The 144,179-nt window shown below is 38.5% G+C and overlaps 3 protein-coding genes across 10 annotated transcripts in view; 2 read left to right on the forward strand and 1 right to left on the reverse strand.

The window, feature by feature from the left end:
• Window positions 1-33,392: 33,392 nt before the first annotated feature.
• On the reverse strand, window positions 33,393-86,555 carry TRAPPC8 (trafficking protein particle complex 8). 5 transcript variants are annotated; one of them, XM_015618718.3, is made up of 31 exons: window positions 86,220-86,555; window positions 80,590-80,784; window positions 77,903-77,986; window positions 75,096-75,185; window positions 73,619-73,793; window positions 73,087-73,240; window positions 71,872-71,953; window positions 70,185-70,432; window positions 68,515-68,630; window positions 67,085-67,235; window positions 65,685-65,785; window positions 64,093-64,198; window positions 62,421-62,552; window positions 60,251-60,475; window positions 59,084-59,192; window positions 58,162-58,356; window positions 57,838-57,968; window positions 56,666-56,740; window positions 55,845-55,971; window positions 54,655-54,812; window positions 53,452-53,894; window positions 50,656-50,803; window positions 49,283-49,379; window positions 48,760-48,828; window positions 48,600-48,640; window positions 46,817-47,002; window positions 46,211-46,312; window positions 39,600-39,647; window positions 38,080-38,225; window positions 36,404-36,493; window positions 33,393-34,437 (listed from the first exon to the last, which is right to left on the reverse strand). In XM_015618718.3, exons 1-31 carry the CDS (start codon window positions 86,374-86,376, stop codon window positions 34,203-34,205), a joined length of 4,416 nt encoding a protein of 1,471 aa, XP_015474204.1. In that variant the 5' UTR covers window positions 86,377-86,555; the 3' UTR covers window positions 33,393-34,202. The 5 variants fall into 5 exon arrangements, with proteins under 5 accessions (XP_015474204.1, XP_018861281.1, XP_015474206.1 ...); XM_019005736.2 differs by lacking the exon at window positions 86,220-86,555 and adding an exon at window positions 85,754-85,773; XM_015618720.3 differs by lacking the exon at window positions 77,903-77,986.
• Window positions 86,556-106,218: 19,663 nt separating this feature from the next.
• Window positions 106,219-118,149, forward strand: RNF138 (ring finger protein 138). Of its 4 annotated transcripts, none has more exons than XM_015619903.3 (7): window positions 106,219-106,589; window positions 107,472-107,637; window positions 109,137-109,252; window positions 112,469-112,534; window positions 113,022-113,127; window positions 113,938-114,011; window positions 115,359-118,149. In XM_015619903.3, the coding sequence occupies exons 1-6, from the start codon at window positions 106,477-106,479 to the stop codon at window positions 113,974-113,976; spliced, it is 606 nt and encodes a 201-aa protein (XP_015475389.1). In that variant the 5' UTR covers window positions 106,219-106,476; the 3' UTR covers window positions 113,977-114,011; window positions 115,359-118,149. The 4 variants fall into 4 exon arrangements, with proteins under 4 accessions (XP_015475389.1, XP_015475388.1, XP_015475386.1 ...); XM_015619902.3 differs by having other exon boundaries at window positions 106,222-106,589; window positions 112,466-112,534; XM_015619900.3 differs by having other exon boundaries at window positions 106,230-106,589; window positions 113,904-114,011; window positions 115,359-115,528.
• A 17,896-nt stretch (window positions 118,150-136,045) lies between these two features.
• MEP1B (meprin A subunit beta) overlaps window positions 136,046-144,179 on the forward strand; it is a 26,394-nt gene continuing 18,260 nt past the window's right edge. The window contains exons 1-7 of the mRNA XM_033519407.1: window positions 136,046-136,100; window positions 136,555-136,641; window positions 136,827-136,877; window positions 136,976-137,019; window positions 138,023-138,095; window positions 139,028-139,145; window positions 143,095-143,273. Coding sequence (XP_033375298.1) covers window positions 136,046-136,100; window positions 136,555-136,641; window positions 136,827-136,877; window positions 136,976-137,019; window positions 138,023-138,095; window positions 139,028-139,145; window positions 143,095-143,273 — 607 coding nt within the window. The remainder of the gene's footprint in view (window positions 136,101-136,554; window positions 136,642-136,826; window positions 136,878-136,975; window positions 137,020-138,022; window positions 138,096-139,027; window positions 139,146-143,094; window positions 143,274-144,179) is intronic.

Consider the following 144,179-nt stretch of genomic DNA (forward strand, 5'->3'; position numbering starts at 1 on the left):
TGGTCTGATGCAGAAAGATGTTTAGAAGACGTTTGCAATGGGGGAACTGCAGATTGGACAGTGAATGAAAAGCAAAGTATTTTCAAGCTGTGGACTTTGCCAGTGTTTTAAAACAGCAGAGTAATTTCTGTTGTACAACTCTGTACATCAGAGAGTGCACTGACTGTGACCACAGTCCATGGAGAAGCTGTCTGTGTTCATGCATGCAGAACTGGAAAAATTGCCTGTAGAAAAAAATATCGTTTTCCTCGAGAAGCAGGTAATCAGCATTCAGCAACAGCCTTGTCTCAGCGTGAACCCTGATAGGAAGCAGAGAAATAAGATAATTGAAAAGGAAAATGTTTCAGCACTCAGGACAACTTCTGCCAGTCTCTCTGAACTAAATCTCAACAACTGACTGGCAGACAGTGTCTGCCAGTGTCTCCCTGTCAATGGAATAGGTTGTCCCTGACCCCCTTCAGAAATTGAGACACATCAAACAAAAGACAACAAGACTCATCCTCATTTCATCTCACAGCTATTAATTTTACGGTGTGACTCCTCCAAATAACAGATGCGTAGCCAGAGCTGTGCCCAGATTCCAAGTGATGGGAGACCAATTTCCACCACCTTGACTCCTCTAATTACACTGACAAGCCTCCTGAAATCTCTGCTGTGGTTCTTCATTTGAAACAAAAATGCAGATGATTCTCAATAGCGTCTGTTGAGCTGAGAGGAATGAGAGGATTAATTAGTTGCAGTTCATAAAACAATGAGATGAAAATCCATGAGTAACTGCAAAGTGTAATTGGCAATAATGATGCAATCACCATCAAGTGCAAGAAGGATGGAACCGGGCCGAGATATTTTACACCTGTAACAATATACATCACTTGCACTGAGACCATGGAGAGGGAGAAGTCTGGATCACCAGCTGGCTTTTCTGCTTTGCTGGCTGGGGCAGCTGCCTGCTTCTCCTCGAGGCTGCCATGCGGGCAGAGCAGCTGCTCAGCACAGGGGTGTCTCCTCTCCATCTCCAGAGGCCAGATGATCTCCATGGGTCTTAGCAGAGGACTTTCACTGGGGCATTTCTCAGCTCACTGCTGGGGGTTACAGCTAGCTCTGGTCTCAGGGTCTGTGAGGTGCCCTGTGGAGGAGGGGTTGTGCAGCAGACAGTGCAGTTCTAACCCTTCCAGCCTCACCCCACACCCTGACCCAGGCTGTCAGTCTCTGGATGATGGGGCAGCCACATGGCAGTGCCTGCTGCCCTTGCAGGCACTCCCAGCTACCATCCCTCCACCCAAGGACAAAGGGTTATTCGTGACTAATACTGGTTTTCCTAGCTACAGGACGTCTTCTGTAATTTTATGTACTGCTGGTGATCGAATGTAGCCACACACATTCATCAGACAGCTGCAAACTTGATTAGTTCTGAGGATAAATAAAATTAATTAATTTAAGGACATTTGTAATGCACAAATTTTTGTCCTAATAAACTCTATGAAGAAAGCTTTAATAGGCCTTTATAAAAAGAAGTGAAAAAAAATCAAAACAAAACCCTTCTGATTTTTCTAAATTATCAGAGAGATACGTAAAATGCAAGAAAAAATATCAGATATGCAAATAGGCATATTCCTTGCAAAATCTAAACTGCAAGAATCAGTTATGTTTAGGAAGACCAACCTGCTGGGCATCATTTCAAACAGTTTATAAGTGTTTTTAAAGACAATTATTACACAAATATTAAAGCAGAATTTTAAACACTGTTTATGGAGTGCACCTACAACTCTAAAGGCAGAAACAAGAATATTAATGCTCTTGAAAAACCTTCACAAGTTTATTCTTGACAAAAGTATGATATTCAACTGAGGGAGACAGTAGAGAATCCATTCCATTTAGAGTAGTATTTGATTCCAGGGCAGAAGAAAAAACATAAGGAAGGTGCTATTCTTTTCAGTTGCCAATTGTGATACCTGCTGGGTATTTTAATACCACAAGGGTTTTTAATTAAGAGAGATGATATATTCAAAGTGAGAATGAAAGAGGCCCTGGCAACAGAGAAACTTGCATTAGACTCTTGTAAGGCACAGAGAGTTCCTCCAAATGACATTATTTTCTCTCTTAGTTTAATAGTCTCACAAATTCTATTTTGTAAGAAGAAATGTCTGGTGATTGCCAAGTAATATATTCTACAAGTTTTAAGATAAATGTTTATGGCTTTTAACTGATTATTTTATTAGGCTAAAATCTGTTTATGAATTTGTGGATGTGTCTAGGAAACCATCACTAATAAAATAGTGTCAGAGAAGAAATTTCCTATTTACAGGTGATAACAATTTAGCAATCCAAAGTTAAACTCATTTGATGTGGAAATGAGAAATGGGGTATTTTAACAGAATGAAACTAGTTAAGAAATTATGAAGAGGCAAATCCACAAGATGGAGTGAACTTAATATTTGTCTTCATTTACATATTGTTCAATTTCTTTGCATCAGCCAAAGGTCTTGCTCCATCTCTGAATATGAATATGCATGGATTTTGTAATCCACAAGTGTCTGTGGCCAGCATTCAAGAGCGAAATTTAAACGTCTGTGGCCTTTTAGAATTACATTAAGAAGAAACGGATGATAGAATCAATTGTTGCATTTCACAGGAGGTTTATTTCACCAGCTTTGCTGACCTTCTCTGGACATGACCTAAGTAGGGAGCTGACTTGTAGTAAATCTTTGGGATTGACATAGCCCTTGTATTCTCACCAATAAAAGACACTTGGCCCACATATTTTCACAGAGTTCTCAGTCTACTTCTTGAACTGCATCAATGCAGATTCTAGAGCAAGGAGGGAATTCATCCTGCATAATTTGAGCTATTCAAAAATTCTGTAATTCAAGCCCCAATAACCAACTACAATTCTATGAATATGCCAGAAAAAAAGCTACTTCTGTCTCAGGTAGGTTGTTTCCAATGATGAGTTCATTTTATCTCAAAAACCATTGCTGAGAACAGCTTATCTGTATGTTTATCTTTTGATTTCATTACATTAACTCACAAAAGCCACGTATCAACTCTGTACGCCAAGGAGAACTGCTCAAAAGTGAATATGACTTTCATACTATGAAATGACTGTGAGACAGGTCTATTACCCTTTTTCCTTACATCAGTGTGTGATTGGTTCAATTATCACAGAATCATTGAATCAGAGAATGATTGGGGCTGGAATGGACCCTGAAGAGCATCTACTTTAAATTTCCCACCACTACATCCACTAGATCAGGCAACCTAGAGCCCCATCCAACCTGCTCTTGAACACCTCCAGGGACAGGACATCCACGACTTCTCTGGGCAACTTTTTGAGTGTCTTACTGCCTTCTGAGTAAATAATTTCTTCCTAACATCTAAACTAAAATCTCCCTCTCTTTTTGTTTATAAACATTTTCCTATCACTATCTGTCCTTGTAAAACATGGTGCAAAATTTATGCACCTTGACAGGTGTCAGTTCTAGCCTGTGATTTCCTTCTGTGGAGGCAATATCTCCTGAGGCAGCAATTCGCTGTGCATCACTACACAATCAGACACAGGGAGGACAACAGGCATGCTGGATTACATCCCAGTGTTCTCATCAGTCTGCCCTAGACTAGCCTCTCATTGAAGCAAATAAGAGACATACTGCTTAATTTTAGGCTCAACCTATAACACACAGGTGCTAAGACTCCAGAAACAGTAATCTGAGACTTTACAGAACACAAGGAAATTTGGCATAAGATTGGGTGTCTGGTTAAGGGACAATGTGATGATGTGACTTAGAAAAATATGTGTAGGACTTGTATAAAGACATTACAGATTTAGTTGTTATGGAAACCATTAGAAAAGGCACTAACCCATTACAGTTTGTAGCAGGTACAAAGGTTTAGAATCAAAAAATCTCTTAGCATTAGTAAGATTATTTAAATAAACTATAATGGACCCTTTGTTATGTCTTTATGCTAAAAATAGAGAGAAAATAAGCTTCAACTTTGTGAGCTATCTTTTAATAATTAGACATAATCCTGGAAATTTCTAACACTCTTTCTTAACAAAGGGGCCGTCAACATCCTGCTGTTGCTCTGCAGTATGAATAAAAAAGCAATGACTTCTTCCCATATCTTACAAGCCAGACAGATTTCCATTTTAATTATTTGTATTTCCACTCACAGATCTCACTGATCAGAAGAATCCCTGTGGTTCTGTTTGTCATATAGGGATATAAGAAAGATGCTATCACGGTACTTATAGCATCCCCTATGCACCCAACACCTGTTTGGACTGGGAAGTTTGACATAATTTACAGAGTCTGCCAAGTATAAATCATTACATAAAATCTAAAAATTCATAAAAATATAGCAATATAGCCATATAACAATTTCCTAAGGTAAGGAGTGAGTCACCCTCGCCCTGCCTTTTAGCCTAGGCAGTACTCAATCATAGCTTGTGAACAGTGTGATTTGGCTGGGAGGAATTTCCAAAACACCTTTAAACTTATCCTTCACATGTAGGCAAATCTTCTGTACAAAAGAACTTCTTCAAAATATCTCATGGAGAAGCAACACAATTGCCTGTAAATTTCTGAGTGGTGTCATCTACCATTATATTTGGTAGGTGTACTATATCTTGTGCTTCTTTTACAGACACAAAGTCAAGTTCTTTTATTTTCACAAGTCAAGAGAGGTAATTCTCCCCCTCTACTCCACTCTCATGAGGCCCTACATCAAGTTCTGCATCCAACATCGCTTGACTTGTGAAAAAAAAACCTGTTTGTGTCTGTAAAAGAAGCACAAGATATAGTACACATACCAAATATAATGGTAGACGACACCACTCAGAAATTTACAGCCAAAATCTCTTGGGGAATTATGACTGAGCTGGAATTTGGGGAAAACTTTGTGGTTTTGTGAAGAAAACTTCAAAAGAAAAAGCACAAGTTACAGAGGATACTTCTACATTACGGGTAAACAGAAAAAGAAAATACCCTTGCAACATTAAGTCATCTTTGTAGTTAGATCTTCAGCTGGTGTATGTCAGCTCACTCATGCAGACTGGAACAAGCCCTGGCTGTTGGCACAAGCTGATTCAGCTGCTTCAAAACAGACATTTATTGGAGTATGTACAGTATGTACTGAATGAGACAGGACAAATTCAGCTTGTTGTCACCTTTGAGTAAATGATGCTTTACAGGACAGAATAGCTGGTAAGAACATCCCTGGTGCAGTGACACTCAGCCAAGTCACCCAGGCACAAAGAGGCAGCAGTACCCTGCTGTCAAGCCTACCAGGAACAAAGTCACTTGTTTCCATGAAAGAAGTGGAAACCATGTGCACGTTAAAGTCTTTTGCAGCTTCCCTTTTAGGATTACAGAAAGTTTCTTTAGTAAGAACGCACTATGCTTGGAAAAGATCCTGATTTCTAGTGGAAAACAGATTTTATCAAATTATGCATTTTGAAAACTAATTGAAGATCATGAAACTCTTGATCATTACATTGTTTACTAAAATAATTATTGCAACAGGAATATCATTGCCTGACTTCTAACTTTTGAATGTCTGACTTTTGGAGTTTCACATGTTTTTAACAGAGAATTACTCATTTTCCCATACAAAAGAATATATGCCATTCTCAAACTATACATATAATTCCTGTAATTGTATATGCAACATCCTCTAAGTATTGTGACATCTTATCCTTAAGAGGAAAAGAACAGATTCATAAGTGCCCATCATTGAAAAGGAACAACAAAAGCCAGAGTGTCTGCAAAAGCTGAAAAGTTTTCTTTGGGAGAGAGAGAATGAATGAATGAATTACCAGGCCTGGCTCCAGCATCATCCTGGGTTTTTTCACAGCACGTTCTTACCAACAAACTTTGGTTGGCTTCACAGCCATCCAGCTCTAGATGTTCGAGACATATATATTAGCACGTTAACTTCTGGACTTCTACAAGTATCTGAACTTTTTTTTTTTTTTTAAAAAAAAGCCTTTTTTTCACACATCTTTCAGCATTTTTTTTTGCTTGTCCAATACAGATTTTTCAATTTGTCCATCAAGCTTATAAAAATTAGAACTAGAAATACACCACATCAACCATGCTTAATATATTCAACAATTCAAATTCTGAAACTACATGTTTTTTCCCATGACCTATCAGATAAAGAATTCTTCACAGACAATCTGTTTCCAAATAAGAAAATCTCTTGTCCTAAGGAGAACTACCAACACCTATAAACAGATTTCCAGATTTCCAGGAATCAGCACATGATGCACAAGCCATTCTCCTCATTTTAAACTCCCATCTTCCCCTTAATACACTCAACAAGGTCATTTGCATTAAATTACCCATTGTAAAGCATTACTCATTATAATTAAGAGAAATTATATGAAGAAAGAGAACACATGCACTACAAAAGGTCTATTTGACAGGTTTTAGCGATTCATTCTGGCTGAAGGGATTTTTAAAGCCTTCTATGTAGTCCTACCATGAACTGGTCATCCATATCCTAGTTTTTCTCAGAACAGACCTCACAGATTGGGTCCAGTGTGTTCTGGCTATTATAAAGAGATACAAAGCATGCTTCCTGCACAAGTGACATCAGCGAGAGTCAGCCCTAGCCTCACACATTTTGATATCCTCAGGAATTACCTTGGCAGGATGGACTGTTTGCATTAGATAACATGAAATCCAGAACTGTAGGATGCAGAACTTGATGTAGGGCCTCATGAGAGTGGAGTAGAGGGAGAGAATTACCTCTCTTGACTTGTTGGCCACACTGCTTCTGATGCAGCCCAGGATGCGATCGGCCTCCTGGGTCACAAGCAAATCATAGACATTTCAAAATAATAACTTCAGCCCAAACTGCATCTCCAGATTTAATCAGAAGCCAGAAATCTGACTGGAAAAAATACCCTCCTAAGTAAAGCAAACAGATTTGTCACCTTAGAGACTGGACAGAGGAATCCAGGCTGGTGATCACAAAAACACACTAAGATTCTGTTAAGCAGGGTGCAAAAGCATCAGCATGTGCAAAGTCAGTCTAGTCTTTCATCACCATTCTTTTAGCACCAGCCCACACCAGAAGAGCACTGCAGGCCTGGAGACAGGACAGGGCATTGCTGTGATAGAGGTGGCAACAGATAAATAGGCTGCCTGGCACTGGCAGTTCTCTTGATAGAAAAACTGTGGTGCTGCCACTCATTTTCCTGCTTAAATTATGAAGACATAAAGCTTTCTCCTGCATGTGCTACTTAGCCAGGAGCAGCTGATAAATGAAAATTAACCCCCAGAACCCTCCCAGCACCCCAGCCATATTAGAAAAGGGGCTGGAACAGAAATTACCAACATTTCCAGCTACAGATCCTCAGATTTGTCTATCTGCTGCCATTAGCTTCCTAGACATTTGCATTCCCAGTTTTCTGTGTCTGTACTCCTAAAGCAGTTGAGAGTACAAGCTTCTTTGCATTCCAGTGACATTTATTTCCTCAACAAAAACATTTCATTTACTTTAAAATGCAAGGAAACAAGTATGTATCTTACTACTGTGATGCTAGGCTGCCCCAAGGATTCAAGACTGGTTTATATCACCAGTATTTCAAAGAGCAAATGGAGATTAAATATAGGTACAAAATATGAATATTGAAATATCAGAAGTTACTCTCCTACCTTGTCACAGCCCAGCATGGAGCTAATAACTTCAAACTTCTATCATATGTCATGCTTTCTAATTATTAAATCTATAAATACTGAATTATCTATGTATCTGTCATGTAGTGTTTAATTTCAGCAAGTTGTAATGGAAACCATGTAGATGCTTGAGATCACTCCATCCTTTGTACCTACATCTCGGCACATATGTCACTATTTTAGCACCTGCCTACAGTTTCAGACTTGACAGCTATATGTATGTCAATTAGCTGCAAATTCCACTAAATTAGTGCAAGCTGCAGATCTTCAATCAGCCTGAAGAACATTAGGTCTCCAAAAGAAGCAGCTTCAGTGCAACAGCCAAACTTCTATGTTTAAAAATTTATTTTACAGAAGAATTATATTGTCAATGCATAAATTTTGAGAATATATTTTAAAGAGAGTTGTTTAATATATTTTCCCTATACTCCACCATTATTGTAATGAACTCTTAAGACTTGGACAGCTGTTTGGTGTATCAATGTATTCACTATATTAAATGAGATATGTGAACCGTCTAAAACATAAATCCTTTTTAATACCTTCACTTTCATCTGTTATATACCTTTATGGAGGCTCTGACGTTATTGCTTAAGATTGGCAGGATTATCAGGAATATCAGAAGAATGAGAAAAGTACAGAAGACGAACAAACAGAAGTTTTGGTCAAGTTCAAGAAAGATACATTTTAAATTAGGTCATGGAGTGGTAAAACGCTGTGGTCCTATGAATCTTTTAGGAAGTGCAGGATGACTGGAGCCTGTAGGCACAGATGAGGTAAACCTGCATGCTGTCAGAGACAATCCATCCCACACACCTGAAGCCAGCACCAGGAAAAGGCAGGGAAGTAGAACTTAGATGTGTTCAGCCTCTTTCATATCTTGTCTCTACTTACAACAGAGAACCTTGTCAGCATGCAGATGCTTTTGGCAAAAAAAAAAATCAATAAAGGATAATTCACTGTAAGAATAAAGAAAGTTTACAATAGAAAGTTAAAAATAAATTTTCTGCTTCTTAAGAAATAAATTGCTAAGAGCTGTTGAATAAGAAGCCTTGAGCCTAAATGAGTTAGAAGAATCATGCCTTCCAGAGATTGTGTAATCTAAATCAAGAGGATTGCTTGCTGTCCTTCCTGTGAATCATATATGATCCATCATTTGTCTCTTCTGTAGAACCTTCTGCTTATCTCAGCAGCCAAATTAATTCTTGTCTGTAAAACAGAAAGAATATTTGCAGGGGATGCTTAACTATTTTTAATTTATTTGTGTGATATGCTTACTGCAGCAGAGCCTTAAAGGATTCCAAGTTCCTGGAGGCAACAAAGAAGGGGAAATGTGCTCTCAGAAAGTAATTAGATAAGGCTATGACAAAGCAAATAAAACTGTACTTTTGTCTTTCCTTTCATTTCTAAAGGAATTGCTATGGGTGAGACTTTTCTGCTGAGAATAGAAAGTTTTTCCTATAAATTGTTTCTGACAGACTAAGTGCATCTATTTTCAAATTCTGTAAGACTTAGTCCAAATGAATGCTTATAAGCAGCAAATTAATTCCACTATTTTTTTTTATGCCTCAAGGGACTATTACAACCTCTACTTTGTTTTCTTCTGCAAAATAACAAGCCAGTGAGTCAATGCATTGCTAAAATAGAGGAAGAAGTGAAATAAATTAGAAAATCACAGGCTAAGCTTTGAGAGTTCATGTCATGGATTTTACTCCTCCCTTCGTTCAAGAAAGCACAATACAGTAAAATGAGTGAAAACAGTAACATACCATTACAATACTATGGTTCAGAAAAAAAAAACCCTTGATTCATGGTGGTGTCTACTCCAAAGCAACTCAATGAGCCACTTTTCAATCATTTCTCCCCCCTTAAAACCTTAGAACAGACCTCTGGCAGCACATTTTTAAACAATGCTTTGTTAGTTTATTCTTGTGTACATAGTTAGAGCTCACTGTATCAGCTCAGTGTAGTGGTGCTGACTTGTACAAGGAGAAGACAATTCCTCTTCAACTCTCTTGCTAAAATATGGCCAAATATTTTTAATGCTAATTGCTACTGCCCCAAATATTTTGGTAGCTGTCTATTGTTTTTTAAGTGAGTCCTATCATAATGTGTATCTTACAAAAAATACACAGAAGTGAGCATGCCTTCTAATGTGGTCAGGAACCAATACAGGCTGTCTGCTTCCAGCATCACACACTACCTTGGCTGTCAGGTAGATGGGATCATTAAATGTATCCCAGGACTTTATCTATCCTTCCCTAGGGCCACCTAAAGTACATGGGCAAGGAAGATCTATGTTCTCTCAGGAGCGGAATTCCAGTCATAGTTTTAGGGCCAAACTTCCTCATGGGGTTCTATACCTATGGAGTGTGTCCAAAGCTGTATTTTCTGTTCTTTCTACTTTCAGAAATCAAGGAGCACCCAGTGCCATTGTGAAAGCCAAGAACAGAGCCTTTCAACTGATCCAGATGGCAGATGACAGTAGGAGAACATAAAAGTAGCACTATCCCATATCTTGATCCCATAGCCTCTACCAGAAAAGTGCAGGTGCTCTCTGTGCAAACTTTGCTGAGAATCACCTCACCATAAGCACCATACCAAAACCTGGAGACAAAAATATGCAAGAGGGAGAAGTCAACAGGCTAAGCACCAGGCAAAGCAAGAATGATTTCCAAATTTGATTGTGACTGTGCTGGTGTCCTGAGCTTGGTAGTTTGACATTGCTCAAGTTCTCATCGGTAAGGGAAATATTTGCCATGATTTCCCATATTGAAGAGTTTCATTGTGCATAGAAATCATGAAACTAGCCAGCTAAACATTCCACAGAATGGTAGTTTGCTGGCCTGTAAAGCTAAGGTGTATTGCAATTGCGTCTTGTAAAATGTTCCAAAGCAATTATGGCAAAGTCTGAAAAGCTACAGATAAGAGCAACTGATACTATTATTCCTGCACTGGGATGAAAGGGTTAAAATGCAATTATGGCAAAGTCTGAAAAGCTACAGATAAGAGCAACTGATACTATTATTCCTGCACTGGGATGAAAGGGTTAAAATGGTATTCATTTCAATGAGTTACTGAGATTTAGCACCTTCTATCCTAAGTTGAGGGTCTTCTGTGAAGAGTAACCTTTATCAAATTTGATTTACACCCTGTTTTCTTCTGTGTTCGTAGATTTTCCCACCTATAATTAGCCACAGCTTTCAATACTTCCTGTACCAGTGCATGTATAATACTTCCAGCTCCAGAGCAGTGTGAGATCTTCCATTAATGTATATGGTAATATTTCTAGTAATTTTAAAAAATATATATTGCAGGGTTTAAAAAGTCACATGCATTGTAAAAAAATTATTTAAGACAAATTAACCTCCATGGTGTGCAGGTCAGGGTTTTTTCTCTGGAAATCATTGCACTCCAAAAATTAACAAAATTGGTTTCTCCAATAAACAATATTAGGAGAGAGGTGTGAATTATTCAGTCTTTTCCTTTTCAGCCAAATGATTCATCAGTGGTTTAAATCAGGTACTTCAGAGGTATCTCAGATTACATACACAAAGAAATACAAGCTGAATACCAGGAGTTTTGCTCAAGGTCATACTCAAAGTCTGAATCAGAACAAAAACTGAACTCAATCCCCCAGACCAAAGCCCTCATGATTTAAATTGAATGTGCTGCAGACAATCCGGAGATGATACTTGGACAAATGTTTGATGAGATATCTTGAAATGTCTAGGGAGAACAAAGCTCTGTTTCTGAAACAGCTTAATCCCAAGGAATTCCAGGAGAAGAGGCAATTTTCTACATCTCTGCTCACATTCATAATATTTATCTGTATTATCTATTATGCTCAGAGCACGTTTTCTCCAGAAGCTGTCAAACCCCTGCATCAGTGAAGAGGTCACATGAGAACAATCATGTCCTCTGTATGTATTAAAATTGGTTTTTGTGGAACTATATAATAATAAAAGCAATATTAGTTACCCAGCCTTGTAAATTCACAAGCACCAATAGCACTACACAGCTCCCATTACATTTTTTAAAGGTCTTGCCATTGTCATTCTAAAACAGCACAGAAAAGAACACTGCAGACAGACCTTTTAACATGGGAAGTGGATTAACCATAATGTTATCTGTGTTTCATTGTTCTTTTTTAGCAAAAAATATTCAGTTGCTAATAAACAGATTAAAGTGGGCTTAACTTGAATGCTAGGGTGTGATAATGTTAATATATTTTAGGAAAGTGAAAGCCACTTAATGTACAGGGCAAGACAGATTAAAGAAAACTGCAGAAACTTGGGAAACCTTTATACTTACAGGCATTTTCTTGGAACCTCAAAGCATAGGCAGCCTCCAAGCAAGAGCTTCCATAGTCATATTTCTGGGCTTAGTCACAATTGTAAAAGTCCCATTCTAAGAACCCAAGTAGTTTTCTGACTTTAGCTGAGAATATAAAACTTGGGCATTATTTAATGTCCCCTTAAACTACAACAAATGGAACTCTCTCAAGTTTCAGGAAGGGGGTTATTAAACTTAGGAGAGCCTGTATTTCAGGTATCCTATATGTCAGCTTTGAACACAGCTACAGGTGCTAGTATAAAGTCAAGGCAAGGGATTTTGCTCAGCTTTTCCTAGAAAAATATATTGTGAATAGAGTTAAAGTAATGAACAAGAGCTTCTGCCAGCTGTCTTCATGTTGATCTGAAATTCACAGTGGCACAACTCAAAAAAATGCCACTGTTACCACTTGCTTTCCTGCTATGGGGACAGCCCCCTGAGACCTCATTGCCATGCATATGAGTGCAGGAGCAAAGTGAGGACACTGACGTGTGAAAAAAAGTCAAGTATGTCAAGTACGTCAAACTATGTCAAGCTGCTAGAGCAGATATGTAAAATCTCCCACATACAGGGCTGGATATATCACATAATTTAATTTAAGGGCAATGACCTCAGGTGTAACTTTTTTCTACCACAGTCAGAAAGAAAAAGGAAAAAAGAAAAGGCCAATCCTTTTATTCGTTTGGGTTTTTTCTCCTATCACAGATGTACTGTCTTAACCAGTATCAGAGATCATCCAAAGATGTTCTTGGCAAATGGAAACTACACAAAAATATGATGATGGAAGCCCAGCAGAATCTTCCAGATATGAATATATCAGGCCCTTGTTTGAGGTAATACATTTCCATTGTTGGTCATTTCTCACTTTTTCTTTACCTCCATCGAGTTTTTGTATTTTAATTTGAAAGGGAAATCTCTTGTTTCTTGCTTGATCACTGTGACCTGCAGCTGGCTCTTCTCCATTGACAGCAGCTCAGAGTGAAGTGGCAGCACAGCTTTGCATGTTTGACTTGAGGGAAACGTGGGCTATGTGAAAAGGTACATGGAGAATTTAAGACATCTCAGCAAACAGCTAAAGCTTACAGTTCACACAGCACTGTATTTTAACTCACTGCTGGGTACCAACACTAAAAGCATTCTTCAGCTTTATTTAGTGACCTTGTAGCTGCATTTTTCTTTCAGTGTAATAAGATAGAGTATCGAAATTCAGCTTGCCATCTTCCCTGCAGCTTCCTATAAGCTGTTCATTCTCACTGTAGCCCATCACTTGGTTCTACATAAAATCTTCTCAGTTTCTGTCATCCAGGACACCTCCAGTGAAACCAAAGAGGCTACGTGTTCATTCACCAGGAGTTCATTCAGGGAGAATTTTAAGCTTCATGCATAAGACTAATAATATTCATGACATTTTAATTTTACCAATATTTGTTCCATTCATTAAGCAAATGCAGAAGAAATCAGGCTTCACATGAAAAGCCTCAGCTCTAGCACTTTCCTGGTGGCCAGTGCTGCAGCATGTGCCCTCAAGAGACAGTAGCAAAGATAGTGACAGGATATTGATCTGCTTTTTCCCAGTTTTCACTTGCCACTCTAAATGAAAATCACTTCAAGGGTGTTGCAGCTTATTTAATTCTTTCTGTTGTGGAAACTCTAATCCTACTACTCTACTCAGCTCTGCTCTGTCATATTTCCAGCACCAGATCTTGTGTAAAAATGGTAACTGTGTCAGCCTTCTGTGTGATATCAAAATTAGAAAATAAAAGCAGATATAAGAATCTTGAAGATCAAGTAAATAAAATTGCATCCTTGTTGATAAACTCAAAAAACATCCATTAAACAGCATTTTGGCCCAAGCAATCACTTCCAGTTGTTCCTATTTGCAGTGTTTTGAAAACCTCATTCTTTTGAGCTCTGTAAATATTTCTTCTTATTCTTTTACAGTATTTTTTTATCTAAAATTTCACTTTCTCAGGACCAGTAAAGCCATTTTAATCTCAAATTCCCAAGCTGCTAAATCTCCAGAAACCTGCCACCTAAGCAGTTACCAAGATCTTCCCCTTCTGCAGACATTTATAATAGTTTTAGAGCTAAGTACAATAATTAATTTTGCACATTAGAGTCAACATCTCTGAGTGGATTACATAAATGAGGTTTAAAAACAAACAAAGAAAAATGAATGTAAAAATTCTGGTCACATAAAAATTCTATATCTGCTTTTAAAAAGGTATAAAAAGTGAAAAGGTTATAAAGAATGTGCTGAATTAAATTTCAAATTGATGCTTTCAGACATTCCAAGAGGGTACCACGCTCACTCTGACAGCAGTGCTGACAGCAAGGGAACTGAAGTACTGGAAAGGGATTTGGGTACCTTGAGAACACCTCATCACTACCCTTAGCTTCTAACATCTCCTCATAAAAGCATTCTTCAGCTTTATTTCCCTTATTTCTATGTAACATGTCACATTACCTTCATTTTCAATAGCAAATCTCTCAGAAATTCTGAAAATAAAAGCAGAATGCAAGAACAGAGATTAATGTGGACCCAAAGGTGCAGAGCTGAGCATGGCAGGGCAACATGACAGGTAGTCCTCAGAACAGCCAAAGTTCCTCTGTTTTGGTTGGTTATCACTTCTGGTCTTATTCACTGGATTCATACTCTAGTTTTGACCAGGAGGAGATGGGAAAGGAGAGTCCCAGGAAATGAGAAAACATTTCCCTCAAACAGTTCTGGTTTCTTTAGTTAACTGAACATTCTTACCAAGTCTTAAAATTTATCCATTGTAATTGCTGGAATATTTATGGTTTTGTTCTACTTGTTTCTATATCTGAAAGAGTAACGAGACTCCATATTTGATATAAATTTCTAAATGTTCTCAAGTATTTCACGTCTCATTTCTAAGGTGGAAAAGGACACTCAAATTTTCTACTTTCCATTTAGTTGTTTGCTACAATGCCTTTGGGAAGCAGCTATTTTCATCATTTTTATTTTAAACAAAAGTCCTCTTTAAGAGCCTTTATTTGGTTTTGAGAATCCTTGCCAAAACAAAACCAGATAATGAGTGACCTGAAATACAATTTACTTCCACACTGTAGATTTAATGTAACCCTACATCAAAGTAAGAGTAGGGTTTGTGGCCTGTAGGAAAAACTGAGAGAAGGCAGTTTTCCCCCTCAACAAGAATTTAGTAATGAAGTTCAGTGTCAGGTGCTGCCATAGGAACTTCCCTGAGGCCAGGAAGTTCAGTGAGAGGAAGTCAGTTCTGAGAAAAGTACTAAATGCCAGAGGTAACAATAAGAAAGAGGTGGATATATGATGCCTTGTTATCCCTGCAGGAACCTATTGCTTCAATTTCCCCTTTTATTGTAAGCAGGATAAATACACCAGGAATTTCTCATTTTCTGTCTGTGCTTCAGGCTCTTCTGAAGTTATTCTGCTACTGTCACAGCACCCTCTGAGAGTCACAGGCAGCATTTTGAGAGACCTGTCGGTCTATTACTAATGGAACATTGTCAACTAAGATTTCTATACAAATATAGCTGCTAGTGGAATTTAATTGCCAAATGAAAAAAGATACCTAACCTGAAAATGTCCTCCAAGCCACCAGTTAATAACACAACCACTGATTTCCTCATGAAAATATCTTCTATCTCTTGCACTTCACAGCTTACAACGCCCAGCTACACCTCACTCTGATATGCACATGACCATGTACATCCCCACAGGAGGTGAAAAAACATTTCTTAGAAAGTAAGGTCTGAAATAGATGAAGGAATCTCTTCTCTGATGTCATGCTGCCAGTCTCTCTCCTGTGAGGAAGAAGTTGCATCACTTCAGATTTACATCCTAGACTGCCAAAGCGATGTGATCAAGTACACCAGACCAGCTAGAAAACAAACAAGGAGAAAGGGGGTGATGACTGAAGGGGAAAACACACTAACACAAAGCAAACATGATCCTGGAGTGATGGGTTCCAAAACAAGCCATGCTTGCCAACTCTAACCAAAAAGACCCTTTCTGTAAGCAAGGGCTTTGACACTGACACCACAAAGGTCAAGCACTCATGTGCTGGCTGCTGCTTTACAGACTGACACTGCCCCTCACTCCCGGCTCCCTGATACAGATTAACTTTTGTCAGACAAGTGGAAGGATTTTAGTCCATTCAGATTAGAATTAGCTCAGAATGGATCCAAATTATTTCTTCTTAAGTGCTGCTTATTTCCATAATCATCCCAGTTGCCAGTGATAAACTGGCAATGGATAATGAATGGGAAATATCTCCTAGGTATTGTTTCAGCTTCTTCCTTGAAAAATGAAAGTGGTGGAGGGCAGCCTTGTAGGTGTTGTTTTTCTAAGTTGGCAGGAGTAAGATATACATATCTATAAACACTTTGGAAGTACCTTACATTAGAAAACGTGACAGAATTTTCCCAGCAGCTAGGAAAAGCTGCATGTTTCTCAGACTGGGGCCCTGAGTCTGGGTCAGAAGAGTTTAAAGTCAATATTTATGTACAACCTTCAGGAAATATTACTGTTCCAAACAAACCTACTGGTCAAGCTTGAAGGAAAGGGGAAAGTTTTCTTAGGAATACGAATCATGAAAAATACATTTCTTCAGTGCACAAACAGAAAGTAGATAGATATCAAAACTTACAGAACTACATGGTGAGACATGATTTTTTGACTCATGCAAAAGGGATTCTAAAATTTTTTTAATACCACAGTTCTGTTCAAAATTTTGCATAGTTGTTAAATATTGCTTCACAACAAATGAAAAAACCTAGAGTATTTTCCAGGAATTTTTTATGGCTCCAAATTCTTACAAGTGTTTAGAATGACTCCTTGGGGGAAAGAAACCAAGCAGAAAAGGGGAATGAACAACCATTAACCAGAAAAAGAGAATACCCAGCAATGTGAAGAGGGAGGTCTTCAAAATGGATTCCTCATATCCTGAAGTATATGAGACCATAATGCTGAAATTGTTTTTATGAAAGAGAACTAAAATTGCCTTCTCCTTAGGTACTGGTCATGATCTTCCAGCTCAACTATAATGCCAACCAAGGAGCTGTATCACTCCTCTTTGGAACCAGAAGACACATTGTAACTTAGAATTGCCTGGTCTGTGGCTTCCCTCAGGCTTGGCAGATGATAATAAGTAGATTTCTTCAATCCTGAGCAGTTCACATGGAAAAGCATGGGAAGGAAAAAGCCTTCACCCGTTCCACTTGATTCAGAAGGCTGGGCAGCATAATGCCTATTCCCCTCCACAGCCCTATCCTTTACTTGAACCAAGAAATGAGAAAATAAAAGACCCACAGGATCAGCATCAAGCATCTGTTTTACCAGGGAATCCTCTTGCTCAGAAGCAATCTTCAAATCTCAGAAGCATCTTCTAGGCTGAATATGTAGGCAAAAAATCTTGGTCCAATTGCCATGGAACACTGACATCGTCAATCCAGAACCTCTACTGCCCATTTGGCCAAGGAAAAACAACACAAAGTGGCTTTTCTTCCTGTGACAGTCAGGATCACAGCCTGTAGCTGTTTATTGAAGCCCAGCTGTATAAAGGTTCTATGTTTGACAGAAGGCTGGATTTTTGAAGAAAAATAGGATATTTCAGTCATGAAATATCTTGGCTATCAGCAAGAATTTTCTATTGGGGTTTGAAAGATGCCAGAAAGCATATGTGTCATGCATGAGTCCTGATTGCTACCAACAAGAACTGTTCCTGACAGCCCTAATACTTATTTACAGCATTCCTGTATTTAAATCTGATAGGCAAAAGGCAAAAAACTCACTCTTCAGCATTAGATAACATAGAAAATGCCAGCATCACTCAGCTTTGAGGAATCCTCTGAAACACAAATTGTTTCAGTTGTTACACATTTCCAAGAGATGGCAAACCTACCATATCATGATGTGTGTTGATGATTCCCCCCCATTCCTCTGCAAACACCAACACTTTTCAGTTTGGGAAGATATATACTAAAGGCTGGCCAAATGTTCTTCAATGTCATAATAGTCCCTGCATGCAGCCCAGAAGTTTTACAGGTCCAGTCACATAATACCCTCTTTTAAGCTTCAATTTTTTCTGGCACAGAAACCCTTGTTTGCATAGCAGTTAGTCAGAACATTATCTTTTAATGGAAAAAAAGATATTTTTTCTGTTTAAAAGAAGTGTTTCTTGTTTAATTCAAAAGGAACCTCCTTGGATCAGCTCTGACAGCAATTCCTCTTATGCAAGCCAGAAGTACCTCTCAACTGGAGAAGCAGCATCTTAAGCAAAAGGACAAAAGCTCTTGGTATGAAATTCATTCTGTCCAGTGCCTGTTCCCCCAGACTCGTACAACCCTTCTTAGGATCTCACATTCACAGCCCCTTGGTGTCTCTGCAGGGGAAGATGTGCTCCAGTGCTGTGTTGCACCTGAGACCTCATGTCTCTGAGCATATCCCTAGATCAACAACTTGGTAGTTGAGGTACAAGAGAGAGAAAAAAAACCCCAAGTTTGCTTTCCACAGCTCAGTCCTTTCAAAAAGTGTTGAATATTGCAGATTCTCAGGTCCCACTTGCTGTTCTTCTGTGTCTGATGAGAGGCAGATCCCACTCCCCTCTGCCCAGTTGCCAGGGTAGATGGGCTGTCTCTATCCATTTATTAATTATTTTTTGTATTTTTAATATTTTTTATTTAATTATTTATTAATAATTAATTAGAGTGGCCCTTCTACTAAACTCAGGAGCATTAAACTCATACAGTGTGGCTCTAGAGAATCATTTGAGTTTTTTAAAGACCATGGGATTTTGCGAGAGTAAATTCCAAATTTCCATTATTTGCCTAATGTTTTGAGAGACTAAGAAGTAATGCCTTCAAACTTTTAGCCCAATGGATAGTAGTCTGCATGGAATCCCCAGTTCTCCTGTAATTCCCTGGATCCCAGAGCCAGCATTTTAACCTGACAATGAGGCAACAGTGTCCAGAGGAGAGGTGATCAACACATCCTGTGTTTCTTTCAAAGAACTGATGTAAGGAGCCAAAGCTCATCAGCCCAAATTGGCTTTCAGCTTGCATGCAGCGAGCCATCAGCCTGCAGCTGATTGCCCCTCTGAGGCTCTGTCCTGCAGGAAGAATTGGAATGCAGGAAAACTTGCCCTCCATGGAGCAGGACCAGGTTAAGGAACATTTACACATGGAACATACACAGGCCTATGGCCTCTGATCCAACACAACCCTGAGTGCCAAGTGGGCTGGCAGATGTTACCGAGAGGTCACACTCTGTTTCTGAAATGAGGTGATCAGGGTAGGTTCCTAAGGACTGAAAGAAACTCACACTGATTTCCTACTTCCTTTCTTCATTTATTTTTAAAGTGTTCTAAAGGAAATCTAAAATTAAGCTATTCTTTCGCAACAGAGAATACAGCTTTACCGTGTGTTTTTATTTCTATAGACATACCCACACACAAATATCATTTACATTTATCTCCCAGGAAGGATATCTTCACCTGATAGCCATCTTTAAGCATCCATTCTCTTCCCTCACTTCTGTGTCTTTCCAAAGAGCCAGAAGGGCTTTGAGCCCTCCTTAACGGCTGAGAGCACTCAAAGTGTTGGCACTGATCAGAAAAAAAGGTAAAAATCTTTCACTTTACAGAAAATAGATAAATAGAAAAGCATGATACGAGACCAACATGCACTCAGGCAATTAAGATCTTTCTGCATGCTCAACTGAAACCCATGTTTTAGTTGCAGTGAACACTTATTTTAGTTGGAAGGTCACCATCAGCCCTATTTCACACACAAAACCTTAAGGTTTGCATTGCCTGCTTTTTGTAGAAACAGTCCTAATTTCCAGTTGTTCAATGTGGATCTCGTCCACAGGATGACAAAACATGTCCAGTTCTAGTTTGCTCTTCCTGACAGATACTTCAGTGGAGCATTTTTAAGTGTCACATGAGGGAGATTGAATGGTCCTCTTATGGCAGTGCTGATGTTCTACAAGGCTCATAAATATGTTACTGTTGGAAAATTTGTCCTAATTCTTACTGATCTATCCAGGATGGCTACCCAAAATAAAATACCCCCTTCCTCTTTGCAACAACCTTGAATAATAGATAAAAGGCTGTTGCATTCTCCTCCCACTTCTTCCTCCTCTGAGCTAAATTCCTTTTTGAATATTTTTCATGCTTTCCTTTCAGGTAGTATTTTCTTTAGGCTCCCAACCCATTGTTTTTCTGCAGTCCAGACCTTATCCTTCAGTCTACAGCCTCAAAGTCGTTGCCATGACCTTCACAACCCATAGGGACATATCTGTGGCTTCTTAACCAGGCACAAATCTGGGAGAATTTCTTCTTGTTTTTTTATTCTGTTTATGAAAACTGGAATCCTCTGCAGTCACTGGTGGCTTTGGAAATGGGTGGTTTTATAGATTTTACATGCTTGCATCAGAAGCTTTTTTTTCCCTGTGTTTAACAGTGGGTTATAAATGTTAGGATCACATTGCCATCTCTCCCAGCAGTTTACTCTGCTGACAGATAAATGCTCCACAGAGCTCAGGGAACAGACACAACAGTTGCCTACAGACCCACCAAACAAAGCCCTTTTTCTCTGAACAGCAAGGGTTTGGATTTTGGGCTTGGTTTGGTTTGTTTTAAATCACTGTATAAATGAGCAATTAACTCACAGCCCCAGCTCAATGGTCCACAACCTCAAACCAGCAGATCATAAATGATGGTTCTCTTTAGAAGCTTCATTTTTTGGCATCTTGCCCACAAAAAGTAATGGTGACATGAAATAGTGGAGTGCAGTTATGAGCAAATTCCTTCCTCTTGTGGGAATTCTTTTCTACACCTTTGAAATTCACTGTGCCCTTTCTCATCCTGCTACAGAGTTTTGGGGATGCAGAGGCTACAGCCACAGATAATAGCAATATATTGTGGAATTCCCCATCTGTAGCTGGGTAACAACTGTTCTCATGCAAAATCCATCAGCCCTTCAAATTTGCTCCCCACCAAATACTTAAGCCATTCAGTTTTCTCCCTCAAGCCCTTTACCTAAGTATTCTTTCTATATAAACTTTGTCCAGCTTCTCAAAAGGACATGTATAATACTTTCACCTAACTGCATCATTTCTGCATTTATCATTTTCCCCACCTGTTTCTCTTAGCTGTCCCTTACTCTACCTTTTTGTACTTAAAAGCTAGGTTTCAAGATTACACATCTTTTTAGCCTTTCTCCTCATATTCAAATAAACATTTAAACATTCTTATTGGCTGTAGTATCTTGACATTATAGAACTTACATCATGTCACAGGAAAAAATTATAAAGAACTCTCCTTCCATGACCTTCTGCCAGGACAGCTGTAACAGAGCCCCCAGATCATCTTCATGGCATCAGGCTTAGTCATTCACTGCCTGAAGAATCCTTTCTGTATGGAGTCTAATTCCCTGTGACTTATAGGAACATTTTTTATGTCTCATACGACATTTCTTTAAGCCCTGAGATCTGGCAGGATGCTTGGAAAGCTGCTTCAAGGTTTTTCTTGTGAGAGTTTCTGGAGTTCTGAGAGGCTTTTGAAACTTCAGTGATTCTAGATATGGTGCCATAAACATGCAGGTGCAGAACATTGCAAGGTGCTAAAAGAACCTGGCATAGACTTACATGAAACCATGTAATATATTTACAGCAAAATTAATGCCACATGGATTATATCTCCTGCCAGGAATTTCCACATGGTGTTCTCAAGCACATGGTGTGACTTCTGGGGCTGTCCTGTGCAGGGCCAGGAATTGCACTTTGCTGATCCTTGTGGGTCCCTTCCATCTCAGAATATTCTGTGATATCTGTTCCCTGAAGAATCACTTCTCGGTTTTTGGGGAATAGAAGGATGGTGAGGCACAAAAGGGAATAGTTTAACTTTGAGTTTTGTCTCCTCAGTTGATGTTTTTAGCCACTTCAGCTAACTTTGTTAAGCGGTTTCTGTTCATACTCTGCCTTGCAGGCTGGTTTCTCTCACTGAATAAATGATTTGCAACTCGCTAATCTAAAGGAAAAACACTGTTTAGAGAGCATCCTTGCAGTATCCTGTGCCTGTCTGAGGCCATGCACACCCTATTAGTGACAGTGAAAGTCTTTGAAACCCCCTGATGGTGGCTACACACTTTTAGTTGACTCCCTATCATCTGGTTTGGAGCTCTGAGAAAACCTGCCCAAGTGTGCAAGTGTTTGGACACAGCTGCTCACAGCTCCTGCTCTCACACAACAGATCTTGCCTCCCTGTATAGGAAAAGGTTAGTACACATTGCTCTAAAAAATGGAGTTATCCTTTCACCATATGACTATTAGTGAAAAATCGAAGATGAACTGCAGAAAAATGTCAAATTCAGTTTTCTATTACCACATGGGAATAAAATCTCACTTCCTGGTGTTTAAATTTCTCTTCATATGAACTTGTCTGAACTGAACTGAACTGAATTTATATTTACCATTCACAAAAAGCCAGTAGGAAACTCACAGCTGAGATGTGCTTAATACCTAAGAAACATTTTTTTGTTTCAGATCAAAGCACAACCAGTTTATGAGGTGCTAAAAAAATGACGAACAAATCCATCTCCTGTACCTTCTTTAGTCACATCTCAACTTCTCAAACAAACATTTGAAGACCCAGAGAAATAATCTTCTAAGCTGTCACAGGCAATAATACATCAAAAATATCTCTATGCAAAAGCACTCCAAGAATAATTAATTATATTGACCCTTCAACTAATCTCAGGAGCATTAAACTCATACAGTGTGGCTCTAGAGAATCATTTAAGTTTTTTAAAGATCATGGGATTTTTCGAGAGTAAATTCCAAATTTCCATTGTTTGCCTAGTGTTTTGAGTGACTAAGAAGTAATGCCTTCAAATTTTTAGCCCAGTGGATAGTAGCCTGCAGTGAATCCACAGTTTTCCTGTAATTCCCTGGATCCCAGAGCAGGCATTTTAACCTGACAATGAGGCAACAGGGAGCAAACAATCCACGAATGGAGAAGATCTGTAGGATGAATGAATGGCTGTTCAAAGCTCCCCGGGTTCCATAGGTACATCACAGGCAGAACGCCTCTCATGACGCATCCGCCAATGTCCCGGGACACCTCCAGAGCAGGAGCGCCACCAGAGCTGTCCCCAGGCAGGGGACAGGGGGCAGGGGACAGGGGACAGGGGACAGGGGACAGGGAGGGTGAGGAGGAGCACTTCGGGCCAGGGACACGGCACAGCTCGGGGCTCCACTCTGCAATCCTGACCTGCGGGAGGTTCTGACAGCCAGAGCCCGGCCCTGTCTGGGCATCCCATCCCTCCCGAGCGCCGGTGGAAGGACGCGCTGCTCCGGCTGTGCAGCTGCCATCCATCCGCGGGTTTGCGAGGCGTTTACCGACGGGCTGAGGAAGGGATGGAGCCTTACGGGAGCCGTCTCTGCTCCCTGCAGCCGCTCGCAAGCACCCGAGCCCTGCGAGCGCCGGTGCGCCGGGCCGGGGAGCCGCGCAGCCCCAGCCCCGGAGCATCCCGGAGCCTCCGGCCGGGAGCCGGGAGCCGCTCCGACCGAGAACCCGGCCCCCAGCCCCGCTAGATGTGACACACCATGTGGCAAACACACAGTACGGAGCTGTAGCTGTTCCTGTCTCCCCGGGAAAAATCTCCACCCCGGACTCCACCGCACCAGGGTAAAAAAAAACACCAAAAACAATCCAAACCAAAATCCAAACCCTTTATCTCCACTATGAAATCTGGCATGTTCTCACACCAGTTAAAAGCCCACCCCTCAAAATTTACTCCTGCATACAGAGAGGTGAAGGGGCAGCCTGTCTAATTAACCAAAGCAGCTCTAGAGCAAACTCGACCCAGACTCAGGCCGTCCCTGTTGCCACACTGGGCTCTGGGGCTCGCATCACACCGAGAACAGCGCAGAGGAACCAGGGCAGCTCCACAGCCTCTGCAGGGACCCAGGTCTCCCCGAGCACCCAGGGCTACTGGAGCCAACCTCTTCCATCCCTGCCAGGTGCCATAGGAGGCCACTGGGTCAAATACAAGAAAGCCATAAAAGTACACACACACCCACACCCACATCTGGCAAGAAACACAGATCTATTTGTCACACTTTCAGCACAAGCTGAACCTAAAATGTCTCTGGAAATAGAAACTGACCCCAAAAGAGCAGCACATGGTGGAGGGTGGCATGTCAACAACACCACCAACCACACAGCATTATTTCTGGGTGTCCTCTTAGTCATGACACACAGGCACTGAGTTGAAATTCTTGCTCCTAAATAGTCGCATTTTATCATTTTCCAAAAAGTTAAAAACTACTCAAATAAAAAGCACCTCTACTTAAAACCATTGTTACACTGATTTCTGTGCACAAAAAAAAAAAAAGAAGAATTATTTTCCTTAAAGTTCACATTTTATTCCTATCAAAATACGATAATGAAACAGAGGGGGATGCAAATCAAAGCCTTCTTGCCATTTTTTATGTTCCCTCTATTGAAACATGCCTTTGTTTTGATTTATTCCAGTACTGAAAATCAAGAAGTCACATAGACTGTTGATGTAACAAGCAAAATTATGGCATAGTATACAATTCCCAATACAAGCACAGCACCCAGAAAACTTAAATCCTGTTTTCAAAGCTACTGCCCACCTGGAAACTGTTCTGACTTTAACAACAAGCCTCCAAAATATCCCCAGTCTCTGATTTCATAGAATAGGAGGCGAGGTAACAATATGTACTGAAACATTGATTTCCCCCCCAAAATGTAACACTTCTAAAGAAAGTGGGTTGCTTAGGAACCTTATTGTAATTTTTGACCTGAAAAATTAGTATTCAGGGAATTTGAATTACACTTATGATTAAAGTGAAGCAGTACTTTGATGGAATGCAAAGAGAGAATAACAGGAATCCTGAAAGACACTACCCCACCTGGCTCTTAAACTGCTCCTTCACATTTTGAAGCTCTGCCCAAAAACTTCCTGCCTCACATTTCTGTCTGGGCAGAATACAAATACTTCTCCTTCTGTAATTTATAGGTTTGTTTTGCCAGATTCATTTTTGTTTTGCAGAAGACAGTTGTCATGAGCAGAAATTTTAGAGAGGTCTGTGATTATCCATCAAAGCCTCCTGACCTCCAGCCTAATATTCTTTAAAGCAGTATAAAGAATAATACAGATTTAATCTCAAAAAAAAAAAAAAAAACTTTAGAAAAGCTCTCTATTATAGGACACAAGTCTCATGTGAAAAATTAAAAATTCTATCAGCATATTCCTTGGGTTTTGCCAGAAATAGCCACCAGAGCATATCTGCCCCTACTGGTGTTTCCTGATATTTCTACAGAAATGTGAGGGAGAAGGAGGCTATGGCTTTTACGCTAATCTCCTTTTCCCATCCAAGATGAGGAATGATAGTTGTATCTTTCCTTCTTCCATTTTTCTAATGAACTGAGAACAGGAAATTTCAAATAGTAAACTTATACAACTTTTCAGATACCATTTTCCACCCTCTTCCTTCTCTTGACCACAGATGCAACAACTGCTCAGAGTTCTCATTTACTCTATCCCCCTTTGTCTTAGCTCCAGTATCAGGACAGAATAAATTTAATTTGGATTAAGTATTTAGTATATTATTTGGATTCTTTTCCCCCCTGACCCTTTGTAGTTGCCTAGTGACTGCCCTACTTGCATATGGGATAGAGTTAATTTTTTCTTAGTAGTCTATTTTAGATTTAAAATGAGAATATGGACTTGGGAATTTTTGTCCTTTCTCCTAAAGAAATATAGCAAACTTCAGTCAATTTCATTTACACAGACACTCTATTAATCAGTGGTTTCCAACATCAAACAACAGTAGTGTGTCAAACAATTGGTTTTGTATTATTAATGTGTAAAGCAGGATTTTGAAATGAAGACACAGAGTTTTTTCTCCTCAGTCAGGAGCCAGTGCTGTCAGTGCTGTCATTTCACATTTCTGTGTCTTTGGAAACACTGCATTGATCAATGCATCCATCATAAGGTACTGCATAAGGAACACCAGACCTGACTGTACAATGATGAGCTGCCACACATGACTGAACACCCCTGACAGGAATAATTACCTGTTTAACAAACTTAACTGTCTACAGCAGCATACAGGATTTTTACCAAGATAGTTGATGCAGGGCATTCATGATGAGCAGGACCAGCTATACTCACAGCAGACAATTCTATTTGATAAACTGCCCTGATTAAGGGTGTGGATAACAGTCCTCATTTCATTTACCACCAAACTGTTGGAATTTAGCAACTTGCTTTTAGTTGCTAAGTTCCTTCTAAACTATTTTTGCAAGCAGGTGTTTCTGGGCTGCTGTCTCATCTGCCTCGAGGATGCCAATGCAGGTGTGTTGGTCTCACAGCTCACTCTGGGACTGGTGATCAGCCAAGGAGCAGGTGCTTGAGCTCTTGTTTCCATACTCTTTCTCCAGAGCTGGTTGGCACTGCAGGGCTGGAACCTTCCTGTCATGTTCTCCTCGCTCTCACTGAGGTACAGAGCACTGACAGCTCAGGCAGAGCACTAACCCACAGAAAGGATGTTAATTTTAAGCCAACACGCTTAAATGCACAAGTTTTCATTGTAAAGATTCCAATCGGGGGGGGGGGGGGGGAAAGGAAAAAAAAGCCACAGTTGCTCTTTCATAACTGCTTCTCGTTTCCACCATACTTACAGCAGCCAAAGTGAGGATGAGGATGGTAGCACAGTGAAGGTTTTCACTACCTTTCTGCCTTTCCACTGTCATCCCAATGCACACATTCTTGTTAGTCTTGTGTAACAGAGGCACACCATTGTGCAAAGACCTCCATTGAAAGGGATTTAAACATCCTATTTTTAATTGGCATTTCTCCATGCTTAGGAAATGAATGTGTTTTCATGGCAACCTTCATCAATGTCAAGTTTCACACACTCAGAAATTATATTGTAAAAGGCTGAAAATACCTACCAAGCCTTCTGAGAAATTCTAGCCCATAGCCAGTTACATAAAAGACTGAACAAAAGTAAACTTTTCTTAGGAGTACGTTCAACACCCACACATATTTGCTGAACTCTGCCTTGCAGAGTGAAAAAAAGTCTTATCTGGTAGAAAAAAAATGTGGTGACAAGCAACGATAATTTATTCCCTATCTCCTTGCAATCTTTTACAGATCCATTATTGAAAAAGTTCTAGATATTACTCTAAAAATATATATACTTCCAAGTGGCATTTCAATAAATTAACAAATTACTCTGCTCTAATTTGCATCAATAACAGAACAAATAAATTTAATAGTGTTTTTAGTACATTTGAGGATACAATTCATCCAGAATGCTTAGCACTCAATGTGACCTACAGTTGAAGAAAGTGAATTTGAAAAGCAGCCAGAAAGAGAACTTGAACCTCTAAGGCAGTGACATCTCCCTTCCGTGATCCGGAGAATAAAAGCTGTGATCCTTGAGGACAGATGCTAAAGTGAAAAACAGTATTAGCTGTGATTGCTGAGTCTTGTCCTCTTAACCTGACTGATGTGTCCAATCAGTTCTGTCACAGCAGGAAAACTTTCTGGGATAGTCTTCCCTCGTAGGCCTCCCACTGCTCCTCCCAAGCAGAGCCAGAAGTGCTATGAAGCGCCACAGCCCTTTCCTCTCTCTGGCACCTCCCTCCAGTTGCCCATAGCATTACAAGCAGGAGGGACTTTAATAGAGGTTTTTTTGGTTATTTTTTGGGGGGGAGTTTTTTGTTGGTCCAATTTTTAAATTTTCTCATGGCTGCAGAACTCTTGGTACAAGCGAATCATGTTTTCAAGTATTTCTCCAACATTGTGAGAGTTACCAGTGTGTATTACAAAAATTTGGTATTTTCAAAGCATCTTCTGGGTTTAAGAGCCTAGGGTTCACTGCCACTAAAACTAAATGCACCTAATACAAACCTGGTGTCAGCAACTATATGAAGTGGAGCCCATGTTCTGAGCACACTTTTGTCCCTCCCTCTGGTATGCCCCCAACAACAGCATCTGCACTGAGAAGTGAGGAAAGCTGGGTCTATCACTGATGCTTTTATCACAAGGGTAGGAAGAAATATTTTGCCTGGAAATTTCAGGAAGTATTTCTGTTCTTGGTAAGAAGGGGCTCTTACTTCCTCTAGAGCCTCTTCAATATACAGAAATACCTCTTCCATCTTAGGACTTCAAAGTACCTGGGGATTAAGGGGCAGCTGTTTAAAGATCATCACTAACTTATTTCCTCCAGTAAGTAAAAATCTATAGTTAGAGTCTTGTTTTCTTGTTTCTTTTTTTTAATGCAGAATTTTCATTGTCCTGGAGGAAACAGGATAGGGAACTATGCCACAATAAACAGGAGGAGACCAAAACAGCTATTCTAACTTACAAAGAGGTTTTCCTCTTTGTATTCCTCTTCCTATCCCAGAGGAATAACACTTAGAAACATCAGCTGAATTGATTTATACACTGCTTTAGTCTATAAGCAACAATTTTTAAACTGTGTTCATTTTTCCACTTCTTCAGCTACCACCACGCAATTAGCAGAACTCGTTAACCAAATGACATTTTACAAATTAATGAACTACTCCTGTAAACTAGAAATGTGTTGTAAATAAATTTTCAGTTAAATAGGATCAGGAAACACTAGGTGTTAAATCTGTATTCATGGTTTTAAAAATAGAAGTGCTGAAAAAATTATCATCTTCTGTTCCAGCCAAGCTTTTACTCTATGAGAGTAATTTTTTTTCCATGAAATTGTTTAAGGGTAATTTTGAAAAGACAGCAAACATTAAGATTTTAAGGGACTGAAGAAAAGGCAATGTGCATATGAAGAAAGACTGAAGTTCTCTCAGTGGATTTCCTTTACTGCAAACATCTTTATATTTTAGTATACTCAGAAACAATCCCTTATCTCTCTGGAGAAAGAGTGTAGTAAGTGAAAAACATCCAGGAGTCTCTCCTGTACTCATTGCAATTCAGTGACCTGACTTCTGATACACCTGGGCTGGCTGACTTTTTTGGTGTAGACAGCTCTGTATCACAGTAGATTCTGAATTAAAAGACAATCTTTAGTACTAAAAGTTCTGCCCCCATTAATCTGACTGTGGCTGTTGTTGCGCCACATGGCTGCATTCTCCAGGCAGTCTCAGAGGCAGGGTGATGGCTTTTCAGTAAGGCAGCTGTACTTATAGTTTACAGCTGAAGAATAATGAAAATATTGATTCTTTGGTTTAGTCAAAGGAGGGAAATTTTACCTTTAGATCAGTAAGAAAGCTTTGATGTATTACCAAGGTTCTTTACACTGTGTGGTTCTTGTGACCTTGGATTTAAATAATGAAAATTAACCTGTTATTTTTTTTTTCATTTTCATAATTCTATTTATACACTCCTTCCCAAGGCATAGGCATTTTCCTGTCACTCTAGCACTTTGACAGAATTTTTCTCATAACTTAATGATATTACCTCTATATCTTAACAAACAAGCTATATATGTACATCTCTGTGTTACACATGGAAAAAAATTTGGTAACAGCTCAAAATACAACCTATGCAGTGGGACCCACACTGGCCATGGGTATCATGTATTATTTCTGCTGGAATTCACTGTGTCAGTGAATCCAAACATGAAATTCTTCTGTATTTATCTTGGAACCTTATGCATTTTTTCTGGGGCAGCACACAATTTGAGTGACTGCCAAAGAACAGTTAACTTTGAACCTCTCCATTCTGCTACTGGACTTGGCCAAATCCTATTACAAAAATGAAATTAAAAGTGCAGCTGAGTTTATGCTTCAAGAAACAGTAGAATTTCCTAATACTAAGAACTTTTTCAAAAATATCATTTAATTCTACTTAACAGCTTGAGTACTTTCCTTGTCCAGAGGGAAGAAATACAACTCCAGAAGGAGCCCAGAACTATTTAGTAAACAAAACTAGTTTTTTTCTGGGGGGGAAAGCTGATGTTTCAAGGCACAGGTCACTAGAGCATTTGTATCTGAACAAAATCTTGTTACTGTCAAAACTGGAAATGAATTGGTGCTCATTTCCTTTGTTAGCTTCAAGTCTTGGATCCTGAGAGTTAGTAATAATTACCAATAACCTATGACATGAGGGATAATAAGGAATACTATTCAGCTTTCTGTGTAAGGACTCAGTGGGAGAGAGATCTCCAAATCTTCTATTGAGAAGTTTCTAAATACAGAACTGACCTCTCCCTACATTATTTTTTCCCTGTTATTTTTACCTGAATCTTTGAATGATATCAAAAGGATGTAATAAGCTGCTGAATCTGTCCTCAGTCAAGTATCAAGTTCCTGATAGAGATAATAACAATTTCATTTTCCCTCCCTATAATGGTCTGTATCTTTAAAGCCATTGTAGTGGGTACATCTTTCAGTTATTGCAACTTATCCATAACCTTCCTAGTGTATGTCTGTGGTGCTTTTCCCAAAAACTACCAACATTTTTGGGAATCACAGTCAGTGTTTCTGATTTTCCTTTTGATTTTTTATATAGTCCCTATTTCACTTATCATTGTAAAAAAACAGGATGAAAAAGTTATTTTAAGTGGAATTTTTGGAAGTCCCTGGGAAATCTAATAATCTTTTATTTAAGAAAAATTTGTTATAAAAATGCAATAGAGAAACTGGTCACACTCTTTTTCCACTTAGAAAGTTAATGTTTTATTATTTTGAAATAAAAAAAGGTAATTTTACTTCTTTTTTCCCCTCATCTTTCATTCTAGATTTTTCACTGAAAGAAAAGAAGAACATGCTTAGTTCTACTTGTTTCACTGGACAGACAGTCTTTCCAGGACAAACAAATTATTTCAACCTGGCAGATTTTAAACTTTACAAAACTGTATTTAAATTAAGGGGACTTCAGTGGATTTTATATTAATTAGTACCAAACCAGGCTGTTATCCTCAAACTTCCAAACCTGGAATTGTAACCAACCCCTGCAGACAGCACAAGTCTTCACACTTGATGATGAGTATAAGGAGATACTTAAGTGTGTCTTAAGCCACTGTATAAATGGACTTTTTATGTAATGTACCAGACACTTTTCTAATAAGACAGTAATAATAAATTAAAATTACACCAACCAGAAGTAAGTAAATGGCCATTATGTTTACAAGTTAAGCAACTAATACTGCTTTTGCTACAAACTTTTAGATATTTTTTGCTAGTTAAGTCATTATTCCATTACTCAGTATTTAGACAGGATTTTAACAATGTAGTTTGAGATAGATACAAAGTGAGTTTCTGTCACAAGTAATTTAAATATTAATTTATGATAGTTTTTCCTGAATTATAGAAAGGTTATCTGTAAAAATAAATATAATAATTTATATAATTTATAATAAATATAGAAATTTACAAGGCAACATATTCAGAAAACTCCATAGCTTTATCAGCATAACCATTGCTTTAGAATAAATTTGAGAATACTGTCCTAGTTTCAGCCAAGACAAGTACACAGTATTAAAAATATAAGAGGAATACTCCTTTTAGAATGATTTCTCCTATTTTTGAGGAAGTAGATGGGGATTGCTGCTTGAGACAAGTAAAAGCACAAGACCTTGCCATGTTATAGTCATCTCCTACAGGATTCTCAGACTCTTGACTGACTCTAAAACTCTATCACTCTAGACTTGCATTGCACAAAATAGTAATCTGTTAATGCAGCATTTCAGCAATTTTTGGCAAAGCAGCCCACAACCACCAGAATTCCCCGAGAAAAGGATGGAGCAACGCATGCCATGACGTATGGAAGGGATGGCAGAATTCACCTCATCTCAGGAACAGGTTTGTTGGTTACTCAGCTCAAATGAAAAGCCCAAGTTTATGTCTATTAGTATATGGAATTATTTCTGTATTTTAAGTAATACAAGATAAAATTGTTTCCAAGTTGCCCAGACTGAAACCGGGCATTTTATTTTTCACTAAAACCTCCAGCTTAGAAAGTTTCTTTTTGTTTTATGTTACAAAGGTAGCAAGAAAGGAAAATTCAGTCGATTCCTAGTACAAAAAAATCCCTTGGATCTCATTGTCTTTAAGAGCTTTTTCTAGCTATCTCAAAGTAAGATGTGATATCATGATCTGCTGTGTGCCACAACATTGCTGTGATAGAAGCACAAGCATGCCTTTGCAGATATACTTACCTACTCAATGGCAAGACAAGATTAATTTTCATTTCAATAGAACTGTTCTCCATCATCACTCAGTCTCTTCACTGTGGACTCCAGAGTTTGCCATGTGAGAAACCACTAAGGAGGCATGCTTAGCTCTACTTCTATGCTAGCTCCTCTCCTAAGCAATCATATAGTAAAATTCTGATTTTTAGAGCTCCCAAAGACACATTTAGAATTTCCAACAACGCACCAGGAGAGATGAGCATGTGTCCAGCTAAGCATTGCTACTGCAATTCCAAGAAAGGAAAAGCTCCACTGTTATATTTGAAATCCAAAAACAGGTTGCCAAGGACCCTCCTCCCCCAAACACCCACAGCTCTTGCTGGGTCTCAGACTGATGAATCAGACTGCTCAGATGCGCAGGTGAGCGTCAGAGCTTACGCATTTGGGTCTGGAGTGCTGAGAAGCTCCAGGAACTGCTTTGCCCTGCATCATGTCATCTCACTGCTCTCTCATTCAAAGATTCTTGAATCCTCACCTTTTTACCTGCCAGCAGCTGCTCAATGGCAATCTCAGTGTGAATTGCCATTTGCACCATCTCCAGCCTCCATCAGACAAGCCCCGTTCCCTCTACAGGGCCTCTCTTCTTTTCATCCAGTTTTTAAACATGATGCTCTTGATAACCCACTTTGGACAGGCTGTCTTAAAATATACACCATGACTTAGAACATTGTGGCCCTACAGTGCACAGCTGAATGGCATCAATTATGACTTTCCCTTCCCTAAATGGGTGTGAGAGAGAAAAACCAATGATGACACAACTTAAGGCTACAATGTCGAGAATCTTTTAGATTATTCTTTCAAGCTGTGCATCAGGAGAAAAGGACTCAAGGCCTGAAGCAACATACTCATTGTTAGAGAATATTTCAGCATTCTGTTATTTAGCAACATGATCCACTGTCCTATTAAGTTTGACTATGAAAGTTTATGTGCTATGAATGGGTTCCAAGACTTTCAGGGAGTCTAAAGTCCTGGAGACAGTCATACAGCAGTACCAAACATGAGTAAAATTGGACCACTTACCTAAAAAGAATAAAATGCATCAGAAGGTAGATGCACTGTCTCATACACCAATGTTGTCCTGTGATAGCAGCAGCACCTGTGGATTGCTACAGCTGTATGCAAATGCAAGCAAAAAGGCCACCAGTCCATACAGTGAATATGGTGTATGCTTTATTCTATTTACAGTACATTTGTTATAAATATAATACATTTCTTGAAAATCTTGAGTAGATTTTTTTAAACAGATCAGTTGTTATAGTTACATAATAAAGTAAGTGACAATTTAAATGACAATCTCATGGTTGTGAAATAGTGCATTCTGTTTTGAGATGAATGAGAAAATACTCAAACTGGTTCAAATTAATTTTTTTAAACACCCTAGCTGGACTTTTTATGTAAACCTTGAAAAGCCACCAGTTTCCTTAAATATGAAACCAAAATCTTGAACTAAAGAACCAAGAATCAGAAATGGATTTGAGAGACCTTATTAAACTTCACAGTAAGGTTGGGATTTACCATGACTAATGGCTTCAGACAGGAAAAAGCCAATGAGGTTTTCTTCCTGAACCATATCCTAATACAGCCACAAATATTAAACACACCATGCTGGAAGTTGTAACAGCAGTCAAGCTGCATTTTTGACAGGGCATTGGACATACATGTTCAGATCTGCAGTTAGAGTATTTTATGTTATGAGTATCTTAATTACCAGAGAAGAAATACATTATAAAAGGATAAATGTATTTTCAGTCCAATGTGCCTTGCATTGAGAAACAAACTGACAAGTCATCTGAATATTTTGATATTCTCTTTTCTACACAATCTTTAGTAACAAGTTAGATGTTTGAGGTGCTAGTTAAAAAAAAAACTGCAGCAAAATGTCAACCAGCAATGTAAGAAAAGAATCCCATTTATTTTGTGTTTTAGTGCTTTTTTTTTTTTTTTTTCCCAGGAAGTGGTCAGATATTGTTGATAATAATCAGTGCAGGCATGGAGTTCTGCTGACTTGTTTCAAATAAAGTAACTTGGTCCACGAGCTTGGCAAATACTCTGGGGGTTCCAAGATTATAGACGCCTGTATGAACAAAACAAGCTTTGAGCTGCAAGCTATAGACCTCCTGGCCTTTAAGTTGAAGCTTGTACTGTGTTTGCCCAAGCCATGTAAAAGATCCATGTATTTCTAGTGCTTCGGAGCTGAAAAAAAAATAAAATAAATAAAAAAAAAAAGTTAATTCTCTGCACTTGAAGCATGTATCACTAATTCACAGGACTCCCTCCAAGTTTTCCTAAGATTTCAGAAAGCACTGTGTCCCCCTCACCAGGCCCTTACAATGATTCATACTTTTTAAAAGCTTCCCAGAAGTCAGGAGTAGGGAACTTACATTACTATTCTGGCTTCCCTTAGGTGAGTGCCCACTGCCATTTGTCCTTGATGTCTCTGAAGCTGCTGAGTCATTTTGACTGCTTGACTACAATCACTACTTTTAAATCACTGCCTTCCCAAAATGCAGTATGCTGTCTTTGTTCTGCAAACCCTCCTTATCTTTAAGAGATTTAGGTTTATCTAGTAAGAAAAAGCTAGACTTTGCAAGGATTAACAGTTGCCATCATAGCTACAGACAGAACTCCACTTTACATTTTATCAAGATACTATAATACAACTCACACGTGTCTGTCTTCTTTCCTACTACATCCATACCCAAACATACCTGCTCCCACAAATACATGCAGACTGAGAATACCTAAGATACAGAGTGCCTTGGGTAAATTTAAGGATGCTCATGTCCATCCATCAGCTCAATTTAATTCTGTGTCTTACCAAATTATTTATTAATGTTCTCTGACTTACTTAAAAATCCTTAGAGTGTCTCTTTAGCTCAGGTGAATCGTAACAAACCTTTAAAGTGTTTCTTTGGTCCCTAATGTACTGTACACAGACATTAATTACACATAGATGTATAATGAAGAACTCTGTGTATTCTCAGCTTTCTAAATAATTGGCATGTAACACTAAATGTAGTAACAAGATCCAAACTGTCACAGCTTAAGGAATTCCTATTTAAGGCATTCTTAGGCCTGTCCCATGAGCTAGAGTTAAATCAGACTGCATGTCACACAGGAATAGTCAATATGGATGTATACTGCTTTAGAGACCTTGCACTACTACACTAGGAGAGAGTGTGGGGGGGGCTTTCTTTTCAAGCAGTTTCAAGGTGCATGAGTACACTATCCTTCCAAAGGATATGTCTCAAAATGTAATACATGATCATCTGGTGAAGAAACAGCAGCTCAGTGAATGGCTTCCTAATTGTACCTGAAAAGTAAACCACACTTAAATCTTCAGCCTTCCACTTCTGAGCATGTGTATTAGGCTCCGGGCTTTTAATATCTTACTTGTCTCCATGGACTGTTGGCAAGAAGCCAGTGCTCCCCCATGACTAAGCACCCCTCAATGTCTTCACAATCTTTCTCCCCTCCCTGGTGGCAAACAGACTAGGTAGTGTTATATCTAAGAGGACAGAAAGGAGGAAAGGGAGCTGTCACCTGCATTACCCATGAGTTGAAGTTGCCTTGTTTAAACAGAAGTGGCAGAATGACAATGGTATAGATATGGTACTGGATTCTCTATCCCACAAAAAATCTTCAGTAAAACAATTCATGAACACTTCCTCAATGCTAGTATTTCACCACTTACTAACTACAGTTCTAAGCAAAAACGCAGTCATAAGAACCAGCTGCTAAACTTAGAGGCAGTCTTAAAAATATCCAAGGTTCTACAAAATTTTACATTAAGACAAATTGCAGGAGGAAGCTGTTTTCTACAAATTACACAGTATTTTAAAAATGAAAACCTAACAACTTATGTTTACTAAAGGTTGGTGAAGTGCCTATTTGACTAGTTGAAAAGCATTTCCGTTTTTCTAGAAAAGACCTGCAGTGTGTTTTGACTATTCAAGAGTAACAATTAGAGGCTTTGTCTTAGCAGAGACTGAGGACTCACAGTTAACTGTATGAGCCTTTTATCAACTTCCATTCTTTCAAAAAAGCTACTGTTGAAAAAATACTGTTCTAGATATTCAGTATAGTTAAAATATTACAAGATTCCCCAAGCGAGGAAAGGCTCTTTAAAAATATTGTTTTATTAACATTTGCACACTACCTTGTTGGTTTATGTCGTAAATCAATCATCACATCTACAACAGCCTGGGAACAATTGGAAAGCAGGAGAGTGACAGGTACCAGGCAGAGGCTGCAAAGAGAAACAGTTCCACATTAAAGAAAAAAAGAGTCTTATTTTGGATAGTCTTAATTATACTCTTAAATAGTTAAAATGAATATCAATAACATGAAATTTATATGTTAGCTGACAATTAAGCTGGAGTCAAGATAGTGCAGGTAAAAATAGAGTCACACTGACTAGAGCTAAATAAAAGTTGTCAATTAAGGTAAACAGCATTGGCTCACTTAGATCAAATGAAGCTACTATCTCCCTTCATCCAGCTGAGAAAGGACAGAAAAAGGATAACTGTCTCTTTTCATCCAGCTAAGGAAGGACAGAAAAAGGATAAATACCACCTCAGTTTACAGGAAATTGGCTTGTGTGACAAGGGACACTCCAGAATGAGATAACATGGTCTGGTATACTATTTTCTGAATTGCTGGTTGGTACATTTTGACTGGATACTTTTTTTCTACACTGCCTCCTGTACAGGAATTGCTGGCCTTAAGCTATAGCCTGAACAGTGCCCAACCAGAACAGATAGCACATGTATCTCTGGGTTTAATGTAGGCCTTTATCCTCAATAAAACTAATACAGTTAATTGATATTCTGCTTGTTCACAATTACTATTACTGTTTCTATAAATAATACTGCAGCAAAGGAAGAGCCCAAGATATTGACAGAAATTACTGCAGCTAAAACAGCACTATATATTCAGCAAGTGATTTGTGTCACTGGAATTTCTTACCATTTCCTAAGAGTTTAAATATCCTAAACTTGAACTGTAAGACAGGAACAATTAGAGACTATAACCAATAAGAGGTGAATGTCTAACAGGGATAATGCATGCTTTATCACTGTCATTAAAATATAGCACTATACAGAACATTTAAATGTTAGATTTTAGAAACAAATCCCTTTATTTTGACAACTTACATTAACTGTTATTAAAAACTGTAACACAGTAGCGAGCTTTCAGATAAAACAACTAAAACCTAAATAGATACCTTCATGTTTCAAATACAACCCATTTAATATCTGGAACTTAAGCCGGGAGGCTTTGTTCATATCATTACAATTTCAAAAGACTCATGGATTTTACAGGCTCTAACCAATTCACTCCAGCAGCAGGCTTTTTGACAGAGGTTAATTCTGATATTCTTCCAGGAGACAAGCCCCAGTCATCTGAACTGTTACCACTTTTCCTTCTGACGTATGTCAGAGCCATGTGCAACTAATCTTGGCAAGTCAGATGCTGCAGACATAACAGTTCCTTTGAGCTAAAAGTACATCTTTCTTTCTGTCTAGCTTCTCAAAGAAATCACACTGTTTACTCTGACAACAAAAATAAACACAAAGGGAATAGACTGTTTTTCTTTCAGTAAGTTTGATAACATTACTTGTTAACATTAAAACTGTGAGCTATGGTTTTAGTCTTTTTTTTATGAAACTTTCATTTTACCTATAATCTTCTGAAGCACTGAGTTTAAAAATTTAACAGTATTTCACACTTGCATATCAGACTTCAATATCATAACCTGCATAGCATTTCTCAAAAGGATTTATGTCCAATTAACAATATTTCTGAAGTTTCTAAAGGTAATGTTCCACTAACCTTTTTTGATGAAAAGAATGATTGAAAGATTCTGGATAATGAAGACTTGTCTTAATAAGATTAGAAAGCTGCTCTGGTGTTGGTCTTGGAGGTACTGGTGTGTTTTCAGGTCGAAAAAACTTTAGGAGAACCGTTTCTGGTAGTTCCTGAAACAAATTCAGAGTAACATTGAAAATAGTAACATAAGGTACAAGAAACCCAGTCACAGAAGTTACAGTTTTCCATTATGAACTACAGCTCATAGGGGAAACAAGTTTGCAGCATCATGAAGCTCACATTTTTTTCCAATGTGGTTTGTATTTAAGCATGCTGGATGAGGAACTGGTATGATTTATCTATTACCTTCTTTCCTTCTTTCGAGACAGATTTCACAGTTGCTTATGAAAATACCATCTGTGCAAGTGTCACAAAAGCACACTATTGTTGCAGTGGTTTGCTGGTGCTTGGGTTTGGCTTCTAGGGAAAAGGGAGAGCATTTACACTGCTCCCTGTTCAGCAGCTGTACCTAACAACAAAAAAATTATTTGCCTGCCCTAGGAAGCTCAAAACAGGAAAGGCAACACACAAGTTTCCCAGAAGAGATCCAAAGTAAAGCAAACAGAAATTTACATGAACATGTGAACACTGACAGAAGGATTTAATAACAGATTATCTTTGAAACATAGCATGACAAGCACTTGCAGATATGAAAGTTCCCTTTTGCCCCCAGCTGAAAGCCCAAGACGTGCTCAAACACACTACTTGGGATTCCCCCTAACCCTTTGGACAGAATGAGAGTCTGAAGCAGAAGAAATTAAGTGATACAGAAAGCTGCAACCAGCCTGCATTTGGTGCAGCCTTTCTGTCCAACATCATGTAATCTGGTTTTTGAGCAGGATTTATTCAGGAAGGGGCTGCCCTTTAGCATTTACTTATGAACATATTCTGCAGAAAATCCATCTTTAAAAGCAAAAAAAAAAAAGAAAATTTGCAGCAGTAAATGTTACTGCCTGCTAAAAAACGCATGAAACAAGATTTTTAAAAAGCCACCAGTAAGTTGGTACAGCATAATAAAGTTAATACTTTTCATTAAGAGGTGATAGATTGTACCTTATAAGTTGAAAATAAACATTACAGGCAATGAAACCTAACTTAAACATCAAACACACTGGGCATTCAAAAATGTGTATGAACACCTTAGTCACTGCACTGATAATACCAGGAAGACATCAAATGTTTTTTAATAGGCTTGCAAGTCTTCCCTTCTAAAGGAAGAGTAGTTTTCTCAAAAAAAGTAATTTGAGAAGACAAAAAGATATTCCATAGTAACAATAAAATATATTTTAAGTGTTGAATGAAATTTGGTGTTTCCATCCTACCCTATCTAACAATGCAAACTGACAGCATGAAACACAGCAGAGATTAAAGGTTTTCATTTAAATTATTCTCTACCCTCAAATAATAGTCCAACCAATTTTCAAGGCTGTCTTCACCCACACAGCAATATCCTACATACTGTAGTTTGCCCTAGAGTCAATTACCTGTTCCAAGTCCTCCCAATCAGAATTCCCGAGTATTTTTTTAAAACCCTATAAAAGACAAATACGTATATTTACCTCTACAAGTAGACAAGAACATCATGAAATGCAGCAGCAACATTTACTGGTGACAATGCAGAGTGCTGTTAATACTTCAAACCTTTAGTTCTAATATTACATCTCTGTTGAAGGACTGGAAAGCAGCAAAATTAATCATTTCCAGCAGAGCTAAACCTTAATTCCAGCCAGCTTCTGCGTGTCAGAGTCAGAAAAGATGTCTGTCTCTCCAAGTTTAGCTGCTCAAACTCTAGGCTTTTTGTGACTGTGTACCTAGAACAAAGGCTATGATACAACATTTAGCCCATGATTCTCTTACCTAATGAATAGCTCAAAAAAGAATTAAACATTTCCAAACAATAACCAAGAAGATGTGCATACAGATCAGAAAGTTACCTAGGGACAGCTAATAAATGCTAAGTTTAAGGATGCATTAAACTTCTGCCCTACTCTGGAGCTTGTGAAATTTGATCAAGGCTTAAAAAACCAAACTAAAAGCCCAAAACTACTTGGTGCCTGTACCCTCCCTTCAAGAATATACACCAAGCAGTAACAGCCTTATACTTAGAAACAAAGCAAAAGAAAAATCAAGAACTGAACAGGTGGTATTTTGTTGATGAACTCCTAGATTATCAGCCCAAGTGAAGTATTTTAAAGGGGGGTGGGGAAAAAAAAAATAAATTCTGGCACCTCAAATCTGCCTGCTGACCCAGTGTGGTTCTTTGCAAAGCCTACTGAAGTGTCACAAGCTCCAGTAACCAGCATAAACTGCATACAAGAAAGCCACATCAATGGTTAGGACTGTCCCATTAAAAAAGTCATGGTGTAACTTGAGTGTCTCATCTATACAAATTGGTAGAGGAAGGGAGACTTGACTGGAAGAGACTTTGTAAAACATTTCAAGAGGGGTGTGTGGTTTTGTTATTGTTTTACATTTTATAGCTGCATTTTAAGGCTTTTTTGGTTTTACCTAAAAATACCTAACAGGCATTAGCACCAGAATGACAGTGCTCCCTCAGTTATGTTCCAAGAACTATAAACTGCACAACTGGTGCTTGGAAATTTGTTTCCTATTTTTAGAAAGCTTCTTGTTGCCTAAAGTCATTTACAAAAACCAGCTTCAAACAAATACACTCAAATCTAGACACAAGATTTCTGATTCAAGTAGAATAATCTCAACATTTTAACTTACTTGTGTTAAAAGAAAGTCCCAACCATCAGAGTCTGGTATTTTGCTACTTTGAAACAGCTATAAAATCATCTCTATCTACACTTCTAAAATGGTGCTTTAGCCATTCACACCAGCTTCAGATCACTTTTGCAATTATACTTAGCTAGAAGTTGAAAAAGCAACATTTTAACAATTCTAAGCATCTTTTGATAGATGTAGCAGATAGACCTACCCATAATGGTTCCTTAATATCTTAGAATGCTTTTTCAAACTGAAAAGTTCTTCCTTTCCATCAGATGGATACAAGTGATTTTATCTTCACATACAATCACTTGAAAAAAATTTTACACCTAATATTAAACAACTTAAAGTTTTCAGTTCCACAAACAATATTCTTAGAGACTGGGTCAATGTGCTCTTAAGCACACGAGAAAAAGGTAAGCACTGCAATTTGATTTCCAAGTTGTATGGAAAATCAGCATATTTTCCCCATAAACCACAAGTCACACATATCCAAAAGGATTACTGATGTGCTCCTTCAAATATGAGGGACCAGTATGCACAGCACAGAAGAAAACCTAAACAGGAAACTCTTGAAGGGAGCTAAGCATAAGTAAACCAGAACATATGAAAGCAGTAGAATAAGAGTGAAACATCTAAGTGATGTGCTTTTCTCCCTTTCTCATTTTAGATCTGAGAATTTCCACTTTAAAACCTTGGTTTTAAGTTGCTTCCTTCAACATGACTGATCTATATTCATTCTAGCTCTCAACTACAGAAATGACAACTCCAGGAACAGTATTTTACTGACACCAAGAATAATACATTTGAAAACAGATACCGTTAGCTTTGCAGTACATAATGGGTAAAACAGCAGATCAAATGCTGCAGGTATTTGGAATATTTAATTTGTGACAATAATATAAGACAGTCCTTCCAAACTGGTACTATATCTGTTCCATTAATTGATACAATAAAGTGAAAAAATGTGTATTTCAGCTCATGAGGTTGATTTACCATAAAGAACTTTGCTTTTTCTCTCCTGAGGTGGTTTAAGGAAAGTCTTAAATCCATTCCAACAATCTCTGTTTTATTCAAACATCTCCTCCCACGTATTCTGTAAAAAAAGTCCTGAACTAGCAAAAGATGTCACTTTCAGTAATAGGAAAAATAGTTATTTAAACCCTACCCTCTCCTACATTTCAAGAATTCCTGCTTCCAACCAAACTGTTGCTGACTCACTAAGCTGCATGTATTTTGAGAAACAGTCTTACCAAAAATTATCCTCTCTGAAGTGAAATACTGCCAAAAAGCCTACATCAATTCTATACACATTTTATGGATTTTACCTTGGGCTAACGCTGGTCTAATTCACAGGACTAAATGTGCAGCCCAGAAGATCATGTGCAGTCCTGAAGCACACCTGGGAAGGATGCACACTATTCCCAACACGTCAACATTCAAATGACAAACCTCTAGGCTGCTTCTCACCTTCCATCAGTGTGACGTCTTAGCAAACCAGAAGTGTGTCAAATGCCCTATTACTTCCACCCCACCATATTACACTGTGCTTTTCTTTTGCAATCTTTTGGATTGAATTCACCAGATTAGAAAAACAGGGAAGAGAGCAGTAAGAAATAATATTAATCAACAGCCCTGACTGTGACTGGATGTTTAATGCATTTTAAGTTTTTGTCCTTTCACTAGTTTAAGGTAGAGAGATCAAGAAGAGACAGAATAGATGTCTTTCAGGTGCAATCTTAAGTTTACCTTCAGTTAAAACTACCCGATTCCAAAAAGTATGTTTCAGAAGAGAAATAGAACTTATAGCAGCATCATTGTTGAAAAAAACAGCCATGATTTAAAATACTCAGCTGAATTTATAAGTGAGGCTTTTTTTACTTGGCCTGAAATGGATCTATTCAAAGCAATTCACTTTATTTACACTTCATGAGATTCTTTTTCTTCATATCTTGTTGCCAGTGACTATTAACATATCACTTTGTAGCACCTTCTGATTCAAGGCAACAAACTATATTTAGCATTTTTTCTCCTACCTTTAGCCAAAGGACATTTTTTCAAAAATACAAATGAAAGGAAGGATAAGAAGATGTTTTCCATATAATCCTGAGAGATTTCTATATGAAACAAATAAATGTTTTAACAAAGTCAATATTCTGTAAGTGTTCCTTCAGCACACTACATGTTATGACTCCAAACTTCCAGAACATAAAAGTGTAAATATGTAGTTCATCAAATGTCCTGGTAGGCCTACTGTGTCCAGTAGCCTACACTCAATGGCAGTGCTATTTTGTTATACAAAAAAAAATCTCCACTGTAAACAACAATAAAAAACATCTGTATTCAGTGACAGAAAACCAGCTTTAAAGTCATAGTCATTGTAGTGGTTGGAACAAAAAAGGATTACTATTTCTAATTCTATTTTGAACAAACATGGGAAGAAAGGGGAGCACATGAATTTGAGCATCAAAGAACTTGTATAGAATTTTACTGTTAGGTTTTTTTTAATATTTTGGTACATATCGAGATTTTACCACGAAAAACATTTTAGCTCTTCCCCAAGCCCCGCTGTAACCAGAGGTTATAACATCTTGATTTTATCAAATACTACAGCAAGTTATGTTACTGTGATAAAGGAATAATTGCACCCTGGTGTCTGTTCCACATCCCTGTTAAGCATTAAATGTCCAACAAGGAACCAAGCAGAAGTAAGCACCCATCACTGTGGCTTAGTCAGCAGCCTAACATTTTACACACATATGAGGATTAAGTTATGTCAGTTCAGCCAACTATCAATCTACTAGCAACTGCTGGAACAACTTAAACATAACCAGTGCTGAAGAAGTGAAGTGTTCTTCACTATAGTGCTTTACTGAAGCTTTGTTTCCCCAAACAGCAGTAGAAGCTTCTGTGAATCCTAACTACATATTTAGAAGCTGGAGAAGAGTTAATCTGAGATACACCATAACTGACAACGTAGCAGAAGCCAACCAATAAAGAGAATTTAACCAAAATATAAAGCAAGTGATCTTATATTTTTCAACAGAGTTATTTATTAATTTGGCTAAGATTTAAGCAATTTCTCAGAGCAATAAAATAAATAAGGAGGGGGTGGTGTAGAGAATTTTGTTCATGTTTCTTCAGTGTCCACTGGGAGACTGTTCTTGGGCTGTCTGTGTCTGCTCGACACAAAAATGCCTTTGCTGGATACAACAGCATGAAGCAAAAGAAGTCAAGAATCTCTATTCTCGCTGCAAACGAGCAACAAATAAAACTCAGCAATAAATGCAAAGTGGACGCTTGCATCCTAGGTGACATCTGTTCAGAATCTGGAATTAATTTTTCCGCAGATCAGAGCCGCACTTTATCATTTATGAACTGATAACCCACATGTGTTGGTAAAAAAGCATGCACCTCCAACTCCCTCTGCTGTTGAGTCCTCAGAAAACAACCAACTTCAATACTGTCATCACAAGACAACTCAGGAGTTTCCAACTGTGTTCATGGCTTAGGAGAATACAGATTTACACGACAAAACTATATACTGAAAATATTAAATCAGAAGTGTGGGTTTGGGATTTTCTACCACTGCTACTCCCCAGCTTTCCACTGCTTGTGATACTTTAATGCAAAAGCAAGATAATTCAAAGACAATATGCAATTTTTAAGAGATTAAGTACATTATTTTCTCTATCTGGCCTAATTTAATTATATTTTGGGGATTCTTTTACTTCTTCAGTGTGGACTGAATGAAGTAAACTGCTGCAAAGTCTCAAATCAATTAATTTGTTATACTTCACCTTCTAGCTCAGAACAGTTTATCTACTCTCCTCACAGTATTACGAGCCAATTTTTAAAAAAGTAGTACGTCAAGATATGCAATTTCTCAATTCTTAGCAGTCCTGAGATCACAGGTTCTTAAAACTCCAATTACTCTTATAGCAATTTCAACTGCATGACAACGCAGATGCTTTTTTGCTTTCAACCAAGGCACAGAATGCGTCAAAGGAAGCGTGTTCCTCATGCTCAAGGATGTGAATACAATAATCGATGTAGAATCTATATGAAGATAGTTGTAATGAAACCTGATGAGAAACAGATTTTAGATAGAGAACACTAATATGGAAGCCTATATTCCTCAAACAAAATGAGAGCATATATAGATCCTTCCTTGCTGCTGGTGGCAGGATTGATTTCGTTACTTTGCAATTGATTGTGATACAGACAAATAGAGTTCCAGTCAAAAAGAAATGCAAATTTCTACCCATACCCTATTCAGGCATTTGCTTATTTTAGGATGCAGATGTAATTAATTTCTATTTTCTCTTCCTATTCATTTATGAGAATCAGAACTTAATGAGATTAGAAGTTCACAGTATTTTGTCTCCTAACCTCAGACGTCTACAGTGTGATCTACTGTTCTACATATACATTAAGACAGGAAAAGTAATACCTGAGGGGGGCAGTTGTCATTAGATTAATACAGCCTCTTGCATTACTCAGCATAGCTACAGCCTATGTGTGCAAATTCCCATTTATTTCATAGCACAAAGAACTAAATGGAAAAAATTATCTCAGCAATGTACAAATACTTAAAGGCTTATGAACCAAAGCCAAACACACAGCTTCAGAGTAATTCTACTTGCATTATAGCACAGTATTTATAGGAAGACATTTGTCCTGTATTGTTTTCTTGACAAAATTAATATATAGTACTCTTTGCTGCAACTTTATGAGCTCACTAAAAACTATACATTATGTTTGCAATATTGGTAAAAATATTAAGAATGGTACCAAAACAAGAAGGAACAGCAATGTGCTGCTCGGGAGAAGACTAAACAAGCAGCACAAGACTTATTTCCTCTTACTCTGCACATCAGTCTTCTTTATCCACATAAACTGAATTCAGTACAGATATTTTTCCGGAACCGTATCTGTAACTTCCACAGTTCTTATCAATTCATGTACCAGAAGACAGCCACCAGTTTCCTATAGATGCTGTTTTCTTTCATCAAGCAAAACAACTATAAACTTCACCATTTACTATTAACTTTGTTATGAAATAATCGTTACCTTTCATACCATTAACAAGCTTCTAGCTCTACCTGAAACACCAAAGAACAGTTTACTTCAACAACAGCTCATCAATATGCTTACCTGCATATTGCTTTTCTCATGTTTCAACTGGGCCTGGCTAGACCAATACAAAAGAATAAGCAAACCTGGAGCTAGTCAGCCTGAATTATTTAGTAATAACACTTATCTGATGTTAAGATTGTACAAAAGCTTCCACTTATATACTAGAGAATTCATTGCGTCCATTTAGAGGAAGAAACAATTGTAAAGGAAAACTTCAGTAGATTACCTGCTTCTGAGGAAATGAAAAGGCCTCCTTCCCAACTGTGTTAAGGGCAACGTGATGCTGGCCCTCCAAAATAAGCTGCTTGTTGTCTTCCACAACATATGCCTACAGAACATAATGCAAAGACATTTGCAGACCAGAAACTATTTAAGATTCATAACAAAGAATTACTGACTGCTCCCTAACTTAGGTGGAATATGCTGTACTGATCAAGACTTAGAGGCTAGAATGACATATTTATGCCAATTTCCACTGCTTCAAATGAGACTTTTCTTCAAAGCAGACTGGGTCACTTTTAACAGGTATGTAAGATTAAGCATTAACAAACCTCTTAGTTTAAGATTTCATCATTTTCTCTTTTAAAAGAGAACTTACAAGAACTGAGTGAATCCAGAGTAATGTAAAAACATTTAAGGACACGTACTACAGTAATAGATACTAAGACTATCTTTGCTTCTTGCATCATTATAGTTCATTTGATTGTTTTCAGAAAAAAAAATCACCCATAAATTTCATATGTATATGCCAAGTTCAGGATGCCACGTGAAATTATTTTCTGACCATAATGTTTCATGTTCAAATTACCACAAAGGCTACAACCATACATACCTTCCACAGTACCACAATGTTCAAATCAACTTCACTGCATCTTTGTATTAATCTGATGGTTTCATCAAAGGATTGTTTCACTGCCCTTTGAGATGCATGAGAATGAGACTGCACATGTGTTCTTTTAAATTCAGAGGATAAGCTTTGGAAAAAGAAGTCTGCACAAGGACTGGCTGAACTTATTATCTACAAGAGAAAAATAAAGAAGGAAGTGTTCAGAACAGGATGCGAGCTGACTCAGGTTGCTTTAACAGAGCTCATCATTGCAGCATTTCAGTTCCATTATCCCAGTTGCTTCCCTTTGCAAAGGTACAGGATGCCAGACATCTTGGTTTCTGTGCCTGACCCATTAGAGAGAGATCAGCCCTATCTAAAGGGTTGCTGAAGGTAGTACAGGGAAAACAGAGCTATAATTTGCTAATTTATAACTATAAGTACAAAACTTGGAAATAGGAGCTTTGATTATTATCACAAAGCAGCCTACTGTGACATACCAAGTTTATTAGAGAGAGTTAAAGCATCCAACTAAGTCATACAAAAGTAATTTTTGCTTCCGACAAATGGCACAATAAGTAATTTTGCTAATATTTTCCTCAGCTTAGCTAGAATTATTTATCTAAGTTAGGAACATTTACTTTGCTAGCAACAGCAGAGATAACAGATTGCACAGCACATCCCCATAGATACAAGGCACAAACAGAAGCACTGTGCTGTCATGTGTACAAAACTCTTCCAACACCAAAAGCCTGGGGAGCAAACTGGTTTTTAAGAGCAACAGCAATGATAATGTGCACTTTTGGAGACAACAGAATAAGCAAGCAACTTCAGCTTCGCAACCCCTCTCTTTCAAAACTTCTAGCTTTTCCAGAATATATGTTCTTGCAGAGTTGCTAATCATTGCACTAGCAGAATGCTAATACCCAGGGAGAAAATCCACTCCCGGAGCAACTGCTCAGAAGGGAGGACACCCTCCCCACCCCACCCACTGTAATAAAATGTCCTCCAGGAAAGCTAAAGTTCCTGTAGCTCAGATTCCAACCCTAATAATGCAGAGGAGATCATCTACCTAAGAGTTTTAGTCCTAACTTCATTTTATATGCCTATGAAATGAAATGACAGTGAATAGGTTTTCTTTGGCTTTAAAAGCTGAATACATACAGGAAAAATGTATGCTCAGCATAAAATAAGCAATCTGACATTCAACAGATTAAATCCACTATGCAGATTTCTGACCTAATGTAAGTGGCCAAATTTCCTCAGGTTTTGGAAATGCATATGTAGTACCAAGATAATTTACTTAAAGAATTATTCAGTATATGTATGTTTAAAAAAAGATTAGAAGAGCATGATAGTCTAGAATCCTAAACTTCTAGAAAAATCAGACTCCTTGAACTCACTGCAACCTCCTGTAGCAGTTTTGAAATTCTGGGATTGACACCCATTGGTCTTCCAGTTTTTCAAATATGCTGTAATTAGAAGTTTTAACCTATTTTACTAAAAGTATAATTAAGGAAAATAATCTGCTTTCTGCAGGCCTTTACTAGAAAACTAGATGGCTAGGATACATTTAAAAATAACTACTCCAAAGAGCTGAAAAGGAAGAAAAAGCATTAGCAAAAAAGCCAGCATTGTAATGTGATTCCAAAGTAGTTCAACTGTGAAGCTGGGATCCTAATAATCCTGACTATACACCAGCCTAGGTTACCTTACCACCTCTTTGTCCTTTCACATGACAGGGACACCTTACATAAGACAAAATATGTGGTTGGACCCATCCACCTACCTGTTCATTTCCAAAGACAATATCTGCAAATGTGTAATTTTCTAAGGGATAAAAAGAGAGAGCACTGTTTTAGCATCATGAGAAATCACAACTTCAGCATACAGTATCCAAAAGAGCATATTTGTTTTAAAAAAGTTACCACATTCAGGATAGAACTTACCTGCTGAGTTTTTGCATCTCACTGCTTTAAAACACAACTTTGCTTTCTCTCTGCTAGCCAGTTTAGTATCTGAAAGTAAAAGGTGGTAAGATTTTTTTTTCACCCTAAGCATAATCACAGTTCCTTAGACAAAAGTCTCAAGTCTTGGACATTCACAAGAAGGAAACACACTGATGACACTGAACATACTTCAATCAGGCATAGCAACAACCAATCAGGCACACAACACAACCACACTTCTTGTGAGGAGAGTTATCAGCCACCCCAGACATGGATTTCTCTACATCACAGAAATAATTAACCTGTAAGTTAAGCTTGTTTTTAAAATTAATTAAGTCTGAATAAGTTATCTGTAAATATAGATTTCTTGAAATATAACAAAAGAAGGGCTTTAGTATGTTTGAAATGGATAGTTTTTGGAAACTAATTATTTTGAAAGCCAAATTTAGCTCCTTGTAAGATTCTTCTGTTTTTATCAGCCCTGAGCTAGACTCCACATCATTTTTGTGATTATGATACACACCTTTGTCTCCAGAGATGTTAACAGATTTTTGAAGCTTCCAGTGCTTGCTATTGCTTGAAACTTGCACTATATGAAATTCCTTAACACCCGTCTCACTCTAAGGAACAGACAAAAGTTATGTCAAAGAAAACCAATCACAACTGTGATGTGCTAAATTGCACAGTAAGTGTTCACTGCAAGGTGGCACTGTTAGAATCTTAATTTAACTCATTATTCACACCACTCATAACACACAGTACTTAGAGACAAGGAAGGATTTAAGACCCACTGTAAAGTAAAGCAAAAGTCCCAGATCACAGCAACTTCCAATTCAAGTAAACAAAGCCACACAAAGAAGAAATAAGGATCCCACAGAAAAAGACCCACAAGCTAGTATTTTAAATTAAGAACAACTTTAACAAAAACTAGGCTTTTTAACTCCAATGCAGAACACTGTCCACAAAGTTAGTTAGTTTCTAGGATTACTGAAGGAGCATTGTTATATCATAAATCCTAGAAACTGAAGATCTATTTTGGGTTTACATATATACATAATAAAATGTAGCTTTTGGAGTTGGCTTCCTTTCTTGTAAAGAGTGAGGTGGTAGTGGAAAAATAAGCCTCACATCTTAACTTAACTTGGTAGGTCCTTCATATAAACACTCCTCCCTCCTTAAAGGAGTGGACAATACTCAGTAAATGAAGAAAAAAAACCCAGGGTGTACACACCTTTAAAAGAAAACAACAAATCAGCTCAGCGATTCCATTACCAACTAAGTGTCTATGAATTCTACGAACAGACAATTTAGTTACCTTGCTTTGTGACTGAAAAAATGGGAGCAGCTTTACCAAAAAATGAGTAAATTTAAATTAGCATGGTTTGAGAAAAATTTAGTATTTTCATTTGCTTTAGTAAGTCAACAGATCACAACAGACATATCTATATTTGGATTATATTAGCCAAAATGTTTTTATAGTTTACTGATAAATGTAAACACAAACTTCAAGTTGGAGCTTAAATTTTGACTTTGACATTACCACTAATTCTACCAGTGTTTTCTCTGAAAGAGAAACTTCTGAAAGGTTTCAGGGGACAGACAGCTCTGAATGAGACAACCTTGGAAGCTGCAATCAAGAACATTGATCAATTTGGAATAAATCTTCCTTAAAACACTATGAACTATAGTCTTGCAATATGATTAGTATACGTAACTTCCAGAGAGTTAGGCTATAACTTCATATTAATACTCTTTCCAACAGAAATTGAATGGTCAAATATGCAAGGTTTTGGGTTTTTTTCCTTGTTTGTAAAGTTACTGTAGAAAAAATTGAGTCTTGGTTCATATCTGCTGAGCTTCAGGACAGTATTATTATAAATACAAATAACAACTTACAGTATTGATATTTTCTACATCCACAAAGAGCAACATATTGTCCCCTCTGCCTTCTTCATCCCCAAGTGCATTACTTCTGCAGACAGTAGCCCGAATGTGCAGAGACCGGCTTGTACATATAACTGCAGTGTGCCTTAATACTCTATGACTAGGAAAGGGAGGAGGGGGAGGAGAGAAAAGACAAAAAATACATTTTAAACAACCAGGACTGCCCAGAACATGACATCAAAAAATTTAGCTTTTATGTTTGCCAATATTAAGCCCATTAGACAATTTGTCCATTTCAACCACCAAAGATACACTTTTCACTGAAGATACCCTATCAAACCTACTTTATTTTTAACCATCTTGCTGCATGGGTAGGTGCTCTTTAAACACACAGTCTCAGCCATGTGAAATATTGGAGAAAAAGGTTCAGTTGTTACCATAAGGAAAAATACTTCAGAAATGTTTCAGATATGAGACAACTGGCAGAGTGAAAGCAAATAGACATGCATTGGCACACAGATACCATTAAGCTATTTAATGCCACCAAATGCTCCAGAAAACAGTTTCTGAGTAAATAAGCCAGAGAAAAACCACTACTTAGTCACATCACTTGCCATAAATATTTACTAAAAAGCAATTAGAATACCACTGCATTCAATAAATTCTCCTGAAAAGAGAATTATTTAAAAAGAAAAAAAAAAAAAAAAAAGAGAGAACCAAACCACTGCTACCCTGCCTTTTTCCAGGCATGCTCAACCTCCAGGACAGCAGTCCCTTTGTGAAAGTTATTGTCCTTCTTTTCTAAAGGTGAATACAATTCCATTCTTAGACACCATCAAAACACATGATCTTTTTCCTACATAGAAGTTTTTAGTTACCATAACTTCCACTTGGAAACATTTTAGCAGCATGTAAAAAGTTTGATAGGCCCTACTTACTAAATATGTTGAAACACCCTGTGGCACTTGATTTTGAGAGGAAAAAAAATCAGTGGTTTCCTAAACTCTACTTCAAAATGTCACAATTACAGAAGAAACTTTGAAGTTTTGCAGTTAATATTCAGATATACAGATACCTATATAGCTTTCAAGTACAAATTACATCATTTTCTGAACACTTAAAAGCTATGCCCAGTCTAAAAAGAGCTCTCTTACACCAGAGCAATTCCCTTAAGTTCCCCTCAAAACTTCTGTATAGTAAGGAACAAGTACATTACTCAAACAACCCTCTTCCATCTCTCAAACACTTCTGTTTCTGAATACTATGAGCTGTAGGAGGACAAACTCCCTGTTCCTACAGACTAGATTAGAGCCAAATGAAATGCTAATTTTGGTATTTCAGAAGCTACAGAAAAATATAAACCAAGGGTGCATTTGCATGACTTCAGTTTTGAGACTATGCTACTGATTCACTCTCAACCATCTTCAACTTACTCTGCTTTGGTTTACACTGAAAACCAGTCTCACAGCACATGAACTTTGTTTCTCTCTCAGAACTAGCCTAGAAAACAAGCTTCAGCAGCAAGAAGACATTCAGTCCATCTTACTAGAGTTTATCTGTACCCTGGTACAGACACCAAGTGTGCAGGTTTAGGTGGGGACTGTTAATTTTCTCCACAGTAGCTGGTAAGTGGTAAATGTTTTGGATTTGTGCTAGAAATAGCGCTGACACAGGAATGTTTTTGTTGTTGCTGAGAAGGGCTTCAACAGGATCAAGGCCTTTTCTGCTCCTTACCTCACCCCACCAGCAAGCAGGCTGGGGTTGTACAAAAAGGTGGGAGGGCTGACACCCAACTGACCAACAGGATACTCCATACCATATGGTGTCATGCTCAGCTGTTACCCTCAAATTAAGCCTTCTGATCTTGTTTTTCATAGTTGTAGCTACTTTCTCAGGAAAGTAACTGTAAACATAGATGTTCAGGCATTCCTTCTAAGAAACATCTTTTAATGGAATTTTGCATGACCGGTGTGCTTAGGAAGGTGGTAACTTCATCATCCAACCCCTGGCCATTGTCAAGAATCTATAAATATACTGGAGTCAAAGAATAAAGTCACAAGTTTTTGTTCCTAGAGGCAGCAGTGTGAATCATTTTGTGTCCTCTAGTGACACTCAGAAATAAAACTAGGGAGAAAGAAAAAGCAGGGCCTGATGACATATTTTCCCAAGTAATCATTACACATGATGGAGCCCCCTCTTTGCCAAAAACCTGCCTGCCCAGAGGAAGTGGTGAATTAATTCCTTGGGGTTGCTTTAGCTTGTGACATCAAACTTGACTGTGGAATCTCTCAAGATGGTCTAAAAAGGAACTATACAACAGCATGCAAGTCAAACTTGCAAACTTGGTATTTAATCCCTCCAAAGAGAACATCTTTCATCACAATACAATTACTAACCAAATTTTAACTAAGAACAAAATCTTTCATTCAAGGTAGACAAGATTTTGTTTTATAAAATGTAGAAATAAATTAGGTTATGATTTTTCACCTCAAAGATGTGGTTCCAGAGGAACTAAATATGAACAAAGTTTATTTTAACAGAATTCCATTAACCCTCCTTCTATTAAATTATTTTAATAATTTAGTATTTACTACTTCAAATAAAGCAGTGTAGGCTATACAAATTCCTATGAAAATTATATCATATATTAGAAAAAAATTCTGCTTAAAATAGCAGATAACAGGCCATTTTCACATCATCACAGCAACTGAGAGAAATTCAGTAATACTTTTAGCATTACAATCACAGACTCACAGGATCTAATGTGTCTAATAAGCATAACAGAATATGTAGATTAGGAAAACTTACCACATTTTTGAGTGCTTTTTAATACCTTCATAGTAAAACAAGAAATTAATTTCATGAACACCTTCTTCATCTGGTCCCCGTAACCACATTGGCAGCTGTACTGAAGCCCCAGGAAGAAGAACAGCATCAGGAAGCGGAACCTGTATTACTTCAGGTGAACCTCCCGTACCAACCCCAAAGTCTGCAGAAGAAGCTGAAGACAGCAGTGCTGTTCGCACTGAGGTAGGATCTGTCACAACAGTCTTGTAAGCACTACAGTTCTCAGAAGCTGAAGGACTTAGTGGCGTTAGAACAGCGGTATTTCCACCAAAAGTGAAAAATTCTGGATGCTTAGAAACAACCTTCAGTGCAGTAAGAGGACACTTGCTTACATTTACAAATTCTACGTATGCTTTTCTGATTTCTCCACAGAGAAGCCCTGTAGGAAAATTTATAAAGAACACCTGTATTGGAGAGAAAAGGAGAAAATAAAAACCTGAACACTGAGCCAAGTTGGGAATGCCATGAAAACATCCATTAACACAAACTATACTGCTGCCTAGATCTTCCGGAGGGGAAGTGAAGAGGGAGGTTCACCTGAAATCCAGTGATCAGACATGTGGGAATGGCTCAAAGTTGCACCAGGGGAGCTTTAGACTGGACATTAAGATGCATTTCTGTATGGAGAGGGTGGTCAAACAGTGGAATAGGCTTCCTAGAGAGGTGGTCGATGCCCCAAGCCTGTCACTGTTCAAGAGGCATTTGGACAAAGCCATTAACATACTGTAACTTGGTCAGGCAGCTGGACTGGATGATCACTGTAGTCCCATCTAGCTGATCCATCCCACTCTATAGGGCCCTGTCAGTTACCCACACCATTTTAATAACCCTAGAGCACCATATTTAAATTAACTAGCTAGAATAACTTTTCTAAATGAATGGCAGGCAAGCAGAAAAAAAAGCTTCTTTGCCTGTTCCCTGTTCACCTTAAAATCTGGCTACCAAAGCTGTTGCTAACTAAGATTCTGAAGGGAATATATCAATTTCAGAAAGATACTAATTTTGAGGCTTCAAGTTTCAACTGAAAAAACCCACTTAAGTTTGCCATTGACAGATCAGAAATTACCTGGAAAGATTTAGGCGTTAACAAAATCCAAGCTGTCGTTGTTAAAACTACATTTATAAACTGCTATTTTCTCAAAACTGTCAATAAGAATTACATACCTCCAACAAAGGCATTTCTTCTGTAATAATGGGATCTAAACGTCGATCAGGTCCATATTTAATCGATGTTTTTTCCTCTTTTGTGTTATTAAGTCGAGGTCCTTGGATTTCTAAATCTTGTCGTCCTCGTACAGATAACCCATTGGAAACAAATTTTCCTGAAAAAAATTTTAAAACTTTTCTTTAGTTGGGTTTTTTCAAGTAATTCCTGACTTTTTCTCTAAGAAATGATCCAAAGTTCCCAATCCAATCTTGAAAGTCATTTTAGTTTTTGTTATTGGGCCCATGCAGTGTTCATTGATTAAGCAACATCACCAATAAAGAACTATTCAAAGTTTACAGTCACATAACACATGGTTAGTTCAAGTTCCAACAGCCAGTTATCCATTGTTGTGGACTTATTCTGCCCTTCAATAGTTTGACTACAACTGGAAGGGAAGCAGCAGACATACTGCATGAAGCTGATGCATTAATTTCCTTTCCCAGTTTCTGCCAGGCTAGAATAGTCCCTTAGAGGATTATTTCCTTTAAAGACAGCCACCACTCCCCAAATTGTTTTTATTCAAAAGGTTTCAGCCTTTAGATAAACAAGTTTCTGTTTCTTTCAGATACTTTCACATGTTTTAATCTCCATTTCCTCTAACAACTAAATTCTCCATGTGAGAGAATTTCAGATGACTGATTCAACAAAACAGATCAAGTAGCATGCATTCAATTGCCCATTTATATATTAATGTAAAGGAAAGAGAATTTAAGATGCTAAAAAAACCCTGCATCAGCCAAATTTAAATTTGGGAATCTATAAAAAGAACTTAAATGTAACATTTAGACAGGAGTTGAAAGTTAAAGCAAAAAGATGAAAAAGAAAAATGAATGGCAAGAAAGTCAATGAAAGTTTGTATAAATTCAACATGGCATAGATGGAATATTTACATTTTGATTTTTACCGGTTTCCAATTTTTAACAGATTTAAAAGGAGCAATAAAGTATGGATATGGCATCCTTCCTCATGGGATTCCTACAAGAGCCAATCTGTTCCTTTCCCATTTCAGCTGTTTCTTATTTCTACATCCCTACCTGATGGAAGGCCTTGTATCATGGCAAACACTGAACACTGGAATTCAGTTCTACTCTGCAGAAGCCATGTCTCTTCCTTCCAGAAACACAATTTAAGGTAATAGCACACTTACCTGTCTGTAATCCAACAGAAGGATCTATCCCATCTAATGATACAGCACCTTGAACACTGCCAAGATTATAAACGACTCCCAGAATATGTAGCTCCCCTGTTTGATGGGGAAAGAGCTTTAGTCTTGCCTGTGGAGATATGTTAAATTTTTGTTGTTGTTGCTACTAGAAAGAAGAATTATTACAGTTCAATGTCCAATTGCTAAACACACTCACAGCTACATTTACTTTATAGCTATGTCAGATATAACTGCAACAGTAAATATATATAATTTACTAGATTCAAAATTTCATACACATGGAATTTAACTAACCAGTTCAGAGCTGAGAAATGTTCATTACATTAGGAAAAATTCTTTAAAGTTAACTTTTACTGTGATTAACAGGGGCAGAACCACAGAATGATGGAAGCTGGAATGGAGTTCTAGAGGTCATTGTGCCCAAACTGCCTGCTCAAGCAGGACCATCTAGAGCCAGCTGCCCAGGACCACATCCAAAGGGCTCTTAACATCTCCAAAGATGGATACTCCCACAGTCTCTTTGAGCAACCCATACCAAGTGCTCAAGCACCATCACATTTACAAAATAAGTGTTATAAATAAAGTTATAAATGTTTCTTGATGTTCAGGAGGTGCCTTGTGTACCCACTGTCTCTGGTTCTCTCATATTTATACAAAGTGATAGGATATATGAGGTACTGGAATTTCTGATTCAGTCATGTGTTCTGCCATTATAGCATGAAGTTCAGATCATAACAAGTCTGAAATGCACACTAAAATTCAACACTGAAAAGACTATTTTTAAAACAGAGTATAGTACTTACCACTTTTGTCTCCTCACTATTAATTAAAAATTCTGCTATTGCTTCAGTTCCCACCATATCTTCATCACACGTACCCTGAAAAGAAGAAAGAGCTCTTTAGATACTATTACTCCTAGGCAGAAAGTGTGTCATAAATAATATTTCCAATACCCTTCCTTAAGTGCTCAAGGAAAAAAATCATACAAATTTCCAAACAGTTAGGAAAAGCAAGTGCTGCATGCTCAGCATCTCAGCATTTATGAATTAAAAAAGCAGCTTGAGAGCTCAGTAAACATTTATTTAGAAGAAATTTAAGATTTAGCACTATTAAACTGGAACCAGTCCAAATCTGTTTCATTGATATTCACAGAACTTCTTATCACACCATTAAAGTAGCAGTTCAGATCAGAACTGTAGGGAAAGTGTATGATAAGCCTTGAGATTTAAACTATGGAATCATGTGGAATCATGTTTATAACTCTGGTAAATACTTACAGCACCTTTAGAGATCATTGTGTTCCCAATGTTTTGGCCAGGAAAACAAATGATTTAGGCATTTACTGTATTATTCAGTATTAGAACACATTAAAACCTTTAAAACCTGGATGTGACAACAATCCATCAGAGCTTTTTCCCAGCATTAGTTGGAGTATTAACTTGAACAGTAGCACAACACGAACAGTAGCACAATAGCTCATCTAAAGTATTCAGAACATTAATTTTTAATACAATAAATTTTCATTTCTCTTCTAAGCAAGATACCAGGATGTTCCTGTATTATACAAGCAGTTTTTCAAAACACACATTTCACTATGTACAGTAGCTCAAATAAGAAAAGGGTATTGTATAACCTACTGACACTCATACTTGCAGGTCACAGCAAGTATGATCAAAACAGATGTAGTACACATACGATGAAATCTTGGAAGTATTTTGTTTTGCATTCAGCTTTACAATACACGTTACAATTTGTTTGTTGACTTGGCTGCTTTGTGCCCTACAGATCTAATAAAATCTAGCTAGTATAAAAATATCAGTAGCTAGTTTTCCCTTGCCCTTTTTCTTAGTCTACACTTGAACCTTTGTGTTTAATGTTTATACTTAAATGTTTTCGTATTACAGAATTTTGAAAACTCAACATATACTCTGTACCTGAAGCTGTTTGGGTTGGAAAAGGATGAAGCTTCCCTTACCTGATCTTTTGTTTCTCCATCATGCTTTGCACTGAAGTCTTTAGGTTGAAACTTCCACAGCAATGAAAGATCAGTCAAAAGAAGTGGAACTTTCAGAGGGTTTCGGAAGGACACTTCTACAGTTATTGGTTCTGTCAAAAAAGTGCAAGAAAATAATGACAACAGGCTTTCCCCATCATAGTCTGAAGGCTCACCTATCTCAGAGTATTCATATACAAACAACCTACACAAGAATGTTGGTTCAAATCTGTAATAAGACAGGAAATATTAATACAAATTTATCTAACTCAGTTTATTTCTGAAGTGTAAAAATCTTGACTTTACCTTCTATCACTGCAAGAGGAAATTTGGAGTTATCTGAGTAGCGATTTAAACAGAATTGTGTTGGCTGAAAGTTTGAAGGTATTGTTCCTTTATTTATCACAGACACAACTTGCTCCTCGAGTTCCTTCCACTGTTGTGATGATTCTGAGTCATACTCCTGATCCAGGCTTACATGTGTAGCTGCCTGCTTTTCACCTGAGAAGAGAAAGGCAGTCTTAGAAGGTGAGAAGAGCAACGTGCAACAGCTGCATCAGAGGGTTGCACTGGCAATTTGGTAACTACTCTTAAAATATTTTAAGTTCTAAGTTGGTATCATTCTTATGCTACAACTGATTTAAAAAAGTGTAGTACAGTTTGAAACACACCTATGGAAGACAACTGAGAATAATTTGAGTACAGTTCAATTTGAATACCATGGCATCCCAAGATTATAGCATGATGCATGGTATATTCAGGCTACAGATCATTTTTACTTTGTTACAGACTACAACCACACAGTACAGCCCTGGTTTATGTAAGAATTTCCACTCAGCTTTCTTTATATTCAGGAATCAGAGTGTTTAAATATTTCATCCTAGAAGAAGTTAACTGTAAAGCTAATTTGTAGCATTGCCACTGGTGTCCAGTATTTGCTACAGCAATAAGAATCCCTTTAATGTAGTTCATTACACACTTCTATTGAAGCTTTCTAGGTGAGAAAAACAGTGATAGTACAACCACATACTCAGATTTTGTATTTACACAGGAAGTCTGAAAACATCCACCAAGCAGATATTAAGCTCAAGCTCTTCTTTTGAAATATTTTCAAGTCACCCAGCCACTTTAGTTTTACACAATGACAGACTTAAAAGGCACCAGCTCTTCCACATATTTTGATTCCTTAAAAAAGGGAGCTGAAACTATTTACTTAAAATTTTCTAACCTTCTGCTGGTCGTCGATCATGGCCAAAGAAAACACGAGTTGCTGAGCTGTTAATATATGGTAAAGGGAGCTGTGGTAAGGGACCATCAGGTGACAGCTGGGCTGCATTCTGGAGCAAAGGAGCAAGAAAACAGAGTGTCATGTACCTTACCAATGGCTGAATGGTAAGGAAGCCAAGCTAAAAACACTCAATGTTTGAACAGGAAGTACATTTAGGATAGAATAAATAATTTCTATTAACTGTTTGACATAGCTTATTTCTCTTTAATAAGAGTTTAAAGTTTATGAAATCTTTATGGGAAAAGAATAATTCTTTTAACTCTGAAATCTGATCACTATTGTGGCTGCATTGCTATTACAATCTTTATTTGACGCAAAGCTTGACTGTCTAATTCAGAATTCGATAAACTACATTCACTAACCCACCACCATTAAACAAGACTGTCAACAAGCTGAGCTGTGGATTCAAACACCAGCCTTTGAGTAAGGTGTGCCATAACTTAAACACCACAGAAATTCTGTTCTTAAGCTTTAAAAGACAGTATCTACATGGCTGCATATTGTGTAGCAATATCAGCACTAAACACCCCATAATGTATATGGCATACTGCAATCCAGAATCACCCATGAACTTAAACACAGCTCCATGAGTCACTTGATGCATCTAATTTTATCTTTATTAAAGAATGAAATTCACTATATGGATGATGACAGAGCTACCTAGTCTTTATTAAATATGTATTATCAAAAGCCCCCAAATTCATTACAAATTTATCAAAACAGGACAAATCTATTTCCTCTAAGAAACTATGAAACTTATCACAACTACAATTCAGCCATGATCCTCAAAAACCAGACTTTATTGTAATAAAAATACATACACTACTGTAATATTAACCTTTACTTATCCCCATCTGTGAAAGTACTACACACATGAGTTGCAGCATATGTGGGTTTTTGAAGTCTGAGGAAAAAAACTGAACACATCAACTAGATTAAAAAAAACCAAAACAACTCTGGAACAAAGCAGATAAAATAGAAAATCATTTAATGATTTAATAGAAAATCGGTAGTAATAAAATTACTTATTTTAGTACTTATTTATTTAGTACTTATTTAGTATTTATTTTATTCAAGAAACAGAGACAAGGAAATCATTTACCTTACCTTATAGACATAAAGATATTCTCTTAAAAAAGCTCCTTGCTGAGCTGGAGGTTGTTTACTGTCATTGATCAAAATATGCCTGAATGCAGACACAGCATTGTCCAGCTGACGAAGCGTAAAGGACTGACGACCGATGGTGAAGTTAATGTGGTCTTCTGCAAGAGACCAGCCTTTCCCTTTGTAAACCTGCATGGCTTGACAGTAGCAACGTAAGGCATGTCTCTTCTGCAAGAAAAAAGGTAATTTCTCAAATAATCCCATTATCCACTGACTGTAATTATAACATTACGAAGACTGAACAGTAAGTCAGGAAAGTAGATTTTACCACATCACCACCACCGTGTGAAGTGCAATGTTTCAGAATTGTGCCTCACAGAATCCAGTCAATACTAATCTAAGCACAGAAGTGTTTGTTCCTGCAGTAGAGCCTGGCCTCCAGATTAAGTTCACATTTTCAAAGACTATCGTAACAGGCAGTAAATTAAAAAAGCAAATAACAAGCAACAACTACTTTTAGAATAGTGTTTCAAGTTCCTTTAGGACTTTAGACTGCTAAAGTCTACAGAGCTCTACTGGCCTGCCTCAAGACATAAGCTGGATTTAACACATTTCATTCCACCCAAACTGAACTTTCAGTGTGATACTTTCAGCTGCCAACTGTTGTTACCTGGGACAAAAAATGCATGCCAAGAAAACCAACAAAACACAGACCTACAGTACATACAAGAAAAATTACCCATCACCACATCAGCCACTGGGAGATAGATGGCCTGATCCCAGTCAGCTCCACAGTTTCTTTCCTGTACATCAGGACCCAGGCATTCAATCCCAAGTCTAGGTATTGAACAGCTGTATAGACATTCACTGTACAGCTAAGTCTCAGCTTCTAAAAAATGACAACAGCATTCCCTTACAGCACTAATGGAGACAAAATCTAATATAAGTTCACACTGGCATGGTGATGACAGCAGAGTACAAGCAGTAAAAACTTAACGTCAGCATGTACTAGTGACACTTTAAAATACGGTATCACAGTCTGCAGCTAAACAGCCTGGCTGATTTCTCTTCAGTAGCACTTCATATTTTGGTACCCTAACAATATGAAAAGAAATAGCTACCTTTCCTGTAACACTGAAAAAGTATTTACTGGAAACCAGAATTCCTACAAATATTAGACACAAATAACAAAGAGAACTGTTACACAAAGTCAAAACTGTACAAAACACATTCACTTTCCCAGGCAAAGGAACAAGATATAAAAGAATGAATACATGAAAAACTGATCAATAGCTTCCTGTCAGTACTATTCTGTCATAGCAGACAGGAAAACTACTGCATGAAGAAAACCAAGGAGGGGAAGAAGTACTCTCACTATTCCTCACATCACAGAAGCCAACAATGCAAAAAACCACCTTTTTTTTGTCTCACCAGGACAGTGAGGCTGAGATTAGGTAAGGTGGGAGAAAATTCCCAACCAGCACCACAGGGCTTTGTTCCTAATAGAATTTTGACATCTTGGTTCTCCTATATTACTGTCTTGAAATAACCTCAGCAGGAATCAAGCACACGCATATCTTTACAGAATGTATCCCAGAATTAATGCAGAAACAAGCACAAAAGTTCTATCCAAAAAAGTTTCTCTACCACAGTTAGAGCTGCCTGCAAAGGAATGTGAATGGGAGTAAAAACAATCTCATCTCTATTGGTTTAACTGCCACTTAAGTCTAACAGGTATAGGGATGCTTTGGTTTGTCATGCAGTAACTGTGCACAAACCTGCACCTCCAATAAAGAACATGTATTTAAGGCACCTGGAAAAACAAGTATCTAAATTTTGCTATTATTCTAATAGACTGAATAAATTCACTCTTATCTCAAGAGTAAAAATATTCCTTTGCCAAAAAAAGCCTTGAAAATTACTGTGTATATAATGAGACTCAAAAATGAAAACATCGCTGAAGTTTCAAGTCAGAGATCTTCAGCATTACTTCAGAAAAGCAGTAATAGACTAGGGTGGTCAATCCAGAAGTAATTTTCAGAAGATTACAGAACAGAATACTGCAGACTAATACAGGAGTGTCAGAAGCCAAGCATCTTTTTCCAGGCTTATAACACTCTTAACACATTTTTCAAAGTATCTAGTACCGGGCATATTTTCCATGAATACTTACCTGGCCTGCTTTACTAAATCTGTGGCCAGCCAATATCATATGAAATGCAAACTTTCTAACCATGGGACTTTTCATGTTTATAAAGCAATGGGCTGCCTGCTCCAATAGGAGTGCACTGCGAAGATCTGAATCCTGTTTAAAAGGAAAAAAAGAAGAATTAGCCCGAGTTGAATAAAGGTAACAGTGGCGTGTTAATGCTAAGAGGGACAGTAAGTTGTAAGAGTTCTGTGAAGTTGAAGATTCTTTTATATGCAAACGTATACATATGTGAGCACAAAAAAAAAAGACAAAGTATTTTTCAACAGTGTTCAATACCATCATGTTCTTACTTCTTCTAGTGAAGCATATATGAATCTGTTTCAGTTTGTTTGAGCAACAAAAGAAGTATTATCTGCTTTTTCAGTTACTCAGGCTACAGTTTCAAACACCATTACCTCTGAAGCACTCTCCTGCCTTTTCCCCTCCCTCCCTCCCCCTGCAGATATTAAGGCTAGAACCAAAAAATAAGACCTCTACCAAGACTTCTGAAAAACACAGGGAGCAATGAAACTTGGTGTATTTTTATGACAGGAACCTTTTGAACCTATTGATTTCTTAATGTAGAATTTCTTACTGTGATACCCTTCTCCTGCCAATACACGGCTATATTACTTTAACCAATCAGAACAGAATCTACTTGATTTTACCACAGCTCAACTCCATGCTATCACTGATGTTCAAGTATATATCTTGACCATAAATATAAGTCTCTGAGACACCAATATAGTATCCTGTGAAGATTTTCCTTGCAACTACCAAAATGCTCCATAGGCATACTATTGTATGTACAGTGCAATTTTAAGTTGTAAAATGACCATGCAGAGCTAATAGTATTTAAATTCCTTGTCTAAATATCTTAGGCTGCTCTTGTAAACATTGCTAGCAAGCTTAAGTTGAAAGAGCAAGAATGAAGCTACAGAGACACTTGAGAAAGAAAATTAGAGAGCTAAACAGATTTATTCAATGCTTAACTTGTCCCAGGAAAGTCTCAGAAGCATCACATTTGGTGCAGCTGGCCATGAAGCCAAAAATACCAGCTAGACTTCCCTCCAACCTTTAAAGGAGATGCTACACTATCACTGGAATTACATTTTTCTTCACTCCTTTTCAAGGAAGACAATTCCTGGGTTAGAAGCTGATTCCATGCTTAATTTCTGCCAAATAATATCAGAGAAGTGTTGGGTTTCACTTAGACAGTAAGATTCTAATGATTTTAACCAGCTGAACTACAGTAATGCCTCAGTTGCTTAAGCTGTAGAGAACTTGTGATTATATATGGGATAGCATTCACTGTGGCTCTGGCAAGCCATGCTAATACTTTTAACACATGAGTTTGTAAGCTACACCATCCAAGAGCTAAGCAAATGTCAAAGAAAATTAGTTACAAAGCCAAAGACAACATATTTAGCATGGTTAAGGAAGTCAAGCAAGTAATTTACCTAGAAAAATAATAACTGTACTAGTTCCTTCACTTACAGTGTAAACAGCTTTCTTCACTTCATGCTCTATACCTGTTCATTTGCTACCTTTGGCTAGAAAATACTGTAGGACAAGAATCAGAAGGTAACCTAGAAGTGTTTGGATAAGAAAACAAATAGTGAGAGGGCAGAAATGGAAAAAAACTAAGTTTTACCTCACTGGTTAAACGAATCAGAAGAGCAGCTGCCTCTGAATATTTGCTTTGACTTTTTAAGATTTCAGCACTAAGCAGTACACAGCGCTCAGCCAGAACCATGTTCCTAAAGTAAAAACATACATGTATTAATAAATATTTATAAAAATAAACCTCAGAAAACTTTTTATATCAAATCTTACTATTTTCTATACATGGCATCAGACTGAGGTTCTGTTGCTTATTTCTTGAAGCAAAATATATGGAAGTTCACTCCCCACAATACCATTACATACAGATTGACACATTAAGTGTTCAATCCTACTATAACAGGAGCTTTATGAAAGTCAAAGCTGGAGAGAGTTTTTAAGAACAGTACTATATTTGTAAAAATAGCAACTAAAACAATCTGATAAACAAGAAGTCCAACAGTCAGAAGCAGGTTGTACTGGCAAGTTGTACCTGGGTACCAGTGCCCATCAAGATGCTCTGTCACACCCCCTGCTCAGCAACACAGGGGAAGAGGATCAGACTAAAAACCTCATGTGCCCAGAAAGGGAGAGCAAGATCATTCACCAGTTAGTCACAGGCAAAACAGACTTGTTTAATCTTGTTTGGGAAAGATTAAATTAATTTATGTTCAATTAATAACTGAATAGCACAGTGATAAATAAAACCAGAAATAAAGCACCTTCTCCTGACAAATCCTCCTTCCCAGGCTCAAGTTTACTCCCAACTCTTCTACTTCCTCCTCCCCACACTCAGGGCAGGGGAAGAGGGAAAAAGAGCTGTGGTCACTTCATAACATTTCTCCTCTGTTGCTCCTTCCTCCACATCCTCCTCCCCTGTTCCAGTGTGGGGGCCCTCCCATAGACGCAGTTCTTCAAGAACTGCTCCCATGTGTAGCCTTTCTGCAGCATACAGTCCTTCAGGAACTGACTGTTTCAGTGTGGTTTCCCCACAGGTCACAGCTCCTGACAGCCACCTGCTGTGGCATAGACTCTGTACAGGCTACAGCCACCTTCAGGGTACATGCACCTGTTCTGGTATTGGGACAGGCTGCAGGGTAGATCCCTGCTTCCCATGCACCTCTGTGGACTGCAAGGGAAAATCTGTTTCAGTATGGTATTCACCACAGGCGGCAGGGAAGTCCCGCCTTCTCCTGACCTTGGTATCAGCAGGGCTGTTTCTCTCATTTTCTAACTCCTTTCTCACAGCTGCTGCACAGCTATTTTTACCCTTTCTTAAATATGTTATCACAGAGGTAACAGCAGCACTGCCAACTTGGACAGCAACAAGTCCATTTTGGAGCTGAGTGAAAACTGATTCTGCCACAAGCAACTTCAGCTGTCTTCTCAAAGAAACCTTCCTTGCAGTCATCCCACTACCTTAAAATCTACCATGTGAATTCAATACACAAGTTCAATAAGCACTCTGTTAAGAATAGAGCAGATCTCCTTTAATGCTACCCTAGATATGTTAGTTTATCTTAGTCATTAAAAAGTTATCATCACTATGTGATCATCTGGCACAATTTTACTGTGCAGGGCAAAAAAGTTAAGCCACCAGATCTTTCGACTTTCACTGGATCAGAACAAAAGAAAACAACATACTTGCAGATATCTCGATAGGTCTGAATTGCTGTCTCCATATAATGAGCAGGATATGGCCTAGGAGCTCCAGGTTGAAGAAAAGCTGATACTGCTGCCATTTCCTACAAGAGAAATTCTGTACTGTCACTGTAGTCTTTTCAACAAATCATAAAATTCAAAAGTGTGAAGAACATATTTCAAAAGCTACAAGATCTTCATCTAATCAGTTACAGGCATATAAAAGTATCAATACACTGTAAGTGATAAAAGGATTAATACAACAGCTTGTGTATAGCCCTGCTTACAATTAGCCAGAGAGGTACACACAGAAGTGTTTGCAGCTGACAGTACCCTCAACTTTGTGCAGAAGCATTGATTCAGTACAGTTCTACAAGTCCAAAGGAATTTCCTATTACCAGGAAGATTGTTCCTGTAAAGTAGCACTACCATGTACTTTAAGATGAGGACTGTTTTTTGAGTTTTGCTTAAATGAAATTACATGATCAGCTTCCAAGGAAACTCTAGTATAAACACGCAGTCTGAAATTTTACTTCTTTTCTCATGGATTGAAAATATGATAGCAAAGATTTTCTGCAGAAAGTAAACACTAAGACTAATAGATTGGAACAAATTCATAATTAAGACTGCTTCCATTCATTTGGAAATTAAGATTTCTTATTATTCTGCTTATTCAGATTATCCAAATGCACAGCAACTGTCTGAACTGTAAAAACAGACATTTAAGTAAAATTTTTAATCAAGAAGTAAAGGTGTACAATAATGCTTCCATAGCTCTGTGAAGCAGAATTTCAAATATTAGCAAGTTAACCAGACTAAAGTTTAAAATACATATCTTCTAAAAATTGATAAAATTATTCATTTTCCCCCAGTACTCTCATTTATCTTGTTGAAAATTACTTTAGTCTTAAACACCTTCATTCTTAGGAAGAAATTATGAATGAGTATGTGTTTAGAGTGAAATTCAGTAGTGACATATTCAAAGTATAGCCTTCAAGTTTTAAGTCACCCAAAAACAGGTACAATACCATATTTATAGTGACTGAGTAATGAATTTCTGGCAAATAAGTATTTTGCCTAAGTCTATAAGAGACACTATAAAGCTATTTTATATCTGGCTTTGAGTTATCAGTTTAAAAATCCATTTTTCTGGAGGTTGCATTCTAGGTTTTCTCCCTTCCATATTTTAAGCATCAACTCCCCAGTTTTTATTCATATCTTTATTCCCTTCATATAACAGCAGAAAACAACACCTTAGAGTTTCCTAAAGACATGCAGCAGATCTAGAAGACACTTACAAATTTGGAGGTAGAGGGGAGAGATTGCATTTTGTTACCTTCAGACATACATTAGAGATTACTAGAAAAAGTTCACAGAATCTTCATATTATGTGAAGTACCAACCAGTGCTCCAGCTGCATAAAGCATTGCCTGATCATTTAAGAAGTCCTTCTTTGCTGTATGGTAACAGCTATATGCAAGTTCATAGTGCTGCACCAAAAAGCACAAGTCTGCCATTTTCCGGATTTGAAGCTCTGGTGCTTCTGGTGGATACCTATAAATACAAATATTTAAATTCAAAGTCATCCTCTCTCATTTTAATATCTATTCACAAAGTAGTATTAAAACCTGAAATGCTTCAGCTTTGCCCAAAACCAGCTAAGTGAAACTGCTTCCTTTCTGCCACATGTAACTTGGTTTCACATACTACTTTCTGATTAGCGAGATTCACTGTTCCAGTAACATTCAAAGCACACACTCCTCTAAGCCAAGAAATAGAGTTTATAACTACCACTGAAACTGCTCTGTCAGATTAACCATCAGAGCTAAACAGTGTTGTGTGAGTATGAAAAAAAGAAATAATATTCACTTGGCTGTAAGTCATTACTTCTCCACATTTCTATTGAAAGAAGTAAGTCCACTAAAAAACTCTGCCTTATGCCAAAACACTGTGCAAGTTCCTGTCCTCTGCAACCATCAATCTAATTTTTGGTTCATCCAATATATATATATATATGATTCACTTCAGTAATAATCAAATACATTTTCACACTTACATGTCAAATCCTGTGGGAAGTGAACTATGCTTACAAGTTCAAAACAGAAAGCAGGAATTAGCAACATTTTGATTACGAATCCAAAGACAGGCAACACAGACATTCAAAGCTGCATGTCAAGGACATTAACCTTGACTAGACAATGACCAAAGTTATTTAGATTTCTGTGGTAAAGACATCTGGAGAGTGATTATCATTATTATACATCCTAATTCACAGAGGAAAGTCACCAAATACAGAATTAGTATTTTGGTAACACTTAAAACCTGATTTTAGTGTATACTAAGAAACAGGGGCACTAAGTATGAAATTGCCTTAGGTTTAGCTCTTGAACACATTGCAAAAGCAATATATTCAACACTCTGCTGGAGCAAATTGGAGAGTTATATAAGCAAAAGCACCTATACATGGGGTTTGGCTATAATAACAGGTGAAACAGCTTGTACAAATTTTAGAAAAATATCCCTCGTGGCAAACCATAGCTTCTTTTTATCATTATTACTCTTAAAAACATGTGTTCATATTAACTCAGCTTCATTGTAAATAAAGCAGGCAGATGACTCTGCGAACAGTCTATTTTACCCCCTTCTTCTTTAAGTTCTGCTATGCCTTTATTGTACATATTCAGGCACAATACTTCTCATGATTTTTCTAACTGAAGTCATTCACTACAACTGCTGGTTTAGTTTACTTTGCAGAACACCTTCAAATAAACACATGCCCTCCTGTCCCTAAAAAAGTTGCAGTTTGTATCTAAAACTAACTGAGAATACTTACAGCAAACCAGATGTATTCTTGAGTTCATTTATACTTTTCTCTGGAACCTTGCTGCCACTAAACCATTTTTTAGTAGCAGTAAACAGTGATCGGCTCAAACCTTTCCTGGATATTAACTGGAGAAAGACATTGAATTAGAGCACTACATCGCAAGAAATGTAAGCTAAAGTAATAGAAAAAGCTAAGCTTCATCATGGCTTTGTAAATTGGTTTTTTTCTTCCATAAAACAGAAATAAATAAAAGGAGTAAAACAACTAAGAGCACACTTTTTTAGAATTAATCTCCGACAGCGAGACAGAACTTCATATTGATTTTCATATATTTATCTCAGACAGTTAAAGTTTAATATTCTTTCTATAAAGTGAAGAAGCAGCCACCTTAAGAACATAAACACTTGATACATCTAAATTCTAACAATTCAAAATAATTAGAACATCTAATTTGGGATATTAGTCCAACCTAAAATCTAGACTAAGTGCATATTACAAGAAAGAACATTCTGACACCTTCCAGATAAAGCATTATCACACTATAAGCATCAATTTCAAGTGTCAATAGTATGGGGCAAGCAAGGTTACACAATTTCATTCTTATAGATCGTTTCCACTTGGAAAGAAACTTCTGCAGGGAATTACCACTCCCATGCTATAAGCAAACTATATCACTCTTTAAAGATAATTTTAAAAAGCAGAGCATCTCTCTTTTCTTATCAGGACTAGGAATGTATCACTGCAGTCCTGTTTGCTATACTTTATATAACCACTTCTTTTTAATGTGTCTTCATAAAACTTACTAAGCATAAACATGGTCAACATATACAATTAAATTCAGTCAATTCAGGGAGTGAGTGTTCCTTACAGGACATGATCCTTAGAATGAAAAGCCCTCATACTTTAAGCTTTAACTTCAATAGACAATCCAATCAAAATAAAATCAGAGCTCAGATAACAGATAGATATTTGGGTCCAAGACTTAATGTTAAATACAGTAATTTGATTGCACTAATGTAAGTCAATCCATCTCTGTAGCTGTTTAAGAGCATATAGGAGTGAAACACTTGTAAAAGAAAGGACTTCACTGTGATGCAAATAACTTTAATGCATGCACTTAACATGATATTAATCACAGCTCCAAAAAATCCTAGCTTGAGAGCAGCATTTTCCCTGAAAAAACTGCTGAGATCAACAGAATTACACGATTCGGGGTGACCCTCAACTTCTTCTCTGTCAAGTAGCAACTAAAGGATGCAGGTTTTTTTGCAGATGACTATAGATTCAATACATTTCTTAAATTTAGCTGTGTATTCTAATATTGAAACACAAAGTACATTTTGTTCCCTGTGCCAGAATCACCCAAGAGCATAAAATATTAAGATTTTAGGGTCAAAAGCCAATTTCCCTAGAAAGAGTTCAGACAGGCTTTCACCAAGAAGTCACCTTGCACTGGAGCTGTTGATACAAATTGGCTCTTTCTTTTTCTAAAGACAAATTGAGCAATAATGAGAACTTCAGTTATTTCTCTTAAATCTACTTACATTTTTTAGCAAGACTGTTGAATCATCATATGTAGAAGGAAGTAATACTGTCAAAACAGATTTCTGGATAACTGGATTTATACCCCAACCACTTTTCCTTATTACAGCATGAAGTCTCTTTAAGGCTAAACTGACCTGATCATTGAGCTGTCGAATTGTTTTCTCTATGTGTGGCAAAAGTCCCCGAAATGTGAATTCCTGTATGAACTGCCTAATTCGATCATGATCTGTGAGAGTTAAACAAGCACCATGAGGTGTCCCAGAATTTGACTTCTTTGAGTCTTGCAGTGATGTAGAAGCCTTCATGTAGTCAGTGCTATCCAAACTGCCACTGGGATGATCCAGTTGAAGGGGGTGAGTCTTAAAATTATTTGACAAGCCATCTGTTGAAAGATTGAAACAAAAACCCCAGCAAGTATAAAGTTACTTAAACATTTTGGGTTTTAAAGGTCATTTTTACTAACCTATCTCAAAACTTTTCTTTCTCAGAAATCTGGAAAGCAAAACAATTCACCAGCTGTTCTGCAGATTAATGCTGAGCAGGCAGCAGCAGAGCACTGAGTATTGCATCATTCCTGGAATTCTTACAGTTCTCAGAAAGTTCATGGAATCTCAAGAACTACAAATGGCTAAATATGTATGGTTTTCATTCTCAACTACAGTGCAAAAACATCTTCCAATACACTGACTAATATCAACAACGTTGAAGGAAAACTATGTAAACATTAAAATCAAAATAAAACATTGATGAAAGTCAGAAATGCAGCAATTACTACAATAGCTCCATTGTGTCCATTATTTTTTCTCTGCTTATGTTTTAAATTAAAAAAAAATAAAAAACAACAATAACAAAACAAACCTCATTTTCTACGTCCTTCCAAGCAATCATGATGTAAAACAATTTCCTCACAAGTCCTCTTTGTTCAGTGAGAAGAACTGCTGACCACTATTGCATTTAACTCTCTGAAATAGACTGAAATACTACCTCACTCTAAGACTTAAGCAGTTCTCTGATTTATAAGAAAATCAGCTTGTCCTACCTGGCACCAAGCAATGCTGAGCTGTGAAAGCAAATCCTCAATGGATTTTATTAATGAAATGTAAAGTTGAATTTGTAAAGTTCAATTAGCAGCTCCCAGACTACATATGGGCTGCAATGCCCTAGAAAGATGGCAACTGTAGGCTGTCCCACACATGCCAGGTCTCCACATGCCTTTCAGGTGAGGTATGAAGGATCTGGGCTGAAGCAGGCCAGACAATGCACGGTACCTCACTTCTTCCCTATCTAATGATGATTCTCATCTGAATCCTACAAAGCTATCCTTATTTTTTTTTTTAAGGGTGCATTAATTTTCAATTTAATTTACTACTCTCTCTCATCCAAAAGCTGAGTTCCAAGGCAAGTGCTTCCAAACAACTTATTAACTAAGCACTTGCCTGACATTCACAGATTTAATACCAAAATCAAGAATAAAAAACCTCCAAAACCTCAGCTTCCAAGTTATAGCAAAGCACACAAACCAAAACTTTCATTATTATGAAAACTAACCATTTAATCCTATGCTCTTTTCATTAATTATGAGAGTTTGCAAGACAATACGCTTAAACTCACAAAGTATGAGCTCAATACATCGTTAGCCATCTCATTAAGGAGATGCCACCAATCAGGTGGTCAGTACCACAGCATTTTTCTTTGAGGACACTTAGAGCATTCAGAAAACCATTACTCTGAGTTCCCTAACAAATAATCTAATTCATTAAAGACAAAAGAAAGTTGTGTAAATGCTACAAAATCAAGGTTTTCATAAAGTTACAAAAATACCTTTAATTTCACTGTCTATGCCATCTGATATCAAGTGATCAGTACTCTTATTTGAAAGAACAGTATAATCTTCGTAGGAATCCTGCCAGAAAAAGGGGGGAAAAAAGGCAGAACTTTAGTACTACTCAACCACATACAGGAGTCAGTAAACAGTAGTTGTCAACTTCTGTTGATAGTTAATAAGTTAACTGTTAATAAATTAATAAGCTAACTGAATTACTACAGCAGCATGTTTGTTCACATATATTAACTTCTCTAAATAGTTTCTGAGGCTTTAAGAAACTGTCTTATTTTAATGATGAGAGCTGCATTCACCAAATGAAGCAAGTACCTTCTTAGTTGCTCAACTAGCTTCCATGTTAACCAAAACAACTCCAACTCTTACACAGCAGAACCTACAGCAGCAGAAATATATTCCCTAAAAGCAACTCCTGAATAAGCTCACACACACACACAAATCTATATGGCACAATTAACATGGGTAAAAATATAAAAATAAAAATATCTGATTAGTTTATGGTGGCCTGTAACTCACTGGTCCTCTTAGTTTATAGAATATGAAATGTTTTGACTTTTCAGTACCAGCTACATTTGGTAACGAAATATGATTCCAGGAAACTTTTTAATCATAAGAAGCTGTAACTGCAGTCAAAAGCAAACTCAAAAAAGAAGATTTTCGTTTTAAAGCCAAAAATACAGTTATTTATGGCAAACTCAAAACACACTATCACTTGCAATCTTAGCAGATGACAGACCAGACTAAACCACAAGAAGTTATCACAAAACCCACACAATACTCCCACAAAACAACACAGCCACACTATACAGTGAAGAACAGAAGACTCAGGAAAAAACAAAATTTAAGACTGAAGACGACAAAAATGAAGGTTGAAAACTACTATGAACAGGACACTTCTGAGGTTACTCCTCTCACAGCTCTTAAGGCACAAGTCTATTATTTCTGTGCTGTCAGTCTATTTCAGACAGTCCAGTATTTCAGCACTCCTTACTGTCAACTTAAGTAGCATAGAGGACAGTTCCTACTGAGGACTCATCTTATGCCTTCACAAAAAGTCACAGCTGTGTCAGAAGTGTCTTAACTGCCAATCAGCTCAATCTGTAGAAGCATGTATGTATAACACTAAGGTGAAACTTAATGCAACTAAAATGATTTTCACAGGCCCCTTAAAAACTTTTTACAGAATACTGTAATACCTGGTTCTGGATAGTGTTTTTCTGAAGGTACTGACTCCAAGGATCTGGTATCTGTTCATCTGCTCCTCTGTTAGACACCCGAGAATTTATTTTCAGCAAATAGCAACCCTGAGTTCCGTATCTCTGTTTCATCTCTTCATAAATGGAGTCGGCTCTGAAACAGTAAAACAACAGTTATCCTACCTTGATATCAAACTAACTATAGAGTGTGTATTGAAACAAGCTATTTTAGACTATTATCCATAGGGCTTAAATGGAAATTCTATTTTTATAACAATCTCTTATGCAAGAGTAAAACTGAGAATCTCTGAGAATCACTTCATCAAGCTAGCAAAGAAAGTATCTACCCCAAAAGCTGGGACTGATTAATTTCATTTTACATGAACATAAGAAGATCTAAAAATAATACTTTCAAATATCTGCCTTGATAATAGCATACTGGCTAATGGATCCTGTTGCATGTCTAATCTCAACAGAATTTATCAATATAAGCATTTCAGTCCAAGAGCTGATCTGTAGGCAGATGACCTACCTTTGCTCCTCTCCTGTGCTTACATCATGCAGTAACACATAGTATTTGAGCGTGTTTGGTATAAACCACTTGGGATATGAGTATTCACTACTGTGCTGAATCCGATGTTGCTCTTGAGACAGCTTCAGGAACTGCTCCACAGGGTCAGGTTCGCTAGAAGAAACTACTAGCATACCTGAATTCATTATTAAGGACATATACCCAAAGAACACAGGGACAACTACTGCTCATATAAAACAGAATAGATAAGTACAATACTTAAGCATGTAAAATATATTACCACAAAAGAATGTGCAATTAGAATTTGGCCTTTGTCTCAATAAAAAAAAAAAAACTATCAGTTAACTAACATCTGTAAAATGAGATGCAACAGGAGTTTGCTCCAATTCTGACAGTGAATCTAAGTTTAAGCTCTTACGTGATAGTTCATTTAAGATTTTATATAGAGACCAGATGTTGACATAGCAAACATGTAGCTGAAATTCATCCCCACTGTATTTTAGCTTTCAACTTCCAAGGAGAGTTGGGGCCTTAAGTTACCACCTGAACAACAGTGATGTTGATAACTTTCCAGCATTCATAAACACAGCAACACCACCTGAGTAAAAAGCAGAAGTGCTCACATTTTTACTCCAATGCAACTACACAATCATGAACAAGGAACATCCCACTCTGCTACATCTACTCACCAAATCAAAAGGCATTAACTCAGAGAAGACAGAAAAGTTACACTTTAAATCTTATGAAAATTCAGAAGTCAGAATCAGTATCTTGCAAAATCAATTCTGCACAAGCGTGGCCATTAACATACCTTTCCACTATACTGAAATTATAACGTTCAGTACAGAATTAGGAACAGAGTGTCATAAAACCTGCAGCATCATAATTACTGCAAAGTTTAACACCAGCTACATCATGAAACAGTGATTATTTTCAGTTTCCCTGTAGAAAACCAAATTGGGCCTAAGCTTTGGTAAAAAAAGTGAAAGTACTCAGGCATCATTCCAGTCTTTCCAGACTTCTTTTTGTCTAGCATAGCTCAAAGTTCGCCAAATTTCCAAAACTTCTCCCCAACCTCCACCACTCCAACTACTTACAAAAAGCTATTAAAAAGCAGCAGATGCATCCCAAACACACATTCTTCTATTGTAGATAAGGGACAGTCAATAGATACTCAAAGAGCTACAGCAGAAAGTGTCTTAGGATGATGGAGTTTCATTTACAGGTATTGGCTTTGAGCTCACTTTGACACAAAGAGAGTGTGTGGAGAAGGGGAAAAAACCCCAATACAAACACCAAAAGAAGTCACAAAGAAACCCTGATGCCATTACAAAATCAGTCTGTGTAGTCAGATATAGTGGAAAAATACATAGGCTTCAAATCGTCATTGTGAAAGAGTTACTGCAAAATCTTCTACTACAAAATCTACATTTTGTAACAGTCTTCCCTGGAGCAGTCTGTAACATTCAAAGGATACATGCAACATAGTGGTTTAAGAATTCGTGATCAGATGCAGGCATGGACTGAAGAAAGCACTCTCTGTAAGATTCAAACCAAGGAGTAGTAGCTGAAATACACAATAAAAGAGGACAAATTAAGACTATTCAGTGAAACTTGTTTACCCATTAATGAAAAGGAAGTATGAAAGACTACACCTGAAAGTGAAGCCTGCAAACTCTGACAAGGTTTGCACAGCAGGAGAAATAAGAGGGAACAGTCCAAAGAGAAAGTATTTTATATGTACACAAGTAGGAGAAACAGTAACACTTGAATTAAATCCTACAAAACTGAATAGCACCTTAATCACCACTTTCCTCAACACTGTAGGCTCACAGGTATTCAGTCCTTGTTGAACCGACTTCTCTTTACCACCCCTTTAAACACCCATACACTTGGTAAAGAAAGAAATAAATTCTTCTAGCAGTCATTGAATTTCTCGGCTAGAGATGTAAGAATTGACCAAGAAACAAAATACATTTTTGAGTATGTAGAAGAACTAAGGATTACCAAAATCTTATACTGCCTGTTTTCTACAAGTGTTAATTTGGCTTGACATCAGTCTCCTTCCCATACCTTGCTAAAATAAACAGTTCAGCTGGCAAAGATCCAAGAAGATAAAACCTCACATCCAAGTTACGCCATTAATGCCTAATAATTTTAACCTGCTATGTTCAATGTCCATTTACAATATGGATTTCATTTTCCTACAAGTAACAAATCAAGAGAAACCAAGGAGGTCTGGGACATCAAAAAAAAACGTGAACCTAATATTGTCCATTTCTTTCCAGCTATGGGTCAAACAATGAACTATTCACAAGCCTGCTCTGTGCCATCTTAATTTTCCAACTCCTTTCTTTAGAGAGGGAAACAGACTCCAGAGCAAAATATCAATCCACTTTCAATAACTGAAGTAACTGGAATCCAGTGCCATCTCACCTGCAAACTAGAAAACAACAACTAATGGACAAAAAAAAATTAACAAAATCTGAAATTATTTTCTTTATATGACCCTAAAAAACCCACACTGGTAGATTTTAGTAAGTAAATAAAAATTTCTAATGCTTTGTAAAGCTCCCATGCATCCCCCTCATAAAGGCCAAGCCAAACCACAACCTTGATTTCTTAATTTTTATATTGGAATTATCTTGTAGGGCATTAATTTAATGCATTTTGTTTAATCCTACATTATCAAGCCATTTTAGATTGGCTTCAGACATACAGAAGTCAGATATAGTCACACTTGAATTCAGTCTAGCAGTCAGCACATGTCACATTAGAGAAAAAGCCTAATAGGAGACAAACTTCCAGCTTCTGATTACAGCCCTTCTAGAAACTGCTCTCTGAGTACTCATCTAGGATATAAAAAGCTTTTGGCTTTACTAAGCCCTACATGCAAACATGCCAACTATTTAAATTAAGGAAAACACAGCCTGTTATTATTAAAAACAAGCCATAAGAAAGTGACTCATACATTTTTTTCACAAGTATAGCAAGCCGTGCAGTAATTTGGGTTCAAAGTAAACACTGTTAAACAACCTAAGGCAAAATTGTCAACCACACTGTACTTTCAAGCACTGTTTTCAAATTTTCACTTCTGTTTTACAGCTGAATCACAGCAAAATTAAAAAAAAACACTTTTTTTTTTTTTTTAAATCTGAGAGCTACAGAAAGAGAAGTGCTACTTCTTTTTTCATTAGGCCTACTAAAATCTTGGAAGCGGCCTCAAAGGCAACTGGATTCCCTCTACACAACAACATTAACAGGATTCATTTTACAGTCTGTAATCACTTATTGTAGATACTTGATAAACACACACCATATTCAAAACAGAAGCATTATTTGAAAAATTTCACAACTGTAACATCTCATAACATGTTACAGCAGTGCAGACCAACACAGTCATTTAGGTACCCAGACCTGTATGTTTTGCATTTTTCCAGTAATATGTTTCCAGTATGCTGGAACAGAACTGAAGTTTTGCTGAACTTGTTAACATTAACAACTTAATAGGAACTTATTAGGAAGAAAAGAAGAAGTAATATTTGTACATAACAGCTAAAGAATGGAAAGTCTACTTCATGAAGTTTTGCACCCTTCTTTAGGCATTTAGCAGGATCTCAACAGATACTACTGAAAGGATAGCTATCATTATACAAAGGCATAAACTATAATAATATATTAAACTGAAAAACATAAAAACCTGGCTCTTATAGACCACAATGCAGAGACTTGAGAGGTCAATAACTGATGTGATTTGGTAGCAATAAGTCAGCAGTAAGTCAGTAAGTATGTTTTAGAAAGCTTCTTTTTTCTTAAGGGTCATACTCCAGATAGAATTATCAATATACCAGAGACCTATGTGTTTTAAGTAAAGTCTTAAGCACTTGAGTTCCAACTTAAAAAGTGTTACTATTCCCTGAGAAAGAAGCCCTCTGGAGCAACAGAAAGTACATTTGAAATACAGCACAGTGACAGTGCACAGTTTCATAGGATCAAACAACCCAGTGTTTTTAACAGCATCAGGTAATTTACCACCACCACCTTTACTGATTGCATGGAAAGACCAAATGATTTTGATTAACAAGAGTAGAAATGTGATTAAAAGAAAAATTAAAACCACCACTACCAACGATTTTTTAGTTAGGGGGAAAAATGGAGGAACACACATCTACGTCCAGAAAAGTGCTGAATAGTTGTAGAAGATGGTAAGGAAAGGTGGATGGGGCACATGGAAAAGGAGTAAAGGGCAATTTGGCAAATCAGCACCAACCACAAAAAAAATACCTGAATAGAATGTGGATGTGTTCAGTTCCATCAGTGTCTCTTTCCAATTACTGTACCAAGGAACACTAGCTTTAACTGAGCGATCTGATAGAAAAAACATGATATTATTATACTAAAAAGGGTCAGATGCAAACACACTCTTGGCTTTTAGACTCTGGTAGCGTGAAGTAGGAAAAAAATCTATACCATGCAAGCCTATGAGGGGTATTGAAGAGATTTGACTCCAGCTAACCTTAATCATGAATATTTCAGGCTTCTCAACATTTGACAGTGTACTTTAATGGAAATCAATATTAATTTCTAGCTCAGCACCAATTCTAGGCTCGAAAAAAAAATGGAAATTCTATCAGGTAGCAAAGATTTAAGTTGCAAAGATGTTATTTCTATTATACTAGTTGGAAGATACTCTAAATCTAAGGCCCTAACTTGTGAGACTTCCCAGCCTACAGTACTATTACATACATTAGCTGCTGAAAGCGGTTGCCCCAACATTCTCTTTCATCTCAGTCATATTCCTCCAATGCTTCATGCCAGCATTTATATCATGGAGCCCTAAACAAACATAGCCAGGGAACTGACCTAGCTGAAAAATTTTTTTTCTTCTCTCAAATAATTTAATTCTTTAGTGTGGTCATTTTTCTTCACTTTCTACATGCACCAGTACATGGGAGAAGCAGGCATAGCTTAAGATAAGCAACTTTTCAACAATCAAATGAGTCTCTCAGCACCGGATTATAGAACTGTAAGAATATTAAACAAAATTGTAACAAAGAAGGATTACAAACAATTAAATCAATGCAACACAGCAGTTACAAAACTTTTCTTAAAAAAAGAGCAGGATTATGATCCCAGAGTCTGAAACAGTCATACCTCAGTTTCTTAAACAACGTTTATTTTCTTCAAAACAGACTGCACTTGATCATCATTAAAATTAAGGAAGTATCTTTTAATATCGTTATCCTAGAAAACTAATTCACTCCCAAAAAAGAACAAATTAAAAAACTGACAAGAGTATTTCCCATTTACATGCCAAATTATTATGTTCTGCTGTCAGGAATTAATGCATCCCTTGGTTTAAATAAAATGCTCCAAGAAAGTTGAAAAAAAAAGAGCCCTAAATGTCTCAGTAAATACTCCTATTAATCTAAACATAAAGGAACACTACTTGGTACTTCCTCATATTCTCTTAGAGTGTGATGTTCCCCCCTCAAGAGCACTGTGTTTTGTGCCTGAAACCCCCTGAAACAGGGTTCCACTGAACAACAAAGTTAGTACATTAATTTGTCCTTCTGCGTGTTCTTAAACAGCTTATACACCTCTCCTCCTGCAAAGTAAGCATATAGCCAGTCTGAATGGAAATGAGAACCTAATCACTGAGAGATAAAAGATAGTCAGAGATGGTAATTTGTACATCCGAGGCTCCAACAGCAAATATGGAAAACAAAAGGAGAGATATTAGCTTCTACAAGTATAAAGCATTACTTAATATAGCCACTATTTTTCTTCCCTTCTTTCAACACCTCACTTCTGAACTAAGGTCATTAGAAACCTCATGGAAAAGTCTTCTCACGGAAACCATTCTGCTTTCTTAGGGTCTTCCCAGCTCTAGAACTGAAGCAAACCTACCATCAGAAAAAAAAAATTCCTAACAAAATGGCAATTCACCAATGTGACCTGTAAACAAGGGCACAAAATTTGAAAAAGATGTGGGATATTCAACATATCTCAAAAACAAGAGGTTTCCAGGCTCAGGTCTTTTGCTTTATAACCAACACAGGACATCACGTTGAAGATGTAGCTCATAAATTACGTATCAAAAACACAAGAATTATGCCATTTTTCCATCAACATAAAAAAAAAAAAAATTACTACAGCAACATCAGTTACTAATCGTCACGAAGTTTTATCAGTCTATTGCTATAGCAGAGCCAAACTCTTCACTGCAGGCTCAACTTTAAATACAATAAATTACACGTGTTTAAATAGGACAGTGCATACATGCTTTGAAATAAGTATGTGCTCAGAGGCTTTAATGGATTAGGGTCTTAATTGGGAAGAGTTTAATCTTCTCAGCTCCTAAGATCAGGTCTCATTTAGCATTATTCACCATGTCTCATCCCTTAGAGATCTGAGAAAAAAACATTTTTAGAATACTCTACTCAATTTGACAGTGAAATATGAAGCACAAGTTCCACAGAAGAAAAAAAAAAATAAAAAGACAAGGAATCAAAGGAGTCACATGCCTTTCCTCAAAGTTTTTCCTTAAGCTTTTTATGACTTTATCATAAAAAATAAAAGAAGCCAGGGTAACTAATTTCAAGATGAAGTTGTACATTAGTACCAACACTAAGTTCTGATACTTATTCTGTCAAGTGCAACAAGTCACGGTATAAATTTGTAACACAAAAATTTCACGACCAAAGCATTGGCAATTGCTACATTAAAGTAATGATTTAACACAAGTTGAGAAGAAGTACAACATTAGGAAAATTAAAATTATTAAGTTCAACCACTCTTTCAGCATTACATAAAGCCAAAACTATTTGAAAAATCCAAAGTTTAGTAAAAGTAACATCTCAAAACTGATAAAAACTCTTTTTAGTACACGCCATGATGCCGAAATGAAGGCTAGAAACCTCTCAGCCAATTCCAGTTTACATTATGAAAAATACAGTATCGTTACATACCACTGATGTTGAGATCATAATCTCCAGCTGTGATCACATTAGCTACCAGTCCTTCAGCAGGCTGACTGACAGACACAACATCATGCAAAAGTTTCCGAATGGCACCGGGCTGAGGTGGGTGAGTAATGATGTTGTTGACAGCGATCTTCAAATTTTTAATGATATGAAGCTGATTATTAGGATCTCTCATGTGAACTAAAAAGGAAAAAGAAGATGATTTGTTGAGGAATATAACAGACAGTTAAAATAGTTTTTATAAATTAATCTTTTTCCAACATGTTTTTTTAAAGATTGCTCCACTAAACTTCTCCATCATCAATTTTAGATCATCATCTACAATGCTTGGCTACCAAAAATGGAGGGGGGAAAGGTGGTAACAAAAAATTACTTTATGTTCAACATTAGGCTCATCTAGGCAGACTGGCTGAAGAGTAGCATAGGATCTTAGCTGTAAGAATATCCACTCCATCTAACATACAACATGTGCATCCTACACTGATGCACTCACTTCCTTGCGGAACATATCAACTTTCACAGAAAAGCCATACGAACTACGTATGGATTTCACACAACACATCATGTTTCAAGGAATCACCAGTTTCCAAGAAACCCCCCTCACACAAATAAATAGCATTTGAGAAATTTGACAGGGATAACGTAGTATTCTTTCATCCAAAATTAACATATCCTCAAAGACAAGCTGAGAGAGTTGGGGCTGCTCATCCTGGAGAAGGGAGGAGACAGACCTGCCTTCCAGTACCTTCAAGAGCGCTGGAGAGGTTCCAGGCCATGTAGTGACAGGACAAGGGGGAATGGCTTAAAACTGAAAGAGGACAGATTTAGACCTGATATTGGGAAGAAATTCATTACTGTGAGGATGGTGAGGCATTGGAACAGGCTGCCCAAAAAAGCTGTGGATGTTCCAACACTGGAACAGTTCGAGGCCTGGCTGGATGGGGATGTGAGCAACTTGGTCTAATGGAAAGTCACCCTAACCACAGCATGGTAAAATAAGAACTATATGTTCCTGAAGGTCCCTTTAAACCTAAACCATTCTCTGATTTTTTACACAATAGCTTTCTTTGTAGAATCTTTGTGAATATTGCTCCCTTAACCCATCTGTTTTTAAAAACCGATTCATGACATTTTAGACACTCATTACAATTCTGGGCCTGATGCGATTTTTTCATGTAATTTGACCCTAATTCAAACCACAACCACCAAGCAAGCCAGGCTGTAAGTGCAGGCAGGACACACTGACTACAACTGCCTAAGCCACCTAGTGCTACCACATGCCCCACAGCACAGCCCTTGACTCCTCAGCATGCTATTTTCACAAATTCCTGTATAGCATGTAAAAGATAGGACAAAGGTAAATTCTTGCTGTTTTCTTCATCTTTCAACTAACTACAGGATTCACACCATAAAGGTCTGAAACTGAGTTTTCAATCTGCTCCAGCCTGGAAAGCACTCCACAGCTTTTCCACAAGCGTCTTCAGAAGTGACAAGCACACAGCTAAAGTCAGATCACACTAGATGTGTTTACAATCTATCTTAAATGTTAAAACACATTTCTAATGTTCAAATCTTGACTGGTATAGCTCTACCTTCCTCAATCACATAGTCACTTCCAAGCTGTACCCTGCTTTACTCAAACTCATGGGAAAACACAGTAAAGCAGATTAGAAAACTTGTCCTGCAAAAAACAACCTAAAAATGTGTGGGATTTTTCAGCTGTAAGTTTCAGATTGAATTTATACAGCATAAGGCTATATCAACATCAGAAAGGGCAATTGTGCTGGCTAAACTTTACTTATTTCAGTTCAGCGTTTCTATCAGAAAGCTGAAGAAGTTGTTTTGGATGAGGCTTTTTTCATCTTATCACACTGGTAAATTATCAACCCTACTGCCATGCAACTACTGAAATTATCAAATGTAAAGGAAGTGGCAGGAACAAACAACCAGGAAACTAGTCTGCCGTCACCAGCACAGCTATAACACTACAACTCATCCTTGCTGCCTGTCCTAAAACATAACAGCCATTATAATGAAAAGCACACATATTGCCATACATAAACACAGATGACATCTCTGGCGTATGTTTAATGTTAAGGACTGAAATAGCAGCCATACTTGGAACCCCAAAAAGTGCTTAATACCAAAAAAAACGTGTCTAGGGTTATACACTTCCTTCAAATGTTTATAAGATCATTTCAGAAAGTACTTCACCAAAAGTGGAAGCAGTAGCATGTACTAGAACAGTATCTTTCACATCAGAAGTTGAAAACAATCAGATGCTAAGTTACGCATGAACAAGAAATTCCTAACATCACACTAAGCTCGAATAAGCACAGTATTCCCATTATACTTCCATACATCTTGCACATATTTAAGGCTTAGAATTAGATAAAGTTATCAGAAGCTCTCCTTTGTTTTTTTTAAGGTCAAACACTGGTTTAAAAGTAACCAATACTATCTTAAAGTGATACTTGCTGACATTACACTGCAATTCTCCCTCCCACAAAGGCAGTATTAGTTCATAGAGTGTTTTTAAAGAGTCTTAAAAAAAGGATCCTATTTTAAGGAAAACCTACCTATATACACAATATATGCCTACCATACATATACATATATACACACATGTATATATATATATATATAATATATACAATGCATACACTTGTTAAATCAGGCATCACTTGTTACTAACAAATGAAAGTTAAGAAAGACAGACAGTTTGAGAACAAATATGAAGGTATAAAATCCTTAGTACACTTTTGGTTCCCTTTATTAAAGGCAGTTGAAAATTTGGGGATGGTTTTGTTTTGCTCTCCTCTAAAGTCAAGACTTAAGGGGACAGTAAAGCTGTGCTTTTACTTTTTTTAAATGTTTCTCCTAACAGTAGGTGACTTACTTGCTGAAGTCAAGAGGCTAAAATTTATAAGACAGAGCAGCCTGAATCTGTGCTCAGGACACTCTACCATGACAGTTTGCTGAATATTGCAAGGGTATTTTTGGCTACACCAACATTAGCAAGTCACTGATAGGCCAAAGTCAATGAGTAGATTAAATACTGATTTGTGCAAAGGGTGGTCCCACTGCACCTATATTACATATCTTTGTGGGGTTCTACTTGAAATTAGATAGAACCTGGCCTCCTTGGATTGAGCAACCTCAACAGTGTGTGGCTTTACACTATCTGAAGAATCATACTCTGTTTTGGTCCTTCAAATCTCTGTTAGCACATGAAGGATGACTGGTATGTGCACAGTAGAGAACTCAGCTTATTTCCTGTTTATCAGAATTGTTTTGCACATATATCAGTAGATTAATTTCATAACTGCACTGCTTCTCTAAGCAAGAAGGGTGACGAACACACAACCTTCAGCTGGATCATAAGCCACATAATTCCTAATTTCAGACAAAAACATGTATTGTAACAGGACTCTAAAAATGCAGTAGCAAATCCATGATGGAGCTTTTCAAGTTATAGAAGAATTCAAGAAGCAACACATGTACTTTAAATTTCAGCATAAGTAAGGAACAGCTTATTTCTAAAGGGATGGAACACCAATCAATCCAATTTTATGTTACAAATTCAAGGGAATAGCCACTAAGTAAAGAGAAACGGATTAATTTAAAATGGACAGTATTTCATACCCCCGTAAGAAAAACTGTGCTTAGAAAGGAAGACACCAAAACACAGATACAGAGTCACAGAATTGTTATAGTTGAAAGGGGTCACTGGAGATCATCAACTCCAACCTCCCTGCCAAGGCAGGATCACCTTGAGCAGGTAATAGGAACTGTCCAGGTGGGTTTGGAATGTCTCCAGAGAGGGAAACTCCACAACCTCCCTAGGCAGCCTGTTCCAGCGCTCTGTCACCTACACTGGAAAGAAGTTTTTCCTCATATTGAAGCAGAACTTCTTGTATTTTAGCTTATAGCCACTGCTCTTCAGAGAATCCTAGAACAGTTATCACCACCATATCATAATAATACATAATATAATAATAATAATAATAATACCAAAAGCAGTAAAACACAGCATGTCATGTACACACACTCTGCTGTACCACAATCAGATCACTTAATCATGCCTTTCTTCCCCTCTGTCCTTACCCTCACACATGCTGCTTCTAACACAAGAACTTACAGTCAGCATGCAGTTACATTTTTTCCAGAGAGCATGAAGAGGAAGTCACTCTTGGAGTGGCTTGTGGTCTGCTGGATCAGAATACACACAGAGTACTGCTGCAACAAAACCCACCGTACCAAGCTTCACTCAGGGAACACTGAGGATAATTCAGATTTGCAAGTTCCTCAACTACCAAAATAATTGGACCAGAATAGTTTCAAGTAAGTGAATTAATTAACCTTCCAAGTGAACGTTTCATTTTGAGTACTCTGCCTGGTTTTGTTTGTTAGCTGTGTTTTGAGAGCCTTTCACTGAAAGAAAGAGATAATTAAGTTCAGAACTCTAAAGATGTGAGCATCTGCATTTTTTTTTATCTCTGGCGCATTCTCACATAGTTCACAAGCACTGCTAAACAAAATGAAAAATATTTATAAACAAGTTACAGTTGATAAGTTAGTAAGACTCACCTGAAAATTAAGGCATATTTTAAACACAAAGTAGCTTTTAAGCTGTTGCCATTTTTGAAGAGAGAAATGCAAAACTATAATGAGAAGGACAGTACAAGCTTCATTTTCTTGCACTCTTTCCTCAGCACATGGCATGCAGAGGCTACAGCCTAAGCTACATGTCTGTCAGAAACCAAATTGACAAATGTCATTGCATCACTATTCTGACAAGCAGTTCTCTGCAAACTGCTGTCCTGCACACTATTGTAATGAACAGCAGCTTGAAATGCATACCTTATTAAATTAAAAACAAACAAACAAATTCCAGATAGTAAGTTAGAGCAACACAGCTAAAAAATTCTGTTATTTCTCTTAAGTGGTCAATCTCCAGTTTTCCTGCTGCTTCACGTGGTCATTTTTCCGATGCCACATAAGCATCTCGATTCCCACTTCTTTGCACAGGTCTTACAGAAACGTCAACAAAAACAAAAAAAAAGCGTACAGGATAAAGCTACAGGCGAGGGAAAGGAAAGCCCTGCAACTGAAATTACGATTAATGTTTCTGAAAGATTGGCCGTACTTTCAACGCCTGGCTACCGCAAGTGTGAAATCCAGTAGAGGCTACAGCAACAGTGAGGTACGAGTACTAGAGAGGTACCAGCGAAGTGGTTTCAATAGAAGACAAAAATCCGTCTGGAAGAGCTGAATTTACAAACATCTTCCTCTTCAGCCGTGAGATGTCCCCAGGAGAAGCCAAACTTCCCAGGTCCCGCAGAACGAATGAAATTAAGCTGACTTAACAGCTGTCACCTGCGACAACCCCGGCAAACGCGTGTCTCCGCCGAGCCTGTCAGGGCTCCAGGTGACACCCACCCGGGCGGCCACCGCCACGGCGCCGGGCAGGGGTGTCGGGCCGGTCCCGCCGGCGCAGCCCCGGCAGGCACAGCCGTGCGGGACCCCCGTCCCCGAAGGCCGCGGGCGGAAGGGAGCGGCGGCGCCGCCTCCCCCGCCCCGTGTAAACAACGCGCTCCGTTCCCGGCACCGACCTTCCGAGGTGAGGCGGCAGAAGGGCCTGACCAGCTCGGCGAAGCTGAGGTTGTTCCTGCGGGTGAGCCGCTCCGCCTCTTCGCTGCACAGCGCGGCCACCAAGGGCACGAACGAGTCCTGGATGAACTCCTGCACCGACTGCACGCACTGGGCCATCGCCGCCGCCGCCGCTCGGGGCCGCCCGAGACGGCCCCGCCACCTTTCTCCGCAATTCTCCGGATTATTCCCTCCCTCCTTCCCTGGTCGGTGCCTGTCGGCGGCTCCCGCCCGGGCCCCACTCAGCGCCCGCCGAGCGCCGCCATGTTGCGCCTCAGCCGAGCCCCTCGGGGAGCGCCCGCTCCCGGCGGCCCCCGCGCCCGCTCATGTGATTGGCCAAGGGGGCGGTGCCGGAGCGGGGAGGGGGAGGCGACGGTGGCCGGCCGGAGGGGGGAGCGTTGGGTCGTGCTCCCCCTGTACCCCCCCCCCCGGAGCGGAGAGTTGGTGCGGTCCGGAAGGGTGGGGGCGCGGGGCCGTGGGATGCTCCAGGGGGATTCCTGGCGCCGGGAAGCGGATTTGGTCACCAAACAGGAAAAACATTGCTGTCGGATTTAGCTAAAAAAAAACAAAAAAAACCCACCAAAAACAAACACAAAAATAACAACAAAAAGCGCCAAAATTCATTTGAAGGAATATAATATATCATTGCTAATGACTTGTAGCACCCTAAGTCTGGCAATGTGTGCATAACATTTTTCTTTCAGATTCTGACAATGTACAAATAGATAGGACAGAGACTAGACAGAAGTAAAAATGGATAACACAATGTTATGAATCCATGTTTTAACTATCTGAATTATTTAACTGAAAATACTGGTTATTACAGAGAAAGCATATGGAATTCCATCAAAGGAAATGGTATCTAAGCAGAAGTCAGAGAGTGTAGGATGGAAAGGGACAGGGGAGGCCTAATCAGGGAATAGAAAAAGAGAACAAATAGTAAAAAAGTGTAATGAATAGATTGGAACATAAATGTCACTGAGACACAAAAATATATCCACTGTTTCAATTGTAAGAATAACCAGAACATGACTGTAAAAATTGGAGATGAAACTGCTTAGCCTCTATTCTTTGCCATTTCTTTGCTGCTGCCAGTTGTGCTTTTGTACTCCTTTGGGCTGGAAGCTTCCTGAACTTGTAAGTTTTGCAATTCTTTTACGCAGATAACCAAGCTAGATCTTTCTGCTGAACTCAGCTACTGCTGAGGAAGTTCATTTGAAAGGGGTTTTCCATCTGTTAATAAAATATTTGTATTACTGTGTAGGTTTAAAACAGATGAAAAATAATATAGAATTTCAAGAGCCGCAATCTTAGGTTGAATCCAATATTTTCATTTGCAGTCATTTAAATATGGGATGTAGTTGTTTCCCTGTGGTAGTTACAGGCTAAACTATGTCCTTGAAAGTTTACAACATGGACTCCCAGCTCCTTTCAAACTTCAACTGCACATTTCAGTTTATGCCCAGTTCAAATTTCTGAGTTACAGAATTAATGTTTTTCACAGCAATCCTCAGCAGCATAACTTGAAATGAAATTTTTAAGATTTAGCCAAAATAACTCAAAAAGGAGGAAGGGTGGAGTTGGTTGGTTGTGGGTTTTTTTTAATAAACCACAGCAATACAAGACGTACAACCTGTTGTGTGGTAACTCCTAAAGGTGAATATGGGACCCTGATTTCTCAACTTTTGGATTTGCTTATGACCTTAACAAACCTGAGCAATGTGGTCATCTGTGTCAGCAGTCACTGGTATGGAGATGAATTGCTGCCAGAGTGAAGCTATGGTTCCTGCAGTCTGCCATGTATCCGTAGCCCTCTAAGTTACACTGCTTTCCACAGATCAGTAAAAGCTCTTGAAATGCCCTTCTGCAGCTTGCAAGACAAAGGAAAAACAACATATGCACAGAAGAAAGAGGAACTCCTCCTAAGCTGAATCAATACAGCTTGTCTTTTCCCAAAAGACAAGGAAAAAACTCAGTTCTTAAGGAAGGTTTTAGACAGCAAGGCAGTCAGAACTGTTCCAGGGGCCTCAAGTGTGTACCAAGGCCAGGGTGCCTGGGACATGGTCCAGGTGATCCTCTGGTCAGAGTCTGCTGGCTGAAGCAGAAGGTCAGATCTGGAGCTGCGAGGATTAATGGGAAAGGTTTGCCCAGCCATGCTTCAAGGTGGTAGCAAAGATCAATCTCCAGCTCTCCTGAATCAAAGGTACACTCTCCCTGACTACTTGGGACTCCACTGTCCCTGATGGGTATGGGATGGGAACAGTGATCATGCAGTAAACCTTCCAGGCATGATAATACAGTTCTTCCAGTGAACAGCTCCTGGTATTTAGAGAGATCTAGGAGTAGCTCCTGATGATCCTGTTCTGGCTGAAAGTTCTGAAGTAATCATTCTCTATAACCTCTCTTTTGTTACCCAGAACCAGCCGTCTATGACCCCCTGACTCTCCAGAATTAGCAGCAATCTTCCATTCTTTGCTGGTAAAAAAAGAGAGGGGCAAGTAGAAAAAAAGAAGAAATTAAGTAAAACAAGTGGATCAAAACTCAGTAAGACAGTTCTTGGATCCATTCATCACAAAACTTTGGACACATACAAATATTACCACTTTCCTTGTAAGAAAAAGTGAAGTTCTCATGCTCACTTTCTCACACACTCTCATGCTTCCTTTTTCCTAATTATCTCAGAGATTTCTAACTGAAGTCTGTTATCCTTGCTGCTCATTTCTTTCAAAATGTAGTCAGATAATCTTCCTGATTCTGGGGGTCCCTTTATCAGGGAAATTCCTGTGTTTGATGCCTGCCACTTGCTGAAACTGAGTCACTAAACTAACAAAGGTCAACAAACTTGTTCTTCATTTGCAGACAACATTTGTACTAATTTCTCCAAAGCCTAGTCACATGCCAAAGCCCTATAATGTGTCCCTATAACAAGGTGTCTCCTGCAGCATTTATGATTAGTGAATGGGAGGCAAGCACCAATTACAGTATGCATACACAGAAATGTAGGCAAATAAGTGAAAGTATGAATTAAAACTGATTAATTAAATCTGGTTCCTCAGATTCCACTCTGCTTTCACTGAGCTTAGCTATCAGAGTGATGTGAAATTTAAGCAACATAAAGGGGGAAAACCATCACTGGAGCAATAATTAGAGAAATGACACCTGGGAATGTAGAAATGCATGTGGATATGTGATTTCATGAATATACTACATCTGTTCACCTGAGGTGACTCCACATAATTATTTTCTTTTAAAGTCAAATGGTAATGTGCTTTATGCAGAGGCATTTGCCAAGACATCTTAACAGTCCATTTTTTCTCATCTTTTTTCCTTAAAGCAGAGTCATGGCACATTATTGTTATGTCCAACCAGATTTTCTATATTCAACATATTTAAGTAATTACTCCTGGAGACAGAACATGAAAATTAACCAAACAGTAGATTCTCATTTAGAAATCAGTATTTTCCTGGTTCACAAAGTGTATTTTTTCTGAGGTATCTGGATACATAAATACAGTGCTACGTAGTGCAAAGTCATAAAATAATAATAAAATGCTGTGAGATGATAACATCAGTTTTCCATTGTTCACTAGATATTACTCCAGGGGATAAAATCAATTTGAGATTTCCTGTCTTTCCTATGATTAGAATCACCTCTCTGTCCTTCCACAAACATACTCTTTTTACTACATTTAAAAGACCAACAAACAATGGAAACAAAGAAAGAAGTGGGATAGATTCAGCATTACAATACTGGTTCCCAAATTAGAAAACCCTGACCAAAGGATTTAATCAGTTTTTCTTCCGTGTCTTGTGTCTTGTGTCCTGTACCAGACATGGCAAGGTAAAATCCAAACTTTCCAACCACTTCTAAACAGCCTGCTTAATTTTTTGCATTTAGTAATTCTATTTATTTCAGAAAGTTATTTCACATTCCTAACTTTTTCTATCCCCAAAATGCCAGCTGGTAGGAGATTTCAAAACTTCAACTCTAGTTCAAATTTAAGGGGAAAATAATAAATGAGATCATTTCTTGAGGAAGAGAAATTAACTGTTAGTTCTGCTCCTACTATACTTCATCAAAATCTTCATATGCTCCTGAGCTGAGGCTGGCAAAGAGGTGTAATGCCACTAATCTGAGTGTGAGCACTGTGGCTATGCCCTTGTAAGGCCATTTGAAGTTTCTGTGATAGCTTGCTTCCCTTCCCCTCCTATTCATGATTCCTCAGGGCCTCTTTTCACTCTGGTTCACTTTCCAAAAGCCTGGTGGATCAATCAAACTGTCCAGATCCCTCAACTAGGCACCAACTCAGGCCTGCTGGTTCCTTCCCAGAAGTTTCTTTGGAGGAAATTGTAGGGTAGGTACAGAGGAAAATTGAACATTCACACAAGCCTGCATTCTCTCATGGAGGAAAATAATTTACTCATTGCAAATAATTTCTGTTTTAAATTGATCAGGAAAGCAGTGAGTGGTACTGGTCAGGCGATCCTACATGGCAAAACTAAGCTAAGCCAGCAGATGTGTTCATAATTTGCAAAGAAACATGGGTGGGGGGAAAAAAAAATATTATGAAGAAAGCTGGACTTGGAAGGACGATACTGTAAGGAAAAAGCATTGGACTCAAATCTCAGTGAGATGAGGATGACAGAGCAATACTCTGCAGGTAAGTGAAGGACAGACAGGAGAGAAGGTCCTCGTGACTGCAGTGTGGCAGTCAATGAATCTGTGTGGAAGCCACAGCTACAAACAGGATCAGAGCTTGAGGCAAATATGAGGAACAGGGAACTCAAAATACTGAAGGAAGTTTCAAAAGTTTTCCTATATGTTGATACCAAAAAATAATTTTTGGGCACTGTATTGCCACTTTATCATGGAAGAAGTGATTTCATAAATTAACAAAAAGATTTTAAACCTTCTCTTAAAATCCTAGCCATTAAAGGTATTGGTATTTATAAGGCTTATCTTTTCGGCCATCTTTTCTTATTCACAAGGGCTTTCCCTGGGGGAACTATAGTTTCTCAAAGCACAAGCTAGAAGTTACACCATGATTTTATAAAACCAGCTTCATGTCAACACATGCTTTCACCAGGCACCACTTGTCTGCTTCTGTTGACCTTACCCAATTACTTAACTGTATGACTCACTCTAACAAAGGTTAAGACATTAAGGTTTTAGAAAGTTACACCAAATAATATAATTGTCAGAGATTACTTTCTCATATAATAGTGTCATTAAAATCAGGTAAATAGATGAAGGGTCATGATGTAAATAAGATCACTGAAATGAAAATTCACATATCAAGACAACAGCATTGCTGCCTGACATACGTGCATGCTGTAAGGTCTCCTTTTTGGGAGTAGGAAATCCTTGCCTCTTTCTGACTTGGATAAATGACAGGAAACTCATATGAGGAAACACTCTACAATCTTAGCATTTTCAACTAGGACAAGGGAACAAAGAGAAAAGGCAGCTTGGTCTGTTCTTTTCCAGTCAGTCAACATCCTTTGTTGTGCTTCAACATGTATCCTCAACTGTAAAACCACGGCTTCTGTGTGGGTGGGAAAATGCCCTGTGATTTAACAGCAGTGTTCATTATATGCATGCTCAGGTTACACCAGAAGAAAGTATCCCAGATCCTCTGCTTGGGAAACATTGCAGATGTTTCCCTTCGATTTTCCCCTTGTCGTTGTGCAAACTATCTGTGGGCACAGGTTATCTGATGTATGCTATGCCTTGGATAAGAAAAAGAATTAGCCAAGTTGCACTAGCAGAGTTTCTTTCACTTGCCCTGCACTTAAGAACAGTGAATCCAGTGCCATAAATATCCTATTTTTCAGCTTATACTTTTATTTTTCCCATCAGAAGTCATTTGGCTTCATTGATAGCAGAGCTACCAGAGAAGTGCAAACTGCTTCTCTCCACCCTGCTGCCAGGTTGTATTCAGCAACTAGTTCATCTTCCAGAAGTATAGCACACATTTTTCCCCCTGGATATATAAGATTGCACTTGACACTTTAGGATCTGCTTTCTCTGAAGGGGTCCAATTTATCCTGGAATCCAGATTGTGCTGTGCAATCTACATTGCCACCATGATTTATCCCTTCATCTTTGCTTCCAGCATCTGCAAATACAGTCACTTGGTGTTTGTATATTTATTTCTACAATGTCCATAAAAATATTACCTATGGTAAAGTCAGGTACGTATGTTTCTGATGCTACTTTGTAAGATTTGCCATACAGCATTTCTTGTTTCCTAAGTATCTCATTTATATTATACAATTTTAATTTATATTAGTTTGAAGGCCATGAAAGACTAGGTTAAATACCCTATAGAACTGTATTACATCAGCACAGTTACAAAACCCATTTATAATTGAAGTTCATCAGAATACAACCTGAATTGAGCTTGCCAAGTCCTGTGTCTAAAACCGAATTAGTGAGCATCAATATACTTCTACTGATGGTACATCTTTTGCGTTTTATAACTGATGGTGTCAAACATATTTAAGTTCAGCATTGGAGGACCTCCACTACATGATCAGAATTATTAATAATTATTAACATCAAGACAGAAAACTGTTCAACCAGTTCATCTGGGGTTATTGTATGAAAGTTCTCCCTTCCTTTTAGAATATTTATTTCTTTTTATAATTTTTATTAATGCACTTTAAAACTTATTTTGGCCTAGCAAATTATCCAGTACCCAGACCAGATGTAAATCCATCCTTTTGCTCCTTACTAAATACTATAGCTAACATTAGCATTCTCCTATCAATCTAGCACCAAATCTTACCTGCAGTTTTACCTTCTTTTGTTTCGACTTTAGATTTCCTTCTGCTGTCCCTCATTTTACTAGGCTTGAATTTTCTTTGGATTTGTGTGGTAATTTTTATTGACATATTTATATTTGCTATCTACTACTAACTATTGCCTAAGACACTTTAAATAAAACTATTCATTTTGATATTTAAATTACTGCTTAATACCATGTAATTAAGTCTTCTGATAGACACACTAATTTTAATTACTGCTGTTAATTTTCTCATCTAATACATTCTCAATTTTCTTTATTTTTTAAGTACTTTTTTTCTAGGAAACTTAAAATCAGGCATATGTGGAATTTATTTGTATGTGTGTATCTTCAGTAAATGCAAACACTTCTGTAAATGCCTACTCAGCCATAAACACGTGCACATGTAACAGAGCTTGGCTGAGCCTGTTCTCCTTGTGACCTCATTTGATGTAATTGGTTGTGAGCATTTTATCTTCAGGTCACCACAATCTTCCAGCCTGGTGCACATTCCAGCCCTTCCCACCACAGTCAGGTTTCCATGTGTGCCATCTACTGAGCACTGGAAAAATATCATCAGTAATTCCTGAAATCTCTAATGCAGTTTTACCACTGTCTTCATGAGACTTCCATTCTTCCATTCAACAATGACAATGCCATTTCTGTTTTCACATATTATTGACAGGTACTTAAGGGCTTATTTGCTGGGTATTTTAGTGTTGGTTTGTTGGTCTGTTGTTTTTGGTTTTTTTTAAAGCTCTTTACTTTTAACCATACTCATTTAATGCATTCCATATGTTATTCATTCTTACATTAAGTCAGATTTAAAGTGCATGTTTGATTTACCAGAAGAAAATCCCTACAGATTTAGTCCACAATTGATTTTTTTAATAATCTTTGCACTTAATTATCTTAGAGTGGCTAATGACCTTTTATCACATTAGATTATTAATGCAGTCATATGCAAAGAAATTGAATTTGGGTGTAATTTAGATCTAAATCTTAAGCAAGTGACAGCAAATGTAATGCACTAATAGACAAAATTAAAGTCCAGCCAGTGGCATGGTATTACTATTTTCCTCATGATTTATTAGATACTAAAGGAAACCAGTAGCTGTTGGAGGAAATTCAGATTCAATTCTGACTGACAAGATTGCACATGTGCTGGAACATAGGTTGTTGTAGTTTCTGTACCAATGCATGCTGCTATCCTGGTTTTTGTGGGTTTTACCTAAGATGATATACAATTCTTAGATATGCTTTATTTTTCATTAAGGGGAGTAGCACAGGAGTAAATAGCAAGCGCAGGAAATATTCCTGTCCTGCTGTCATTACATGTTTGATTTAGCAAGTTAATAACATGACTGTAAAGGCTGTTTATATGAGATAATAATCACTGCAGAGTTTGGGCCTAGGAAATGCTGATAACATCTCCAAATCCAAATCTGTGATGGAAATTTCCAAGAAAATCACTTTGATAGAAGATTACTAGTTTTACTGCAGGCCAGATGCAGACTGAAAGATAACTGAACATGGTGATGCTTTCATCTTGGAGGTGCCAAGTCTACTGCATTTCCCATTTTATTTCTTACTCAAAAGTGGGTCATACTTGACTTTGCTTCTGCAAAAATATCAAGCTGTGGAAAATACATTGAATACTGGAAAATATATTCATAAATTGCCAGATATTAGTTTTTATGGTTCTATTTTCAAATTTTCTCAATAATAAAGAAAAAATAATATTCTGCTGTGATAAAAAAGACACTGCCCAAAAGACATTGCAGCCTATTCCGACTGTATTTAATAGGGCAGATGCAACTTTTAGCCAAATGAGAAGAACCTAGACAGATCCCAAAACACTTATATGCATTTCTGAATGTATCATATATTTTCCAGTACCTGGAGAAATAAGTAGAACACCATCTTTGTTCTTTGAGTGCTCACATGCCTGAGGACAACTAGAAGGAATCAGCTTTTCTTTTTCTTCATCACAGGCAAAACAAACCCAACAGTTGCTTTGGTAGATTGCTTTGACAGCTGCATTAAGGTCACTGTGTGATGGTTGTAGATGTTCAGCTCCTTCCATGATTTTCGCTTGGCTTGTGCACTCATTTCCACTGTGGGCAGACAAGCTTCATGCACAGGGATAAATGACATGAGAGACTATGACAAGAAAAATCACAGCTTTGTTTCCACAGCTCAGCACTCCTTGAGCACTTCCACTAAAATTAACCTACATTGGGTCTGTTAGCCAACACAAGAATGTGTCTCGTATCTTCTGTTGTCCTATCTTGTCATTTGCCACAGACATCCCCATCACAGCTATCATCAGAGTACTAAGAAATAAGTCTAAAAACAGATAAAAATGAGAATCCTTCATAATCTTTACAAATAGAGCAAAATAAATTTCTCTGAAATATCTGTTGTCATTGTTTTTAAGATCTAGCCATCAAGTCTTTCCCTATTTTCTCTGACAGAGGTAGTTGCTGGTCCATCATGCTGGCACAAGGAATGTGGGCCACAGCTGCCCACGCCTGAGGAAACACCATCTCCAGTGCTAATGGAAATGTGTTTTTAAAAGTAATCAATGACTGAATCATTGGCTTTGAGATTACCTACCTCTGCCTACCACTGTTTTAAATGCCTTGTCAGTTACATCTGTGTTTGACAGTGACCCCCTTTCCAAGCCTGGCATTTGGCACATCAGCATCCTTCTGCTGGTCGTGGCAGGCCGAAGGGTCACTTATGCCAGTGTTCAGGAATAATTCCAGGGGGAGAAAAATGAAAAAAAAAGAAGGATGAAAGGTCTCCTTGCATGTTTCTGAGCTCCTTTGTTTCCAGGATCACTCGTTGGCCTCAGAAGCTTATTCAGCTTTGCAGTGTTCCTTCCCAACACTGATCCAGCTAAAGTTGTGCTTTTTCTGCTATTCATCTGGTAGGGCTTGTTTTCATTATTTATGCCAGGTCACAGATTATGGAAAATTAGGTCCTCCTGAGCTAAGACACACAAATATAGACATACATGTCTAAAAGTGCAACTGTTTAGAACAGCCTCAATATCTCCTAGATGTACTAATGTATGAGCTTTTGTTGGATTTGGGAAGTGTTAGGCAGCCTCTGGCTAGAGACTCATAGCAATTGTTTGAAGGCTAGGCAGGAAGGGGAAAAATTGTAGGGCTTTAGCAGTTTTCAGTAGATGTATTGAGAAACTTAGGTTTTATATAATCTATCTGCACTGTGTTTTGTTTGTTTACTTGTTTGTTGTGTTTAGGTGTAGCTTGAGCAAACAAACTGATAAACTGGGTTAAGGGTGGAAGGCTTTTTGTGGTTGAACCTGAAATTTTTGCAAACTCTTTTCACAGTCAAGTGAAGAAACCACTGTCTAACAGCAAAAGGCCATTCGCATATAATGCATGAGTGCAGTTGTTCTTCACCAATCCTTCTGTCCTTTATATCAACTCTTTTTCCTGCTACTGACAGTTTTAGAGGGAGGATGAACAAACAGGCAAAGGGGAATCTGATTTTATATTCTGTTACATTAAAAGGGGAAATCTCTCAGACAGCATTTGTGAACCTTGTACAGAGTTATTTATAGAAGATTCATCTGTTCCTCAGGGAAACAAAGAAACCTTTTCAACCCTGTCTAAAGTACAGGAATGATCTAAGTTAAAACCTGCCTGAGGGCAAACAGTGTGTAACAATTCAGAGTTTATCCTTGGACAGGGAGCATGTTGGGTCTCTGCTGTACCCTATTTGCACCTTGAGCAATCATTTTTATTTCTGTGAAATAACTGCAAAATACCACCTTTTGTCTGACTTAGGCTTTGATTGTATTTTATATGGCTCCGTGGAGCTATAGATGATGGTGGCTTCCAAAGCAGAAGATCGATCACAGGCTGTTAAGTATGTTAGAAATGCTGTTGCAGAGTGCTCTGGCAAGCTTGGCAGGTTGTTTTACAGTGGTTTGAGGTTTTGCTTGTCTCCAACCCCACTCTCTGCCGGAGCTGCCTTCTACATAGCAGAGCTGGTGAGAGCAATGTGGACTCCTGCCTTAGCAAGTTCTGATGCAAATATCAGCATTTTAGCAACGGGGGAAACAGGTGGATTTGCTTTAAAATGGCAAACTGAGTAGAAGCATCTGAGGAAAAGTCTGTGATACACTGAACGTTGCAGTCTGGTACAACAGCTTCTTCTAGCTCCTCCAAAGCCAAAGGGGCTGTCAGTGAGTCAGTCAGTGTGCATCCTTTCTTTTGTCCTTCCATGCAGCCCCAGGCTGTTATTTTGAGCTTCAGATCCCTATCTCGACATGATGGAAAGCAGTAAGCAAATGTAAAGGAAGGCCTTTTCCTCTCCCTTTAACACCAGTAGTTTTCAATAGTGCTCAGACACTTAAAGGACAGCAATGTTTTTTCTATATCTCTGCAAGAAAATTCACCAAAAGCTTAACCGTCATATCTGACAAATTTGACAAAAGCTGAAAAAAGCTCTCAAAAGCAGCTGCAATGACCACTAATTCAATCTGCTGTTATTCCTAAAACCAGAGACGTGGCTAAATGACTGCCAGAGGTAGGTGTGCCTTTACCCAGGCCAGACCCCGAGATGGCCAAGTCCAGGAACCACTTGCCACATAACAGCCTAAGACTTCCCTTGCATCTGCTGCCTAAAACCCCCAAGTGTAACTCTCCATCTCCTGACTTCATCAAATGTTGGAGAAATTGCAGTTTCTCAACAATCTGGATAGTTTATAACATCATAGAATATCCTGAGTTTGAAGGGACCCACAGGATCCAGATCCTGGCCCTGCACAGGACAACCCCAAAATGGTTGTCCCTAATAGAAGCAGCATGAAATATTCTTCTGTTTCCAGGCTCAGAAAGACTTTCAGTGAGCTGTTCATGTGCATATTTGTGACATTGTCCAGCAGCAACATTAAAAGAATAAAATAATCTTTGCTGTGATGTCAGGTTTTGAAATTACTGACTGTAGGCTTTGTCTAGCCCATGGGGAATGAGTTCCTCCTGCTTTCAGTGAATCTTCACACTCATTGTGCATTTTGGTTCTACCAGGAGGCTCAGCTTGTCTGTTTTCAGCACTCTGCTTGATGCAAGCAGGACTGTAGGACTAATTAGCACAATCTTAACAACATATTCTAAGAAGAACAAATATCCTGCATGTTACACCAGGGATGTCAAGGTGCAAAATGTTTATTCTTGTTTATATACCCTGCCTTATTGAAAGCCTATTTTAAAGCATTTGGTTTTGTTTCTTTCTATGTGTAGATTCTGTCATTTCTGTATTTCTGTAGGTTTGAAGAATATGGCATGGATGTGTCCTTACTGCTGCACTTACCTTCCTTCTGAAGGAATTCTAGACACTGATATTGCCAAGACAGAAAGTACATACTGAAATTGAACAGAATGCAAAACCTCAGTTTGCAGCCTTGAACACTAACTGCTAAATAATTCCAGAGATGTATCCATGCATGAGAACTAACACTATTAAGATCCTTTTTTAATGACGGGGACAAACAGAAATTCCACCAGCATAATGATGGAAGAACAAGTTTTTGTAATTCATCAAGCGCATCTCTAAAAGAGCTCCAAAACATTCTGCCAGTGCCATTGCAAATGTTAAGCTAAGACTTCAACCTATGGGAGCTGAATCTTCTTGACCCACTACATTTTTTTTTGGCTTTGACTGGATAAAGGACATAAAAAATACCTCATGATTGTGCTTCTTCAGAAGTATAGTACTTCACTGTTACATGGAGGTTCTGAGTTAATGGAAATCAGACAGCCAGTAGCAGCAGCAACAAAACCCAATTATCCTTAATGAATATGTAAGAAAGTTTGGCTGAAGACTACACTGAGGTCAGAATCAGGCCCCCACATTGGAATATTTTTTGCTTTTAGTATAGTTGGTCTAGATTTTTATTATGAAAAACGAGCCAGATGTGATCTGGGAGGGTCCCCCTCCCCAAACTACATTTTTCTCCCTTTTGCCTTCCAGATTTAATTCAAAAATATTAAGAGCCAGCATAATGGACAAATAAATCCATTGCACACTAATAATTATTTCACCAAAATGGGCTTCACTTTTATAAGCTGAATGTTATTACTATATAACATACTAGTGCAGTACTGACCCAGTAATAAAATTCTTGAGGAACTTAGCCAGTAGTCAAAGGAGATTCTTCCCTAGGTATAGCCACAATGTTGTAATAAGGTTTGAACTAGAATATATTGAGTAATGATTTAGCATGAATGAGTCACGGTATAAAACATAACAAGCTGCTGTTTCTCACTACTTAGGTATGTCTGAGTAAAATGAACTTTTCATTTTCTTTTTCATTTAAGAACGTATGAAAAAATACGTAGAAAAATACGGACCTATGAAGACTTGCTGTAACAAGGTAGACCTCAGTGTTGAAGACATTTTAAAAGCATTTTTAAATTTGTTATCCCAACATAGGAAATTCAGTTTGGTAGAATTCTTTGTTGATCTTGTTCTGGTTTGTTTTGTTGGAGTTGGACTTGTTTCTGTTTCATGTAATTCAACATGAATCCTTTACTAATATTTTCAAATTATAATACTGAAATAGTACTTGAGATGGATACTATTTTTTGTGTATGACTACAAAATACATTTTACTGGCATTTAGCAGTTTGATATAATTTAATTCCACATGACCTGCTTTCTAGAAACAGCCATATTTTGAAAAGTCAGCAGTTTTTGCTATTTTTCTTGCGGGAGAATTATGTTTATTTTCAAACAGAACTCCTTGAAAATTTTGAATAAGACTGATCATAATCTAAATGTAAATGACCATCTCCTAAGAATTTGTTCTTCAGAAATCGTTTTGAATTATGAAGATTGGCAGCTCTTATTATTATATGCTATATAGAAAAAATATATATCTTAAAAATATAAGTGTGTTGTATGAAAAAAGTTCAAATTCTTTATTCCTCTAATTTTCTTTCAGAGCAGGACATGTTAGAGAGTTCAATTAAGTGTGCAGCCACTCTAAAATGACTCAGGTCTTGAAATTCAATGGCCTTTAGTTTTGTCCATTAATGATAAGAAGCAATTTTGATATCACTATTGAAATGTTTTTATTTATTAAAGTCTCTATACTCTTTGCTGTACAAATTCCTAAATGATGTGTCATTCAGGTTGCTGAAGGCAGACTTATCTCCTTATCAGTTACTGTTCTGATGCTCAGAACATTTGTCCACAAACATTTGAAAATTGAACTGAGCTGAAAAATTGTCTCCACCATGCAACAAGACCATGCTCTGTACTGAAAAATGAGTAGGAATCCTCTGCTAAGAGGTGTCGATACTCAGTGAGCACTCCTGGAAATTGATAGTTTGGTCACGCCTGCCCCAAGAATATCACAGCAACTAAATGTTGCTTTTAGAAAATGCCTGTAGTGATAGTAATCAGTGTTTTCATCTGTTCTTCTCTAAGGTTATGGATAACCATAACATAGGTTGAGTGCTTTTCTGGATCGATATCCTGACATGCTGGCACAGTTCTGTGAAGCATCCATTAGCAAGGGTGACCTCTTGCCAGCAGAGCATACATCAGGTCCCTGTTACACACCCATGCTGCAGTCTGGCATGGCAAAAGAGGGATCCCTAAGATGTCTGGCCAAGGAAATCTCAATACTTCTTTTATGGTTTGTAGTACCAAAAATGTATCAGTTACTCAGCACCCTCTAAAAGCATACTACTTCTTATTCCCAGATCCTCCTTATTGCCCATGCAAAGTCAATGAGGGTGAGTTAATGGGCCATGTCTCATGCACCACAGATCAGAAAGGTCAGCGGTAGTAATGTATATAAGCATATTATTTTACTGAATTTGCACATTAAACTGATTAGCAACCATTTCTGATAGGAAATAATAAAGAAAGTGTATTAAATGTTTAACTGGTTTTGACAGAGTACAAATGTACTTATAATTTTCCCCCTCCCCATCTCTCATAGACAAGCAGGTATGCACACAACATTTAAAATTTTAGCACTCTTATAACTGTGAGTGCTGGCTGGACCACTGAAAATGTGTAGTAAGTCTTATAATGGATACAACAAAGAATTATTACAGCCAAGTCAAAGACCATTGTTCAGTGACTTGCCTGATTTTAAATCCAGCATGTGCTATTTCTACTGCCCTAACTCAGATTTGTGTATCATTTCCTGTGTATTCTTGTCTGGGTTTTGAAATTATAATTTGAAAATTGCTTATGTGGTCTTATATAGGAGTCTGTCATAGTGGGAGGGTTAACATTTTTTCCTCTAAGCTTTGATAACTTCCCATAAATGGCTTCATTCTGAAGGTCCGTGAAGACTACGAGGTCTTACTGTGACTTCGTTTGTAGGTTTGAGGTCAATAAGGTGTAGACTTGGATCTTGACAAACGTAATTTATTTCTCTGATGATTATTTGCCATGACATTTTAGACTCTGACTCTCACATCTCACAAAAGAGGTGTTTTACAGAGGTTACAGATTCAAGGACCTGTAGACAAATCAACCAGCACTTCCATTTCCCACGGTGGGTGGGATGGGGGGAAACACACTCAATTCCCTTTAACACTGCAGCTTAGTTTTCACTTTAACCATGACCATATAAGACAGAACCCCAAGTAAATGAAACATTCACACAGAGTGTATACAGTTTGCACCTTTATATGAGTTAATGCTTTAATGTGTACCATGTACAGGTACACTGACTTTTACAGCAGCCTCTCCTATTTGTTTGCAGCTCCATTCCAGGAGCAAGCCAATATTGTGTGTGTTGAGGATGACAGTGCAATGCTGGAGTTAATGACAAAGAGCAGCATTTCAGATGCAACAGGACTAAACAAATTGGAACAAATCCCCCCTCAAAATAGCATTGGGTGTACTACCTACTGCCAAAGGCTGCCCATAAGTTTCCATTTAGAGTGCAAGATGGGACTTAAAATAAGCAAAGTTGGTTAAAAGAAAGCTGTTTTGAAATGATAGGAAGAAGTGAATATTCTATTTATAATAAGAAAAAATTGAACCCTTTTCAAGGGAATGGAATCTTTTAACTAACCTCTATTCTTACTGTGTAAGTTTAAAAAAGCATCTAAGTTAAAAAAGCATTTTTTTACATGTACAATATAACATAGTATCTTTCAAAGATACACTTGATCTGTAAAAAATTAAAATTCATGTTCATTCATTGAAGCATATACAGTGATTAAAGTGGCTTTACTCACATGGTAACATTAACAAGAAAACTGCCCTCTAGACTTACGGCTCTGGAATCAGAAAGTGGCTCCTTTTTGGGAAAAGAAAGGTTCAGTGTGTCATGTGCTTGGGAAAGTTGCTTTCCTTTTCTTTGAGAACTGTCCTCGCAAAAGAAAACTCCTCAGTCAGAAAGATGGACAGTGCTGCTCCAAAGGTGTTGCAGTGTTGCTCGATATGGTGGGAACATTTGTGTAACTAAAAAAAATCTAGTCACAGGGGAAAAGTTATTTGATTTATGGCCTCCTGGACATCCAAAAACCTTTTTACATGTATGAAATAACCTGTAGGAGCATTGTCCTTAGTTTTGTCTTTGGCTGCCAGTGTTTGCAGATATACCTGGCAAGAGCAAAAAAGATGTCCTTCCCCTTGCACATGGCACCTTCTGGCCTCTCTACAGTTACACAACTTTGTCTCTTTCCCCTTCTGCTCACATCCATCTTTGACTGCTCCCACAGAACAAATCTCTGCATTTTTCATATGAGCAAGTAGGTATGCTGTTCTTGCACCAGCATTGTCAAGAAAGCTACCAGAATAGTTGTACAAAAAGTATTTGTACAATTGTTGTACAAAGGTGATCTAAAATGTGCTTTTTGAGTGGCAGTTTATCCCTGTGAACAGTAGTTTACGAGCAGTTCTAAATGTTTTCACTGTTGAGATTTCATTTCACAAACACATTTTATCACAAGAAATAAAAAGTTGGAAGGGCCATTGGTTTCATTTCATCTAAGAAGTCTGATTTAAAATGCTCTCCTTCAAATAAATGTGTTTCATAAACTTCAGCTGCCTGATTTCTCTTTACATGTTGTTTATGTGAATGGCAAAAACTATGTCAGATTTACAAGGCTGGTGCCATGCTCTATATTGCTCCATGGCATATAAGTTTTCAGCTCCAAGGTCACAGCTTTATTAAGGGATCAAGATTTACAATAACGTTAACAAGAGCATGAATGCCTCCACAGACACCTTCCTGTAGTTTACTTCCCTAAAGTCACCTGCACAGTTTCTCCCCCTGCCAAAGCTACTAATCGATAAATACTGCGGTCTCTTGAACAAAGTTCAAATGGATCTATCGTGTTGCTTTAGTCATAAATCTTTGCTTTTGTTTAACATCTGCCTTCAAAAGACATAACCTTCTTTACCTGCTGTAATTAAACTTCCTAACAGACTTATCTGGTAATTAAAATCGGCTCCCTTTTTAAAGAATGAGAAACTGAGGCATAAGGCCATGTTTTGATGAAGTCATACAAGAAGAGTAAAAGACTTGGAAGCCCATCTCTGCCAGCCTCCCATGTGCTGAGGCTGAAGGTCATGCTGCCTGTACCCCAATGGTAGCTGTGTAGCATCTGAACTGAGGCTTGTGTAATTCTTCTTTTCACACACTGTCACGGCCTGGCTAGGGTGCCCCTGAAGCTGTGGTGTCATCCTCACTGACACAAGCATATACAAGAAGCACTCTGCAGGCTACTTACCACTTAAAGGTAGAAAAGACACTCTGTGTCTTCTTCTAGCTGTCCCTGCAGTGCTGATGAAGTTACTGCTACCAACTGCTGCTAATCATCCACTCAGATTGACTGGTCTGACTTCCTGCTTCATTTCATGGAAGATAATCAATCACTTTAAACAGTAGGGGGGTTTAACAGCCTATGAACACCCCAGATAACCCTTAGCAGCAGTGATGAGAGCAGGGTAGCACAGCCATGGTTACCAGAGGACAACTTACCACAACACCTCAAATCCCAGACCTGCCTTCCCATGGAAGATCCCAGGGGTTCTGCCTTTTCCACCAGATTTTCTCCCAACCTGAAGCATGGGCAGCAAATGTCCCAGCCCAGGCAACTTAATTCACTTTGGGCCAAAGGCTTTGAAAGTGCTTCCCCTGAGAGTTTCAGAACTCTTGGTACTTAGAGGCATGCAAATTTTGTCACCATGTGGTCTAAAAAGAAGGTATTCAGGGCAGTGATTGGCTCTTGTTCTGCTGTCTCTGCTCTTCCTTAGGAAGACACTAACATTGATAGGTAATAGTCGTTGTGACAGACACTGAACAAGAACACAAAGCCGGTTCACAGAATCACAGCATGGTTTGTCTCTCATCTTCACCTGAAGAGAGACCTTAGCTTCAGCTTCACTCCCTGCAGTTCCCTCTCCCCTCAAAACTGTGAGCCCAGATGGCTTTTGCCAAAGCCCATGGACATTGCCTCTTGCTGCTGATCACTAGCAGCTACAAGAAGCAGCTCTGATGGATGTCTAAGGCATTTAGGCTTTCATTCAGTTTTGAAATGCTGCAGTCTGAAAGCATATGTGAACCACAGCTCTGAATGTTTTACACTCTCTCCTGAAAGTTTAACCCCAGGCCAGAGAGAGAGGAGGACCTTCCCACCTAGAGATCTCCTCTGAACATCTAACTATGGTACAGACAGCTGCAGTCAAGGAGACAGGTAAAACCAAGATGAAGGATCCGTTTTCTCTCAGTCTTGGCACTAGAACAGGTTGTTGTGGAAGTTGTGGATGCTCCATTCCTGAAAGTGTTCAAGCCCAGGTTTGGATGGAGCTCTGAGCAACCTGGACTAGTGAAAGGTGTCCTTGCCCAGGGCACAGCAGATGGAACTAGATGATCTTTAAGGTCCCTTCCAACCCAAACCATTCTATAATCTCTGAGCAAAAAAGACCAAGCCTAGTATGAATCTTATATTTATTATGATTATCACCTTCATAAATTAATATAATTTATATACTCTCTACAAATCTGTTTCTTTTTAAAGCATTCGCAACATTTTACTTTTTGTTTATATGCCAAGAGTTATGTCCAGATAAGATTAGTGCTAGATATGCTTAATAGGTCCAAAAGTCTTCTGTATCTAGAGAAGTCTGTTGGCATCACTATACAGATAGACAGATATTCTTTAAAGTCCTTATTCTGGAAGAAAAGCAGTCATACCACTGAATTAAGATTTTTTTTTTTATTTTATTTTTTTTTGGTCAGGATCATTCAGGAGGCTGAAAACTTGCCCCAGCTCTGAGAAATACCACTGAAACTACTCAATAAAATGACTACTAGTGCCAGCCACAGAATTCCAGCATCAGTTAGGTTGGAGAAAACCTCTGGTATCATCAAATCCAACCTATGACAGAACACCACCATTGTCAGCTATAGCACAGCATTAACTGCCATGTCCCATCCTTTCTTAAAAATCCCCAGGAATGCTGATGCCATCACCTCCCTGGGAAGCCCATTCCAATGTTTAATCATCCGGAAGAAATTCCTCCTGGTGTCCAACCAAAACCTCCTCTGGCACAGCCTGAGGCTGATTCCTCTTGTTCTGTCACTTGTTACCTGGGGGAAGAGGCCGATCCTCACCTGACTACACCCTCCTTTCAGACTGAGAGCGATAAGGTCACCCCCGAGCCTCCTATTCTCGGGGACAAACAACCCCAGCTCTCTCAGCCGCTCCTCACTTATGCTCCAGACCCCTCACCAGCTCTGCTGCCCTTCTCTGGTCTCGCTTCAGCACCCCAGTGTCCTTCCTGGATTCAGGGGCCCAGAACTGAACACTGCATTCGAGGTGCGGCCTGACCGGTGTTAGGTACAGGGGGACTGGACGATTAGAAATCTTCTAAGTCTACAAGTAACCAGATCTAGAAATAAGCCAGAGCCTGAGCAGCGTCACCGTGCAGGCTTGAGGCGCGGCTGTGGCGCGGAAGGGCGGCGGGGCGGGCGCAGCGCGCTGGGCGGGGCGGGGAAGCCTCCCGGACAGGGCGGAGCGGGGGCCGTGTCGTAGCAGCCCTGCGAGGCCGGGAGGCGATCGCCATGGAAACCCCGGCCCCGCCCCCGCCCCCCGGGTGCCGCCGGGAGCGCGGCCGGAGCTGCCGGGTCCCTCCTCTCCGGGCAGCGCCAGGTAGAGCGCGGGGCGGGGTTCGCCGCGGGCCGGGCGGGAGGAGCCGCGAGGGGCGGCAGGCGGAGCCCCGGCCGGGCTCGTTCCGCTGCCCTGCCGCAGCCCGGCCCGGATCCCACCCTGCGCCGGTACCCCCAGCCATCCACTCTCGGACCTCCGGCAGCGCCCCCCGGGAGCGAAGCGGGGCCGGGCTCTCCTCTGCCTGCCAGGGCGGGGCTTGTTCGTCGTCCCCGGTCCTGGCGGAGAGGCCCTTACGTGTTGCCATGGCCGAGGGGGCCGCGGCGGCCCCGGCGTGCTTCAGCGAGGATGATTTTTACTGCCCGGTGTGCCAGGAGGTGTTCAAAACGCCCGTGAGGACCGCCAACTGCCAGCACGTGTGGGTATCCCGACCCCCCGCCCCTTCCCAAGCCTTTTCCTCGCCTCCTCCGGCTCTCCGCCTTGTGATCCTCGGCTCCCCCCGCTCCCGGCGCACGGACCCTCGGCCTGGAGCCGCTGGCGGTGAGGATGCGAGCCCAGTGCCGCCCAAGCCTCCCCTCGCCTCTTTCTTTTGTAGCCGACGAGGACCGGTCATTTAGGAGAAGCCCCCCCCGCCTCCCCGGGTGTCTGGTCGGCGGTGGGGGAGTTTCGCTGTGCTGTCTGAGCTAACTCGCGGTTTTTAACTTCGTGGTTTTCCCCGTTCCTTTTCGAACAAGGACGGTAGTGTGAGTTGTTCTCTCTTTTCAGCTCATCTATTCAGCATTTTTTTTTCCAGAGGGACGTTTGATTACAACGTGCCACTTTGTAGAAAAGCAAAATAGCTTTGGCAGCTGGTGCGTAAGGGAAGAGAGCTGCAAAAGCTGGTGAGCTGAGGTCTCTGGAAACGCGTGCTGAATGAAGCTTTGCAGTGGTCTTGGCTCTGCTTAAGCACAATAAACAGAAGTTACTTTGATAAGATTATCGAAAATCACGTGCTTGCTGCACCATTTAATGTCTCATTAGTGATCAATCTGGTGTGCAGCTCGGTAGTACTAGTCAATAAATAAGAAGAGTTTTACCTAGAGTGCATTGCCAAGCTCCCCTGATTTCCATGTACTTCATCGTAAGCACCATTATTTCATATTTATTTTAAATACCAAACTTTGTATTTGGCAAACTATTACTCTGATACCTCTCTTTGCCCCCCCCCCCCCCCCCAACAATCATCCATCTCTCTTCAAGGACAAAGTATGTAACTCTGTATATTTTGCTAACCTGTATTTGTGGTAACTTTTCAATTTAGGTTTTGCAGGAAGTGCTTCTTGACAGCTATAAGAGAAAGTGGAACACATTGTCCTCTCTGCCGGGGGAGCGTGACTAAAAAAGAAAGAACATATCCCAAAAGGGCTCTAGATGTTGAAAACAGTATGAAGAAAGCTTCTGGGGGCTGTAGATGCTGTGAGAAGCAGGTAGAGTAAAACTTTAAAAAAAGTTGAATAATTTTTTTGTGTTTTTCTCTGGACACACCTTTACTGTGTGTCATTCTCCTCTTGGAGCTGAAGAGCCTATAGCAGTTTGAACTTAGCTTTGTATGGCTTGTGTGTATACTGGGCATGCAGTGCCTGCTAGCTGTACCTAACATGTATAAACTGAAAGAGCGTCTTGAATTTGTCAATAAAGGCATTTTAAGTGGAGTGCCAGTTTTTCCCTAAAAAGATGGGAAAAAAAAGGTATAGCTATAAAACTGGCAAAAGGAAAGTTAAGGAGCTGAACATGAAAATTGCAGATATATGGAAAACCTCAGAAACTCTCAGTATGGAAATGCAACTGCTTTTAGCTGCCACAAAATTTAATTTAAAACCAAAAAAATGTGAGTTGATTAGTTGCAGTGCCCACATGATCAATCATATGTGATTTCCTCCTTCCCCATCAGTCCTTTTACTTTCCTTTCCCCTTAAAAGGATTCATTATGTTTGGAACACTGGGTGAAATCTTGACCCTCACTTGAAACCAAGAGTAATGTCTCTTTTGCTATAAACAGATTCAGGATTTCAGCCACACTTTTTGTTTATAACAAAATGCATCAAATCCAGGTAGTCTTTATGTTGGTTTCATTTCACCTGGGACTTCTGCCAATGTGAAGATCAGACTAATGGAATCATCAGCTGCTTGCATTGTTCCACATGATTCATTGGGATGAAAAGTGGGGGGAAAGAAACTGATAGCAAGTTGGTAAATGGGAAGGAAGAACCAAACAGAATAACTTGAATGGAATTTAGGTACAGGCATGTGAGATACAATCTTGTTAAGCCTCTAGACCTGTGAGCACCTTCTGACAGTGCTGTTGGACCTGGAATTCAGATTTAGGGCCTGTCCAACACAGTTGTCTTCTGACAAATCTAAGCAACTCGTTCTCTTAATTTGAATTAAAGGTCAATAGGCGGCCTTAAGCTGGTGATCATTCACCTGTTTTTTTTCCCTCCCCTGCCACTGAGTAAAGGAACACACCTAATGCAAAAAGAAAATGTTCCTCTGCATGAGGTAACAGCAGGCCAGAGAAGACTGAAGGAGCAGTGGTGCTTATCCCATCCTCACAGCCACTCTGTTATAGCTCATCACCTATTGATCCTGGATCTGAGATGTGTAGTTCCAGTGACTTTTTTTTCAGTTGAATGGTGTTTGCTTGCATCTTTCATCCCTGAGAGCTCTCAGATGTCCAGCAGTTTGAGTGGCAGTGTTCTCCAGTCTCACAGAGTGACACTGGCTCTGAGGAGAGAGGAATCGGAGATGTCGTGTTGGTGAAGAAAGTATTCATGCTCTGAAGGGAGACACAAATTCTGGTTTCTGCTGCCAATAAGGTCTAAATAATTCCTGGATGCATTGCTTTCTGTTGGCAGAATTATCTCTTCCTTCTATCTATCCCTGGATTGCTTAATATGATTTGAATAACTTGGCATTTTATTTTCAGGTTAGATTTTCATGGATGAGACAGCATTATAAAACGTGTAAGAAGTATCAGGATGAATATGGTGTTTCTTCAATTATTCCAAACTTACAGATTTCCCAAGATGCAACAGGGAACAGGTAATCAGGGTGTTCTGTGTGTAGCTGTGCATCTTCTTTCCCCACCCCTCACCCCATGGAGAGTACTTTTTTCCAGGCCATTCCTTCTATTTGCATTAATTAATAATATTTCGTGATTCAAAATATGAGTTTTTCCAGGTATTTTTCTCTATTCTTAGCAGACAGAAGAAAACCTTTCTGCATGATGGCTTTGAAATGTCTTCTAGAGACTCTCCTAAGAAGTATTTAATATTTGTAGCTTGTTTTCCTTACCTTGACAGCATTTGGGCAGCTTGCTTTGTAACATATTTCATAATATTTACCTCTGGAGAAGTTCCTGTCTATTTTTATTCCCCCTCCCCTTTCCTAAGTTTGTTTTAGTGGGTATCCTGTTTCAAAACATTATTGTGCAAGCTTTTGCTTTCTGATTGAATTTATTTTGAACAGATCCCTTATGACATACATAAGGAACTCCAGTGTGCTACACACTGTAAAATCAAATGACACTTGCCATTTGTTTTCAGGCAGTAAAGCTAATCTTTTTTATTCATAAATTCTCACTGATGGTAGGGGTTGGGGATTTTTGGTTATTTTTGAAAAGCTTTTTATGTGTTCATTTCACAGAGCTTTATTATATATATTCCATCCTTTTTTTTTTTTCCCATTGATTTTCTATTTTTAGCAGTCTGTTGGCTTTCAACAAATCAGTCTATTGAAAGCTGAAGCTGTAACTGGAATTAGCTGTAGCAATGTTTCACCAAAGTGTCTGCATATTCTGATATCACTGTTTATACCGTTTGCCACAGTAGAATACCTGTGATTATAATATCACATAAGTATAAAAAAATTTACCATTACCATATTTATGACTTTAAATATTCATGTTCTTAGCATGTCTGTACAGTTTCTTCTGGCTTAGCTAGAGGTGTATATATGGTTAAATTTACTTTTAAAATGTTCTTCTGCTTTACTCTTCCTTTAGGGAAAAAGTTTGTTTTATGATCAGCTTAAGAAAACTTACCTTGCTATAGTTGAAAGTTGCAAACCATTTGTGTGACTATGTGGCAGTTAAAGGCCTATTTACCCCTTCCTAAGCCAAAATAATTTAGAAAGTGTTACCTGTCTTACATTCATATAGTTCATAATGCTTTTTGAGCTACTTGGCTGTCACTGGCATTGCCAGTCTTGTTGACTAAATGTTTGTTGTGTTATATGCCGCTTTCCTGTGAAGTTGTGTAGTATGCCACCAAGCATCACTGTGGTAATTAAATTGTGCAGAGAGGTCCCAGTTGACTAGAAATCAGCAAATGTAATGTCCATCTATGCGAAGGATCAGGATGATCCAGGGAACTACAGACTTGTCAGACTGACAGGTGTCAGTCTCATACTTTGGTGTATAAGGGGAAGTAATGGAGCGGATCATCCTGAGTACCATCATGTGGCATGTGCAGGACTACCCAGGAATCAGGCCCAGCCAACATGGGTTTACAAAAGTCAGGTCCTGGCTGACCAACCTGACCTCCTTCTATGACAAAGTGACCCACTTAGGGTCACTTTGAGGGGCTAACTGTGGATGCTGTCTATCTAGACTTCAGGAAAACATTTGACACAGTCCCACTGTACTCTTCTGGAGAAGCTGGCAGGCTATGGCTTGGACAGGTGTGCTCTTCACTGGGTGAAAAAACTGTCTGGATGGCCAGGCCCAGAGACAGTTGGTGAATGTAGTTACATCCAGTTGGCCCCTGGTCACTAGTGGTGTTTCCCAGGGTTCAGTTTGGGGCCACTCCTATTTAACACCTTTATTGTTGATTTGGATGAGGGGATTGAGTGCTCCCTCCGCGAGTTTGCAGATGACAGCAAGTTGGGTGGAAGTGTTTGTCGTTCCGATTGGTAACGGCCGGAAAGAACGACACAGACTCTCAAGGGAGTCAGAACAAGAGGATCCTTTAGTTTATTGCTTGCAGGCCTGCTTTATAGACAGATACGTGGAAAGTACAGAAAGGAAACTCTTATTGGTTAGTAAACTGCTACATTACCATCATTGGTCAGTGGGGCTCACCACCCCCCTGACTTTCTCCTGCAAGGAAAACAAGGAACACATAACACCTGCAAGGCTGTTTTGTGTTCCTGAGGATTGTTTTAATTCCTTCTCATGTTTTTCCCAGACTACTTTCTCAGGCAAGCCTGAGGATTTAGCATCCATAAGTGTTGATCTGCTGGAGAGCAGGAAGGTTCTGCAGAGGGATCTGGACAGGCTGGATCAATGGCCTGAGGCCAGTGGTGTGAGGTTCAACAAGGCCAAATGTCAGGTCTCACAGTTTGGTCACAACTCCAGACAGCACTGGCTTCACAGGCTGTGGGGAAGAGTGGCTGGAAAGTGCCCCAATGGAAAAGGACCAGAAGGTGCTGGTTGACAGTTTAAGCCACAATCTCACAGTGTGACCAGGTGGCATCCTGGCCTGCATCAGGAGTAGTGTGGCCAGCAGGACCAGGGCAGTGATGGTCCCCCATAACTCAGCACCAGTCAGGCCATACGTCAAATCCTGTGTTCAGTTCTGGGCCACTGAATCCAAGGAGGACATTGAGGTGCTGGAGCGATTTCAGAGAAGGGCAGTGGAGCTGGAGAAGGGTCTGGAGCACAAGTCCTATGGTGGGCAGCTGAGGGAGCTGGGGTTGTTTATCCTGGAGAAAAGGAAGCTCAAGGAAGACCTCATTGCTGCAGTTAGTTGAGACGAGGTTGTAGTGAGGGGAGGGTCAGTTTCTTCTGCCATGTCTTGAAGTAAAAGAACGAGGTGAAATGGCCTTAAGTTGCACCAGGGAAGGTTCAGATTAGATAGCAGAAAGTTTTTGGTTTTTTTTACAGAGAGCATGGTCAGGCATTGGAATAAATTGCCCAGGGTGATGGTGGAGTCACCATCTCTGGAATTGTTCAAGAGGTGTCTGGATGTGGCACTTGGGGATATGATTTAGGGGTGATAATGGTGGTACTGGGTTGACAGTTGGACAGATGATCTTGAAGGTTTCTTTCAGCCATGGTGATTCTGAAAATACTGAGACATACCTTGATCCAAAGGAAAAGTTGTGAGGGTTAGGATATGTGCCATTGTAGCTTGCCTTGAAATTCATGGGACTTAATCCATACTTCCCCCTACTTCTGTTCCTGTTAAACATTTAAAATGTTGATAGTTGAGTAAAATAATCTCAAGTTTCATTGTTTCTTTTCTTAATTTCAAGTAGCAGGAGTGATATGATATCTGATACTGGCGAGATGGCTAATAATCAAATACTTCAAGGAGAAACAAGGTAGGTTGCTTACTTGTCTATATTTGTTATTAAAATAGATTCTGATAGTAACAGTGCTAACTTCTGCTAATGGAAAAACTAAAACACAAAAATCCCCCACAAAACCAGCAGGAGCTATATTTATAGTCCTGTAGTTTCTTGTACACTTCTATCTATTTCTTAGAATTTGGATATTTCAGTACTTTGTTGAAGGATGGACTAAAAGCTGTTACAAGAAAGCAAAACCAGGGTGTAGCTGCAGTGGGAACAAAAGAAACCAAGTCTCAGAAGAGTGCATTTAGGCATACCAATTATAAATGTACTTCAAAATTGCAGTTTGGTAGTAGCACTGGGACGCCTTTAGATCTGCTAATATGTCAGTAGGGGTGGGGGGGGGTTTCTGTTGTTACCAAAGCAAGGGAAAACAATGATAGCTTCATTTGTATGCTTGCTTAACACTACTTCTGAAACTCTTTTCTGTTAAATACTATTGTGTTTCTGTTTACAGTGGACACCCAACCTTCAAATGCCCCCTGTGTCAGGAAGCCAATTTTACTAGACAGCGCTTGCTGGATCACTGTAATAATAGACATCTTTATCAGATCGTTCCTGTGGTAAGTGGAGTTGCTTATGTATGTTTTTTAAGCTACTTTCATTGTAATTATGTGGACAACTTTAACTGTGCTAGTCTATATCTGTAACAATCACTGTGGTTTGAGAAAGACAGACAATACACTTCATGGAGTGCATTTAAATTGAGGAGTGACTTTGATGTGAGAACGTTTCATGTCCAGCCTGCTGGTTCTAAGGCATTTCTGACTTAGCTGTGTTATTTATCTTGATCTGAAACAGGCTTAGTTTTTGAGCCTGATGCTTAACTCTTCTTTATTTAGTAGTTCAAATCTGTTTCTGTAGAATCCCATTTGTAACGTAACTACTGTTTCATATGAAGCCTACAGCCACTTGAAAAGTAATCCAAAGTAACTAGAGAGTCTGAAAGAGAAAAACCTGTTTGATTTTCTATTATTTCATCTGTACAGTGTGTTATTTTTTCTTTTGATTTACTTGATCATCTCAGTTGTATGAAAAATCTCCTAAACAATAAGTAGGATGCAGTAGTCACTTTTCTAAATTAACTCAGACAGGTATGATAATCTTCCACTCGTAAGAAAAACATTTTAGAAATTGACCAAGTTGAAATGTAATTTTTGAGTGTTACACAATTGAGGAAAAGCATACTTAGCAGTATGATTTGATATTCATGTCTTACTGTATTTTGGTAGTGGATGAGTAATAGACTAGTTATTCCTGTAGAACACGTCTTTAATGCATTCTGTATTGCCAATAACTTTTTTTCATTCTGTTTCTTCCCTTCCCACTCCAAATTCAGATCTGTCCTATTTGTGTATCTCTTCCTTGGGCAGATACTAACCAGGTTACTAGAAATCTTGTTAGCCATCTAAATCTAAGACATCGATTTGACTACGGAGAATTTGTGGTAAGCTTTTTCTTCTTTGATGTGTGGAGGAAAAAATGTTAATTTTTTTTCTAAAAAATCAAAATACCAAATAAAAATTTTATACTTAACATATACAAAAGTACATGTACAACTCTGGACATGCTGTGTTCCTGTTCTGTATGGAAGTCAGAAGCAGACCTGTCTGTTCTTAAACTTTGTTATCAACGTGAAGTGCTACTGGGAATAGGTGTTGTCAGTAGTTAAACAGCTCCAAGCTGAGTTAAGTCTTTGGCTTAATGTTCTCAGTCTGATCTATTTATTGCTTTTACTCTGTTTATTAGAACAGTTTATTACTGCTGTTTCTGGGGGAAATGAAATAGATGCCAGTCTGTTTTATGGACATTGTTGACCTTTTATTGCAGAAATTGTGAAAATATATTCTCAGGACTCAGTGTGCGGCTTGACTAGCTGGTATTGCTGCTACAACTGCTCTTCCTGTTTGTTGTGAGAGAGACTGAAAAAGAGATGTGTCACTTAATCAGTTTAGGCTGCCTCTTTTCAGGCTCTCTTTGAGTAAATGACCTTGAAGTAGGTGCAGAACTGTATACACAGATGTAGTCAGTGTCTGATTCATAAGTCAAGCCAACCATTTGGGTTCTGCATGTGGGATCAGGGAGCTGGAAAGTTTGTGGCTTTTTCTACAGAGTCTGACAGGCTTTGAGGTGTGCAACAGGCAGCCTCACTGGGTCAGGATGGCAAAGATGATGTATCTTGTCCTTTGAGTTAACTGTGATAAAGGCCTGAAGAGCTAGGGTTTGACAGAGGAGATTGGATTCTTCACCATGAGTGCATGTTTGAGGACCTAAAACTGGGGAAACTGCCAGAGTTGTACTTAAGAGATTCATTACTCTGGCATATTAAGAACCTGGAGAATATTTCTGCAAAAAGTAGCAGACTTTTTGTGTTCTGTGTTTGCTTTCTCATTTTAAGCAGTGTATTCACAACAATCTCTGATTGGTATTGTCTGGGGATGCTATTTTGTTTTTATTAATGGAGGAAGTTTTGGCTAGTTAGAAGCCCTGTTAAAAGAATTGCGTGACACAGTCAGCTTTCCTGAGCTGGCTGTTTCATAATGTAATTGAGACAGGGAAAGGAGATGGACCCTTCTGCTTAATGAGTCTTGTCCCACTCAACTGATTCTTCTCCTGTCTCATGTGTCTCTTGGTACTTGGTTCAATAAAAGATTCTGTGCAATATAAACAATCATATAGTAGCTTGAAGATAAAGAGTGTTTGTTTAGGTGCCATTAATTGATGAAGATTAAACTAATGACCATGCCATATCTTGGATATTTGTCCATTTTGATGATGTTTTCATTTTGTTTAGAATCTTCAGCTTGATGAAGAAGCCCAATACCAAAATGCAGTTCAAGAATCCTGTCATGTGAACTTTTAAAGTAGAGCCCCCTTCATCTTCATACTGATTATCTGCGAGAAAAATTACTTTATTCTGTTGGTGATCCAAAGGGTATATTAATAAAAATTGTTCAGTAACCACTTTTCGAGCTAAGCTTCTTTTCACGCTCATAAAGACTTCTGATAAATGATTTTATTGAAACTCAGCCTTGACATCTTGACTTGAGTTCTGCCCCTGTGGAATTAGGGACATTTTTGGAACTTCTCACTCTTGTCTTGATTTTCTCTAACTTTTACTACTCTTATTAATTACATGTTCATATGATTAATGTAGGATGTTTTAATTCACCAAAACCAACTTTGAAAGTATCTCTAGAAAGACATGTAGTGATGCTCTGTTGGGGTTCTTCAAGTTCAGCTGTCTTCTAAGGTGTCTTACAAGATGATAATTTAATTTTTTTTCTCTTCCTGCTGAGGACAGGCATTTGTCCTTCCAAGAACTAATTTTATTTTGATGTTGTGATTTGTTTTTTACTATTCCTATGTGACTGAAAATAACATCTTAAAATATTAAAATATTTCTTTTCTATAGATCAACAATGCAGAGCAGGGCTTTTTTCACCTTTCATTGAGAAAGAATGATGCCATTGCCTAGGAATAACTAAATTTGTTTTTTCCTCTTTGGGAATAACTAAAATAGGATGCTTGCTTACTAATGTGATGAGTGAAGAGTATTCTCTGTACTCCTAACTCCTAAGGAAGATTACATATTTTCTGAGCAAGTCAAGATGACGTGCAAAAAGGTATACTTTTTTGGCCTATGCCTGTGACAAGATTTTACTGGAGCTTTTTAAGAACTTGTGGTCTTGCATTTGAAAGTTAAGTTTTGGTCTGTCCTGTCTTTCATGGAAGGCAACAACTAAACTGGCTTCACACCTACCCAAACTTTTATTTTTGTAAAGCTGTTTAAAAACTGTACATCTCCTGCATCCAAAGGTTTCTAAAAGCAGTTAATGAGAAAGAAACTTACTCTAAAATAGTTACCAACATATTTTAACAGTTCCTGTTCCAGATTTCCACCTTCCCAACAAGAGCATTGTTAAAATTGGAGAAAATAGTAATAATGCAATTTTGAATCTAAATGGAAAATCCATTTGTAAAAACTTTGAAGATCTTTTATATAATGCTAAAAGGGAGAAGGGGAAAGAAGGCTGCACAGCATACTTTTCAAAATTTTAAATAGTGTTCTGAACATACAGCTGTTAGGACTGACTGCATTCTGTTTCCATTACCCATTATCAAGCTATCATTATTAATGAGCATTGCTTATGTGGTGGAAAACACCCCCAGTAATTTTCTTAGTCTAGATGGTAATTTATATGTAGTAATATCAGTTGTGCAGCCAAAGTACAGTCTGCTTCTCGTGCCCTGCCTCCCTGTTACTCTCCAAATAGAGGTTTTGATTCTTTAAATGCTGAGGTATTTCATATTCCAAAACTGGAATTTGAAAGGTTGAACTGCCTCAGTTTACAATGTAATATGTTTCAGAACTGCAAGTTCTAATTTATTGAGTGTTGTAACTAACCCACTATACATTTTAGCTTTACTTTTCTATCTTAATTTTTTTATGAGAGTAAAACATTATTGAAGGCATTGCTGGCTAAAATTCAGAGCAAATTGTCTATTTCAAAAAACTTCTCTGAAGGTTATATCCTTTTATAACAACATTTTTTGCATTTTTTACCATCTCACTACAGTATTTTGACAGCAGACCACACTTGGAACTTGTATTCCAGTTCCTTATTTGCCCCCATACACGTCTGTGTATTCTCACTTGTCTGTCAGCTCTAGTGCATGTGCAACCACATACTGATTTGGAGTGGTTCACTGAGCCAACAAAAAAAAGATTCAGATTTTTAATTTTGCTCTGTAAAGCCAACTATGAAACAGTGCCCTTAAACGTCAAGGTACCTGATGCTGAAGTTTTACCTTTTTAAAATAAAAACACATACTATGGTGATTTATTACTGCATATGTTTCCCAAGGAGTTTAACAGTTACATATAAGTTTAGCTAACTTTTTTAGATTCAATAAAATGTTTATATGATCTGGCAATAAATGCCTACAGCCAATACAGATTCTGAATGCCTCATGGACACTGGAACTAGTTATTTCTATTACTTGAATATATCTTTGGGAATTGCAAATGGAATGACATCTGTTTTAAAACTCTGGGAAGCAATTTTTTCTATAGCAATAATTAGTTGTCACTTGATGAGCATTTTAGTCATGTTTAAATGTTGAGAGACTTGAATACACATTTTAAAGCAACAAATGTGTATTAATGCAATACAAAAAGAACTTCCAAAACATTTATCCTCTTTATTTAAAATTTGTATTGGCAGGTGCTGCCTTGCTTAAGATTTTGTACTTTTAATATTAAGAGATTGCATCCAATACATTCACTAGGTAAGCATTTAATGAAAATTAAACTATCTGAATATGTTGCTGCTGGTCATGATCTTTCTCACTGAAACTCAGACATGTGCAAAAAGCTGTGTATTTGTGATGGGGATGCCCAAAACATGAAATCTGTACTAGAAGATTGCTTCTTAACAATGTTTTCATGCTCCTGTTGCATTATGTATGGTTTCAGTACGTTATGTTTGAATTGTACCTTCTGGGTTTTTTCCTATTAAAGTATTTTATTTTCTATTTGTCTTTTTGTTGAATAATAAAGATGATCAGTTTCCTTGGTGCTACTTCTTCCTTTTCAGATGCTTTCTAAAACTTAAATATGTGATCAGTTGTATGTCTATACACTTTGAGTTTTTGGAATGGTGTGTATGCTGCTGGAATGATGAGTTGTGACTGGTGATGCATCTGTGAGCTGACAAGTTACGTTATATCATACCTTGGGTACTTCCTATCAGAAAAGATTATAGGGTGGCCCAGATCTACTTTGGGCATCATTTCTTGCTTTCATGTTTGTTTCTTGCTTTCCCATGTAATGTTAATAGAGAAATAACATCCTAAAAGGCCACAGAAAGAGGTATGTAACACCTGCGGTCATTAACAAGTCTTGTTATTTAAATGTAGATTTTCTGAGAAGATACAATACTTTTTTGAGAAAAAATGCAAGTAAACTTGGGCTGGTTGCAAGTTTTAACCAGGAAGGTGGTAGCTAGTTGATATATGCTTCTGCCCTCTGTTCTTGTGCTGAAGAAAACTGGTTATTTCTTGTGCTTTTGCATTCTAAGGACACACAGATGGTATTGCAGTAATAAAATTGACTTAATGTGTTACTTTAACAGACAGAAATGTAACAAAATTATGTAGATTTACTTTTTGTTAATTTATTCTTTCTAATCTAATTTTCTGATCTCTAAGTAAGCCTCTGTATCTTCTGAATCTCTTTATTAGCCCTTTGTTGGAGATTTCATTTGATTTGATTTTATTACAGCAATTCATATTTCACTACTTAAGAGAGAATGCATGTGATGTGTTTAATTCTCATTGGCAATATCTTGGTTATAAGATACTTGAGCTCTGTAAAATTGCCCTTTGTTCTCCAGTCTTAAGCTAGGGCCTTGGTCCCAGGGAGAGAGGGGTACTTTTGTTTGCACCCAGTTTATCTTCCAACAGGTAGTTGGAACTAGAAGGCTTTCTGTGTTTGGGAAACATTCCTGGGTCCCTCTTTTTTAGATTTGACTTTTAAGTCTGGTGAGATTTGAATGAGTGTCTGTGGTGACTCTCCTATAAAAGTGAATAGTGTACTTCTTATATCCTTTGTTTTATTCAGAAGCAGACACACCAGTTCCTGAGCACTGTTAGGGGATGGGACAGTGTTTACTACATGTGGTAAAGTGTGCATTTGTGAAATGACTACAGAACCTGGCATCTAAGGCTGCCTTACTGCAAGACAGAAGAGCTGCAAGAATATCTGACAAAGGCATCTTCAGGTTTCTTTTAGAATCAGAGAAACAACCAATGAAAGGGCACAAAAACTACATGGTCTGTTCTCCATGCAGTGTGCATTTGCTCCAGAAATCAGGTTTGTTTCCTGTTGTGGCTGTACTTGAAAACACGTTGGAGACAAAATCAAGGGTGTCTGCAATGAGAAGGCATTTCAATAATGTTAAAACTTCTACTTCCCAGGGAATTGCCAGACCTACTACTGTCAAGGCATGGGCTTTTTTTGTCTCATGGGTGGCGTAGGTCTATACAGTTTACTGTATTTCTCAGACTCTAGGTCTGCTTTGGGAAGGACCAGTTTTTACCTCTTCATTTTCCAGTTCTAACCAGCCTTATTTGTAACGTTTTTGTGGACATGCTCAGGAAAGAGCTAAGAAAGTGAATTTTACAATTACTACCTCACCACAAGTCACACTTAGGAAATTGAGGTCAAGGAGGGAGGGGGGAGTCATCACTGCCAAATGCATTCTGTGGAATAGCATTTAATTCTATCTCAAATCTGTGCCTTAAAGTACTCTGTATATATTTAGAGGCATTCCTCAGCTCTGTGAAGCTGTAGATTATTTGCCAGGTCTTAGAGACAGAATACTGTTATTATGACTTTCTTAATCTTATAAGGATGTGTAGTCACTGAGAAAAGTGCATCTCGCTGTTACTATACGTTCTTTCTCTACTGTTGTGTTTCTGTCACTCATTTTTTCATTGAATGGCTTGGGTTAGGATGAACTTGAAAGATAATCTCATACCAACCCCCTACCATGGGCAGGGGCACCTTCCACTGGGCTAGGTTGCTCAAAACCATCCAGCCTGGCCTTGAACATTCCAGGGCTGGGGCATCCACAGCTTTCTTGGGGAACCTGTTCCAGTGTCTCACCACCTGTTTTCCTCTACATGCATTTCCCTACAGCAGTTCTCATAAATATACACTATGTGTTTCCCTCCCACTCCATTTTCTCTCTTTTAAAGTAGTCAGCAATTAAACTGCTACAATTATATTACTTCGCTACTAATTATTGTTTCATATTCTGGATGTTTTATAAGCTCCTCTGGCTGTGCCCTTAATATGGGCCTGGTGTGGGCCGCAGGGGTGAATACAGTAACCAAGACGCTTAGCAGCAATAATTTCCAGAGTTCTCCAGTCATGTTTACTTCTGTGGCTAGAGGAGTTTATCTTTCTCGGAATGTGTTTGCACTTGGAAAGAATCTGAAAGTCTTAGCAGATAGATTTTATTGCTTTTAAACACATTTTAAGGCATTTACTTCGTTGTTTTCTGTAGGGGAAGGATCTGGTTTAGGATTGGAGAGATTAGGATCAGGTTGAAAATCAAAACCTTTTCTCAAAGCCTGGTTCTTTGATGGTAAATAGTGCCCTTTTTTGCCTGGAAAACCTTGTGTTAGGTTCTCTGGTTTTGCAGGTATGGACTGAAGAGTGTGGGATGTTTTTTTCTCCAAGGTAACTTCTGTGGCCCTACTGCAAGAGAAGGTGAGATTCACATACCACCTGAGTTGTCAGACTGATCAAACTTGAGTAGTTTCTTGTACGATTTTATTTTTTTGTCTTTCATAATTCAAGCCACCAGAGGGCACTGAATATTTTTGGGTACTCTCTAAATAAGTATTTAAGGGTGATAATAAGTAGTTGTACTCCGGAACACTATTAGATATGGAATTTCTCTCCTGATGTTTCATAAAATGCAATAAATCTTTAATGAATTTTGGGGGGATTAAGAGACTGGCTGGGGTAATTCCATTCTACAGAAAGAATACTTGCAACTTACTTTAAAACCTTAAAATTAGAGATTTACGTACGTTGCTTTATCACCTGTGGCAAATGAGCAGTTTCCCCCTGGACTCCACTCTGGGAAGGATGGAGTGCTCCCCTGTTCACGGGTGAGCATTAAATGTGACACGTACTTGCAGGAGCTCTCCTTGCCCAAGGGCGTTCTCCAGAGGCCTCTGGAGCTCGGGCGCTGTAGTGCAGGCGAGAGGCACACGGGGGCAGCTGGGGACTGATGCATTCTGTGACAGTGACAAGGGGTTCGAGCTCCTTCCTGGCTTCTCGTTTTGTGAGGCTGCACACATAGCATCGCCCTCGCTCATTCCATCTGCTGCGGAGCTGTGAGCGCTGCCAGGTGCCCCGTCCAGGTGCGCTGCGTTATCCCTTCTTAGCATTCACGACAGTCTGGGGTTGGGACAGCCCTCTGGGGTGGAGGAGCACTTGTAGCAGCTAAGGTTTACACTGCTTCAGCTGAGACTGAATTCTCCCTGGAATGTGCTTCTGCAGTGGAATGATAGTGGCCAGCCACAAGCACTTCAGTAGCTGCTCATCAGTGACAGTTCGTTTCACACCGTAATCTGATTGATATTTATCGTGAAATGTGTTTGTGTAAAAACATGTCAGACATGATTCAGCACCCTGGGAGAGGGAGGGAGGTGTAATCCCCTATGAGTTATTTAATTTATGAAGCATTGTTTTCTTACACATACAAGAAATGATGGTTAAAGTATGTCTGAAGTGGCAATGGGCAGGAATGTGTGTGATGAACCCAAGGTTCTGCCGTTTTGCTTTTTAACCTTATTTTTAATTTACCTGTAGCTAAGCAGGGTGAGGAAGCTGAAGGTTTGCTTCATTTTCTTGATAAATTCTTAATGAAAGCAAACATGCCTTGTTTGCTCCTCTGCAAACAGTTGGAACACTTGTATTAGATATCTAGTGTAATTTTCACTTTTTTACATTACATCCCACATGACACCTGCTGGGTTTGTAAACACTAGAGCTTCCTAACTTTAAATATTTAGGTGTTCAACTTGTAAGATTCTGGATTTGACTGAGGGTCTATTATCTTTCAGGTTTATCTGACAACTCTTATCTTCATTGCTGCTTTGCCTCATCAGCCAAGGAGATAACACTGCAACGGTATCCCTCTGTTTGGGAGATTAACTGAAAAAGTGAACTTAATTTGTGGAAGATAATGCAGGAAGCTTGAGACAGGGCAAGGGGCAATCCACTATCTGAGGGTAATAGACCATCTAAGTATCCTCCTGCTCTTTTCACATTTGAGCTGTAAGCACTGCTGTGAGTGGGACACATAATGTTCTGCAAACCAGCACTTTTCGTGTTATGTAATGAATCCATATCACTCAAAGCTGACACTGAAACTTGCCATCAGATAGGTTCCACCCAAATGTCAATGAGCAGTCATGAATCACCGTTGTTTGCTGAGCAGTATACAAATGGCAAAATTACCAAAGCTTCTCTGCTACGTTATAGAAGGTTAATAAAACTATTCAAATATGAAACTACCTACCAAAAATTCTAAAAAATCACTGTATTTACTATATCACTATATTCTACTAAAATCACTAATTTTACTTGGGTTTATGGTTCTCAGTAGTTAGCTGAAATTGTGTTTTCCAGTTAAGTTCCTTTTGCTTTTAAGAGAGCATTCTTGCTCTCTTCCTTTCATTTTTCCCAATCTCTCTTCCCCCATTACTGCCTCTTCCCATATTATTACAAAGCTTTGTAACTTTAAAAAGAAGAATAAAACAGATGATTCTTCCCATAAGGCATTGGATGATGCCTGATGAATGTTCCTTCTTCTGCATCAAGGCAGGGGAAAAACACTGCAGTATCTTTATTGCTGTGCTGAGGAAGAGCCCACAGGCAACAGTGCCACTAGGAAGGCATGATGACACAGTGCTTGTCCCAGGGAACACGCAGTCTGCTCTGGGATGCTCTTCATCTCTCTGATGCTCACAAAGTAAGATCAGCAGGAGATCCAGGCTTTCACTCACAATTGAGCTGCAGCGAGCTCCACAACAAGCTCTGATGTCTTTCATTTTCTTCATTTCTCTTAGGCAGCATGAGAGCCTGTGGGGAAAGAAATGTAATTGACTGGCAAAAGCTCAGATTTTGCAGGTGTCTCTTACAGTTACTCAGGGCTCATTAGATATCTTAGCACTCGTAAAACTCGTGAAACATGTTCAAGGCAAAGAATTGCAAGAAAGGAAAAAGCAGTCAACCAGTTAAAGACCTGCTCCTTTTCCTTTGCATTTAATGTTTCTATTTTTCTTCAGACTCAGAGCTTGCAATCAGGATACTGGTGGTCTACTTGCAGATCAAAATGTTAATGGAAACAACATTCTTGAATTCCACAGGTCTCTAACTGTGTCAAGAAAGGACATACATTATTTTGGCCGTCATATGTTAAGGAAACTTCTCAGCCTGATCATTCACAAGACTCTCAGGTATCTCAATCTGCAGCTTGCAAGCTGAGCTGCCTCAACCAGGTGCATTCCTCAACATATATGCCCTGGTAGGTGTGGAACAAAGACATTATCTAAGACTGCCATTCTTTTTATTCTTCAGAAAATGCACACTGTCTGTTCAAGTTGCACTACTCTATATTAATTCATCTCCAGTTATACGCTGTTATTTCTTACTGTGGGCCTCAGTCTTGGAGGTATGATATGGCTGTATTCATCTGGTAAGAAAAATACAAGGAGTCCTGTAGGAAAACCATGAAGAAAAATAAGAGGTGTGTTGCCGGACCACAGACAGTAAGTTAGTAATAAGGCAAGGTGTTTGTCATTGTAGAGAACATGGTCACAAAAGTAGATAAGGTCTATTGAAAAAAATCTTCCATGGTTAGACAGAAAAAAAACTTCCTGAAGACTACACCTACATGAATTATTTTTTTCTCAACATGTATTAAAAAGGCCATTTTAGCTACTTCCTGGGTGACACTGAATTTTCTTTCAAGAGCTTCTATCTTAAAAGCCTGAAGTTCTGTTATTAGCTTACTATTTATTTTTCCATTGCACCTTGCTTTATTTTACCAGATGACCAGTTGAGGTGTCAAAACTCTGAGTTTGTTTAATGAAAGAGCAGTGTGTGTTAGCATATAACTTTTGCACCATCTCTCTTTGGTGTCACTATATGCCAATTCTCGCACCTGGTAATATTTTCTTTAGGTAACTCACTTTTTAGCCAGTCTTGAAAGCAACAGTGGTCATGATATAAAGTGTCATACAACTCTTCATGCCCCTATCTACTATTGACAAGAATTTGGTGCGAGCTCCTAGTAGTGGTTGATACATCTTAGAAGTGAGGATGGGGAACAGAGACCAATTGTAGTGATTATTTCCATTTAAAAGGGAGCAGAAAAGCAGAGTGTTAGGCTTTCTTCCAGCATCAAGTAGTAAGACCAAAATTGTGCTATTTCTGTTGAGTTCACCATCTACAGAAAGCCCTTGAAGGTATTTTTTAAGCAAGCAATATCATCACCGTTCCTATTTGCTGTGCTTTTGCTCACATCACAGAGTAGTTCTTGCATGTACAAGATGAATTCCTTTGTTTTAAAATAAGCCAGAATATGTTTTGCAGATATGTAATCCAATTGTTAACACTGATGTCCAGACCTTGGGATCAAATCAGAGCCAGACTAAAGAAGAACCCTTTCATATTTGTACAGCATAGGTGCCAGGTTCTTACACCAGATGTTTCAATGTATATATCTGTTACACTCGGTTTGAAGTAATGGTTACTGTGGGCATGGCCAGTCTAACCCAGGAGGCCTTCAAAAGCACTACCATCATTTTTCAGGGACCAAAGTTGTGTCTAAGGCCCTGCCATATTTGGTCCACTGTTGTGCATATTGACAAAATAAGACAATGAAGAAAACCTTATTGCTTAACTGGTGGGAACTTGACTCTTAAGAGAAACAATGTGTTGGGAACTTAATCTGTGAGAGAAGAACAATACACAATGGAGCTGTTGTTAACATGGAGGTGCTATCATGAGCTGTTGTGGCCTCATCTCACACTCTGGCCAAGTGTGAGATGTCCTCGTAACTGGAAAAATTCCACTCCAAGAGGAGGAGGCATGAGGTGTGGTTCTGGGGTAGAGGGGCTGAAAAGGACAAGATGCACGCCATTTGGATCCAGGGGACTCCCTGAAGGTGCAGTGTCTGCCTGCCCCTCCCACCTGTGCACCATGCTCCATCTCGTTCTCCTGCTCAGTGGCTTTTCAAAGAATCTGGGGGTTGGTATGTATTATTTGCTACTGCATCTAATAAAAACAAATCTGTTTTGCAATCACAGTTGGGGTTCAGGTATTTTCTGAGTAGGAATCCTCCAGAACCCATAACATTAATGACAATGCAGATGGAATACCCAGAGGACAAAAACTGATGCAAAGAAAGGACAGGGCTTGGGCAGTGGGGCATGTGGTCGCACCAGGAGAGTGAAACACATAGGTGTACTGAGAGACACTGTTCCATGTGTGCATGGGGCATATGGGAGGTCAAGACTTAGTCTGGGTACCCAGTTGAGTGTACTTAGTCATATTTTTCTGTGTCCAAAGTGTAACACTGTCATACACTTGTTGTTGCACAATGTATTGTAAACATAGCTCAAGTACTTTTCAGATTCCAGTAGGAAGAACTCTTAGTCCTTTTCATTTGTGATGTCTCTGGACGATACCACTATAACAGAGTTATTTCTTCACTATTTTTGTCTTTATCACATCCTTATGTGAGTGCACTGGTAAAGATGTTTCATAAAAAAGGAACCTCAGGCCATGGCTCCACCAGTGGAGCAACCAGGGTGGACATTGGAACTGTGGAGCACAATGTGGGACAAGCTTGAAACTTGTACAAGTATTAAGCCCAAGCCATGGTAGGCTAAAAATCCCATGGGAGTATTGAAATATTGGGGAAAATTTGTGCAAACTCCTCAGAAATGCTCTAAAGAGTGGCTTTTTCATGCTGGACACATGGCTGTGTGTTATTTGCATACAAAGTTGCAGTTGAAAAGAATACAGAGCTTGAAAAATAGTCAAACAAGACAAGGACATAGAACAGCTGAGGGGCAATATAATGTTGCAAAGGCAAGCATTTGTAGCTGCTGCTGCTGCACTGCAACCAGAGATCTCAGTAAGTTAGATCTACAGATAAGGATAAGTTTTAAAACTTAACCAGATAAGGTTAAGTTTTAAATTAAGAGTTAATTATGTTAATAATGTTAAGTGTGATTCCTCTGTTAAATAGTTGCAGTTAAGGTATAACTTAAGTTTGAGTTAGGCATAAATAGTTATTTTTTAGTTACATTTTTTAATTTGAAGTATAAATTAAAGTACTGTTGAGTGATATCAAGATTTTAAGCCATATTCCTTTTTATCCTTGCCTCACTGTCCTTTTGTCACACACACACACAGATAATTCCTGGTTTAATTCTGTTTTTATTTGGCTATATTTGGCTTCATTGTGCTTGTTTTAACTTGGGTGCCTTAACAGTTCTGTAAGTTGTAGAGTGAATCTCATCAACAAACTTTGTCATGCTGTCACTTAATGCTGAATCTAGTTTTTGCTGATACACTTGCTCATGATTCTTTAAGCAATCTCTAAAACTTGTTCATAATCTTGGATGCTGGAGATTGAAAGAAATTACTGGTGCTAAACCCAAATTTCCTGTAAAGAGAAGGCATTTAAAACTAATGCACAGGATGCTAATTTGCTAGCTATGTCTGTTCAGGGATGTAATATTAAACACCCCACAGAAAATACTTAACCAAGGCCTGAGTGTCCGTGGTATATGTTGTGAGATTGTATACAGTGAATGAAGGAGGAAGGAATAAAAGTGGAAATTTTTACTGGGCAAACTGGCACTCTGATGCAAAATCCCTGTTTGTTACTGTGAGAAATAAACTGATTAAGACTGCTCCCCCAGCATATAAAAATGTGATAATGACTCTTTTGATTAATGAAACAGGAAATCCTCTGGATGAGGTAATTTTAAAAAATACAGCAGCTAGGTAACCTTGGGGAGTGGAGCCCCCAGGGAAGTGCTGGGAATCGAAAAAAAAAAATACCAATTGGGCTATTGACACCACATGGTGGCACATGCCAGAATTAAGATTTCAGGAAGAGATGCAGAAATCCAAGTAACTATTCATGATTTGTTACAAGCATTTTTTACATTTTGCTTTCAACCTTGTGTTAGTAGCAAATAGATTTGTAGTGTTATATTCTGTATACACACAGCAAAAGAGCAGCCTTACAAGTTCCTATTTTTTATGTGTTTTTCCTAAGTGTATCATATAACTTGTGTTTCAGTCTTTTGGAGTGGAGGTTTCATTATATGAATCTTAAAGGATGTGCTGCAAGTTCTGCAGTATGACAGAAAAGGATGTGAGGTTTTTGCAATAGTGTTGGAGAGCTACACTGAGCAGAACCTACAGAGTGCAGGCTGGTCTGTGCCATTTTTGGGGAAGGGTTGGTAGTTAGCTATCCACACAGCTGCCCTCATACTTTGATGTGGACAGAGCTAGCTGATTTCCTTCAAAGGAAAACTGGGAGAGCAAGGTAGCTAGGTGACCTCTACCTGGGAGATTGTCAAGGAGCTAAGCACAATGTGAACATGTCCACTGAGGTCCTGTGTGATGTGGCTCATCTGCCGAAAGACATGATGTCATACTGGGGTATTGCAGGATATAGAGCCGAATACTAAATACCTTACAGCAGTTTTCTGGAGTTGCTAGCACTTCTAATGTAAATCACAAAGTTTCCTCTGAAAATTATGACCTTTGATGTTTTTATAGCCTTGATCATAAGCCTATCCACAAGGAAAATAAGGCTTAGATCAGCACAAAAAACTTAAAAAATATTCTCCATAGCTTGGTCTAACATTTTAATAATATTACTTTACTTATAATCATAATTTTAAGTAATTTTCATACTTTTTCTATTTTTGTCATTTGTAGTAGTATACTGACCTGCGTTCACTATTTATTTAAAACAAAACTCAGTTCATATTTCTCACCATTGTTGAATAAAACTATTGTTCTGGAAGTTATCTTTCCTCTCCTTTGCAGTGTATGCCAATGTTGAAACAACACTCCCTATTGTCCTGCTGACTGTACTTTATTATCATTGTGGGATGGTTTTGGCACTGGATGCCTTTGGATAAAACTAAAATCCTCCTGATTAAAAACCTCTTTGTAGAGGAAGGATGAGAAAAGCAGAGACATTTTCAGATGTATATGGTTTGATTTTAAATTGATTTTACCTTTGTTCTGGAGTAGTTATTCTATAGTTGCACTATTTTAAACAATAGGAAAATTAACATCCACTCACTTTAGGTATTAGGAACACCACACCTTCTACTCATATACTCCCCAGTGGAACTATTGAGTCAGTTTTCTTTTGGATTATGCCCTCCCTATCCATTCACTGTGCAGTTTTACTTTTCAGGTGCAAAGGTATAGTATCAACCCCCCATGGAACCTGGTTCTGTGGCTGCTGAGGTGATAGCAGCAGAAGCAAAACAGGTTATTATCACCATTCCAGGGGAACAGCACTGGTGCTGAGTACCTGCAAAAAGCTTATGTCTATGGGAGTAGGAGAAGGGGTGGGGAGATGACTTTTCTTCTGTTTGTTTTAAGAGGGTACCTCAGACTCATACCACCCTTGGAAAAAACATCTGGGTGACTCTGGCTAAGGCAGGCAGACCTTATGATACCTTAGCACTGCAGTGCCTCAGAACCCATTCACCATGTGTCTGATCAGTGTCCTTCTCACTGCCCACAAGCTGTAACAGTTACGTGACAGCACTCCTGCATTCGTGTCCTGTCCAACTACCGGGTTCTGGCAACAGCTGTCCCACCTCAGGAGATCCCCCACTCTACCCCCAAAGGAGCTGTGGATTTTAGGCACCTTGAATGCAGATAGTTGTACCACCTTTAAACTTATTAGCACAAGAAATAGCCCTATAACTTGGTGGGTCAGTGCCACAATACCATGGTATTAAAATACTTCACACTGGTATAATTCAACCATAGCATAGGTAACCCTGAGTTTTAGTACATGTAAACAACTCCCACAAGGTGTCTTCTTAATCTGGGGACTGAGCTTAGGCCAGAGTGCCAATGGCAATTAAAGGTAGTCCATGCACTGTAAGAAAACTAACCCTCTTATCTTCAAATATAACTACTTCAGTATGCATCCAACAAAACCAAACTCACCACTGTCATACTCAGAGCATACATGCTTTTACTCCTGACTACAGAGATACAGCTAAATTCTAAAACACTACCAAGACAATCACTGCCTCTTCGTTGGCTCCTGGGGCTGCAAGTGCACAGGCCCTCATGAGAGTCAATAGAGTTAGTTGTTGGTTAGCAAAGTTTAGCAATGCTACCAGTACAGCTATGTCTGATTTGTTAATTGATGTAGACAGCATTAAACATGCTATGCTGCAAAATCAAGCAGCAATTGATTTTTAGCTTTCAACACATGAGCATGGGTGAGAAGATTTTGATAAGTTATATTGTGTAAACCTAAGTGACCATTCTAATTCTGTCCATGCACAACTACAGGAATTATGGACACTTAACGCCTTGTAGAAGATACCAATTGGAATCTGTTTGCTGGAGGGACATGAGGCTGGAATTGGTTGAAAAAGGGATTAGTATTACATTGTGCCTGAAGTATTGGGTTTCTATGTATTATTTGTTGTATTTCTAGTTTAGTATCGTAGTACGTTGCATTGTACTGTTGTTCATATGGTGGAACATTGACATGTTCCAACGGCGGATCATGTGGTCACATGTGTCTGGGACCAAAGTCGTGTCTAATGCCCTGCCATGTTTGGTCTGCTGCTGGGCACATCAACCAGACAATGAAGAAAAGGCAGTGAAGAAAACCTTATTGCTTAACTGGTGGGAACTTGACCCTTAAGAGAAACAATGTGTTGGGAACTTAACCTGTGAGAGAAGAACAATACACAATGGAGCTGTTGTTAACATGGAGGTGCTATCATGAGCCGTTGTGGCCTCATCTCACACTCTGGCCAAGTGTGAGATGTCCTCATAACTGGAAAAATTCCACTCCAAGAGGAGGAGGCATGAGGTGTGGTTCTGGGGTGGAGGGGCTGAAAAGGACAAGATGCACGCCATTTGGATCCAGGGGACTCCCTGAAGGTGCAGTGTCTGCCTGCCCCTCCCACCTGCGCACCATGCTCCATCTCGTTCTCCTGCTCAGTGGCTTTTCAAAGAATCTGGGGGTTGGTATGTATTATTTGCTACTGCATCTAATAAAAACAAATCTGTTTTGCAATCACAGTTGGGGTTCAGGTATTTTCTGAGTAGGAATCCTCCACAACCAGTACCAATCATCTCCTGCCAGCTGGAGATGGCAACATAGAGAATTCAAGGGCTGGTGAACTTGCAGAAGAAATCTTACCAAAGAGCTTTTTGACATACTAAATATCACTGATTTCAGAGCCGTTGACACCATCATTATTGGTGAGTAGGGGATTATAATATTTAGCTGCTTTCATAGAAAAAGGCCATACCATTATAAGAACAGTAATATATAAAACTGCTGCTTCTCAATGCATCAGCAATGAAACAAGTATGGATCTGAGCAGCTACGAATGGCTTAGGATCTTTCTTTTTTATCAGCTTTGATACTTGAAGTAGAATGCAACGTGCTATTAATTTTGATATGATAATTTTGTGAGTCTGAATTTACAATAAAAAAACCTAAATGCCATTCTTAATTTTTGTGTTGGTCTATACAAGTAGCTGGTCTGGCAAAGTAAAAGATTAGCAAAGCCTGACCATACAATTACCACAAGTACCTGCAGTTTAAGCATAAGAAGAGGCTGTGGCAATTCCAGCATCCACTGACAGCTAGGAAGTAGAAGGGATGGTTAGAGTTGAAAGAAATACCCAAGAGTCACAGGCAGTGGTGAAAGTATAATGGTACTGGCATTTAAAAATTAATGTGAATGGAATCTTCAAGTAATCCAGAAGGATGCCATTATTTATGTTAGTGATAAATGCAGTGTCTCGCATATACCAACAACAGAAATAGCTTTGCATTTTCCAAAAGCAGGGCACTGAAATTATGTTGCTGACAGTTTTTTTTTAAATGCACACACATTTCTCATTTTCAATTTCTGTCAAAAAATACACAATTATTGATATATTAATGTTTTGCCAAGAGTCTTGCTAGTTTTTTGTTGTACAAAGGGTTTTAGTGCCAGCTTTATTCTCTGAATCAGAATGACTGAGGTGGGAAGGCACCTTGGAGATCTCCTAGTTCAATTCCACTGCAGTCATGCTGCAGGGCTACCTGCAGCAGGTCACTCAGATCTGTGTCTGGTTGTGTTTTGATTGTCATCAAGAGAGAGACTCCACAACTTCTCTGGGCAACTTGTCCCAGTGCTTAAAAACACAATAAGAAAAAAAGCTTTTTTTCTTAAATTTTGATGGAATTTCCTGTGTTTCAGTGTGTCCTTCCCTTGTATTTCCTTTTTCTTATTTCCACTTCATCCTATATTTCAATTTCTCTCCAACGCTTTTTCTCACAGCTGTTCTTAAAAATAATTAAAGTGTTTCTGTTAGTTATTGCAGTACAGTAATGATGGACTTACTTGACAATGATGTTCTTACTTGACATAAAAAAAGCTGGTATGGTAGGTGAGTTAATCGTTGTTGAGAGGACAAAGGTTTTGATTTATGATATTTGCTGTCTTAAATACCAAGTTGGTGTAAAATTCTGTCCACACAACTGTAGACCAGAGAACAACATGGGCTTGTTTTCTGGTCTTCTAACTTGTCTTCTTCTTCAGGTGGTCTGGAGTCTGGTAAGAAAACAAAGAATATATATTCTTTATATGACTGAGCAAATAATGCAGCTTAAGATGAGCTTGAAAGGAAAATATTTAATTCTTATTTTGCAGAATCAATATAATTCTGTTGGTGTCTGCATGGGAGACATAAATTATTTCTGCTTCCTTGGGGTCTTAGTGTTTCTATTTTTCATAGATCGGCTATACATGGAAAGATGTATAGCCGATCTATGATCTTCCCCATCTAAGCAAAATGTCCATTAGTATTAAAAGTTACCAGAACAGCAAATCTGTAACTTGCTGTTACTGTCTGGTAACTGGTAAATCAAGAATTGAAATTTATTTTAATTATCCATATCTGAATGATTTGGTGTGTTCTGGTTTTTTGTGGTTTTTTTTTTTTGTTTTTGTTTTTTGTGTGTTTCTTTGTTTGTTTGGTTTTTTTGCTATAACACAACATAATTGATACTGAAATTTATGCTTTTTTAGCCATTGGGTATTTCAGGTCAAAAAGTAACAGCTGAGATTTTGATATTCCCTGTCTTTTTTAGTGAAACGTAGCATTTTGCTTATGTTGGGAGGTATTGTTGGAGAGGTCAGGAACTTTTGGTGATGCACAATATAATTAGTTCAGAGAACAAAACCAGGAAGGTTCTTGAAAGTTTGTTTCAGCTGTTCATATCTTCAGGGTAATCTACAGAGTAAGGTATTACTTTTTATGACACTACCTAAGTACAGCAGCATTATCTAAGTTATGCAACGTAACTATCTGTGGCAGACTTATCTTCTTCCTCTCCGCTGACACATGTTCATACATCTCCCTAAGTTAAGCACTCAACCTCACATTCCTACCTTTCCCATAGTCCTCCTGTATTCCCCATCAGCCCAATCCCATCCCACCCTACTATTCCCACTACCTGTGCCTCTGCCCCAGTCTTTTGGAAACTCGAACCTCGGTCTTGTTTAGATTCTTTGTTAAAACCTATACTAGGTGGTACAGCGTGTTACTAACATCCAGAAGTTACCTGACATCAATCAGATTCCTAAAAAATAGGTCTTGTGTGAAAGTGGCTTCTGACCACCAGGGCTAATTATTTCATTTCCCTGTGTTCTATGGCCAGGAAGAGCTAATTTCAAGTTTCTGGATGCTAATACTAAAATAATATAGTCTGGAGGAGTCACTGGTAAGTTAGTAGTCTCATCCAAACTAGATGAGTATATTCCATCTGAACAGATGTCTAGACTAGGTGAGGTGGATCATCTTATGATGATGCCAGGGCATCATGGTGGTGCCATAGATATTCTTGGCACATAAGAATTATCCATTTGTTTCTTGATTGATTACCGAGTCCCTTAACCTGATTTTTACGTGATTACAATAGGTGAGATGTTTCCATCTGTCCAAGACACACTTCAACTTTTTGTCAATTAAATGTGCTCTCACAAGCCATGGTTTAACCAACCATTACAATGTCTTAACTGACATGTTTTCCATGTCCAAAATTACAGACTGATATTAAAAAAGTTCAGAAATTTGTGTTTGTGTAGATTAGACTACCTTTTAGGTACACCTCAGCTAACACAACCTTCCTCTGTACAAGACTATGATCTGTGTAATTTTTGTGTGTTTACAATACTTTCACAGACTAGAAATGCATCATTTATTTTGTCAGATTGGTGTTGAGACCAAAGTCACTTCCACATCATTGAGTGATACTTATATGCAGAGGTGCTTCTTTTGAAACAGGGTATTTTGCTGTTGAGAATCACAGGACTAAAGACCTAGTTTTATTTGGAACACAGGGGAAAGAAGTGATTGAAGGAATTCCTTCAGTATAAAATATTCAGTGGCAGACACTGAGGACCAGCCTGGATTTCACTGTTTTTGCATTTGATATTGTTCAGTCATTGGGTCACATTTTGATTTGTGCACCAAAAGTTCCACTGTACTTAGCGACTGATCTCAGTTTGTGAGCTTTTGCTGCTGCTAGAGGAACTTTTCCAGGAATTACTCGGTTTGTATCTTTAGGACGGTTATACTTCCTGATTAGTAGATATGGGTACATTGTAGTTTATAGTTATTGGAACTGGAGAAAATTTTTATTTACCATTAATGGTTATAAGGGGATTCAGCATATATGATTCTTCTCTATCAATATTTTTTAATTTAAAATGCAATAATGTGATTTTATTTTTTTGATATTGGAAGCTTTACTCGTAGTTTTGTTCTTTACAGAAATCTGTGAGTGGGAGTTTAAAAGCAAATGAAGTCTTTGAAATGTGTGTTGCACACTTTGCCCATGTACTTGCAACTTGTTTTACAAGCTGCACCTTCATTTCAATTCTTGAAAATGTAGATACTGTTTCATGCACAGGTATAATGAATTGCCTTATGCAGTGATAACAAACTGTAATGCTACAATATATGTGCAATGAAACTTCAACATGTAGGAGGAGTCTATTGACATTTCAGATGGATAGATGGCATGTCTGAACAAGATATCTGCAGTTATTAGGCTGTATATATGTGTGTATATATGTGTGTATATATATATGTGGGTATTTTTCTAAAGTCTCTGTCCTATTTCTCAGGTATCAATGTAAACCTGAATAATACCAGTTTAATTTTGAAATGTGAGATCAATATCAATCCTTCAGCATTTGCATCTGTCCAACTCTGAACAATGGAGTTTTTCAATGGAGTCAGTCACTTTTCCGCAATGATACTGGGTTTTTAAGTCACCATACTTAAAATATGACAAATTTAAAACATCCAAAAATGTAAAGTGCTGAAGCAGGAAACAGATTCAGGAATTTTCAGGAAAAGGATTCTACTCAGTGTTTTCTGAATTTTGGCCCTTCAAGGTCAAAATCCTGACTTTAGGCTGGGCAAGGACATATGTGAGTGGTAGCTTTCATTAAAAAAAGAAAAAGGAAGCAGAAGCTGATTAAAAACTTTGGCTGTTTATATAACAGTTAAATATTAAATGTTTGCTGTGCCAGCTGATACCAATTAGGAATTATATTTCTTAGGCGTAGAAATGATAGCTTCTGCTTGGTTTGGCAAAAATGGTTTTCCTCTCTTAGGCAACCAGATTAAATGATCAAAATCTGACAAAAACTGTGAAGCAGCAATTTGAGTGAATTTTTGTTCAGGTGAATCATAAAATGAGATTTCTGGCCTTTGTATTTACAATATCTTTTTTCTGCCATTTGCTGAAGTTTTTAAAAGAATAATTTCAGATTAAAAATTAATCTTTCATTATGAAGCTAAAATAGGGCATTCTTACAATTTCAAAACTTTCTTTCTTAACCTTGAAATTTCATGGGAAGTAGGATTTTTTTTCTGTGTTTGGTTAAAATTTTTATATGAAGTCAATTTAGGGCTCACAGTTGTTTCCCTCAAAATTGTTCCCATCACTATGTGCTGAAACTCATGTCTAGAAGAACACGTGCATTTGAATCTCTCTTGAATATTATGGCCTTAGTGTTGTCTTACACATTGTAGAGATGTTAGAGATTACCGCAATTAATGTTCCAAGGGACTGCATGGACTTGATTTTTGCTGGTTTTCAGCATTCTGATTTTGTGTTGTTCATTACTTCTAGTGGAAGTTGCAGATGCTTATCACACTGGCAAAAGAAGCCCTACATGTAAAGCTACATGTACAGAAAATAAATTATTTATATGGAGGAAGAAACACAGGGTGGAAATGAAAAGTTTTTGGTAAAAAGTAAAAATCGGTCACTTTTTTCCAGAATTGCTGTTACATTTATTTTAGAATATAAAGATGTTTTTTATCTTCATTTGTGAACTTCTATTCAAACATACAAATACAAGACACTCAGGAGAGATTGCTTAGAAAGGCTGTTCATGATTTTACTCACTGTGTGAGAAATAGTTATGTAGTGTTATGTCAAGTATGTCCAAGGAAGTCCAAAAATGAAGTGTCCAGTCAAATAAAAGAATTAAGATTAGATTCTTCAGGCATGTTATGGCAAGGAAATTGTTCTATGTATATCTCATCATATGTCTCTGTATCTCATTATGGTCTGTGGATTCTCCATGTTGCAGAGGGAGTGTTTGAGTAGTTATTACTCAGGTAAATGGAGTCCAGGGCACTGAAATGGGGCTGTGTACCCAGTCCATCAAAGCCTCTCAGTGTAACACCAGACCACTCATTCTCTCCCCCAGTCTTCAGATTTGTGATGAGAAGTTCAGCATAGCTTCCAGAGGTTCTACACAGCTGCTGACCAGTAACAATACTTGATTTCATAGAAATAATAGGCTCCTTTTTTTCCCCTTTGTGAAGGACAATTTAGCACTACCTGAGTTGTTAGAGAAAAGCAGCTGTGAAACCTCCACAGAAGCAGTACTGGCTGAATTACTTGTTGGACACCGTGAGGTGGGGAGGGCACACAGCTGCAAATACTTTCCAAAGCTGGAAATACAGATTTCCAGTCAAATGAGGAGGCAGTGGATGCAGTCAATCCAATACAAAGCCATGCGCTAAGTGCTGTCAGTTGAGCTTGAATCACATCTCTAATACTGTTGAGAAAGTAACGCGAGCTGCATTTCATTATGTGCCTTTCTAATAATATCTTTTTTTCTTTCCCCTCCCCAGCCTGCTCCAGAGACAACTGGTGAGTTCTGTTTAGAGATCTATTTGTATGCATGGGAGGCAGTCAACAAAACCAGCTGCTCATAAACATCGCTAGGACAGACACAGATTTATAATTACTGTTATTGTTATTGCATTAATGTTCACACTTCATAAAGATAACAGCAAGGGCTAATGTCGTACCTCACTTGTCTTTTTACTTTTCAGAAATAGACATAGATGGAGGAATTGATCAGGACATCTTCGACATAAATCAAGGTTTTTCAAAATTTAGTCTCAAATTTTTTTTTATAATTTTCATTATAGTAGTCGCAGATCAATGCAATAACCGACTGTTAATCTCCTCTTCCCTTTAGCTTTAGGACTAGACCTTTTTGAGGGAGACATCAAACTTCCTGGGGTGAGTTCAAATGTAAAATACAAAGCCAAAAATATGTCATCGACTTAAATATAAAGTATCACTGGCATGGAAATAATAGATGCATCCTGCTCTTACAAACAATAAATACTGTTTATGTAACAATAAACTGAAGATGATTGGGGATGGAATTCTACAAAATGTCATAGACAGTGAAGGAGTCAGCAGCATTTGCAGAAACATTATCCAACATGAGATCTCTTCAGTGATTAGATCAATATTACTAGCTTCTTCTTTCCTTTTTTACATTGTCACTTTTAAGAGATTAGGCAGCACTGATTATCATCCAGGCAGGTTTGTATAAAAAAGAATCCTTAATTTATCTGTACAATATTTATTCTGAGACAGGTAAATTTACTGGAAAAAAACACTGGAAAACCTTCATCCTGTAAATAGATTGACTAAAACAAATGAAAAATTTAGATCTCTAATACCACATTTAAGGCATCTGGCCAGAATCCTTATCTGATCAATGAAAAAAAAAAATTACATTTACATCTCAAAAATATTTAGTAGGAAACCCCCAATGTGTCTTGCACTCTGAAAGTAGTCTGAAAAAAGTGTTTTACTCTCCCTTTTGGGAGATACACTGAATATGTCACTGGAAGCAAGGACAGCACTTGCTAAAGACACAGAAACAAACCTTTGGACTATGGAAAATTACAAAACTATTAATCTCTGTACAGTTTTCAGGATTTAAATCTTAAGGCTTCCCATAGGAGCAGAAGCTCCCGTGCACATGCATCAAAAGCTTGGGTAATTTCTATGGAGAAAATGCAGCAAAAGTTGGAGACACTGGTAGAAGAGCATGAAGGGATTTCAAACCCAAACCTCAGATCTCTGAATAATCTTTCAAGGCTTTTGAGCTCACTGTTTTCCTTTTGGTCTTACTTGGAATTGTGGTTTGCTTTAGCGCTATTGTAGTCCCTGATGCTAAATCCCTTTTTACTAAGGACTGCATACTTGTTTTCTTTCTTGGATGCAGGAACGAAACTCTATCATTGGTGACAACTATCGGTGGCCCCATGTTATCCCTTACGTCCTTGAGGACAGCCTGGGTACAGTACTTGCCCTTCACAATATCTGTATGTTGTGTTGATTGAACTGTTAAACACAGGTTGATAAAGCTCCTGTGGTGTCCTTTCCTCTTTTAATCTATAGCAGGCCATTTCCCACGGCAGGAATGGGGCTGAGCATGCACAGACGGGATTTATAATCTTAGTGCTGGCTCACCTCTTTCCTTGGATTATTATCCTGCTAGGGCCCAGCAGATTGTTTTGGTTTTGAAAACTTGTGTCTGAGATGTGAAACTCTACAAAGCAGAAGTGAAAAGAAGGCACTGAAGATATTTTTAAGGACAGGAAGCTTACCTGGCCATTTACATCATTTAAAGGAGTGAAGGCAAAATGGCATTCTGACAGTTTGCATTGACACATTGCCGAGTCCCCTAATGTGAGTCAGAGACACATCCTAATTTGACTCCATCCTTTAAGTCTTTGTGTTGAAACTATGCAAGTTGCTAAGAGGAGATAACACAGATACAATCTGAAAAATTCAAGTCCTGGAGAAATTCAGTGAGGGATCTGTAGCCTGCATTCCGTACTAGGTAAAACATGAAGTCTTCATTTCCTATCTATTTAATACTTATTTAGATAAATCTCAAAAAATACATGAAAGAATCTACAAAATTAACCCCGCCCCCCACTACCCTTCTAAATACTCATCATGTCATATTTGATACATAACTACCAACTCAAAAATACATAGGAGCAAAACAAGAGCAAGATACAGTGTTGCAAGACCCTAATTTATGTTTTATATTAATTAATTTTATTAATTTGTGTCCCCTCTTGGGTCTTAATCCAACAAAAATTCTGTTTATTTTGATCAAAGATTGCTGGAGCAAGACCCACCCTTGGGATTTGCTCCATATGGACAATAGCAGAAATCTTTCAATTCAGTATTGACAAGAACACTGTTTGCTTTGCAGAAATGAATGCTAAGGGAGTCATCCTCAAGGCATTTGAACAGTATCGACTGAAAACCTGTATTGACTTCAAACCTTGGGAAGGGGAAAAGAATTACATATCTGTGTTCAAAGGAAGTGGGTAAGAGAAGCAATTCAAAATAGCTTTCATTATGTTTACTTTCAGACTATTCTCATGGCCAGTATTCACTCTAAAAGTCATATAATGATCATCATTTTACATTTTTGTTGTCTCCATTTTCCTAGTCCTTTATAAACTGTCATAGTTTCCAAAAGAGGTATTACCTTAGTAGCAATGAACAATTTCTACTGTTATTTATTCTTAAATATAAGAAGAAATCAAGTCCTTTAAGAGCATTTTACTGGACCTGGTAAAAAATATCAGAAACAAAGCAATTATGTTCTTGACTGATCTTTGGATATATGGAGTATCACTTTCAGCTGGTCATTCCTAGTATACCTTGGCTTCTAGGGGAAAAGAAAAACCAAGGAGAAATATGATAGTTCTCACTGTGGGGCTATGAATTTGTTTGAATGTAACAATGGAATTGCACTTGAACGTCACATAAGCATTCAGATAAAAGAGCTATATTTTTAAACTCTGTACAGCACTGAGATATTTTGCTGATGTTTTACTTTATTTACCTCTTTTGATGAATAGCATACTATTTCATCTTAAATTTTGCAAAATAAGACTCCAATAAAGAAGTCAAAATTGCCCCAACTTCTTTTCTTCTAAGACATTCTCTGTCAAAACAGTGCAACAAGAACAAATATATTCTTCACTCTATGCTGAACCATTTTTCTTACAGGAAAGGAGAACAGGGAGAGCTTGATAGCCTGGTGAGGAAATTTGCTTTCAGAAATTCATTTCCTGATATGAGAATGCAGTCATAAATGGGAAAAGATTTTCTGATAATAAAAATGTTTCTCTTTCCCTTTGGCTTGTTCTGAGATATTTGTAGCAGATAATTGTTTCAAATTTTCTTTGGTGTCTTTGGTGTTCTTCGTGTTTGCTGCTGTTCATGCTGTACACATGACACTGAAATTCATCTCTAAAAGATGTATAATTAGAGATTCGGGGAGTAATGCATTTTCCTGTGCTAATGACTCCAGCTTTCTGACCGAAATGGAAACCTCATTTTGTAATCCTTCATCCCCTAAAGTATGCATTGAATTTGCTAATAATTGTACCTGAAAAAGAACCATAATATTTAGCCTGTGGCAAGCAGGAGGCCTCTGTGCAATGCTTCATTTATATGTCTATTAAAAAATAGATGAGTCATGGTGATGAAGAAGATGAATCCTTCCAGATGGATAACATATCTTGCCCTCACTGCCTGGTGTGTGGCTTGCCCTGAAGTGTTTCCATCACCTTAGCTGACACATCCACAGCACAACTTTTAAAAAGATTGGAGCTAAGTGGTGCAGTCTCCTGAAAAGGTCCATCCAGTTTCAATGAGTCATCTTGGGTTGTACAAAGAAATCAGGACTGACCCTGAATGAACTGCTTTCATTTCAACCCATTCCTTACTTCTGGTGTAATGGAACAAGGTGCAAGCTGGGTAAAACAACCCATTTTTGCTCTGTTGTTCTTAATGTTTTGGAGTTTTTTAGGACTCTTCTATTAGCTGACTAAAGACTTCAGTCCAGAGGGTACAGTGCAGACAGGCACACAGAGTTCCTGGCAATATAAATTTTACCACACCAAGCAAAGGTTGATAAATCACATCTTTACCTTTCTGATCTTGGCTTGCATCAATAAAACAGAGGAATGTGGAGGAACTTTTGTGTCAAAAAGATTTGAAGTAGGCCATAAACTCCTCATCTGGATTACCCTTTTGAATTCAAATGAAGTCAGCCAGAAAGGAAGCCAGCTGTCTTTTGTTGTATTGACTGGCCTGTGTAAAAATGCATTTGTCGTCTCTGGTGTATGTAGAGGACAACAAGACCCTGAACAAAGAGCCCTCTCCCTCTATACATTCTTCATCCCTGTATCATTCACCTTGGCTACTACCAGTATTATATTATGTCCCATCTGTGTGCTGAGCAAAACACATGAGGGGTATAACTGAATTACAGAAATGCAGGATAATCAGATGTGGCAAGATGTGACTGAAAAGTTCACAGAGGAGTCTGGATACCTGCAAAGGATCTGCCATTTCACCTTACTCTTCACAAGAGGAGCAGGATTCATTCAGCAGCAAAACTAGCATGGTGTGGTAGAATCAAATGATTCACAGACCAGGGAGGATGAATATCATATCTAGTATTTCCACATGGAAAATCGGGTTTTCATGGACCACTCCTGGGAGGCCACTTCAGCTCTTTGCCACTGTTGGCCACGGCAAAGGAAATCTGTGCAGGAGTGGATTGACACAAATCCCTGGCTACCAGCTTGGTGCTGGTAAGTCAAAGTGTCTGTGAGCTGATATTGGTGATCTGTGATACTATGGGAAGAAAATTAGTAGCAGGGCATTAGTATAAAAATGTGCCCAAAATAAGCAGCAACACTGCAACTGACGGAGTGTCTATTTACAGCCCCAAAAGGGGATGGTGGGATTAGTCAGAGCAAGTACTTCCCTGTTCCTTCAGCCTCTGATAGCAATAGGAATCGTTGAGTCATAGGCAGTACAGCTCTCACACACCTGGGGAAAGCTGTGACTTTGCTTTCTCCCCTCCAGAAGACACTGCTGACACAGGGTTCTATGTGCTCATTGCTCTGGAGCACCATGTCTCACTCACCTAAGCTTTATTCTCAGTGCAAGGTGGTACAGAACATGTATTTACTCCCTCTATGGCTGTAGAATGATAGTGTTGTAGGCATTTGGCAGACCAAAGGCAAGGGGCAGCTGCATCTACTGCTATTTGGATGTTACCTTTTGCCAGGTGTCTTGGGTGTGCCTGCTGTAGCCTGCTGTGCACTGCGCGGCAGCTGTGAAACCAGAGGTGGCTTTGGTAGGAGGTGGACCCAGGCCTGTGATGGACTTCTGCACAACACAAGAATCAACATGAGGCCTTTTTTCAAGGAAAGACCTTGATATTATGGATACTACACGTGCTCCTTACCAGGTCTCATGTTGTGATTTTAATGAGTAATCAATAGGCAAAGCCTGCGTTGCTCTGCGGAAAATGAAATACTGGAGAATATGTTGCACTAATAAGTTATGGAGTTTGAAAGCATATGGTGTGCTTGTATTTTTAATTTTCTGGGGTGGTAGGACTGCAAATCCTACGGCATATTTTGTGCCCCATTAATTTTATGTACTTCATTGGGTAAGTATTGATTTATTTGCTGCATAAAATATCAATTTAAATGTAGCTCTCCATGCCTGCTAGTTTGTGGACATGGGGTGCCATTTTATTGGCCCGTGAAGATAACTCACTAAATTCTTTCACCCCATAATAAAAATTTGCAGCACAGCTGCAGTTTTGCTCTTACTTGGGAGTGTGTGAGAGCAGCAAGTGCTCTAGCACAGCAGCTCGTAGAGAGCCAGGAAGAAAAGAGCTTGTGAAAAGTACTGTCAAATCCACCAATCTGTTTGAAGGTAAACACACCATGCACACCTTTCCTGGCAGCCACAGCCCCATGCAAAGTACAAGGCCAAAACAGTACAGACAAAAGCAGGCAGAGGAGAAAATGTTCATGAACCCACTTCTCCTTATGATAGGGACAGGCTCAAAGTGTGCTCACAGTCACCTATTGTCGTCTAGATGAAAATTGTTAATTTGCAGTAATTTAACTGCTCTAAATTAGGTGTCCACAACCTGTGATGTTCCAGAGTACCAAAGAAATCATCATCATTTTTCTTTTGTCACAAACAGCTCAACGTTTTTCTTCAAATAGAGCCAGAGATGAGGAACTTGTTCATTGGAAAAGAACTAAGTGTGAGAGGAAGGGGTATGATAAGGAGCAGATCAATGGAAAAGTGCTCTCTGTAACAAAATGTGACTTCAATGCCCAGGTTAAAAAAAAAAAATAAATATTGAATAGACTGGTTTTGAGGTTTGCATGGCATGGGGATGGTGTGTATCTCACAGAGCCCTCTCTCATTTTATGTCAATGCCAGCTGCTGGTCCTCAGTGGGAAACATGCAAATGGGCTTGCAGCAACTCTCCATCGGAGCCAACTGTGACAGGATTGGGACAATCCAGCATGAATTCCTGCATGCCCTGGGATTCTGGCATGAGCAGTCACGGTCTGACCGGGATGACTATGTGACCATCGTCTGGGACAGGATTCAGTCTGGTCAGTCACTCCTCTGCTTTTCCTTTCAATCTCTGGTGTTAGCAGTTTAGCTGTGGAACATCCCTTCCAGCCATCTTTTGGTCGTCACACTATTCTCTCACCTGGACTTACTTTTCAAAGACAGTATATTAATGAATTAGATATAAAGGGACATCTATTTGAATCAGAAATTCTCATTTGTTGTTTCTGTTGTAATTCCTTTTGCCATGACTGTTCTGAAGCTCTAATTAGAAATCTGAATCCTGCTATGCTACGTGTTGTACCACAGAGCAGCAGAAGAGGATAATCTAGTTTGTTTAAATGAATACTCTAAACGCACACTTACTCTAGAAGCTCATAGTGAAATAAAAATAGCTAGCCCTTCCTACTCCCTCCACCCCCGTCTGAAAAATCCAGTGTGACCAAATCCAGTAGAAAATCTCCAGTGAAAACACTGGTCCTTCCTTTCTGCCTGTCTGCTACACTTGGTGCGGGCAGCAGAGCTGAGAGAGCAGAGTGTGCAGAGGGTGGGCAGGCAGGAGAGACCTTTCAGGGTCTATGTCAAACCAGCAGTTACTTCAGCAATGCAGCTTGTGAATTTTAAATTTTAATTTTTTATATTTGGCACAAGCCTGAGAGATGGCGCAGAATTCTTCAGGACTTTGCTCTGTCTCTGCCTCTTTAGCTTGCTGTCGTCCTCTGTGACTTTCAGGCTGTTCAAAAACAAAGTTATATACACAGACTTGATGTTTTCCTAACATAGGTACACACAGATGACTGAAAAGCTGGATAATGATTAAATCTAATGCATTCTTATTTAGCAGTGATCAATAGTCAGGTGCGTATGCAATTATACATTACAGAAAATTACTTAGACTCTGTTATTTGATTTCCATTATATTTTTGCTGACTCTTTAGTGACAAGCT

This window comes from Parus major, chromosome 2, assembly GCF_001522545.3.
Source record: "Parus major isolate Abel chromosome 2, Parus_major1.1, whole genome shotgun sequence".
In the NCBI taxonomy this organism is placed as follows: Eukaryota; Metazoa; Chordata; class Aves; order Passeriformes; family Paridae; genus Parus; species Parus major.

Coding starts and splice junctions, on each gene's coding strand:
- RNF138 (XM_015619899.3), top strand. CDS start 106,477: ATGGCCGAGGGGGCCGCGGCGGCCCCGGCGTGCTTCAGCGAGGATGAT. Junction 106,590..107,471: donor ACCGCCAACTGCCAGCACGT/GTGGGTATCCCG, acceptor TTTTCAATTTAG/GTTTTGCAGGAAGTGCTTCT. Junction 112,535..113,021: donor ATACTTCAAGGAGAAACAAG/GTAGGTTGCTTA, acceptor TTCTGTTTACAG/TGGACACCCAACCTTCAAAT.
- TRAPPC8 (XM_015618718.3), bottom strand. CDS start 86,376: ATGGCCCAGTGCGTGCAGTCGGTGCAGGAGTTCATCCAGGACTCGTTC. Junction 54,813..55,844: donor TTCTGTTGGATTACAGACAG/GTAAGTGTGCTA, acceptor AATTTTTTTCAG/GAAAATTTGTTTCCAATGGG. Junction 50,804..53,451: donor AAAAAGCACTCAAAAATGTG/GTAAGTTTTCCT, acceptor TCCCTTTCCTAG/TCATAGAGTATTAAGGCACA.